The 144,179-nt window shown below is 40.0% G+C and overlaps 8 protein-coding genes across 9 annotated transcripts; 3 read left to right on the forward strand and 5 right to left on the reverse strand.

The window, feature by feature from the left end:
• Positions 1–9,902: 9,902 nt before the first annotated feature.
• LOC139303521 (choline O-acetyltransferase-like) lies at positions 9,903–20,685 on the reverse strand. 2 transcript variants are annotated; one of them, XM_070927365.1, is made up of 15 exons: positions 20,641–20,685; positions 20,427–20,540; positions 18,961–19,152; positions 18,123–18,241; positions 16,634–16,687; positions 16,282–16,462; positions 14,505–14,682; positions 14,227–14,396; positions 14,050–14,150; positions 13,814–13,942; positions 13,608–13,730; positions 13,374–13,515; positions 13,049–13,111; positions 11,761–11,898; positions 9,903–10,169 (listed from the first exon to the last, which is right to left on the reverse strand). In XM_070927365.1, the coding sequence occupies exons 2-15, from the start codon at positions 20,469–20,471 to the stop codon at positions 9,903–9,905; spliced, it is 1,902 nt and encodes a 633-aa protein (XP_070783466.1). In that variant the 5' UTR covers positions 20,472–20,540; positions 20,641–20,685. The 2 variants fall into 2 exon arrangements, with proteins under 2 accessions (XP_070783466.1, XP_070783465.1); XM_070927364.1 differs by lacking the exon at positions 20,641–20,685 and having other exon boundaries at positions 20,415–20,471.
• Positions 20,686–22,821: 2,136 nt separating this feature from the next.
• Positions 22,822–24,390, reverse strand: LOC139303788 (probable vesicular acetylcholine transporter-A). The gene has a single exon (XM_070927634.1). The coding sequence runs from the start codon at positions 24,388–24,390 to the stop codon at positions 22,822–22,824; it is 1,569 nt and encodes a 522-aa protein (XP_070783735.1).
• Positions 24,391–30,365: 5,975 nt separating this feature from the next.
• Positions 30,366–34,721, reverse strand: rgrb (retinal G protein coupled receptor b). Its single transcript, XM_070927182.1, has 7 exons — positions 34,646–34,721; positions 34,202–34,358; positions 33,407–33,528; positions 32,690–32,843; positions 32,425–32,542; positions 31,776–31,889; positions 30,366–31,132 (listed from the first exon to the last, which is right to left on the reverse strand). Exons 1-7 carry the CDS (start codon positions 34,719–34,721, stop codon positions 30,992–30,994), a joined length of 882 nt encoding a protein of 293 aa, XP_070783283.1. The 3' UTR covers positions 30,366–30,991.
• Positions 34,722–38,842: 4,121 nt separating this feature from the next.
• lrit1b (leucine-rich repeat, immunoglobulin-like and transmembrane domains 1b) lies at positions 38,843–41,547 on the forward strand. Its single transcript, XM_070927363.1, has 4 exons — positions 38,843–38,964; positions 39,341–39,798; positions 40,049–40,354; positions 40,478–41,547. Exons 1-4 carry the CDS (start codon positions 38,843–38,845, stop codon positions 41,545–41,547), a joined length of 1,956 nt encoding a protein of 651 aa, XP_070783464.1.
• Positions 41,548–43,731: 2,184 nt separating this feature from the next.
• On the forward strand, positions 43,732–45,839 carry LOC139303713 (leucine-rich repeat, immunoglobulin-like domain and transmembrane domain-containing protein 2). Its single transcript, XM_070927543.1, has 3 exons — positions 43,732–43,841; positions 44,062–44,843; positions 45,052–45,839. The coding sequence occupies exons 1-3, from the start codon at positions 43,732–43,734 to the stop codon at positions 45,837–45,839; spliced, it is 1,680 nt and encodes a 559-aa protein (XP_070783644.1).
• Positions 45,840–49,161: 3,322 nt separating this feature from the next.
• On the reverse strand, positions 49,162–62,366 carry LOC139303569 (cadherin-related family member 1a-like). The gene is made up of 18 exons (XM_070927420.1): positions 62,306–62,366; positions 62,033–62,035; positions 61,737–61,832; positions 61,252–61,397; positions 61,120–61,170; positions 60,805–60,894; positions 60,615–60,701; positions 59,363–59,479; positions 57,632–57,775; positions 57,454–57,532; positions 57,273–57,373; positions 56,939–57,142; positions 56,241–56,393; positions 55,246–55,410; positions 54,534–54,601; positions 52,798–53,026; positions 51,648–51,902; positions 49,162–49,704 (listed from the first exon to the last, which is right to left on the reverse strand). Exons 1-18 carry the CDS (start codon positions 62,364–62,366, stop codon positions 49,162–49,164), a joined length of 2,592 nt encoding a protein of 863 aa, XP_070783521.1.
• A 3,711-nt stretch (positions 62,367–66,077) lies between these two features.
• On the reverse strand, positions 66,078–69,783 carry ghitm (growth hormone inducible transmembrane protein). The gene is made up of 9 exons (XM_070926989.1): positions 69,745–69,783; positions 69,237–69,385; positions 68,933–69,035; positions 68,555–68,666; positions 68,298–68,439; positions 68,011–68,119; positions 67,639–67,827; positions 66,907–67,078; positions 66,078–66,770 (listed from the first exon to the last, which is right to left on the reverse strand). The coding sequence occupies exons 2-9, from the start codon at positions 69,366–69,368 to the stop codon at positions 66,683–66,685; spliced, it is 1,047 nt and encodes a 348-aa protein (XP_070783090.1). The 5' UTR covers positions 69,369–69,385; positions 69,745–69,783; the 3' UTR covers positions 66,078–66,682.
• Positions 69,784–74,921: 5,138 nt separating this feature from the next.
• On the forward strand, positions 74,922–77,466 carry chst3b (carbohydrate (chondroitin 6) sulfotransferase 3b). The gene is made up of 2 exons (XM_070927487.1): positions 74,922–75,001; positions 75,221–77,466. Exons 1-2 carry the CDS (start codon positions 74,922–74,924, stop codon positions 76,446–76,448), a joined length of 1,308 nt encoding a protein of 435 aa, XP_070783588.1. The 3' UTR covers positions 76,449–77,466.
• Positions 77,467–144,179: the final 66,713 nt, after the last annotated feature.

The following is a 144,179-nucleotide window of genomic DNA, read 5'->3' on the forward strand; positions in this document are numbered from 1 at the left end:
TACAGGAAGCTTATTAGGGAATACGAAACGCACGTTTTATTTTAACTTTTAAAATGTTTTTAATTACACCACTATTTGCAGAGGGCTACGTGTTTGAATGACATGTATAGATGTACACATACATGTTGATCTCAGGATACTTTGGACATGTTACCACATCAGGCAGATGTCTCTCTCTGGGTTTCAAAGGTGCCAGAGACAGATGCTTCCCACACATTTCAAAGGAGACATTTTTCTGGCTTGTCACCTTGATCATTTTCAGGATATTATTAGGCTCCAACACATGGCAACAGTCATTAACTGGGAGAAAAACAAAGTCAAGCGAATATGTTTGAGCGTATTTTACTTTCTTAGATATAGCGCTGAAACAATTGGTCAGTTAATTGATTAGTCATGTGTAAAATGAATCAACTATTGTGATGATGGATTAATCGCTTAAGTCATTTATCAAGCAGAAATGCCAAACAGAGATTTTTTCCAACTACTCAAATGTGGGGATTTGTTGCTCCTTCTCTGTTGTATATCATAGTAAATTGAATATCTTTTGGGTTTTGGACTGTGTTTGAAGACGTCACCTCGGGTTCTGGATTTTTTTTTTGTTCGGGACAGGAACCTCAATCGTCTCAAAGTGCTTGATATGTTGTTGCTGCATGTATGTGAGCGCTTTGTGACAGTGGACTGTGGGGAATAGCAGAACCGAGCAGCTTGAGGCGAGGGCCTGTCACGTGTCTCAGGTCGACTCTGAGTGGGTCTGTCCATAGAGAGGAGGGAGCTGTCTGCATGTGCCTTTTAGTGCTTTTCAGAGTAGCTTTGGCAGAGTGGACCTCTAGGCTCTGCCGTGCACTGGGCTTGTTATGGAGCTGTCACTGTTATCGTGGCAGCACACAATGCAACGACCCCTTTCCTGGAAGTTGGACAGGATGTATGTGGAGCGTAAAAAGAGGCTCAAGCAAATGAGTTCTGTTAAGATGTCTGTTTGTGCTTTCTTGACGGTTATTCACAGATAAATTAAGGAACAAAACTATTAGTATTTGTCTGTTTTTCTGTTGCAAAACTGTAATTACAATGTGTTGAAAGCACAGTTGATTCACCAGCGAGGCTGCACAGGGGGCTGAGGATTTCCTGGTTAGAAAGTGAATCCCTGCTGGGCCTTTTTACTGAATGTTAATTGGATTTCATCTGCGAAAGCCCTCCAGTCCTTACAGAGACATCCCTTTTAATCAAAACATAAATGAGACATGCTAAAGTGATCGCAAGTATCATAACTCTGGGGGATTTATGACTTCTAATTGAGATGAGAAGAAGTGCACAGATAGATTCTTTTATCTTTATCTTTCTTATTCATGATCTAGTGCTTAATCTGGGATTAAGAGGATATATTAAAGCACAGCACAAAGAAAGAAAAAAAGTCATTTGGTGCCAGGGCCTGTGTGAAAATGCACACATATATAGGTATAACTGTTCTGTTTTTTGCACCTCCTTTGGATAGCATTTAGAATTTTTCAGTATTCTGATGATAATATACTGTTTTGTGTACAAAATGTCAAGATGTCCAGTAGGATGATATTGTGGCCCAAGCACCTTGACGGTCATATTGGGATCTCTGTCTCAATTTGAATCACTTTCTTGCTTTACATAGCTGACAGTATTTTGTTTGATTGTGGAAGAAAAAGTCTGACTTTGCAGTTGTTTTATTGTATGCTGTAATGTTTGCCATTGCTTTGGCAAAAGCAACAGCGAGTCTGTATCAGCTGATATTTCCGAGTCAGTTTACAGACTGAAAATGATATATAGTCTGTCTCTTTGTTGGGTAATTGTAAACTACAGGGACGAAGCCTATTTGTCGTGCCCATCGGAGCTGTCTCGTGTGCCAGTTTCCCTGACAAGTGTGATGTGAGGGGCCATAAAACGGCACTGCCACCATTCCTCAGTCCTGTCCTCCATTACATATGAACTAGTGGCTAAACTGACAGGCTTATTTGCACCAGGACACATGTAGCTTAGGTTATACCATCGCTCCAGTGCCAAACACTGCTGGTTCACAAACAAATCTCATTGACAAACTACTGCGAGTGAAAGGCAACAGAGAGGGGGTAAAGAGAGAATACCAATATTAATTCACCAGTCATTTAGTTTGGGTACACTTCCTTTACGGATAAGTGGATTAGACCTTTTTCCTCCTGCTGTTCAATTACCCAAGCACCCATAAAAACCTGAAGTTCTGTCTCCGGAGTGAGATATTGTTGCGCTGCTCATAGCAATAAGAGCGAGATTTAGGATGAGCCTTTCCACCGTGACAGAGACTCGGCAGAGGGGACCCTCTCTGTCACTTGATATTGCGGTCCCCAGCCGCTCATTAAAGATGGAACCATTACTTTACAGCTCCGGCTCGGCTCCTCTCTGCTTCTCCTTCATCTACCTTCACAGCCCCCTGGAAGTAAATAAACACAAATGAGCTTGAGAATATACAGAAAGCACATGAGCCAAACCTGAGAAAGCTGGCCATGCAGTATTACTTCACAGCTGTGTGGCCCATTAAGTCCTTAATGCCTCTTATTTCTCATAACATCTCTTAGTGGTTGGATTAGGTTTATTTCAGAAGAAACTCCCCTGTGAACTGTGTAGCGTAATGTGTTTGTTGATCATAGTGTGTGCGTTTGCCATGGTGTTTGTGTTTCAACTGTGTTGTTTGCTTCGTGAAATTGTGGATGTATTGAAAAGCATGATCTGAAGAAGATTTAGGGGGAAGGCATTATGCCCTTTAACTCTCCTGTATGCATGTGTTTAGTTGCAATATGATCAGCAAAACTCAACTTGTCATGGAATATCTAAATAGTCTGTTGACTAAAAGTAATGCAAAGACAATGGAAAACTAGAGCGTATCAGTAACATCTCACATTTCTTTTATTGAAAAATGAGCGTGATCCATTATGGGAACTTTAAAAAGTCTCTTTTTGTTTCTTTAGATCAAATGCAAAAAAAGTCCATCAGCATCAACATAGTCTTTGTCTCTTCTTTCACCAAACAAGCGAGTGAACACACCTCTGCTCTCCCATCTGTTGAAGCTGCGTTCGCGCCTCTTAATGGGTCACTGTAATTGGCGGAGTCAGGAAGCGGGCGCTCCATGGCGTGTGGTTTAGTTACTGGAGTCATGAGAGTGATGGAGCTGCTGGCAGCTGTGGGCTCAAGGATGCTGCTGCTGCTGCTCACTTCAGGCCTCTGTTCATCTCCTCTCCACCCCACAAAGCTCTGCTCCACTGGGACAACGCTACTGGGACAGATGGCCACCTGGGAGCTGAGCACTTAATGAAGCACACACCTTTTTTTTTGCTCCTCTTCTCCTCAATCAACCCCTTTTCCCCAACACCGACAATCCCTCCATCTGGCCTGGCAGCAGAACAGATCTGTTGGGGAACTTAGGGAGTGAGGGAATTGCCCTTTGCAAAGCGTGTGTCTCACGTGACCAGAGCCACAAAGCCTACATGCATGCAATCTCATGCCTTTTTATTTGCCCTCATGACAGTATAGCTATTAGCTGCCTGGTGGTTGTTTTCACTTGTCAAGCGTTATGAGATACCCTTCAGAACTCATGGCCAGTTCACAAATTTCCCTGCATTACCGAGATGGCGTTTGTGAGGAGAGTGCAGCGCTCCTAATGAGTTCCTTCCATCTAACTTTTATCCCTCCTGTCGCCTTGGATTCATTCATATTTGGCACTTATGCAACCGGATCTCAGAGCTGCTCTCATGCTGAACTGGGAGGCCATGCAGGCAGACGAACGGTTGTTACTCCGATGTGAGGAGAGCATTTAAGCGATTGTCTCTTTGCAGTGCTTTTGTGGATGATTGACTCTGGTCTTAAGATGATGGCCTGGCACAACTATTTACCTTCTCAACTCACATCCAGTCATAACTTCTCCCCCCTTTTCTCTTTGTTTGTCTCCTCACATCTAGTGAGTGCATGTGTGTGTTCGATAGAAGTCGAGGCATTTATACTCCTGTGAACTGAACAGTGTGCTTAGGATAATGATTGTGATGATAAAGTTAATGATTAACGACTGTTGAGATTTTTGTCCTCCACACCAATCATGGCTTTCTGCACTTTCTTTAACTGTAACACCCTGACCCTTTCGCTTACCATCCCCACTATTCACTCAGCAACCTTTTTTCACCGAGGCCACTCAAATTAGCTCTGGCCGTTCGGTGAGAGCCCAACTGTTACAGGACATGTCGCCGGGCGACTGAGGCATAAATCATTCCCTAGAGCAGGAGCTGTGGCAGGCCGAGACGCACATCCACCACCCGAGATTTACGCTGCACATCGAAACACAGCCTCAGCAACCAAGCAATCTGGATCCTCTCCACCAGGTCATCTTCAAATTGGTTATTGATCTTCCAATCACAAAATGAATCATACGTTGCCAACACTGTTTAGGTACTATGTTTACAGTAGCGTGCCTTGTGTTACTGCTGATATGCAGCCTGGGGATTGATTATTGTTTAGGAACCATGAGAAAACAAGTACCTGCGCTGAGCAGGGAGTAAATAGGAAAAGAAATTAGAAGCAGTCCACTTTTGAGATGAATAGTTGTCATGTTGTCATCCAGCCGAGCCTCATTATAAGAAATCAAAACAGCTGAAGAAACTGTTGACAGTCGCTGAGTTGAAGAGCTTGAAGTTGGCTTTTCTACTGTGGTGATATGCAACAATGTCACTATGACTGCCTTCATTTTAATACGTTCATTTTGAGAATAATTGCAGTATGGACAGTTCATGCTGTATTTTGGCAATTCCTCTTTTATGTGATGGAAACAAATTCCTCACATACCTCTTAATTCGGACTCGTTCCCTGTTTAAGAAGCCATAATGGAAGCCAGTCAGTCTGTCATAGCAGTATCAGTGCTGTTATCTACATCTGACTTAAATGGGACAGGCTCCATGGAAGTACTTTGTTTCAGCTCTTGGCATATACTGTATTGTGGCGAATTATTTATTTTTTTATTCGCTTCTTGCCCAATTAGGCTCCAAGATGGTGTGTAAATGTAGATTCTGCACTGGGAGCAGTTTCCTTATAAATGCCAGAATGGCCATTATCAGAATTCCTGTCTGAGTGAAAACAGACAGCTTATAATATAGACTCAGCCTTAATTGAAAGATTGTAAGAATGGCAGTGGTACTATCTTTGAATTTCCTCTTAAATGTCAATATCTGAAACACAAGACAATGGGACATTTTTCTTTCTGGTTCCATTTTGGAGGGAAAATGTCAAGCTCAGTTTAACTTTCAAAGATGGCTGCATCACTGCTCATGGCTTCTGAATTACCTAATATATTAATAGTCCTGGGAACACATTTGGATGACAGGTTCAGTGTAACTAATTGGCTGTTGAATGGAGTCAGACTGTAATCTTGTAGCTGTTATTTTTCATTCATGTGCACATGTTCAATTACAGAGGCTCATTATGACTGCATGGTGATTAGTGATTACTACATGTGACATGATTTGTGAGCGCTGACGTACTCATCGGTCAGCTGTAAGAACAGGAAGTTCAGTTTTCACTAATTGATGCCTTGTGCACTCTTTTCAAGAGCTCTTTTCATTGTTTAAAGATATTTGCTGTTTCCATATTTCATGATTTTTAGAATTGCACTTCTGAATGAGGATACAAACTCAAATTATGGGCTTAAAAGTACTCATCCTGCCAAGGCATTCTACCTATTTAGGGGAAAGTTTCTATGTATGAGGGTCCTAAATTGTGTAGACACTGCCCCCGCTTTGCTTTTGTCATTCTCAGTTGAAGAGAAACCCAGCCTCAGTGGCCTTTCATTTCTCTTGGACTCTGGCAGGCCCCTAAGCAGGGAGGAGGGGGTCTGGATGGACAGCTCTGCTCCTCTCTGCTCTCCTCTCGAGTCGATAGCAGCCAGCAGGTAAGGCTCTGTCTCCGTCTGCAGCGTGGCAGACACTTATTAGTGGTAATGTACTCCCATCATCCATCTCCAGGTGGGCTTCCGCCATTGATCTCAACGCCAAGGCCTGTCACTAGCTGCTCTTAACGCAGTGAGAGCCCTGGTCGCCGCCGGCACTGGCTTTAGACGACCCAGCCTAATGTTCTGTCAATAGACTCGCAGCTGGACACCCGACATTAGAACTGTGAGGGGACATGTTTTCCCCACAGTGGTCTTCAATGCCTAAATTCAGCCTGGACAAACAGAATGAGGCACAGATGTATATGAAACTTGAGATATGAATCTCCTGTAATCGTATTCGTGTGGCTGTGAGTTCAGATTACCACTCAATAGGAGAATTTACATTTAATTCTCTTTCAGCATTGTAATATGAGAAAATGGGATAAATCTTTCTGTGAGTCTAAAGTCGTGTTCAAACTGACAGTAGCCCAGCGTGAAAAAAATCCAGTCTGTCCGCGCAGCGTGGGTGCCAACGCAGGGTCGTCTGGCAAAGAAGGTGAACCTGGCTCAACTTTTGCTGCAGTGCAATGTGACGTCATCCAGCCAGGCATTGGCATTGGCCAATCGAATACATGCAAGCGCACATCCCTGGCAGATTACGTTGTAGCGTTAATGTAGTATTTCTACTGTTTACCTCACGATTGTCGTGGCGAAATATGAGATAGCTGCTGCCATGGTAACTTTGTACAAAGTTGTAAAATCCTGTCTGTGAGCATTATAAACATGTTGGCATCTGATAAGCCTTTAAACACATTAATCTGTACTTCAACTGGACTTCCTGGATCGCATCTCATGTCTCAATATGCCCCCACCAACATAGCTGTTTTTGGTTTGAATCCCTGCTAAGATAACACAAATTGATTACTTTATAACGCATACTGTATATGCTGTAAAATGCCCAAGAGCTATTGTTTGTCTGATAATGGTACAATTGTCTGTCAAAATAAGTATCTTAATGTTTCTGTATTCTCATTCCCTTTGCTACTTTGTCAACTGCTTTAATGCAAATCAAGTTTTTACAAATTTAGTTAAACCAAACTCTTAGTTCAGCAGTGGAATTGTGATAAAACGCACAGCCGGGATACAGAGGCAATGATCAGCAATATCATGGAACTGGACAGTTTTGTGCTCGTTACCACACTGCACTGTTTGTTTAACTCATATGAGTCTGAATGATTTATTTCCATCCTATATTTGTATTCCAAATTGAATTGGACCAGTTCATGGAAGCTTGACTAAATGTTTAATGTTTTTTTGGGCACTTGGTCGACCTGGTTCAGTGGTTTAACCAATGGAGAATTAAATTTGGGGCTCTCCCCAAAGACCTTATCAGATGCCAGTAAAACGAGGCCATCTGTTGGGAGTGTGTTAGTGAAGTGGCCACACTGCAAACAGACAACCCCACGCAAATGAGTCCAGTTGTTTCTCCAATTGTACTTGAGGAACTCAATCATTCTGCTGCAGATAACTTGTGTTACACTGTGCAAGCAATTGAAGTAGTAAGCTGCATCCAGATGCCGTACTGCATAGTAGTAGTAGTAGTGCGGTCACAGTGAAACAGTGACAAAATTAAGTAGGCTTTAAAAAGTTAGCACCCATTCAACATATAAGAGTGGTTGTATTCATTGTGGCAATACTAAATAATGGAATAGTGGAATTCAGCACTGTAACTGTAATTAAATCCAGGAAGGTGCCATCAGGCCACTCAGGTCTGTGGATTTGCTTCCAGCATAAGTTGAGTATATTAAGTTGGTTTTAATTATGGCTCTTGGTGCTGTAACCTACCAAATGGCACAAATTGAATAAACACACAGACAACAACACAACATTTGATTTTTACTGTGATGGCCTCATTTCTATAGACTGTGATGTGCCACCAAACTAATTTGAGAATCATATATTAAGGAAAATTAGCTTGACGGGGCTTTTAACAGAAAACACTGACACTCTTAAATATAATAGTTTGAACTTCATTTTATTTTTGGAATTTATTTTTGCTACATGACAGTTTTATTACAGCTTAAATTGTCTTCTATGAACAAAATATTATTGTAGCCTTAAAAAAATAAATGTGTTTTTTGTTTTCTTTTTCATAATGATGAACATAGTTTTCACTGAACATTCATTGAATATTAAATGACTTCGTAAAACACTATATCCTTCCTGTCAACGACGTGTTACACATTAATTACCATTTACAACAAGGTTATCATGGACGACTGTAACATTAATTTATCAGGCCACATTAACACTAATGTTGTGGTACAATGAGCAGATTTACTCACAGGGATTGAATAACACATGACAAATATTACATTCTTTTACATGTATCATTCAGATATAGACAGCGAACACCAAGTAGAAACAGATCAAAGTAACATCAGAGGTAAAACATTAAACATTTATAGAATATTACATCTGGCAGGAAATATGGAAAACAGTTTGCATCACTTTACTTTAAGGCATTTTTGTTACTTATGTGTCTTCACCAGTATTTTGCTATATCATTATATTAGCTTTTGCTGTGATCATATAAAAATACACTTAGTATGTAAGAATAAACATGCATGTGTGTCGCTTGTAGTCTTTTCTTGACATGGATTCTGAATCATCTACATGGTTCACATTCACTTTGGCTTATGATCGATAGACACATAACAAACAAATGTCATCTGGGCACTGGACAACAAACATCCTCACATTTCCACTGCTAAAGACAACATGAACCACCACAGATAGACCCACAATATACGTTTGTAGAAGAATCCAAGTCACAGTAGTACAATTTGAATGGACATTTTCTGACCAAACAAGCATGCATGATGTAGATTGCCGTAATTCATTTTAATGTCACAGATAATGTCCAATATTTCTGAATATCAAAAATATTAAGAGTTAATTTAATAATACATAAGCTCCATGCATCTAATGAACTGATTTAGTAAATTGCACATATACCCTCATCACACTTGCTATTGTGTTATTGCACAAAGTACCTACAGTATAACAATACATCCCTACCCTCATTCTACCTCAAGGTGCAAATTAAAAGCAGTTATGTACACATGAACACAGTGGTTTGCCTCAGTCGGCACTGGACTGTTCATCACACTCTACACATTAACTATTGCTATAATATAGAACACAGTACGACTTCAAATGTGCCACTGAAACCATATCACCTATGTTTTCCCTCTACACACATTATTTATAGCCAGTCCTCTACGTTTACAGTACAGTTATTCATTCATATCTGTATATAAATATCTTAAAGTGCCTCATCAGACAAGACTTCACATACACACAACCTCTTTGGCAACCTGATGGCGTCAGTAGAATCAAAACATTTACTTAACAGTAAGAGTAAAAAGCACATTAAAAAGGATCTTATAGTATAACTGATCCAGTTTGTTGTTGACGTGATGGCACACAGGAAGTGAAACAGGTTGGCAGGATCACATTTACAGGATGTCATGATTGTTTTAAGTCACATAAATATATCTGGGGGTTTTTTTACGGCACATAGATTACATTACTACTCACTGTGTGTAAGATATACAATGGGATAACTCAGTTGATTCACTTTCTGATAGAGGAGTTGCCCCTCACATCAGTGCTACAAAGCAGGCATGGCTTCAGTTTCCTAAAGGCAGCAGACAAGTTAATCTCAGTCTACCGAGTCAAGCGGGTTTAGTGTTGGACCCGAAATCATTCTGATGTGTACACACATCCAACAAAAAAATGTTTTCCAGTGTTCATTCACATTTTTTAAATATTTACATACTATATATGAACTTTAAGGCTTTGCATTTTGTTGTTAAAGGAACACTATTGCACAGACAACAAAGTACACAAAGGCATCTTGACTACTGAGTCTAAAGCTAAAGTCTAGGTCTAAGAGTGGAGCAGCTGAGTGGGCGTGCTCTCTCAGTATGGCTTACTTCCCTGATTTATGAGGCTGGCCGGCTCCCTGGCAGCTATCGGCCAGTTTGGTAGCCGCAGCACTGCTTCTATTGCACAGGTCCCTGATTTCCAGCAGGCCCTCGTTCAGGGCTTTGACGAAAACAGCCGAGCTCGTCTCTGTGTTCTCCCAGAAACTAGACACACAGAAGATGATGTGGTCTGACTGCGGGTTGTAACAGGCGCCGTAGCCGTTGGGCACCACGGGGCCGTAGCAACAGAACATTTCCACTGTGGTAGGGACCTGGATACAAGAGGACACAGTCTGGGTTAGACCAGTTTAGCTAGTCAAGAATATTTGAGAAAAAATTATCCGATAAGGGTTGCTACTAACTATTGCTTAATTCGTTGATTCTTTTTGTAATTAATCAATTAGCCAATTAGAGCAATTAGAGAAAAATGCTCATTACAAGTTCCCAGAGCCAAAGGTGACATCTTCAAATAGCTTATTTTGTCCAACCAACAGTCCAAAACACAAAGATATCGCATTTGCAATGATTTAAAACAGAAAAAGTAGCAAATCGCCACATTTGACAAGTTGGAACAAGCAAATGGTTGGCATTTTGTCTTGATAAATTAGCCAAAAGATACATCTTCTGTTCATCAATTAATTAACTAAGCTCTAAATTAGATTTTCTACCCAGTAAGAGTTTTATTACTTGGTCTAAGTGATGTTGGACCAAAGCTCAAAAGTCATTTCATGCACTTGTACAAGCTCCTCTCTGTCAGTCAGGTAGCAATGCAGCTGTCAGGCTCTGTGAATGTGTAGTATAGTGAGTATGTGTACTCCATATAATGTATGTGGCTGCCTTAAGCAATTTATAATAGTAAACAAATGTATTATTATTTTAAGTGTGGGGTTGCTTTCAGGAAAGCTAAAGTTAAATACAGAGATGGTGAGGGATAGATGAGCATGGCACCAATTAAAAAGACTATAACAAGAAGCACAGGGACCTCGGTCAGGATCCCAAACACCAACATACACTAAATATTTTTAATTAGTCCTGTGCATTTTGTAAAGTTTTGTTGTGTGCTTTTGCAGTGCCAGTCCCTGTTTCTATGACTACAGTAGAGTTCAGTGACTCTTTCTGAAAGGCCTCAGCCATTTGTACTTCTTTATTGACTATACAGCTTAGTGCTAAATACAGTCGTGCCTTTGAAGTTGTTCAATAAACCACTAAGTGTTTCTAAGCTTTTAGTGAACTTGTGTTTTCTTACCTTGAAATATATACACACACAACTGTGGTAAATATGCAGAAAATACAGTATTAGCAGACTTGATTTCAGGTGGCAACAAACATTTTAAAAGTCAGTGTGGACTTTGTGATCAGGCAGTGAAAAAGCAGAGCAAGTGGATGTTCCTGGGCTGCCAGAACTATATCTCCTCTCGCAGATTAATCAGGCTCAAATATTATGTATGAGTATGTTTGTATATCTATTTCTGTTTCAGTGGCTAAATGTGTTCATCACTGTATCTCTGCTCACAAAAGGAGGAGGAAGTTAGGATGGATTACATGCAAATATTATGAGCACCAGCAAGATAAGATATCATCAGCACCAGCATTTCCTCAACAGTATCTCCTCTGTATTCTCTATCTTCATCAAATGATAACTCTAAAGCCAATTCATATTTCTCTTTTGATCTCAGTGGAGGAATCCCTCTGTCTCATCGCAGCAGCTTTCCTGAGGCAAATGTGGAACTTGATGAGTCGGGGTTCTGGGTAAGTATATTTATTTGTACATATACTATACTTCCTGTCTGTTGTCAATCATGAGCTTGGACTTTAAAGCAATACTTTAGAATTAGAATAGAATAGAATGGGATTGCATGTTACCTGACTGGTAGAAAGGATGAACTGGTTACTGGCCAAATACGTCTCATCACAGAAGATCTCTGGCTTCTCCATGTTGAGCTCGGTTGAGATCCTCAGAAGCCCGAGGAGATGATTGTCTATTGCCATTCCTGTAATAGCCTGAAAAATATATAATATTTAATACTTTTGCTTAGTGCTAATGAAGTATTTTCAATTAGGAACATCAACATCAAGCACAGAAGTGATTTACAGGTCCTGTCCTTGTTTTGTGTACCTTTTCAATCTTGTTACATCATATTAGATTGCAATTACTACAAACCATGTGGACTCTGATGATTGGAATATAAATATGAATACCTGGTTTGTGCCTTTAGATATTTTGAACAATACCCCACCCAAAGTAATTTTCTTCTGCCATTAAAAGTGGTAACTATTGAAATCTATTAACTAAACTTAATCTAGTAACAAATATGAATTCAAGCTGACCACAGCTGTCGCCCTCTGTGCAGGATGATGAAATAAACTTTGTATAATCATTTTGGGAAATATTAAGCTTAATCGCTTTCTTGCTGAGAGTGAGATGAGAAGTTCGATACCACTCTTACATCTATGCAGTAAAAAACAAAGCTCTAGCCAGGAGATGCTTAGCTTAGCTTAGTTTAGCTTAGCTTAGTTTAGCATAAAGCATGGCAATGGGGAAACTGCTAGCCTGGCTCTGTCCAAAACATACTCCTAGCAGCACCTCTAAAGATCAATATTTTACATCATATCATGTTTGTTTAATACGCACAAAAACTGAAGTGTAAAAAAAGACAGGTTGTGGTTATATGCCGGACTGTCTCTTGGTCGGGTACAGTGACTTCCTAGAGTTTCCTCTGGTTGCCTGGCAACTTCATGGTAAGGGCAAGACTCCACCAAATCACTGCCCCTGGCCAAGAAGTAGTCAACAAAACCACAAATTGATGTTTGGTTTATGCACAGATTAAACAAACAACATTTAGAGGTGCTGGTGGGTGGATTTTTTTGTAACCTTTTGACAGAGCCAGGCTAGCCGTTTCCCTCTGCTTCCAGTCTTTGTGCTAAGCTAAGCTAACTGTGTCTTGGCTGGAGCTTCATATTTACTGTAGAGACATAAGAGTTGTATCAATCTTCTATCTAACTCTCAGCAATAAAGCGAGTAAGTGCATTTCCCAAATTTTCGAACTATACCTTTAAGTCTCGTTGGAGACATTTTAACTAAATGTTCAGTTTAGTTTACACATTTAAATTCTGAAAAAATATATTTTTAAAAATGGTTTAAAATACTTACTGCAATTGTATAATTTGTCTGGGCATTAATTGCATCCCTCAATCGTTTCATTTTTTCTGAATCCTGTTGGAGAATTGAAAAATGATTTATAGAAAAAAGTAAACACAGGGCTTTTATCATGTTGTACAAAAATAGAGCGAGTACAGCCAGTAAATTCACTTTTCATAGACCCGTTAAATCTGCAGGGAGATCATCTGCTTGGATGGGGACACTGAGTTTGGCCTGCAGAGGTGGCTGGTCGCACCTGTTTCATTTAAGCAGGCGTGATGAACAGTAATGTGGGAGTTACTCAGTAATTGGGGTCAAAGTGAGAAAAATGACTCACGGTGAAACTCGCCCTCTCATCTGTCATGGACTTCACGAAGGCCAGGGCCTCAGGGGTGGCAGAGCGAATGTTATCAACTCGGCCGTCTTGGAAACGCCGAATGGACGCACTCTCATAAGTGGACACGAGCCTTCCGCTGCATCTGAGCTCACGACAGACATGTTCGCATCAATATCAGCATGTTTGAAGTTCTGTCATAAAATGTGAAGATACAGATCATGAATGAACTTTTACTTGTGAAATGCAAGCTGTAAGGCAACTTGTATGAACGCATCTGGACTCATCTTCTGTTTCTTGATGAATTCTTTCCCATAAACCTTGAACTTGAAAACATCCATGTCAAGATTATTCACCAGCCTGAAGGAGAAAGCACAGAAGATGTGAGACCTGGAATTATTTGTAGATATGTTTATGGGTTAGTTTGTTTGTGTTGGTCTTGCCTCTGGAGTCTGTCTCCGGATGCTGCTAAGAGTCCTTGGATGTGTGGGTTACATTTCCAGAGCAGCCTTCTTGGAGGGGGAAGCTCTCTGATGCTGGATGCTCTCGCCATCTTGGAGGGACTCCCTGTTCTGTTCAGGACAACAACAGCACTTCCTTCACTGTTGGCCTCAGCAGCTTTCATTGAGACAACAATATTCAGTGTATGGTTATATCTTGCTGCGATGGGCTGACTTACATGTACTTCATCACATACTCAGAGCACTGCACCAGAACTATTCCCTCGAATGCTGAATGCTCGCACACGACTCCACATGTCCCGTCCATTCCTACAACAAACTGAGAGAAGGTGGATTATCTAACAGACCAAACTCTATGTTCATGGTGGATTGAAGTGCCTTGAACGTAGTCTTACCTGCATTGACTTGTCATACCAGCGGTTTGCTCCATTCTTCTCACGGCCGCCGCCATGCAGCATCAGCAGGGCCCTGTTGGTATCACTGGGTCCCAGGCCACTGGGCTCATCCAGACACACCACACACAGGCAGCTCTCGATCAGAGCCAGAGAGTCCCTGTTGGTTTGATCTGTATAGAGGAGGGCAGGAGATGAGCTATGTCTTTGTTTATCTGTCTGAAAATTGTTTAAAACTTCTGAAGGTGATTAGAAGATTAGAGAAACGTTTGAACTGAGACCTTTCGTTAGTGCATCTCTGGCTTGAGCCCATTCTGTTCTCCCGTCAGACGTCAGGATACCAAAAGGAGGAAGTCTCTCTTCAGCGTTTTCTGACATTTTCATGATTTTCTCCAGCTGGGATAAGATCTCTGTCTCGTTGAGCTGCTTGCCGTTTGCGACTACATCCAACACGAAAAACTAGTGAGAAAAACAGATTACAGAAATCATGTGTGTCTTAAATATTCCATTATGTATTATAATAGTGAATACTTGTGTTTAGATGTGTCCTTGCCTGCTAATAGTCCTTTTTTTCTGAGCTTTTTGTTGCTGTGGTACAGTATTTGAACAGCTGAGATAAATAGGACACTTGTAATAATGGTAGGGACTAAATATGGCCAATTGCCACCTAAAATATGGCTCCTCGACTGCGATCAGTTAAACATGCGTCTCAAGGAAGCTCTCAAAGTGGCAGATTCAATTAACAGTAATTTAGTTAATTGTCTGTATCTCCATGGGGACGGGCCCTTAAGTGTGTGTGCCACAGATTGATAGTTCCCAGAACCATTTCCAGGTGACAGCTCCTTCTGTGCCTTTTTACGTGGTAATTTAAAGGTACAATCTATGAGCTAAATGTAATCAAATTCATGCATTTATGGGAATCTCTATAGAGGATTATCAGTCAGGATTGGGGGAAATTGGGAGATTGTAGACACGCTGGATTGGTACAGGGGATGTGGAAGTGGACTCATGTGGTTTTAAAGAAACAAACTCACACAAAACTCAACTAGACAACCACTAAATTTGTAAACTCTGGAATAAAACCACAATTTTTAATCATGATCAGTTGAAAAACACACAAAATGCAGATTTTGCATCAGTAAGGGCCATGTACTGTATGTGGAGGTAACTTAAAATATAAACCATATATAAATATATGGTCACCAGTTTTTCTTTGTCTGATTTGGTCCACCATACACCATATTTTGGAAAAAAGTTAAAATTCACAGTGCAGCTGGCCTTGCTCTCCTATCCCTTTAGAAATGTAATTTATAAATAAAATCAGTCAAATGATTACCCACTAATAGAAGTCGTATTGTTTAGACTGCCTTGTAGACGAAGGGTCTGTAAGATGGTGAGTATGTGTGGCATAACAGTTGGTAAGCCCGTTGTGCTGTACTCTGTCTACAGTGCAGTATTTTGTATCTAGATTTTTCTGTCCTTCTTTGCAAACTCTAGTACATCGTGATTATTATTTAATGTAGGCAAATGCATCCTCTTTAAAGTCCTTTGAGACATGTTTGTAATTAAACGTTTTATAAATGTAATATTCTTAAATGTTCTCGACTGCCTATTACTGGAAAACAAACCTCATATTCACGACTGTGAAGGTTTAATAGGGTGGAAGATTTTGACTTTTTCAGTTGAAAGCAAATGGTCATGTCCCTATATCTGTCACACATAACATCCAAAGATGGCATCTTGACAGAATAGATAACAATATGTTTGCTGTTGCCAGTTTAGAAGCTCAGGATAGTCCTGTACTTTGAAATCTGATGAAGGAATAGTTTATCTGCACTAGAGGCCAGTATTGCTGCATGTAGTGGTAAGAAAGAAGTCATTGACATTTATGTCTGATGTGATGTACTGACTGCTTTGGAGAACAACTCTCACCTTTCAGCATCTACCGATGAACTGAATATACTATTAAAACCTCTTACATTTACTTTCTCAGGACCCTGTCTCCAGTTAGAAGTGTGATGGAGTGTGAAAAGTCTCCTCAGAGGCCAGCGTCCTGACCTGGTTCTTGCACGCCACGATGATGTGCTCCGGCACTGAGGAGGCTGCGCTCATCTGGACCTTCAGCATGTCAGCCTTTAGCCCCGGGTAGCGGTAGGAGGTAAAGAGGCGGTAGTACTGCTCCATGCACAGAGGGGTCCCAGCTAGCTGGCCTCGAGCAAAATCCACTGGCAGCGCTCGCCTGAGAGACATAATTACACACATCACATTATCTGAGGGCTCTCGCTTTTATCAGTACATTATTATACTCCATTTTATTTTCATCTTGGATTCACTGACTTTACTCTGCGGAGATAACATAGATGAGGTTTAGGACATGGAGGTGGAAGCTGAGGGTGCAGGTTAAACTTACGCATCAATGAGAGCCTTATAGTCCAACACTCCTCTGATGAGACGAGCAGCAAATCTTAAAAGAGTGAGAAGTCTGATATTAACAAAACAGGGCGCCGTAAAACACTGAGCATGCACAGCGGACTGGCCAGTGATTATAATGAGATATACTCTCATCTCTCAAAGGGCTAACAGTAATCCCATTATGGTTAGATTACTAGGATACAGTGGGCGAGCTGTGTGTGTGTGTTCATCTGCGTTAGTGAGAGAGAGCCAGTCTGTATGTGTGAGTGGGCGGTGGGCAAATAGGGAAAACACAGAGCCCTGTCAGGTCTTATATTATATGTCATTTGTCTTAGTGTTATTACGTTCAAAGCCAGATCAATACAAAGGAGGCGGCCGCAGTGCACCACACCCCTAAATGAGGCCTGACTAGCAGTCTCTGCGGAGAGCTTGGTCCTGTCACTCCCAATCTAATAAGTGTCTGTGTCAGTAGATTACCAGCTCGGGGTGCTCTGGAAGTATTCAGTTAGTGCGGCACGAGCTGACAAAAGCTAACGTTGGATGGTCTGGTGTAATGTCTGGTGGCTCATTTAATAATGGGCAGAGTATTGGCCAAGAGATGATGCCAGTGATTTTCTCCATGTCTGTAATTCAGATCGTAATCTGAGTCCGTGGCTGCTGAGAAGAACATAAACCTTGTCAGTGGCTACATCACTGAGTGATATACTGTGTGCTCTGTATTGTGGTTGGAAAACGAAACCTGTAGTTGAGTTTAGTGGATGTTTTCACTAGTTTTCAAGCACATTTGAGAACTTGACACTGAGATATGCCAACAACCTGTGATGTTCAGTGCATTCTGGGAATTATTATGAGATATGAAGTATTGTGGTTTGCTTTTTTAGTGACACTTGGTGCATTTATGTACTTTTTGTACTCAAGTTTGAGACGTGCTACATTTCTCAAAATTACTTTTTTGAAGTTTCCGTAACCATTCGGCTTGTTGGTTTTAAATGCAGGCACAGAGTAACTATTGAAACAATGAGTGGATCGAGAGAAAATTTGGTAATTGTTTAAGTCAGTTATAAGCAAAACGTTCTAAACATTCCTCAGTTGTTAAGATTTGCTTCTTTTAATTGTCTTATGTGAGAGTAAACTCTTATTTTCAGGCTTAGGACTGTTGGTTGGACAAAACAAGAAACTTGAAGACATCATCTTGGATTCTGGGAAACCTTGGTGGGAAATTTGTACTATTTTCTGGACAAATCAGTTAATAGAGAAAATATTTTGCATGTTTTTATTTGTCTTACATATTGCATTAGATATTTTTTCAGTAGAAAGTGATTTAGGTTTCTTTTGAATTGCTCTTCTCATCGACCTACACAGTTAGTGGTAGTATTTTCTGTCTCAGCGTGTGAATCACAGCGTGGAGCGTAATGTGGATCAGAGTTTAAGCACATGTAAACGTCTTACAGTCTCAACAACAGCAGAACCAAAAGTCCAGCACGTACCTGAGGGCGTCTTTATGATCTCTGAACGTCTGCTGAGGAAACACCATGACAGGACTGGAGTTGACCGGTAGCGCCAACCTGTTGTTCAAGTACATGTCCTCCAGCCAGTAGTCATAGACCTGAATAAAAACACAGGGGCGCTTTTTTTTTGAGAAATGTTGGTTCGTTAAGCGTTTTGGACTCAAGTTATTACTTTCAGAACTGAGACCTGTGTGCAATGAAGTGAAGAAAAAAAAACATTACAGTTCATCACTGGCAGATGAGAAAGGAGAGTGGGAGAGAGAGTCGGTGTGAGAGTGGGAGCGTGATAGATTTCACACAGCTGGATGAGTTGTGGACTGACCGATCACCCAGACGCAGGAGGACAGAGTGAAGCAACAAAGGACAAGCAGAGGCTCCAATAAATCTTTATCGAGAGGTGTTTTCAGCTTTTATGAATGGCTTATATATTACTTTAGACAGACACGAAATCTGAGGCAATTTTCATTCTTATTTTCAGACTGAATAGAGCAGATGCAGATGAATTCGATACCTTATTATTAAAAACAAAAACCCAATCAAAGCTGATGCTGATTAGAAATACTGTATTGTAAAAGGTCAAATTCAATAAAGTGGATTATAATGATAATAAATATTGACTGAAGAGAACTCATTAGACAATGATTTTGACTGTATTGTGTTTTCCAAATGAACTAGAAAAAGGTAGGAGAAACACTAATAAAGACTAATAAAAACAACAAATATTATTTATTGACACAGGTGGAAAATTGAGTAGGAGTTGTTCTACAGCAAAGAGCAGCAATGTTTTTTTTAAAATCTTGTAGATCTGAGAGTTTACCCAGTTGGTCGTCTTGTCCCTCCTCTCTAGAAGCTTCTTCTGGAGAACCTCTCCGACGCCTCCAGGAGCCCCAAACTTCTCCACGATGGCCTTTGTTTTCTTGAACTGCTCCTCCTTCACCAGGTGTTGGACACACTTCAAGTACGTGTTAAGGGTTTGTTTCAGTGGTGGCACAGGGACCTTTGGCAACACCTGATGTCATAAAAACACAACAGATCAGTATAAACACTCATAACGAGTACCGAAAGGACAGCAGCTGTTCATTTTTATGTCCTTTCCCCGATTCACAGAGGGTTCATTAGTTAAAGGGGGTAATTCCCTCACATCTTTTCTTAATGCTTTTATTATTAGAACCTGAGTTAATAATTCATCTTAAATGCTTCAAGTGTTTTCAAACCCCACAGCCTTGTGGGAGTTGTTTTTTAAGGATGGAAAATGCAAATTGATTATTATCGTTTCTGATGTTTGATCATTTGAATAATAGTACTGTTAGTAACCCCAGATGTTAATATTGACCGGAACATTGGAATTGTAAAATAGGTTGTCTGGCTGTGGATTCCTGGAAATGGGGGAAAAAAAATTATAATCCACCACTGGCTCAATGTTGAGTTAATTACTGCACAAAAAAATACATGTATTATGTGTAGTGATGGAAAAAGTACTCAGATCCTTTACATGAGTAAATGTAGCAGCACCATACTTTGAAAATACTTTAAGTATCAAAAGCAAAAGTACTCATTCTGCAGTAAAATGGTCCCTGTCATTGCTTTACTATTATATATGATGTTCTTGGATTAATATTCCTGGCGCATTCATGTGTATGTTGCATTTTACTGCTGCAGATGTTCATGGTTGCGTTCATTGAACAACTTGATATACTATTGGATAGTTTAAGTTAGTTCTACAGCAGTGCTTCATATTCTATAAGAACTTCATATGTTTGCAGTGTCGCTGTCCTGAGAGAACCTAATCCAGAGAAGAAGCTAATCCAACGGGGGATTGAAATAGTTTATTAAGAAGCATAAAGGAACTTAAATCTACAGTTTATCAGACAAATTCAAATTCAACATCACCAAATTTGGAGATATGTGGTTTTCACTGGACAGGAAGGGTATGAAAAAGTGTAATCTGCTGTCAGACAAATGTAGTGGAGTAGAAGTATAAAGCTGCATAAAATGGAAATACGCATGTAAAAGTAGATTTGTACATAAGTACAGCACATAGGTGAGTGTACTTGGTCTGGAATGAGGTTTTACATCCCTGAAAGATGAACGGCCTGCTGTCTGTTTCGCCCCTAGCGGTCCATCCGCGTCAGTGAAGCTGCCGCTGTCCGTGGTGCTGCACAATTACTTTGCCAACTTCAGCACCATGGACAGCGACAGTGCTCAATATCAAAGCCTTCTAAAAAGCGAAGATGGTGTAAAGTAAAACACTTTCAGGACAGAAACAATGACATGTTTTCTTACTTGGCTGTCTCGGTCTCTGGCCGTCTCTTTCTCCAGGATTGGCATCTTGGCAGTCCAGTCCAGTCAAAGGGGAAAATACTGTGGAAACCCTCTTGAGACGCTCTGGGTTCAGCCCTCCCTGCACGAAGCATGTTTGAGAGAAAGGAAAAAAATGCAGTAAATAAAATTAGGCCTACTGAGCAATGGGGCAACATAGTGCTGTCTGAAAGTGAACCAGCAGGCTTCCATTTTTCATCATCTTGCAGCCTAATGCAATATACTGTATGTCCTTGAATTCCAGCTGCGCCTCATCACTCACCACTGCAAAGAGATATGCATCTTAAAAACTCATTTCATCTCTATTTCAAGCTTAAAAGCTTAATTTTTCATTTTTTTCCCAAATGTATTTAGCCAATAAAAGCAGAACATTTGTACTCATTTTCAGTGCAGTTTCACTTTTAAAATATATTTTAATAAAATAGTGTAAATATCTTCAACAAAAAATATAAATAAAATTGTAGATAATTTTGCATCATTAGATGGAAGCTGGTTTGATTGAAAACAAGTGAAATAATTAATCACAAAACTTTTCAAACTCCTTTCCAGAGCAAAGTGGACTTTGAAGTATCTTAAATTAGTTTTTAGGATGAATAATCATCCTCGCTGTGCGGAAAAGAGGCTCAAATTGTGGATATTACGTCTGTAATAAACAATTACAATATTTAAAAGTGAAAAAAAGTTGCCTTACCTGATCTGTGCACCGCTCAGGAGGTCAGTTGTACATAGCTGTCAGTTCACATGGAATTCCTCCCACGTCCACGCCGTGAAATCCCATATTAGTGTAAAGCTCCGCACAGGCGCCGGACTGCTGCCCCGTCCCCTCGCCTCGCCATAAGGCTGTGACTCCACATTAAAGCGCGCATTGGAAAAGATGCTGAAGGTGTTTGCGTCTACCTACCCCCTTGAGGCAAGAAACTCCTCCCATCGAAATCTATTCGCGGAACATATTATCTAACAGCTTGCTTCACCCCCCCCCCCCCCCCACCCCCCGACCCCCACCCCCACCGCCCATAACCGATAATAATTTTAATAAATAAAAAAGCAGTGAGAGTTGGTTTTCGGTGTGTGGTTCAGAGGTCCAGCGGTGGGTCCACAGAGATGACAGTTACTGTTCAGTTTGTCAGCCGGATTTAAGACAATACGGAATGCACTTGTACGGAAAATAAATCATAAAGTTTTGCAGCTGAAGCCTAATTTGCTACTGCGCACTTTCATCTGCTCATTTATGTACATATACTTTGTTTTCATATTGTGGCTTATAGTGCGCTCTCTGTCCTTTCTGGGTGCGCTTGATTGTGCACCGTGAGAGAGCTTCAACTTGTGAAAATCTAAACTCTGAATTAAACTTTCATTACTTTTCATTAATCACAGGATATTTCATGTTATTTTCAACTTTCATACATAATGAAATGAGATTTGTCTTTTTCCACCATGCGGTTTTAATACGTGTTGAAGAGCGATGTGGAATTAGAATCACTTTTATAATCTAAACTCGTTATTTATCCAACGAAATAAGTTCCACCCTTATTGTGTTTTTATGCGTCTGAAGCTTGAAATAAGAATGAACTCACCGCCGTCACACAGATCCAAACAGAGATTTATTAAAACGACAATTGATAAATGAATACATGTTTGCTCATCTGAAGGAGACTTCATTAGTTACGTCTTGACAAAACGTTTCATACATACACGCGCGCGCACACACGCACAAACACACACACTTTGTAGAGGTCCACGTATGTTTTAACAATTTACATTGTGCATATATCCACATATGTACAAAATCCATTTATTATGATACATTTAATTTCAAACAACAACAACAAAAAAACCCCATTTGAAATAAAAACAAATAACAAACAGGCCCACTTGTTACAAAATTGAAATTCACGAAATCTTTAACAACAAAAAAAAAGGAAAATCAGGCCTTGATGTGCAAGTAAAAAAAGTTTCCTCAGAGACTAAAAATATAGGCTATTTTTGTGTAAGGGGGGAAATGTGCTGCTTATAGTTGGTCCCATATAATCTTGTACGCACGTTTATCTATTTATATCTTTTTACAATACTCAGTGATACACACAAATTCAACAGTAGCTGATAGATCTCTCACAAAACTCCAGTTACACGTCCATGACAAACGCCACATAGACTTGTTCGACACAATGAAATCACAGTCAAAAAAAGAAAAGAGAAACTTTGGAAAACGTGTCACACAATCATGATTTTGGTGATTGGGTGTTTATATTGCACATCGGTACTTTACATAAAAGTTTTAATTACTAGACTATATCCTGCCTCGTCTCCAAATCTCTCCGGGGGAGGGAATGTTTCGGGGGGCGGTCAGAGTGTGGCCGGTCTAAGTGTACTCTGGACCGGACGACTCTTCGGACAAGGACCGCTGTGCTCTGAAGGGGTCAAACCCATTTTCATCTACTGACAAACAATTCCCTGCCGAACTGTAGCCCTTCTTTTTAGCTCTCCTCTCCTCCATCTTGATAGTATCGTACAGCCCCTGCGGAGCCTCCTCCAACAGGTTATCTCTCTCTGAGTAGGACGGTTTCATTTGGCACACGTTGCGCAGCAGCAGCAGGGCTGGTGCGTAAAGCACATTGACAAGACCCATACCCAGATTAAGTTGTACAAACCCGAGAGTGTGCACTATCTGGCCGGCTACTATGGGACCCATAGCATACGCGACAGAATAGGAAATATCTGCTATAGCATAAACACTACCATACACCGAAACATGACGCACGTCAACTAAAAACGCAAGTGTCGGCAGCAGGGCAGTGTCTACCAGTGCGATGCCAAAACAAATGCCGCACAACGGGGCGATGAGCTGCCCAAAAGTTTTGCATGCGGGGACCGTACAGGAGCTCGCCCCTATGATAACCATACCTAAAGCTCCGTAGAACCACTGCAAATTTGGATGCTTTGCTGCCAGTTTAACTGTTATGTACACACCGAGGACATGAGGGAAGAAGGCTGGGAGCCAGGTGAGTCCCATCTCCCACTGAGTGGAGTGCATGGTGGTCTCCATCCAGTTGGCTATGGTGGGCTCCAGAAAGGCCAGGGGGATGTTGCACACTGTCAGCGCCCCGGCCACCACCGCTATGTACGGGTCAATCATGAGTCTGTATATGGGGGTGCCGACTGGCATGTTCTCTCTAGTCCTGTTGGAGAACGGCTTGATCACTGTCAGGAGCAGAAAGCCGTCCGCCAGGCAAATGCAGGCGAGCACGATGAAGGGCACTTTCTTGCCCACAAACTCGTACAGGACGCCCCCGAACGGAGGCGCCACCAGACTCCCGAAAGAGATGAAGGCCAGAGCGATGCCCAGCGCCGTGCTTCTCTCGGACTCCTCCGTGTATTTGTCGGCTATCATCGCGATTCCAGAGGTGTCCGCGAAAGCAGACCCCAGACCCTGCAAACTTCTGGCCACAAAGAGCGTCGCATAGTTCTCCCCAAAAGCAAATATGCAGGTGGACACGAACATAACAGTCAGTCCAATTAAAAGTGGAATGTCATATCCAACCCGGTCTATGAAAGTCCCCGACAGCGGGTTAACTAACAGCTGCAGGATGGCTTTAGATGCGAAAAGTACTCCTATCTGGACATCTAAGTTGTCCTTGAGGCTTTTGTCTTGGCTTGTGCTGTTGGCTGAAGAGTTGGGGTGCATCACTACGTGGACGTGCTCTGACTGCTCACTCTCCAGCTCCGCAAGATAGTCTGGGATAATTGGCACGATTACCATGTAGAGCATATTGTCCAGCAGGAGAGCCACGCAAACAATCACTAATATGATCCGTCTTTGCTGGTGAGGATCCTTCATCGCGGTGCCTAACTGCTTAGTTTTTTGGCCCATCTCGGACAGTTTCACTGCGGCTGATTTGACCAGCCCGGATGATCCTCCTTCCCCATCCATGGTGTGCTTTTTAAAAAAAAAAATCTAATTTTCGACTTAAAAAAATGTAGTTGTGCTTCTCCCGTCTGCTGCCGATCTCTCAACACCTCGGATGACTCATTGGTGTTTCCTCTACATTGATGTGATGCACTCCGTCCTCACCTCGCCTGTGCGTAAAGGGAGAGGCGAAGAGGAACTTGGCTGCTTCATCGGTGAAGATGGCTTTCCTCAGCTTCTTCAACTTGTCCTCGCCTCAGCCGCATCCGATGTTGTTTCATGATCTCCCGAGAAGTGACGTGGTGAAATCGTAGAGTTTCTGCACCGTGCAGAGGTTTCGGCCGCTAATCTTACATGGCAAAGTTACTTTGGAGCGATTTTTGTTACTTATTTGCAACACCTCGGACGCTCAAACTCCTTCAGCTCTGTGTCCATACCTCCTATCACCTGTGGCACTTTTGCGCTCAGCTCTGAGACCACGAGTGGCTTCGTGGCCATTGGTGCACATTAACCCGCAGGTTTGGCGCTATTTTAGTCCCTTTTTTGTCTCCTCTTTTCACCGAGAGCTATGACGCATCACCAGCTTGCCCCCAAGTGGATCCCTTCGCCACTTGCCTCTTTTATGTTAATTTCCAACCATGGCAGCAATCACTTCAACCAATAAGAGCCAGTGAGCGCCACATCACGACCCCTCTACAAGAGCCTGAAAGAAAAAAAAAAAGGCTTTCTTATTCTTAATGTCCAGCGTGACTCTTGACTTTGCTGTTAAGGAAGACATTCTTCAATGTTCCTCTTTAAATTCAAAAACATATACGCACACGCACAGCCGAGATATCTGCAGTAATAAATCTTTACCAAAGAAAATATATCCGATATTAATGCCAAGATAAGATACAAACACAGTATACATCAGTAGGCGTGTGTGCGCACACACACCCACAATGGTTACATGTCCTTAGCCTGTACATAGATCTAAAGAAGACTTTAAAAACACCACAAACATAAATAAAACCACTATAAACTCACTTTTCGCCACCCAGTCTCTATGAATATAATTATTTTTTGAAATTCAAATATTAGTGACACTTAATAAAATATTCCTTACATTCATTATCTGCTTAAGTTTGTAGTTTACAGTATGAGCTTCCTGCACTGTGAAGCAGACATGAACTCATAAACGAGCTGCTGAAGAGATTTCAGCACCACGAGGCTGTGGACAGCTCCCGTCACCGCACAAACACGCACTTCATGAAGGAAGAAGAAGAAGAAGAGTTTTTCATTCACTAAACTGCTCACTGAATTAAAAATTAGCTGAGGAACCAAAGTATGTCAACAACAACAATAACAAAACTGTGTATTAACACAAAAACTATTGCTCGCAGACGCAGCTCTTATGTCCTGAGATGAAATCGTGCCACACAGTCACGATTTTAATTTAACACAAGACACCGGCGACACCTTGTGGTGAAAATCTACAATTACACACAACACCCATAAAAATCATCTTGGTGCCTCTATTCAGTTATATTATCCATGCAGTTAAAACATAACTCAATTATTTACATCATTACAACCAGTGTAACCTAATGGTATTCCCAATTAACAGTTTAGAATTGCAATTAGATTTGTTTTATTTCTGATGGTTTCAGTTTATTTATCATTCTTTTTGTTTCCTATAGTTACAAACCCATTTTAGATCAGATTAATTTATTTTATTGTAGTGTAAAAATCACCACAACAAAATCAGAATCATGTTAAAAACCATGTGTTTAACTACATCTATTACTATTTGCCAATAGAGGGCAGTGAAGACTTGCAAATAATAATAAAACACATGGAATCTCCTTCCTCTGACACTAGACAACAACCAAGTAATCTAAATGAATCTAAGTGATCCAACCTAAGTTTAGAAATAAATTAATAAAGTTTTCTGGTGCCACGAAATGCTTTAAAAATGTTTGTAGTAATATTTGTGAAAACAGCAGTTTTCTCAATCATGACCATTATTGTATTTGTAGGACATTTTAACCTGTGTGTCAAACTCTTCAATTTGTAAAATTACTAGTATAAAATGTGTACTATACTATTGTTTATAGTATTTGTCCCAGTATAAATAGTTGAAATAATAAGATAAAGTTTGGGCATTATGTGGCCTTACTCGACGTGGCAATATATCTTAAACTACATGTGTGTGTAACAGCCCCGGCCAAGAGAGCATATTTTTCTCTAGTTGTTGATATCAACACTTAGGATGATTGCAGTGACAGGGGCGGGGTGTTTACAGTGTGTTCAGTCGATGATTTGATGCAGAAAATACACCAACAGGAGGATTAACACACCACAGGAACTAACTGCCCAATTTCACTAATGAGGGAGGCTTGGCAGAGCAGCAGGTGTTAGATAAACAATTTTTACATTATAGTCTGATGCTGCAGCCATGCGTATAGATTTATACAGATTTCATACGAGTGCAGACATGTGACTACATGGATAATCTGCTAACTCATTCTAGAAACTTGGCAGCGTCTGCAGGAGTTCAGAGTGCCGGCTTTGTCCTTGCATTGAGATACAGACGCTGACTTGTCCTCTGATGTGAAGACGATACGAGAGAGGTTTAATAAATGATACCAGAAGAAAGGCTGTCTAAAGGCTGGTGACGCACGTATCATCTAATCCAGATTATGCTATGATTAAACTCCCTTTAACGTTGACTTCAAGAAAAATCCACAGGGGATTTGTCACATCTTTGACACCATTTGTGGTTGTGTTACAATGAAAATATGAGTTAACGTTGGTGAACGACGAGTCATTATGACTTACACCCAGACAGCATTATGTAAGATCTTTGTTTTTGTCATGTGACATGTCTCCTTCCACTGTGTCATCTAATCTGGCCTGTGGACTCTAATGTGTAACGTTAAGTGTAGGAGTTACTCCGACCTTTGCTTTTCTTTTCTGATAAGTTGCTCTCACCTTTGACCTGGATTGTCTTTTACATGAGGGTAGACATACCTGTCATGACTAGTAAAGTATTATTTAACATAAACATCAACCAGTGTGCTTATTGGGGCAATCCAAAGGTGATCATTAACTTAGAAGTTTTCCCTCAGTTGACTTCTGTTCTTGAAGTTTTACTCAGTAAAGTCTGTTATGCTCTGTTTATGTTTCTCTTTCCCAAATTGTAACTCAGCAGTGGATCTTGTGCACTTAAACAGATCATCAGTTGGTGAAAGATAAAGTGCTCTTCAACCATAATCCGTTTGTTTCATTTTAAAAACTCATGCATCTTCATTTTTGCAGAAATCAAATCCAGCTGCAGTTAATATAAACGTAAATGTTTTTATGTATTTTTTGTATTGTTTTGGAAATTAAAATCCTAATAAGTTCTTCAGGGCTGTAGCTAACATTGAGTAGGTCAAGTCCTCAATATTGTTTCTAGGAATTTGGGGATTTTAACTGACCCTAACCTGAGGAAGAATTTACATTCTACACATGGCAGATTTTTAAGGCTCATTTTAGCATCTTTAACCTTGAGTATTTTAGGCAAAACAATTAATGAAGGGACTTTTATTATTATTTCCATATTTCTATACCTGAGTTATATTCAATGCGGTAGGCTTGGAAATAGCTACAAGGCCGTCATATACACAGAAAGTACTGTTGAATTAAATAAAATATGAAATAAAAATTTGAAACGGTCAGAAAATGTTCAGGTGTTTTGGAGTTTATAAGTGATGAGTGCACGACACCGAGGCACCGAAGCTTATGACCCCTGCAAAATGCACTATTTCAATACCTTGCTTTGGAGCTTGTGTCAAATGTTGATTAGCACTTGACTGATGACGTCCAAAGCTTCAAATGCCGCTGTTGCTTCAGAAAGTGCTTCGTTAGTTTGACTTTTTGCCGCTAAACTATATGCTCAGGTGATACGTTCAGTAACAATGATGAGAGGAGACTATTTGAGAGAACTGGCGATGATGTAAATGATATCTTGGTGGGTTGGGGTTGCCCTTGGGGAACTCATGACCTCAGTATTTCTACATTTCTGGCTGCGGCCCTGGTGATCTGGCACTCTTAAGGGTCAAAATCTGACACTGATTAACTAAATCTCTCTAAATGTCACGTGCAGCCATGTGTGGTGGGGCTGCTGTTTGTGCTGCATAAGGTTTTTCACGACAGATGTTTTTCTTTTTTACACCATCTGTCTGTGACTAGCATTAGGTTTAACACACTTATCGTTAGTATTCAAACACCTTCACCTCACCTTGCGGGTGGCTGGTGATCTAAATCCTGACTCTACTGAATGTAAAAGGGTTGCAGTCAGACTTATTTGTACAGTGTAATGGGAGAAAGCTCAATGAGACTATATCTGTCTGTGACAAGTCGTTCTGTTTTCTACCGGCGAGCTATTACTGCTGCTTCTATCTACAGCTCTGACTGAATTAGATCACTAGTCCACAGACACTGTCTCTAATCAGCTGTCTGTCAAAAGGGACACTGTTTCCAAGAATTTGATGCTAATCTGTCGGATTCCTCAGTCTTTCCTGAGAAAACCCCTGATCAGAGGAGTTTATGAGGAAGTACATGATTATGCCCAACATAATGAGAAGAGCTTGTTCGTGTGCTGGAAGGACATCCGACACTGAAGAGTCGCCGTGTGATTACGGGAGTCTTGTTTTCTTTTTACAAATTCAACTTTTCAGTTTACATCTAAGTTCAGCTTCTTTTTTAGACTTTTAGAAAGTAAAATGTCAGACTTAAAAAATAGGAAATAATACACACAAAAATACACAATCCAAAAGATTTCATTTAAACGTATGGGTCTCCTTTGTGATGTAACAAGACTCTACAGTCTACAGCCACGCTAACAGCTCTGTGCGGCTGTGCATATGCACAGTGGTGCTTTGAGCTAAATGCTAACATGCTAAGCAGGTATAATGTTAGTTTAGCTTGTTAACATGCTAGCATTTGCCAATTAGCAGTATGACAGAAAGTGTTGCTGCTAATTAGAATGTCATTAGTTTTTGCAGGTATTTGGGCCTAAAGTTTTGGACAAATCAACACTTTGATCTGATGATGGCGCTAGATGACAGATCTTCAATTCATCCTGAGGGGAACATGAATGTTTGTGCCAAAATTTCATAGCAATCCTTCCAATAATTCTTGAGACATTTCACCAAAAAAACAGAAATGTCAACCTCATGGTGGTGCTAGAGGCAGAGTCAGGGGATCACTACAGTCGGTAGGATTCATCCTCTGGGGACCATGAAGTAGTGCACCAACTGACTCACATTATTCTAATGTAGTCAACAGGACTATTTGTAGACGGCTCTGAATCTGCGTGACTGTTGCTCATTAGGACCGACTCCTCCTCTGTTATTACGGGCTGCCATTGACAGAGAGAGGATTTCACCTGCTGACGACTGCCTGGCAGGGACGTCAGCCGCCTCTGAGGTTAGTGTGACAGAGACTTTGTCTCACTGCGGCTTATTTCTGGAGTGCATGTATTTAGCAGCTCAGAGATCAGAGTGTTGCAGTGTTTTCTTCTCTGTGGCCTCACAGACTCTTTAACACTTAAAGGTGGCTCATGTTTAGAATAGCTTTCATGTAATCCAAGGAAATGGCTACAACACAGCAAAAGACATTTAAATGCTGGCATTAAATTATGCCATTACTAGTTGGTGTCAGCAGGGATTTAATTCCTCACATTTCTCAGTCTTAGTCTACCTGCATAACTTCTTATCTGTCATTCAACCTACCTATGTTCCTAAGATTGATCTCTTTAAATCTTTGATATCTGGTCTTTACTCATTGCACATGGAGGGAAATACAGACAAGGCCAGAGTCTGCAATTTGTCTTACTAGAAAGGACTGTGCAACTCAGCTCAATGTAAAAACTGCTAAATAAGTTCTATTAAGTGAATCTGAACTAGAATACACCATAAAACGTTAATATGAGTGTCTCCATGGTAAGGTAATATGAGATAAAAATCGGCCACACTACCTCTTTATTAGTAGATGCATTTAAATAATAAGTTCACTTAGAAAAGGCCACTTTGCCTCAGGTGTTGACTATAGTATAATTGCATAATACAGTCTTAACACAGTGACTGACTATATTTACATACGTTACATCACCTCAAACTGTCTTCCCAACAAAAACACAATTGATTAATCTGCTTAGCTTGAGACAGGCCGTGTCGTGAGAGGGCTTCTCTGGACGCTGGTCAACGGTCAGCTCACTTATTCACACTGAAAAGCACTTTAAACTAGATGGAGCAGCAAAACAATGTGTTTATTGTAAGTGGTCAAACACGGACGGAGGAGCAGTGCAGGTTAAATACAAATTGCTGTAGAAAGAATGCAATCATTTGACAATGGATAAATTACCTGCAACACATTTTTGTAGATTTACACAAATCAAACACGAGGCTGCTGCGACGGCTCCAAATGTAAAGATCGTCCTGAGTTTCAGCTACTGTCCACATGTGAAAATATTACAACTGTACAGACGTCTAAATGGTTCATTGATGTTTACAACACCTTATCAACAGTATGAGGAACCTATCTTAAGTGGAAATGATGGTTTTGGAGTTTTTTCCAGAACATTTTGAGTTTCCTTTTTTTATTTTGACTTCTTAATAACCGGATCAACAATCTTCTGCCCAGTGAGGAAGTGCCACACACCGCCTCGGTAGAACTCATTTCCAAATGAGTAGAGGAGAGCGTTGAAGATGGGATTTGTCTTTGCGACAACTGGAAGCACCTGCGAGGGGAAACAAGTGTTTCCATCATTCTACAAGTACTTGCTTTAAAGGGCAGTTTGAGTATATTACAACTTGGGCCTCATCTTTTTTGTAGTTTTGACCGTCATTTCTATCAGTTATGAGAACAACGTATTCAACAATTGCTGATGTAAGAAGACGATGACATCGCTACAACAAAGTCCCAACAGAGTAGGAAACATGAGATTATCAGACACGTTGTAAACAAGCCAACAGTTTAGCCAGATTACCAAAATATTTTCCAAACCACTTTATTTGGAAGTAAAATTGAAACTGAGCACAACAGAAATGTGATGGATGTTTACAACAAACATTTTAAGTAATAATTTTGTTGTTTGCCTTTATTTTTTCTTGACAAACCTGGAGGTTCATTTAAATCCTGTATGATAATTGGACTTCTTTTTTAGCAACATTGCTGTGTTCCCAGATCTCAGTAATTAACTTGGTGAGTACAATGATATTATTACTCATAGGAATGATGGCCAAGACTACAAAATAAGACCCATTTGGAATAAACTGAAATTATCCTTTAAACAAAGTCAGAAATAACATGACTTCTACATCATTTTGACTGTATTTTTCCCCACAAACTGTTGGATTGAATTAAGCTAAATAAATACTCACCATTCGTAGCTTTGGAGATACGACCTTCACGTTCTCGAAGCAGGCGTAGATGCACATGAGGACGTAGGGGCCCCAGCACATCAGCATTACCCTCAAGGGCAAACTGGTGTTAAACTAGGAAACAAAGTTCATTGTGTTACTGTAGATTAACACATGTAATATAGTGGCTTTAGAGTAAACAATATTCAGCTAGAAATAAGACAACAACATTTCAATTTAGTCAGTTAGAGCTTGATATGTTGCACTGAAGTTTCCGAGAGAGAGAAGGACAAGATGAAACGGTGAAGGGTGAAATGTAAGTTTAGATGACTTCTGCTCATTATCTGGTAGCTTGTGTGAACAGGCTGAGGCGAGGAAATGTATAAACCAGGATGTATACGAGGCATGTGACTAAAACAGTCTTTGTGCTAAGCTGAGCTTATTGCCTACAGGCTGTAGCTTCATGTTTACTGTACAGACACGAGAGTGGTATCCAGTTTATAACTCTCAGCAAGAACGTGAAAAACTGTATTTCACAAAATGTCTAACTATTCATTAACATTCAAGCAGTTCAGAAGGAGAAAGAATGAACTAAGAATTAAGTAGACTTTATCTGATCTAACATCAAAACAAAAAGAAACAGTGGAGTGTACTGTTGCAGCACATGTACCCTGTGGTGATGAACCTTCTTGAAGTGTTTGTAGATGGCATTGTAACATGACAACATGGTGTAGGCTGGGAACATCAGGTAGAGCAACACCAGAGTTAGCATGTAGGTCACATAGTCCCTGATGAAAAGAGAGAGACAGGAAAATAATATGTAATATGGTAAATATTTGTCAAAATGCTACTGATAGCTGCATTTCCTATACCTAGTGTAGATGCCACCATTCCAGTTTTAGTATCATTCCTATGTTTATTATTTAATTATTTACCTGTCCCCTCTGGTGTAGTCCAGCGTGCAGCAAGTCCTCATAGGCTCGAAGTCATAGACGCCCCATCCCATGAGAGGAACAGCAGCCCAGAAGATGGACAGAATCCAGATGATGCCGCTCATCGTCAGAGTCGTGCTCCAGAAGAGCTTCTGTCCTACAGAATAAAAACATGCATAACATCATTTGGATGTGAGTAAACATTTGATTAGAAGTTTAATTTGTTCGTTTAGATATATCTAATGACATGTGTGTTGACATGTTTCTGCTTTTCACCAGAAACAAAAGCAGGTGTGACTGAATCTAAAGCATTCAGTCTGTCATCCAGCAAACTTAAAGATAATATTTGCTCTTCTTTAAGCTCTGTTTTGGTGAGGCTGTGAAAAAGATCTGCCTCTTTAGCTGCTGAATGCTCCACTATGTTCGCCAGCTAGTCGCTAACTCTGTCTCTCTGCTGTTTGGTGCTCAAAACCCCTAAAACGCTCCGTAGATTTGAGGGTGAAGTGCAGAGTTGGTGATTCTCAACATAATGATTAGAGCTGCTTGAGCTTACAAAATCAACATTTAATTATGTTTAAAACTACTAAATACAACTGTTATTTTAATGATTTCATTCAGGGAGTATTTGTGATTTATAATGGACTATATTTTGCTCTTCTGGGCAGTGAGTTGAACTTTACTGTTCTCACTGGTGCAGTACTGGTGTTGTGTTGTACTCACTGGTGCAGTACTGGTGATATCTGTCCCAAGCGATGGTAGCCATGAAACTGATGGAGGCCAGGACCGCTATCATCCCCTGAAAACCGTGATAGCCACATCCATCTTGACCAAATGGCCAATACCTAGAAAAGACAACAAAACGTGATTATGCTCCAGAAACACGGTGGTCACAAAATAATGATTTTACGCAGCTGATTCAGATGAACTCACTGGTTCCCAACCTTTCTGGCATTTTGCTCTTCTCAGATTGTTTTATTTGGCAATAAGTTTGTGGTTAATTGTTTGTTAATACCACTAAAGCACATTATAAAATGAAATAATAGGCAAAACCTGTAACATCACCTGATCTTGAGGACCCATTGTCTGACTCATAATCTAGTTTTAAGGCCTTTTTTTATTTCAGTTCATTGTGCTTACATGGTTAATGTTACTTAATAAATGTGTGTTTAATACACACGCAATACATACACCATGGCCTCTTAGCGGGTTAATCCAGCCCTGCTGACTCCAGGTTGGGAACAAATTAATATAATATGTAAGAGGTTTAAACAGGACAAAACAATTGTACTTAAATGTTGCTACATTTCAATTAAGATCCTGTTAGGTAACGTCCACCAGGATTTCCTGAGAAATGTGAACTTTACAGACTTTACAGTGGATTGTGGATTGGATTATGAAACCCAAAGGCTTATTTAGCTTGTGCTACCCATTGGCTAATAATGAATACTGAGCCTACTAAGAATGGTAGTACCCCCACCATGATAAAAAAAAAAACCTGTCCTCTGTGATTGATACCTGAGATAGCTCGCATACGCAGCCGTGAGACCATTAATATTCAAAAAGATGTCCGCAACAGCAAGATTGAACACAAAGAAGTTACTGGGAGTCCGCATCTCCTTCACTGTGAGGAAAGAGACGATGCTGATGGCATTGAGGAAGAACCCGAGCAGGCCTGAAAAAATAAGAGAAATGTCCCTTTAATTTCTGTTATCAGTCTGAATTCATCAGCACAGTCATGTCACCCTCATGAAACAGCCTGTATTATAATGTATTTTAAAAAACATATAGCTTTACCATTAGAAGTAAACAACTGGAGTTTAGACTAAAAAATTAAATAAAATAAAAGAATGCATTGCTGTGATTTTCAGAAACTTAAGATGCAAGAACAAACGCTTTCGTGGTGAACTGTCCCTTTAATTCTCATAGAAAGTCGCCTCCCTGTGTGCTCGGTCCACTTACCGCCAACAAACAGCGCTGAGCCGAAGGAAAACATGTCGAACTCCGTGAAGCCCTCCGGTAACGTGTAGGCTGCCATGTTGAAATGCACAAATGAGACTTTTTGCACAAAAAGACAGGTCCCGTTCGTGTTGTGTAGCGCACCACCGTCTCCGACAAAATGTCGCCTTATAAAGGCTCTTTCACGTGAAAGGGCATGAAGAGACTTATCTTAATAAACCCCCTTTTGCAATCCCCCGAAGAATGTCCTAACGAGCCAAACTTCCTGCAAGTTTGCGATCGCCTAAAGTTTGCGCGTCTGCGGCGCAAGTCTTTGATCTAAAGTGCGTAAACTGCGATTTTAGTGAATTTGTTTAGGTTTCTGCAGGAAACCTGGAGAGACGAACTTCCCCCACAACTCCTTTACTTTATTCAGCTGTTGTTGCGATAAGAAAAGAAGAATGGAAACATGGGAAATGTTGTTTTTAAACAAAGTAATGTGATAGGCTGAATTTTAGATGTGGTCACTCTGAGTTGTGAGACAGTTGATCAGCCCCCCCAACACACACACACACACACACACACACTCTAACTCTTAAATGTACTACACACACTCACTCTGTTCAGTGGTTTAGAGCAGGTTTAAATTCCACTTTTCTTTTTATTTAATGTTTTATTTTCCTAGAGAACATGTTTTGTTAAGTGTCAGAAGAGGCAATGATGGAATGATAACAACACCGCTGTCGTTTAACGTGTTTTTTACTCGCACGTCTGTCCCTCCTCTGAGTGTTTCTTTGGGGGGAGTTTTCCCTCATCTGAATCAAGAGTCTAAGGATGGAGGGTATTGTGTTCTGGACAGATTGTAAAGCCCCTTGATGCACATTTGAGGCTATAAATAAAATTGGCTGGACTTTTTTTTTTTAATGCTCAAATTCAGGAAATCTTTCCACCATTGTATTATTATTGGACTGATTTTCTTGACTTCATCTGTTAAATGTAAACAGAAGCTGCAAATTTGACTTTGAATTATGTTTTTTTCAGATTGTCTCCACAGTAAAATGAGAAAATTGTGAAAACAATTTATGTTCAAACTGCATACATACGTACATACATGTGTATTCATAGACATGAATGAATTATGAAGGTTCAGTGATATGTTGTATGGTGTGTAGTAAAGTTGGTTTGTAGAGCAGAGATTTTACAGAGTCTGAACTCACGCCACATTACATCCTGGTGCAGCTTCCTCCCTGTTAAAAACAAACCAAAACTTCCTTGGATCATCAGCCATGCATGTAAAGTAAACTGCACCACAGATCTCAGTCATTTGGACATAAAACAACCAACTTTGTTTATTTTTTCCAACATTTATTCCAACTGCTATTATAAACAAGCAGTGAAGGACTTTGCACATATTTGTACTTTGCTTCTTCCTCTACAGCCGTACTTACCTTATTTGATTTTTGGGTGGTGCGTTGAACAAGCTCAGCTGCAGGGACAACAGTGCAACAGTATAACATCTTTAGTTAACTTTTAATGAATACATCGTTTCCACTGAGCATCATTTGTAATCTTTTCACAATAACTTCAAGGGTTAAACTGACAATTTACTACAATCTCAACAGATAACTCTTACTAGCTATATTAAGTGTAAAAAAAAAAAGTCTGTGAAAGCATCAGGACCTTTTTCATTTACTCGTTTATCTGACTTGAGCTGTTGATCCAAATAACCCTAAAAAAACGAGGACAGCGTAGATGTGACCTTTGGCTCTCGCAGCAGCCTGAATCTTTTTAAAATGTAACATTTGGGCAGAGTCTGATTGCACCACTAATCTGTTCACAGATTACCACAAACTCATTAACTATGAAGTAATGATGTGTCCCAATGGACTTATAATAGCCTTTTCTCAAACTACCCATATTGTCCTGACTGAAAGCTCAGCGTCCCATCGAGATTCAGCAAAAGCAAAAAAGAGCTGCAGTGTCGATGCTTTTCACTGCATCTGCGTCTCTCTGATACATGTGACTCAAACGTTTGGCAGTTTGGAGCGTCTGATTTGTTCTTCACAATGTTTGTCTGCTGCCTCAAATCCCAACGGGAGGCACGTTAAAGTGTTTGGGCCACACAGGAACGTAAAGCAGCCGAGAGCCAATTTCACAATGCAAAAGATTCAATTAAACAATCTGTTAATCTACTGCAGCTGAGGGTGATGAAGTAAGAGCCGGTCTAGATCATGAATGTAGAGGATTGATCAACTGGGATAAATTGTATTCTTTGTTTAGGAGGTTCGTTTTGTGTTTTTACACCATCTGGTTTACTAATATGGGACAAAAGTTACACTGAAGTAATAACAAAAAAACCTAAAAATTGTTTTCTGCTCTACTTTCTCTTTCTGCGGTGTATATTGAGTGACAGTGGACCAAAAATGGTACAAAAGTCAGCACCATAAAGCCTTAACTTATTGGAAGAAATCAGGATGGATGCAGCATCTTATTTAACTTCTTAATTAATATTATCGTAATGGAGAGCTAGCTACAAATGAAAATCTGGGAATAAAACCCACAACATGTAACCGACCTAAATAGTCTGTATCATTTTTTGTGCTTGCAGTGGTTGCACATTAATGCATTGGCCAACAGTTAATTACACCATCATAAGCTGCTGGTTTTGCAACGAAACAAAGGTTTCAGTGTTGGAATTTCATTTGTACCGACAAACTCTGAAGATCAGGAGCAAAGATGAAAAACTGAACTAGTTACAATTGCCTATAAATTGCATGTTTTCATTAGGGGCCATTGGACATTTATTGCAAATCCTTTTTTACTTTTACTATAGACATTTTTGAACATTGGACCTTGAGACAGTATATCAGCTCCTACCAACCCCTGATCCATGCTTCCCCCTGGGGTCAGATGGGAAAGGGAGGGGTTGGAGGTTTTTCCCTGGTCCTGCCTGGGACAAACCTCCTGAAAGAAATGGAACAAAGATGTATTAATAAGAGACAGAGAGATGGCTGGATTAAAGGATTTGAAATTCCGCTTTAAACCTCTGCACCTGTGAAAAACCCTCAGAGACTGTGACAGACAGACGTGTTGTCTGTCATCCACAAAGTGTGTCACACGCAGTAACACACAAAATATGAGCGTGTTCTGCAGGATACTACTGAAAACATACAACAGTATAATAGTACAATAGTAAGATTAAAAATGTGAGATTACTCTCACGTAATTCTTTGACTTTGTATTTACAAAGGAGAAGACGAGGAGTGGGTGTTAATACGATCTGCTAAAGTCTAATCTGGGGTGAGTGAGTTTATATTCTCTTGTAAATCAAAAATATACATAAAAGATGAGGATTATCTCAATTGAAAGAAAAGTATTATTTGTTATTTTAAACCCAGTGATCAGCTGTGGGGTTACATTCTGTAATGTTGACAGGGGACATTTTTCTGGTGTGAAGTTTGGGTCTAATAACTAGAAAGGTGAGTAACACAATACTGTAAATGCAGGTAGTAACTCTACACTGCCATCTAGTGGTCATTTGTTGCTCAATTCTGTCAAACATTTCACAGAAAAAACGCACTAAGTTAAGGCAGACAAACGTAACAAGGGCAGACGTTTATTAAAATATTGTGAAACTGTAGGACCTCCATGTGCTTTCATATCAGAGGTGTCACCTGTGTGTTTTTGGTGACTAGAGGCCTCTCACTCTTCTACTGTTTACTCAACATTTGGCAGTTCATGTGAAAATATGGAAAAACTGACAGCATTAAAAACAAAAAGTATTTCAAAACTTTCAGGAAAGTCCTCATTTTAGAAAGAAAAGTTGACTGTTTGAAATATGCATGATGGTGAACTACATGTTTGCAGATGCTGAGCTTCTGTTGTTCAACCTGCAGCCTTCATGTAGGCGCTGCGCAGTTTGTCGCGTCCTTAATTAACCATCCAATCAACTATTGGAAAGTATTTCCCTGAGAATGAAAGTAAAAACGATGCAGCCTATCAGCTTCCAGGAAGCAATAGCCTAATCGTGTGAATGAAAATAACCCAAGTCCTTCGCTAATCCCTGCCTATCCTTTTTATCTCAGGATTCAGACCAGTCAGAGCAGTATGGAGCTGTGAGCCTGCGAACCACCACGATGCATCCGATGCCCCGTTAGAACCGAGCTGTTCTGTGAAATATTAGTTTAGCTGCATCGCGTTTAGAAGCTTGCAGGAGAAAAAATGAGTCGACATTTTGCCGCTGCTTTTTGTTTGGCTTTAGTTTTTCTTCCTCTGCTGAGCACCTCTTGTCCTGCACAATGCAGCTGCTTCTTCCACAAGTTAAGCGACGGATCAAAAGCAAGGTAAACATTTAAGCAATTATTAAATGCTCCTGTTTTATAATTTCGTTCTCAGCAGGCTACATGTGTTTTATTTTATCTTGCGTGCAAAATTGATTTTCACTGCAGCTTTCTTGTGTTCAGTTACTCTGTATAGTGGAGGATTAACTTGGAGTTGCCCTTTAATCTCCTTTGCTTGTTACTGAACAATAGGCTACTACGTTTTTCTCAAATGAGAGCTGAACTGTGTTATTTCTTAAGTGAAATGGAGGCATACTTATATATTTATATTTATTATTAAAGCCACACACCCCTACAATTTAAAAGTAGGGTTTATATTGTTTCTCTTAAATGTCATATTATTAATAATCATATTTTTGTTCTTTTGTTCTTCTTGCAGGAGTGTACTTTGCAATGATCCAGAGATCACTGTGGTTCCCCCAAATTTTCCAGTTGACACATCGAAGCTGCGTATTGAAAAGACAGCAATCACACGGATTTCAAGCGACAACTTCCACTACCTCAACAACCTGGAGTTTCTGTGGATGTCTTTCAATTCACTGAATTCACTGAACGTTGACAGTTTCCGGGGCCTCTACAACCTGGACGAGCTCCGGCTGGATGGCAACGCCCTCACCTCCTTCCCCTGGGAGTCTCTGACTGATATGCCAAACCTGAGGCTCCTCGACTTACACAACAACAAGATCTCCACCATCCCTGCCGAAGCCACCACGTACATAAAGAATATCACCTATCTGGACTTATCCAGCAACAGTCTGAACACCGTTCCTGCAGACGTTCTCACAATGTGGCTGAGCGTGAAGCCACCCCAGGACACCGATTCCAAACTAATTCTAGGTGAGGATCAAGCTGTGACATATTAGGATACCGGAACATATTCTTTTTAAGCTGCCTGGCATGCTTCTTTGACACCAGAAGCATTAAAAGCTGAGTTAGGGATTAGTCTAATTATAGTTCTTGTGTGTCAAGTTGATTAATTCTATTTATTTTAACTCACAGCCACACGTTCTTGGTCTTAAATGACTTGTAGGTGTTCAAATCCGTTTTTCATTTTCACTGACAGCACTTTGTCACACTTGGTTTCCAGGTCTCCATGACAACCCGTGGCTTTGTGACTGCCGGCTGTACGATCTGGTCCAGTTTCAGAAATCCCCGTCATCATCCGTGGCTCTCATCGACACTAGGCTGAGGTGTGCTGATCCAGAGAGCCTGTCAGGGGTTCTTTTCACCGAAGCGGAGCTGCAGAGGTGCCAGGGCCCTCGGGTGCACACGGCCGTGGCTCGTGTGCGAAGCTCACTGGGCAACAATGTCCTGCTGCGTTGTGGCACAGTTGGAGTACCCATCCCGGAGCTGTCCTGGAGCCGCGCTGATGGCAAGAAAATGAACGGCACCGGTGAGTTCTGATGAACTAATTCCAGATGTGCTTAGATTAGAACACTATCTAATTAAAGTTTAAAGTTATTCTTTTTGTGCCAATCTGCTTAACTCTGTGGATGTCTGCGTTTCTATTTTTCAGTTCAGGAAGAGATTTCAAAGGAGGGCATCATTTGGTCGATTCTGAGCGTGCCTGCAGTCGCCTACCGAGATTCTGGGAAATATGTGTGCAAAGCGACCAACTTTGTAGGCACTGCAGATGCCATCATCTCTTTGGTGATCACAGATTCCTTTCGGTCAGAGGAAACAGGTGGCGGCGTTTCTAAGAGAACCAGAGGGAAGAAACCTGGCGGCATCGGAAGAGCTGCATACCAGGAGAAACTTATTGCCAGATATGTTCCTCCACCAACCACCACTGCTGCCCAACCCATCATTGAACCTCTAAATGGCAAAGGCGTGACCGGGACGTATGAGATCGAGAGCTACAGCATCTCTGAAGGTGCTTCTCAGGGACGAGGCAAGGCGTCAGACCCTCAGAGACCAGTGGAGGTGGAGCAGGATGCTCTGAGTAACTTAGCAGCCAATGCCTCATCCTTGCAGCAAGCTCCGGAGAAAAGGGTAGTGCGTTCGGTGAAGGTGATCGGTGACACCGACCATACTGTCTCTCTAAACTGGAGAGCCCCTACAGCCACAAACACCACCGAATTCAGTGTCCTATATGCCATATTTGGTGAGAGAGATATGCGCCGGATCAATGTAGGCTCCGGAAAGAACCGGATCACCATCGACGGCCTTGTGCCAAAGACAAAGTACATTGCTTGTGTTTGCGTGAAAGGCCTGATCCCGAAAAAGGAGCAGTGTGTAATCTTCTCAACAGATGAGGCGGCCAGTGCAAGTGGCACTCAGAGGCTCATTAATGTGGTGGTGATAACCGTGGCGTGTGTGATTGCTGTCCCCCTGACACTGATTGTCTGCTGCGGGGCGCTAAAGAAGCGCTGCCAAAAGCTGCTGGGACGGCAGTCCAAGGAAATGCAGGACTCGTATGTCACGTTTGAGACCCTCGGCCCCGGGGCCAAAGCTAAAGGGATGGAGGGCGAGTATCTGACCAGGCTAAATCCTGACGAATCCAACAGACTGCTCTCAGCTAGGTCCAGTGTTGACTCAGAGGCCACAGCCAGGACTGAAGGGCCACCTAATGAGTACTTCTGCTAAAACCAAACATATGCCACAACCTCCAGAGGATGCACTTTGTTTTCTAACAGCCTGTGATGTGAATAGATAAAACGCTGAGCTCAGAGACTCGAAAGACTCAAATGATCCCCTGTTAGGGGTCTTCAGAGGACCCTGATATCTCTGTCACTATTGGATATATGAAAGTGTTTTACAGCCTTGTGGGAATAAAAACCACCAGTCTTTTGGTGGACAGCAAAAAAGGGAAAATATACACAGTGACACGGTTTCAATATTTACATGTGGTGTAAATGTGTAAAAAAAAAATATTCATCATGCACTTTTAAAGGTAATGTTTTGCAAAGGAAAATGTCTTGAAATGTCGCCCTAAACTGTCTAAAACCCAATCAATTTTATTTTTTCCAAGAAGTAATGTCTGCATTGTGTTAAATTTTTCATTTAAAACATAAAGTATTTAGAGAAAAGATGAACCAGCAGTTATTAGTCTATTTTGTATGTTAACGTGCCAGGTTTGCTGTTGGGTCAAAAACCTAAAATACAGTACATTTTATTATGTGTAAATATTTGTGACCTGAAATCTATGTATATGTATGAATGTACTGTATAAAAATAAATATTTTTTATATTGATTTCTGCTCTCAAGCTTTTGTTTTTATTTCAGAATATGGATTTCTGAATAGATAAATATTCATCTTGAGTGAAGCAGAAAATAGCCGGTTATGTGCATTAAAAAGTATAATTTAATGTGAATGTAAAGTAACGTAAACATATATATTATGCACATCGCTAATTCACTGAAAAAGGAACGCTGCTGTTGCCAAACATACAGCTAATCTGAGCATTTAAAGCTAACAATGCTTTGTAAAACCTGCTTTAAGTAGTAGTTCAGGATTCTTTACATGATATATATATATTGTGTTCTTTAAATCAGAGTGGCAGTGAAGATTTTCTGCCTAAAGCACTAAATTTTCATTGTTAGCCATGTTAGTGGTGTGGCTTTATGGATGGCAATGTCGGTCTGTTGGTGTACAGACATTAATGTGAATTGCAATAACTTTGGCGATCCTTTAACTTTTAATCTAGTGCCATCATTAGTTAAAAAGTTTAATTTGTTCAATTGTCTTTTGGTTTATGTCAAAATACCCACCAGCTTCTGCTTCACCTTGTGTTTATAGCTAATTAGCAAATTTTACAAACACGCTAAAGATGGTGGACATGGTAAACATTATACCTGTTACACATGCATGTTAGTATTCAGCTCGAAGGTTCTGTGCCAAAGCACAGCCTTGCACAGCAGCTCATCTTTATTTTTGTTAAGCGTCAGTAACACCAGCGTTCTGGGATCAAGATCTAGGATTTAATGACACAATTCAATTAATTCATTCTCAAATATTTCAGTCAATAAAAATGTTGAATCAACTTCAGGCCAATTTGTTTAGTCCCTTCAGCACAAGGATGCGTCTTGGTTGATTAAACTAAAGCCATTAAAAAGTGTGTATCAAAGCTATTTGGAAAACATCTCTGGTTGAAACAAACTAACAATAAGGAATCACCTTTATCTATATCCTTAATTTAAGGATTAATTTAAGGCTTGTTAAACTAGGATGTACGCCTATAAAAAACTTGGACATTAAAGGAAATATGTCTGTTAAAGATTGAAACTACAGTGCTGCGGATGTCATCTGTTTTCACACTTGCTTTATATGCTGATTCGGCCTTTAACAACCTGCGAGACAACCAGTGTTCAGATTATTGAGGTCAGATTACAGTCCTTTCCAGACATCTGTCTCTCTGCAGCCCTCCCACTCTGTGCTGCTAAGCCCGACGGGCTCCGGCCCACTTAACACAGATGGACCTCCTGTCATGTCAATGCCTGTGCTTTGGTGGTGGATAAATGAATTAAATTAGACTGATGCAAAGCAGTTTGGGGGTCATATCTGAAAGTGGAACTGAAGTACAATTGGGCATAACTCACAGAGTCTTGATTGAACATTTGTGGTAAGTGTTTTCATGCTTTTGAGGAGATCTGCCTTTTCTAGACAAAGTGGACCATTGCTATAAATACACCTTTCCTAAGTGTGTCTCACATGTCACTTGGTGTCTTAGGTGTTACGTCAAGGAAGATTAAGGTAATAGGCTTTCTTCCACGCAGCCCATGAGCATGTCCTGCCCTCACAGGCCTATTTCACAAGCTCCTCCAGGAATATGGACGCCTTTTATGTCGCATTATATATTGCTTTGGTATTTTATCTCATCACCCCTGGGACATCAACTTGTCTGATCGGTTGCTCCTGCACAGATGATAATTTTGGAAGGTACATGACCACTAAAACGATGCAAAAATCTTGAAAGTAGGTTATGTTAGCCTTAACCTGGTTTTAAATGTAATCTGTTCATTGTTTTAAAACTTATAGACAAACACTATTTGAAATTAGTGGAAATGTATATGTATGTATATGAGTAGCTGTATATGAGTAGCTGTGTCTCTTGTCATTAGCTTCTCTTGTCTGAACATATCTCGTCTTACCACTCTAGGTCTTTACTATGTATGGAAACCTCCATGGGACAAATCCCAGTGGACATCCCACCTGATTTCACTAAAATCCGAATTGAAAACTGCCACCTAACTGAGTTACCTCGAGGATCTTTCTCTAAAGTTCGTACCTTGGAGTTCCTCTGGCTGAATTTCAATGAGATCGCCCTGATGAACATCAAAAGCCTGGAGGGGCTGGCCAACCTGACTGAGCTCAGGCTACAAGGGAACAAGCTGACCTCAGTACCATGGACGGCGTTTCAGGAAACACCAAAACTGAAGATTTTGGACCTGAAGCACAATCGACTGGATGTCCTGCCTGAACACGCTCTGAGACACTTATCTGCGCTGACCTACTTAGATCTATCCTTCAATCAGCTTAGTGTCATATCAAAAGATGTCTTTATTAATTGGCCTCTTTACCGAACAGCAGAGAAAGCTTGGGGAAAAGAGGGGTTGGTCTCCAATGTGGTTCTGGCGCTAAATGACAACTCCTGGTTGTGCGATTGCCGCCTCAAAGGCTTTGTTGAATTCATCAGGGCGGTCAGCCCTCCGATCATTCTGATGAACTCTTATTTGATGTGCTCGGGCCCCTCCTCCAAAGCTGGCAAGTTTTTCCACGAGATCCAGTTAAAAACATGCATGAATCCGGTGGCCTCTGCCCCAGAGACCAACATCACGTTACCTCTCGGAGCAAATGCAACACTCACATGCTTAGTCAAGGCCAGGCCAGGCCCCACCATTCAGTGGATGTACAGTCTGAAGATTATAAGAGGATTTGCTGGTAAGATTTTTTTATTACTACCATCCATTAAACTGTTGTGAACCTGCTCTGGGAGCACTTAGTGCAGTATATCTTGAACTTTCAGGCTGCATCGGCTTTATGAAAAGATACAGGAACAATACCCTCTCTAGGTTAACCTTACCATCAGATGTAAACAAGCCTCTGATTTAAATGCAGTACGCTATGATGCTCTGTTTTGTCTTTGCAGCTACAGAGACTCACATAGATGAGGAGACCATCACCTCCCAGCTGGTGATCCCCTCTCTTCACCTGGCAGACCGAGGACTCTACACCTGCATGGCCAAGAACTTCATTGGCAACTCCTCTGTCAGCATCAGGGTTGACATCAGCTCCTCCAATTCCTCTGTTCCTCTCCCTCCACCTGTCCCCATGTTGTCTTCTGATGAGAATACCTACATTGACATCCGCATCTCCAAGCAGACAGTTTACGGTATCACCCTTGAGTGGTATGCAGCAACGGACAACCCAGCAGAAACCTGGTTCACCATCCACTTTGGCAAATACGATTCACCAAAAAAGGAGATGATCTACATCGGCCCCGGCATCAACAGCTACTCCGTCAGCGACCTGTTTCCTGTCACCAAATATGAGGTGTGTGTGACCCTAAAGAACCAGCGGCCGAGGGAGGGCCAGTGCATTGTTTTCGTGACGGGAAGTGACATCAGTGAGCTGGAGCAAAGAGAGAGGCTTATCCACATTATTGTCATTGTGTGCGCCATGGTGCTGGCAGTGCCGGCCGGCATGTACGCCTGCACCACGGAGGCCAGGTTCAGCTGCGTGGAGCGCTGCATGGCTCTGTGGAAGAAGCGCAGGCTGCACGGTGAGGACCTGCAGAGGACGGAGAGGCAGGGCACCTTCGACAGCCTGCAGGCGGCCAGCGATGAAGGCCTGTGCAGGGACTCGGAGGAAAAGCCGAAAAAGAGGCGGAAGTCTGAGGATAGGTGCAAAGGAGGAAGTGCAGCACATCTGTACTAGTATCAAGTCAAGAGATGTCTGTGTGAGTCACAGTACTACAGTAAGCATTAAGATTGTCCGAAAAATAAATAAAACAAAAACAAATTTTCCCAAGTTGTGACACAAGAAAAATATGAACCCATAGTTTTGTTTGAAAATATAAAATAATGGAAAGTAAAATCAATACAGACAAATGTAAGTGGTAGTCACTGTTCACCGTAAAAACCGAGCAAGGATTTGTCCAGCTGCCATCTTTGTTTGGACTAAGAAAGAGTCGCAACTGTGGAGAAAAAATGTGTAAAACTGTAAAAAAAAAAAAGTCTGAGGATCTTGGAAATATTGTTAATTGATCTTCTAGGTTTTTTCAAAGCTCGCAGTGTATTTAATTTTCATAAAATGGGATGCTTACTGTAGCTCTGTGACTTGAATGTAATACATGAGAGGCACAAACTGGTGCTACTCTGAGTCATCCTGTAAATATAAGTCAAGCTATCAGCTCAAATTGGAGATGCCTTTCTTCCTTATTATGAGGAGAGTTTGTTATTATCTGTGTTAATATACTTGTACAAAAAAGTTTGTGCTAAAATACATTTGATATTTCTTTTTTTTCTTAACGTTTTGATACTGAACGTAAAAACATGCATTCATAAATGAAAGAAAATGTAAAATAATTAATACTTTGTATATTTCTTTATTGTTAGGGGATAGTGTGTTGGTTCATGGTTCAGGAGATTTGAATCCACTTTATGTAAAAAAAAATGTATTTTTTTAATTGTTTTTCTTTGTACAGATTTGCTGTCTTGTAATGGGATGAAAGGATGTATGATGTGGATTAAAGGGAAGTCAAAGACGAATGCTGAGACGTACTCTGATTTTTTTTGGCAGAATCACTCAGGGGATTTGTTACATAAGCAGCATTTTCCTGTGCATTTATACATACACACGTAAGCAGATTAAAGTGATTTTCTATCTGAATCCGAGTCATCGGGACATGATATTTCCATTTAATGACAGCTCAGAGCTCACTGTGTCTGTGCATCAGAAAAAAAGGTTATGTGTACATTTTCAATTACTTTTGTAAATATTGAGTTCCTTTTTATCTAGTAAAAGACACTTAACACTTAAACAGATATATTTGAAGATAGAAATTTGATTTAGTGTAACATAAATGATGTTTAGTCAGTTCACATCCACATCCATATTATTATATATTTTTTTAATTATTGTTGAATATGATTGTAAATAATTATAATGATTTTATTTCTACATGATGTAATATTTTGAGCAGCGGTAGAAGAAGTACTTAGATCGTTTACTTAAGTACAAAAAACTCAATCTAGAAATATTCCATTACAAGTAAAAGTCCTGCATTTACAAGCCTAGCTTAAAAAGTACTCCCTCTGCAGAAAAATGGCCCTTGAAGCTGATATATTATGGTTATATTACATTATTAGATCGTTAATGCTGATGCATCAATGTGTAAGCAGCATTTTACAGTTGCTAGTTTAACCACTCTGTATACAGTTTGGTAGTTTAGTCCAGGTGTTCCCAACCTAGGGGGCGGGCCCCTCCAACAGTAACATCATAAATTGAGGGGTCGTGTGTGGATTAATAGAGTAGGAAAGAAGTTCTGCTGCAAATCTGTATGAATTTTTTGTATATTTTTTTGTGAAATATTGGATAATCTTACCTCTTTAAGCCTTGAATGAAACGATTTGTGCCATAACTCAACACTGCTTCATTGTAAAGGGTTACAAGCCAAAAATGTATGTATATAAATATATATCTATATACATAAAATGTATATAAATGTATAATGAAATATATTAATCTGCAAGTGACTAGTAATTATAGCTGTCAAATAAATGTTGTTGAGTAAACAATACAATAATCAAGTAACTTAAACTGCAAATACTCAAGTAAAGCACAAGTATTTCAAAATTGTACAAAAGAAGTACAGTACTTGAGTGAATGAACTTACTTTCACCACATAATGTAAATCATATATTCATATATATATCACATATATGAATATGTATTCATAAATGTTGTTTACATCCATGGAAAACATTGTACACCTTTCTCATTTTAAAGTGTCACGCATCCTTTGCTTTTCTCATTATTAAAATATTACATTAATCAAACAACCTAAAATAAAATAAAGTGTTCTAAACTAAATTAATAATAATGAATATAGCCTCTGGACAAAATGGAGCACAGACCAAATTATTTTCAAATATTTATTCAAAATCAAGACAGTACAAAGACGGTACAAATATGTTACTTCGAAGGACCAGGCAATGTAATTTACAGTTAAGATATATGGTTTATCTCAACTTATTTGAGATAGTTATAAGTTAAGATATAGTCAGATACAAGATATGTATTACAGCAATTAAATGACTCCAATTTAATTTGCCTGCAGTTGGAAGGCATTGAAGAGTAACATGGAAAGTGTGCATGGACTCTAAATGACAAATGACTCAGACTCTATGTTTCAATATCTATATCTCTAAAAGAAATGTCCAAACAGCTTATATACATCTGCATATGATTATTGTGCTACAAGATACAATGTTCATATCTTGTCATAAATGTATACTCAGAATAATGAAAATAATACAATGCTGTACATTTATATAAAAGCATTTTTTCTAGAATGACACAGTCAAATAAATAAAAGCTGTTAGCTTGTGTTACTGTGAAAACCTACAGTGGCACATTGTAATCATACAAAAGAGCAACTCCTCAGCTTTCAAGCGGCTGATGTAACACAGTAAAAATATTAACACACGGGTCCTTTAGCACTTTATAAGAAGCAGTGTTGTTTTTTTCATGACCGTGTCATTCAGCTGCATGCTCCAGTGAGCAAGAGGAAATCTTAGTAGGATTTATTGGGTGAAATCCTAGTGTCTGCATTGAAAACATTACATTACACTTTTCAGGAAGTTATGTAACTTATGTATACACAGTAAGTCTTAGTAATCCTCTCCAGTGGTGCTTCTAACTGTTAAGATGATGTAATCTTCCTCAAGATGGCAGTGCGATGAATTATCTTTGACTGCATCAGAGACAGACTTCGAGCTCTCTCCTGTCTTTACCTAAGCCAGATCAACTGAGGATACAGTGGCGCCCACTTGTTTAATATCTCGTCCTAAGACAAAAATATCTGTAAACCTTCTTCTTGTACCTTTTACTCATGAATAATCTGAAGGCAGGCCCAGCTACCAGATCATCACATGAGGTTCAGGTGAGAACTCTTGGACAGTAGATGAGCTAAGAGCAGTAGAGTCGTCAAAGAATGGGCCGGGTGAACCTTAAACATGATGCTTGTGTGACAGAGTTAATAATAACCTTTGTTACTCTCAATGATTTTCTGCTCCAGCTTCATTTTAAGCTCTGACACTAAAGCAGAGCTAACATTTCCCTCTTTGCGGCGACCAGATTTAGCTTTCTTAGAGCCTTTGGAGGCCAGCGCACCAGATATTGTTGGGACCGCCCGGAGCCTATCACTGGGCCGAGTGTTAGACGGAGGTGGTGGGGGCAGACAAGGAGCGCTGGGGGGAGGAGGCTTGGGCCGGGATTTGCTGGTGTCCCGCTGCAGGCCGCTCTCTGGGTTGCCGATGACGAACTTATCTGCAGGGTCGTTGAATTTGATAACGGGCATCTTGAAGGTCCAGGGCTGCTGGTCCCTGGGTCGCCTCTTAATGATGCGACGTGCCGGCATGATCCTGTTTGACTTTGAATTGCGCATGTACAAAGCCGTAGAGATCAAGACAGTCACCCCAACCAATACACTAATGATAACAGTGACCATGCCTAGAGCTCTCATAGGATTGTCCCTACTTTTCATTAAAAAGGCCGCCATAGGCCCCTTGAGAGGAGTCTGTAAAAGAGCACAAATAAAATAGTTTAAATCAAGTCCAAGGGACTGAATCCAAGTGTTAACGCAGCATTTCTCCAAAGCATGCAAGCATGAGAAATGGATGCGCAAAGCACTGACAGAGGAGGCCCAGACAACATGTCTACCAACAACGTGATGCTCTCACACTCACACTCACACTCAGTCATCCGTCTTCCTCTGTCCTACAGCACAGGACTGCTGATGCAAAGCTAAGAACTATGCACAACACTAGTTGTTGGGAATGCGTCTGGCAGTGCGGTGCATTAGGACTTCTCTTTGGCATGTGACTGATGAGATGACAGTTCATGAGACCAAAATGGAGTGAAGTGCATGTTTGTGTGAGAAAAAAATAGAGATTAAGTGAGAAAATCCAGGTTTAAATCCAAAGTAAAAGGCTCCATTTTAGTCACTTTGACAGCCAAATAGTCTGAGTCATGCTCTAGAGAAAAAAAGTATTTTAGATTATCAAAGATGGGGGTTTGGTGATCCAAAATATATTAGTAGAAAATAGTTTACAATAATTTCCAATCAAGATATAAAACTAATTTTAAAAAAAGGAAAACTTTTCTATTATTCCTTCAAATGTGCTTTAGGACTCTTTTACAGACAATAGTTAACCAGTAAAAAAATAAAACATCTTTTTAAAGGTTATGAATGAAGTACAGGTGTCAAACATTTCTCATTTGATCCTGCGGACCACTTTAATATAGTTACTCTCAGGGTTGATTCGGGACTTTTTCACTGCGTTGCAGTACAGGATTGTGGATATGCAGATTGTTAGTAAAATGAGGGAAGTGACAATGCTGAGACAAATTCCAAAAACAGTCAGCGGACGCTTGCTGAGGCCCATGAAGTATGAAACAATTCGACCTTTGACCTGAAATGCACGATACACAACAGAGAAACAACACCGAAAACACTGAGTCATCTCATCATGTAGAGTGAAGGAATGAATACATGGTGAAAACATATCAGAAGAATATGGTTTGATGTAAATGACTGAAAACTTTAAAGGATAATGCTGCTGATATTTTATATTTCAAATTTATATCTTCAAATTTACCGCTTTGGAAAGCAGCTGTGTTTGCAAAATTGTGAAAAATCCCTTTGAGTCGTTGGACAGTTTGACTTCTTGCTTGGACCAAAATCCATTTATTAACAACATGTACAACTGCAAACCCCTTATCAATAACTTATTAACATTTATAGGTGCAAACTAGATGACCATCAAAAAGTGAGAAACCAGTGAATATTTATGAATGGATTACCAACTTAATGTGAACGATGAGGTCCAACATAAACACACAATCTTCTGCCAAGGTTTGAACAGTTTGGTCATTTCACATGAGGGATTTTCAATAATTTTTTTTGTTGGTTTGTTTTGTCTTCTCACTGGCTTGAAGTGGGCGGGGCTCAGTTGGAAAAAAGTGATGTCATATTTTCCTGTGCACCAATCAGAATGCAGCAATATTTGAAAATCTAGTGACAGTTGTGAGATTGTTTTCTTGTGCTGCCTGAGTGAAACTCTTCACATAATACATATGGATGTTTTTTTCCACCAAACTTTCACGTTGATTCTTGTACATTTAGTCGTGAGTATTTGAGGTCATAGAGAAATCACAAGATTTGAAACCAGGTATTTTTCACAACCTGGCAACCCAAAAATTGTTCTCATAGTTTTTGGATGACAGTGGAGGCATAGCTCACTTGTTTGCAGGATAAAATTCATCGTTGATCTACCAGCACTATCCTTTAAGGAAGGATGAGGTCAATGAAATGTGACTGGCTGACACAAGGATGCTGAATTAGCAGCTGCGTAGCATGGCAACAATGCCTATTATCATATCTTAAACTGCTTGAATCTACAGCTCGCCTAAAGCTCAGGCTGGGAATGAAAAAGCGCTGCGAGTCAGAGCTGGTCTTACCGCCTCGGTGATATCGATATTGACCACGGCTGTTGTGCTGAAGGACGGAGAGCCTCTGTCCCGGGCTTGGACCACCAGGGACCACTTGCAGTCCTTCTGCTTGGTGATGTTCTGCACAATCTCCATGGACTTGATGTACGGCTTCAGCTTGATCTCCCCAGTGTCGGCGTTGATATCAAACGCGTTGTCAGGATCGGCTGTCATGATGGAGTACTCGATGACGTTGTTTGGAGACTCTGCATCTTCATCCACTGCCTGTAAAAAGAAGCAGAACAACATAAAATGGTTGCATATTTCCATCATTTCAATAACCTGCAAACTTTAAAGTAAATGTATTCAATTGAAAGCCTAATATTTGCTTTGTAAATCACAAAACAAGCCCACAAAACTATGGGCATGGAGATGATGTACATTGAATTGGATAGTAAACGATATTTCAGTTAAACACAAAAAAGCTCAAGAAAGAAGCCAAACCTGCAACCACATTACTGTACCATTAAATTTAACTCTGTAGTCTGTAGTAAAACAATCCTCAAATTCTCTTACAGACATAACAACCTTGGCCAAAAAAACTGCTAGACGGCAAGCTGTGTAATGGTGTCCATTAAATGGTGTGTTTAAGGCAACTGGCTGTTATATCCCGCCCACTGGTTTTCATGGATAATTTCAGAAAAGAAGTCTGGGAGAATGCTGCCATGATTCATTTAATTTCATTTTTGAGATTATGATTTAAATTCAAATTAAGACCAGTTTTCATTTCTTATTTTAGGCCCAGAGAACATTTGTGGAAGATGTCAATCTTTAAAAAGCAAATAATCTTTTAAGGATTTATGTCACAAATAAATAATGTTACTCAAACACAATGCCGCATTTATTGAGGACTCTTTTCAGCTGCGGATTAATATTTGTAATTAAGGAGCATGTCTTCAACAACAATGGAGCTCTATGGCACAAAGGAATAATCCATATCAGGCTTTAGGTACACAGGCAACACTTGTTAATATGATCAATTCATTGTTGGTTTTTCATGGGATTTGATGTCAATAAGAGCTGGCCTTATGCTATTTCATTTTAATATTAGCAGTCCTGGACTTCCATACCATGTTCTCTAAATGTCAGTACAAGGGGAAAATGATTTGACATTGTGTACCTCTACTTTGACAGGTGTACCAATAATCATGGTCTTTTCCAGGAGGTTTTCATTGAATTCTGGAGAGTGGTCGTTCATGTCGATGACGGTGACAAAGGCTTCGGCCAAGCTGTACTTCCCCTCCGAATCTTCAGCCTTGACGTAAAAGTTGTATTTAGACCGGACCTCTGCGTCCAGGCTGGTCCAGGGCTGCGTGGAGATGAGCCCTGATGACGGGTGGATGGCAAACCTGCAGGTTCAGAGCAGTTCAGGCAGTGTGTGAGTCATAACCACAGCTGTCCATGTGTCAAAAACGCTTTTCCAACGAGACAGGTGTTTCTAATATTGGCCTCCTCATTTACAGCAGGAGTGACATCCTGTGAATCTCCACATGACTCACACTAATAGCTCACTATAAAAAGCAAATTTCCATCCATTGTCACAGGGAGCATTTTGTAAAAAATATACTGAAGTTAATCCAGGTGACCAAACAATATGCAGGAAGAAGAATGTTTAGTTTATGTTAACAATTAACAGTTAATTAAGACACCAAAACTTCATCACTTGTCTCAGAAATCATGAAGAAGTGAATATGAACTTTTGTAATGTATATAATGTATACAGCTTTTGAATTTCATTTCTTTAATTTCTTCATTTTATTTGTTTCATTTTAATTAGTTCAACTTATTTTTAATGTTTTCTTCCTCCTTTGTCTGTTTCCTGTGCTGCTATAACATGTGATTTTCCTCCTTCAGGATCAGTAAAGTCTCAATATCAACAAAGTCTTAAGTTATCTCTGCCAATCATGTGATGCTTGTTATCCTGAATATGTGTTTGTTTGACTGTTGATTCTGATTAACCTTTAATCTTATTGCCTTTTGTGGGCAGCTACACTCTTATCATATCTGTTGTGTATGTTGACGACATTTGATAAAACGTTAGGATTGCCCAAGGAATAGGAGATTATTGAAGATGTTCTTATTTTCCAGTGATTGCATTAAAAACAGACACTGTGGCAAACAGCAGTGCATGCTGATACACCCCCCACTATGTGATAGACTGCATCTATTTCCACACAAACAAAAACGTTTGCCATCAGAATAACGTCGAAGCTGTTATAACACACAAGTATTTTACACACAGGAAATCAATTTAAAGTATTCGACAGCACTGGTGTCGGCTTGTGCTTTCTGAGTGCTTCTCAGTTCAACATCGGGCTTACTGCCATTTTATTCAGCCGTCTTTTCTGTCTCGTTTTCCCACTGTGAAATTTCACAAGTTGCCTTGAAACTGATAACTTTCACACAATTAACTCAGGTCGCTGCCTGAGGACGAGCATAAATTCTCACTTTTCCTTCGCTGCATGCTGCCTTGCTTTTCAAAGCTGCCATTTCTGTGGCTCCAGCTGTCACATTGCATGTTAATTGGCTCTCCCTATGTGAGACGGGCCAGGCTGTCTATTTTTAACCCTCCAATCCAATTAGGAGATTAGCCAGCATCTTGCAGCCATTTTAGAGCGAGCTGTTTGTGCAGCAGAGGGGCCAATCAAACTGGTTTCCTGCTTACCGCTTCCATCAAAGAGACAAAGATGAATCGAGGCTGGTGTCCTTCTGGCTGAGTTTACCAAACACCCTGAGCCTCTGAGCAGTCATGAGTCATATATATATGTGAGTCAAAATATGTTTTGTGGAAGTGCAAGAGTTAAGTATCTGATCAGACCAAACCTAAACTGGCATGAGTGAAAGGTTTTTACTTACAAATCTGATCCTGATCCATAAATCGTGTATTTGACTTCACCCCAAGGCCCTGAATCTGGATCATTCGCCTGCAGGAAAATAACGGGACAGAGATTAGAAGCCCAGTACTTATATAATAAAAACAGTATATATACATCAAAATGTGAAAAATGTGATCTGATACATTTCATTCAATATAGTTACACTGGGGGGGTAAAAACTAAACCAAGGTGACTGAAGGTGGTCCATTTAGATGTTTTTCACTGGTTGAGGATAACCAGCTAGGGTCTTAAGCTCATGTACAGTGGGTGGGGCAGGCTATAAGTCTCTCTGTGGTGGGTGGGGATGGTAGGGAGGTGTAGGTCAGCATGATTAACCTTGAGGCAAAATTAAGCTTTTTACTCCACACTGCATAGCTTGGACATGTTGCCTGGCTGCAGGATACATACAGTATGATGGAAAGGAAGAGACAAATGTGCCAATATTTCTATTAATAAAACCCCTGCCTGAGGTAAAACCTAGGGCATATGCCAGAATGTCACATGGAGACATGAATTTCATAACAAGGACCAATAAAAACAAAGCCAGGGGACGGCTGAGCTTTTTTTTTGTCTGACGACAACCTGCTTTCATCTAATGAACTGCACCGAGTAATATGCATTTATTGGAGGATTGATGGATTATATAATCACTTTGGTTGGGTTAAAGCAGAGTTTAATCTTGATTGACTCACTGTTACAGACACAACGCTTGAGCCTCCAGGAGAGTTCTCAGGGACCCTGGCGATGTAATACTCGGACGTGAATTTGGGGATGTTGTCGTTTGTGTCCAGCAGGTTGATCACTATGTCAGCTGTCGCGCTGAACCTCTCAGGAGTGTCGATCTCCACCGCCAGCAGCTGCAGAGAGACACATGCAAAGTGTGACCGAATTAAGGTTGAAACGTTTAGTCCATTGATCAATTTATTATTTATTATTGACAAGCAAAGACAAAGACAGCCTCACTGGCAGCTCTGTGAGGCCGTAATGCTCATTGTACACCAAATTGTTAGATACCAAAATGTGTTCTTTAAATTTGGAAATAATGGCAAACCCTTTGTTACCAACAGAAATTGTTCAGTTCTCTTGAATAAATTTTAAAAGACCTTTTTTAACCTCAAAATACAGTCCTTGGTTTTAGTAGTGAATTCTTATATACTGTAATTTGAGTAAATACATAAGAAATGAATAGGTTTTTTATAGTTCATACATTATTTATCATTAAATATGCAAAACTTAATATGCAAAGTAGCGCTACACAAGCACAGCTGAGGCTAATGGGAAACTGAGGATGGATGGAAAGTTAAGAGATCCCCAAAGTTCATAAAGACCGCTAAAGGAAGAATCAGGGGAACAGCAGGGATTCATCCTCTGGGTACCATGAACTGTACAAAATATCATGATAATCCATCCAATAGTTGTTGAGATATTTCAGTCTACACCAAAGTAGTGGACAGACACACTGCCTTTGTCATCCCTAGAGCCATGAGGCTAAAAATGATTCAACAACAATTTTGATAATTGATCAATTGTTTCTAATTTATAGAGAAAAAAAACATTTGTTAGTCCTTGCTTCTCAAATATGAGAATTTGCTACAATATGAAGACATCATCTTATGCTCTTAGCAAATAAAATAATTGATCAATCAAAAATATAACCAAGAGAATGTAGTGATATGTGAAGTCTAACCTTAAAAGAAAGGGTTGGTCCCTTTTCATAGTCAATGCCAGATGTGTCTTCCACAATGATGGTCACCTGCGCTTCATTGAGCACTGTCTGGGGAACCACTCGCAGCACTCGACCTGGCCCCACGAGTCGCAGTTTAAATTTAGCGTTTGCTCCCTGCAAAGAAAAATAAACAGCAGAATGTAGAAACTATGAATTAGTAAAGTAAATAAGAATGTAGCTGCCCAGAAAAACAAGAAAAGTGAAGGTTCATCAGACTCAAGATGACTTCAGCAAACCTTGGTGGAATTTAAAAAAAGAGAAATAATCTGGCAGATAATGTTACATGAGTCATTGAGGCAGGATGGAGAGAATAAACATGACGGCATAATGAGTAACATTTTATCTTGAATTAATGAACAGATTTCATGAACATTTTACATGTTGCATAACTGCACATACTCTGAGGCTGGTTGGCAGATATTTATGCAACGTTGCACCCGGAGGTATTAATGTATCCGTCAGCAGAGGAACAAAGTCAGCATGAAAGAAACATCAATTCTGAAAACACGCTTTTGTCACAGTTATTGACAAGTAACAGCAAGTTATGTCTACACATGTCTAAAATGAATGTTAGTTGAAATACAGCAGGCACACACAGACCAATAAACCCTGAGGAAGGAGTCAAAGGATGCATAGGGTTCACCTGGGGACAAATTTACCTGATCGGAGTCATTGACGGTGATCTTAAAGCCTCGGAGGATCTCCCCTGCAGGGGGGTGCTCATACATGGTGACCTCAAACTTGCTCTGAGGTCCGTTCTCTCCGTAAAAGGTCGGAGGATGGTTGTTGAGATCCACCACCCGGACCGTCACCGTGGTAATGTCGTAGTCCAGCATTTGATCATTTGGTCCGACCTCAGACGCCTGGATTTAAAAAGTGATTGATTCAACATTGATCAACATGTTCAGTAGTCATAGTAGGATGAACTTATAAGAGAGGAGTGCAATTGCCAGGAAACAAGTGGGAGGAGACTCTAGGAAAACATAACATTACCTTGACTTTAATTTCATACAATTCATTTTTCAGCAGAGATGGATATGTTGTCAGGGTGATGCATCCACTGGTGCCGTTTATGTCAAAGACACCATCACTACCTGAAAAGTGACAAAAGAAAGGTCGTAAATGTGTCTGATAAAAAGGCTGAAAAGAGTAAACAAGTATGTATTGTTCTTACCATTCATAATGGAGTAATGTATTAGGTTGGGATTGCCTTGATCTCCATCTTTAGCGTACACAGTGAATATTTCAGAACCCTGGAAGAAAAAAACAGAATTAATCTTGTACATATTTACTGCATATTAACAAACCCTGATCCCCTTCACTGGTGTGTAAAGAATAAGAGGAGGACTCACAGGAACTGAGACTTCGTACACGTAGCCAAAGTAAGGGGTTCCTATGAAGGATGGAGGCATGTCTTGGGCGTCAATTACATTGATTGTCATGGTGGCGGTGGAGGTCAATACCTGGTGCTTCCCCTTGTACTTCCCACCTCCATCCTGAGAAAACGAATTGCAGGGCAGAAGGCAGAGTTAGCACATTGTATAAAGTTTACAGACTTTGGATTGTACTTTTATCCATTATGATAAAACAGTCGAAACAAAAAAAAGTCTTGGAAAAGGACATTTTATTTTACATTTGGCAGTTAACGGACACACAAGATGTTAGATACAGGATTCATGTGAATTCTGTATACAGAGATTTTACTTTACTTATGTTCCCTATTTTACCCAAACAAAATATGATTAGAGGCCTCCCACTCGCTGAAAGTAACCAGATGTCTAGCTTGAAATTGTTTGATGAGTTTAATTCACACTTAGCATGTCAAATTTCAATATAATTGGAAACAGTGGAATCTGTAATTTCATTTTCATGGCTATGTTAATTATGTTATTGTGCTTCAGTGAGAGTGAAAGATGCAGAGACTCGATTTTCTGTGTGGACAATATGCTGCAATGTATTTTCTCAATTTAACCATTACATTTATGGAACTGGTTACACCAACTTAACTTCTCTGTGTCTAAATGTATTTATCAAGCGTCATTAAAATCAGGCTTTCAAGACGCTGTATGTGCTATATGTTATTCCACAGACACACAGAGCTGAGCTTAGAAAAACAAACCCTCCATCATACTGTCACTCACAGATCACACTTTACTCACACTGGGAGCAACACTGTCAACACTTCACCAGACTTCCATTGGAATTCAGCAAAGTTTTGGTGTTCAGAAAGCTCAGTCATGACTGAACTTTTCATGATCTTTGGCCACCAGCAGACCTGTGCTGCCTTGCTTTCATGTGCAAACTGGTACAGAGGTAGATACCAGGCCATTAAAAAAATGTTCCAGTTCCTGAGGGATCTTGTTTGGAAGACCACCAGTATAAACGTGTCAGAAGCAATGCTCTCGGAGAAAGGTTGTCGGGGCTACTGATAAAATCTGGTAATTTCATACATTTTCTCTGCTTAGGTTTGATTCTTCTTGTTGTGTTAACTCACGAAGTATAATGAACTCCAATAAATGGCAAAAATACATGACTTAAATGCAGTGGTACTTTAAGTATTGGCATCAAAATATACTTAAAGTACCAAAAGTAAAAGTACTCATTATGCAGAATGGCACATTTCAGATCACTGGATTATAATTAGTGATGCATTAATGTGTTAATCACTTAAATGTTGCAGCTGGTAAAGGTGGAGCTAATTTTAACTACTTTATATTCTGCTGGTAGCTTAATCCATAATAATACATCATTCATGTTGATGTTTTCTATTAATAATCTGAATCTGCAAAGTAACTAGTAACTAATGTTATCAAATAAATGTAGTGACAAAAAGTACAATATTAGCTTCCAAAATATAGTGGTGTATAAGTATAAAGTAGCATAAAATGGAAATAAGTAAGTAAATGTACTTAGTTACATTCCACCACTGCTAAAATGTTGAAAACTAGACCACAACATGGATGAATCAGAAGACTTGGTCAGGATGGAGAAACCTGCAAGCTGAGCTGCTCACAGTGTGAATGTGTGTTTGGGGCACCTGAGAAGACAAACCAAAAGGCAAAGGGGCAACAGCAACTTCTCACCTTTGCGACCACTGTCACAAAGTGTGTGGGCGTGGTCTCGTAGTCCAAAGTCTCACCAGGTTTGACTCTCAGGATACCGCTGTGCCCATCGATGGTGAATTTGGCAAACGGGGAGGTCTGATAATGTAAACAGCCACACAGTTAGCAGAGTTTAGTGTAACAGTAGACACACATGTTTTATTTTTATACTTGAAGTTAGCAATCAAGCTAATTTCAAAGATTCTTCTAATCAGTATTAACTTTCCACCAACCTCTCTTAAACCTTGCCATTTTCCTCCACACTTCCATTAGGATAGTTTTTGTCTCACAGTTGAACAGGAACAACTACTGTGCTGTCAGCTGTTGGCCCGGACCAAACCTAAGCCTCTATTAAGCCTTCAGTGCCTTGCTCAAATGTAATTGAAATTTAATCCACTAAAGTAACACCATTTCCAGACTGCGCTCTGGTATGAGATTAATCTTTCCGCCCATCACTCGAATGCCCTTTTTCCTCCCTCCACATGGCAGCACAGCTCTCACCATGTCAACTCGAGCTCTAGTCGTACCGAGTGTACGAGTCGAGCGTTAGGGCTATACCGAGCCAGTTAACAGTATCACTATGTGGATAGTATTGGTGTAGTCGTAATAACAAAAATAATATATATTTTTTATGGATTACAAAGTGGAAATGGGATCAAAGAATAGAAACGCATCAATATATAAAGTAAATAGTAAGAAATTGTAAGAAATTGTAAATAAGGTTTCGGGAACTGAGAGGATAAACTTGTTGGCAGACTTCAGGGTGTATACCAGGGTGTGAAAAGGTCTGGAGATGTAGAATGGAGCCAAGCTATTAACAGCTCTACATGTGATAAGCAAAACCTTACAATCAACTCAAAACTAAAATAGCTTTAACTACTTTAACCTTGGTTACTTGAGGTCACTTTTCCGGGCAAGCGTTACTGTAAAAGCCGCTGGCTGCTGTATTATGGAGAGAGATTTTTCCGCCTAATGAGTAAAGATAGATGCAGTAGTCTGAGCAAGACATAATAAAAGCATGATTTACATTTTAGGAAATATAATATTTTATACATCTGGACAACTCTTTTCACCAGAGTCAAAATAAACACTAAGATTTAGTGTTTAGACCTACGTAGACTTGGGCAAACAACACAGAACATCCCTGAACAGTCTTATTTTTAAAAGGATTTTCCATCCATCACTCAATTTCAAAAAGTGCATCATCTGCATAATAACAAAGCTGTAGGGTTACCTGTAGATAATATGAGACACTGCCTCCTGAGCCCATGTCTTTATCCACTGCTTGGACTCTGTAGATGCTACTTCCTGGAGCAGTATCCTGGTGAAGAGACAGGAGATTTTATAACCCTAAAACCCACTTTATTCTCAATTATTAGTTCATTAGATTAGCAGATTTAGAGGTTGTTTGTGATATACTGTACCTCCGGGATATCAATGATGAAAGGCAGGTTTAGAAATTCAGGTGGTTCATCGTTGGCATCAGTGACAAACACTCTCACGGTCTCAACAACCTGAAAGCAACAAGAAAAGAACCACAAATAAAAACGATCTGTTTGTTTCTTTTTTATTTCACTCTCTCTGTCTATTTTTGTTTTCACAGTTAGATTGTGGTGTTAGAATCACAACTGTAAAAATATAAAGGATTGGAGGTTATGAAACCAGCAATGGTGTGATTAATGCAGTGAATTGATGACAGTAAAGTCTAAACATATATCACATTAAGAGCATAAACGTACTTTATTGCGACCGTCTGTTATGCTCACGAGCACTGAGATTTCATCTTGTTTCTACAAAAGAAGAGGTAAATGTCACTTTGAGCCACAATGGTAACAGATTTACAGCAAATTTCTTCAAAACAAGAGTCTCACCTCTCTGTTGAGCTCCTGAATTAGAGTCACGTTCCCTGATTTGGGGTCCACCATAAAATATTCTTTGGAGCCCTTTTCAAAAGTCAGACCATATCGTACCGGATCTCCCTCTGGATCTGTGCCATTCAGAATGTATATCTGTGTCCCTGTAAATAATGTCAAACTGTCAAATGCATTTCTATGTTCATTAAAATCATGCAGGGAAGGTGCAAATGTCTTTTTGTTTCATTTATCAGTGTTTCTTATTCAGTGTGAATGGCACGTTTAATAATCAGGTCAGATGAGCCACCACCCATATTGTTTTCATCCCGTAAGTCTTGATGTACGTCACAATCCAAGAGGTATTACAGTGATTAGCTGGAGGCTCAATACCAGTGTAATAATTTCATCTTTACACCTACGCACGTGAAATAAACACTTTCAAACTACACTAAACGTTATCTCATACTTCTATCTATCATCATTAGATTGCACATGAGACTCACCAACTGGTGTATCCTCGGAGATGCTGAACAAGGCCATATTCCCATTTGTACTGCTGGGTCCATTATCGTAAAAATATGGAGCGTAGTCTGATTGCCCTTTATGGGAAAACAAATAAACATGCTCCAAGTTACTTGAGCAGAAGATAACTATGAAACAATGACATAACCTATTAACAAGCTACACCATATATTTTAAAAACCTGAAAGATACCACATAAATCATATAGGTTTGTCTATATTTTGTTCTATTGCTAATGGAAATGTTTATGTAATTAAGTGATAACTGTTGCACTCACTTGCTAAAAAGGGCAGGAACCGAAAGCAGGGAGGAAGAGGAGGAGGAGGAGGAGGAGGATGGAGATGAATTATAAATATATTTGGGTATAAGTTTCCACTACCACAACACAAACATATAACCACACATTTAAATATGAAGTACAGGCAGCATGAACAGTCTACGCTAAGATGGACATGCCCTCTGTGTGTGTTAGAGGATTAACCAGATAAGAGCAAGGCAAGAAGTCTTAACCACAGACAAAGAACAAAAAAGAAGAAAAGCAGAGCCTTACCCAAGGTAAAGTGAAGCAGGAGGAGAAACACTAAAGCATGCGTTTTCTTTTCTTTCTTCATCCTGGTGGGGAGGTAAGGCTTGGCTGGCTCATGTGGAAGGCTTGGTGGAGGGAAAAGCGAACAGCGAGTGTCGTGCCCTTCTGGAGGCGTCTCAGCAGATCAGGAGGAAGAGGCTGGGACAGATTCTCAGGCACTAATCCAGTGACGCATCCCTTCCCTCCGCAGACATCTTCTACCACACTGCTCTCACTTCGATTTCTCCTGAAAAACTACACGAGGAGGGAAGAGAGTTTCACACAATGTGGTGTGATCATCACACCTCTGCACACGTGTGACAATGTACACATGAGGCACCGCAGCCATGATTACTGTTAAAAAAGACTTCGTGACATTATCATAACACTTCTGCTTTACATGTTTAGACTCAATGATGCATATTATTATGTTAATTTTACTCAAGTCTACACACTGGGAACCTCAAACAAACATCCATTTGTTTCTCTTTGTTTCTCTGTATGGACACATGGCCCATTTGGCTCCTCTCGCTAAAGGGTTTCAACAGTCTTGTTGGTCACATGTAGTGAGTCCCACTGGCCTAAGCTCCCCGTGGCTACTCGCCTTGGCAGCTCGCTGACCAAACACAAGCCTCAGCTGCACTTGTGGATCTGTGATGTACTTATAGCCAAGAGGCTTTCTTTGGCCTTTGCAGTCCACTTTCCCTTGGAAACCTAATGACCTGTCAATCACTATGCCTCAAGACACACAACAAGCCTTTTACAAAAAGTCAGTATTGTCAATCGGAATTGTTTGATTTAACATTTTCGAGATGCAAGCCTACTTTACATTTTTGGTTAAGCTTGATGTAAGTATGTCATGATACAGAAGATGTTTGCAATTAAACTTTTTGTCATACATTGTTTAAGAGGTGAAGATAGTGTTGATGATGGAATATTATGAAGTATAGTTAAAGTACTCTTTCTAACTTTGTCTTGAAAGAAAACTGCAAACTTTTTTTGAAGAAGCAAATTCTGAGGAAAGTGATCTTGTGGGATGAATCAGCTTATCAATAGTGAGGAACAGGAGTCTGAACAGGAGTTTGATTATTGGCAATTAACTATGAAATGTAAGACTGTCTGGAACATTTTATTTCATTGTTATAACATAGTTTTCACTGGTGCAACTTGGTCTAATACTTGAGATAGTGTAGCAGAAAAAGTGTTTACCATGTCGTCACAGGAAGACAAAGGGGTGGTACGGTACACAGAGAATACTCCTGGATAAACATGTTAGCACTGTTTTCATTAATGTGACAATTCTGATCCAATTAGTTTAATTTTGGCTCGTTCACAGTTAAAGCACAGGTTGAAAAAGATAGCACAGCAGTTGACAACCTTTGGAAAACACTAAATCTAATGTACTGTTTGACACAATTTGTGAGTAGAACAGGAGACATGTTTAAAATCAAAAGAATCAACTCTTAAAACTGCTTAGTTACATGGTTGATTGTCAATATGTATGTTAAGGTAACTATGTCACAGTCAATTGCTATTTTAGATAGCAGCTCTAGTTCTTCTAAAAAACCCTGCCTCAGTTTAGGAGGGTGGTGTACCATGGGAATGAGAGTTACAGGAGATGGAGAAGATCTTCAAAGGATGAATAGTGACCAAAAGAAAGAGGTTCACATTTTAAAAAAAGCCACTATATAAAACTGCAACCCCTCATCTTTCCTAGTGGACCTACACAATGTAGGAAGCTGTATTTAGCTTGTGTTGTCTAAGCAGTTTAAAATGGTAAGAAATCCTCCTGGTATGAATCACTTGCAGCTTAGGCAGGTGACGACCAAAACGCTGCTCTCATACAGCTCAACAGCTGATTATCCGACACTCCCTGAAGGCTGAAGTGGAAAACTGAGTAATACATCTTGATCTAGCAACCTTGCTCGTATCTGATGAGAGTCAAAAGCCAGAAATGTCATGCTTTTTATGTCTGAATACAATTTCCACTTTGGGAGAGTTTTGCACCTTTTTTTTTTTTTCCCCCGCTCACAAGCAGGTGTCATGCGAGTGCACGTTTCTGCAAGGTGTGTTAACTGTATTGACTTACTCACTTAGGAGGTGCAGACGTGTGCACTTCCTATATTCACAGGTACAAAAATAGTGTCTGACGTTCAACGACACACTCATAGATCTTACTGGTTGGCAGCCAATGACAAATCTGCTCTGCACACTAAAATAAACACAGAATCCAAGGACTGCTCAGTGTTCATAGTGAACTTTGACAATGCAAAAAAGAATGAATGTTACTGAATATTAAAGATTTAAAGATTTAAGGCAGAAAAAAAAAGTATTATCAGCAAAATGTACATGTTTTATAGCTGTCAGATAAATGTCTTGCGATAAAAAGTGCAATTTCCAACTGAAATGTAGTGGAGTCATTTATTTTTTAAGTAGTATATTTCATTAAGAAATACTAAAGTACAAGAACAAGTACCTCAAAAATGTACTTAAATACTTATAATATATAATGTACTTAGCTGCCATCTAAAACTAAAAGAATACAAATATCAGTTGAGGGAGTAAATAGCAGAACAAGACTGAGTGTCTACAGCCATGCTAGCAGCTCTTTGAGGCTGTTTAACAGGAATAATATAGCATAGTTGCAGTTGTTGACATTCAGTCTGTTTAAGAAATGATATGAAACATTGCACAGTAACAGCTTTAGCCACATACAGGACAAAGTGCTTGAGAGGTCAGAGCTCTTAATGTATTGTGGTGAGACTATAATTAATATACCCTTAGCCATTATTCATTGTCTAGTCTCTCTCTGTCTCTAACACACGCACACACACACACACACACACACACACACACACGTGATGCCCACATTAAGCAGTAAAAACCTTGAACCCTAACCAAATATTGGTTACAAATATCAATCTGAAAATGACTGACAGAGAGCAACTTTTATCCCCAGTAGTGGCAGATCTCCACACGCTGAAGCCTTCCCCAATCTCCTCCATTATTGCCCTCTTTATCCCTCCCATCTGCAGGGTTTTTTCGATACACAGTATATAGGAAACATAAGTGTCCTCAACGTGAACATGATCTGAGAGATTGAAACACTGCCTGGCAGCTGTGTGCTCCACGTGTACGTGCTTTAATGAAGCACCTGCATATTTACAGATGTTAGCATCTGTTGCAAGTGCCCTGGTTTGGAGGTTTAATTTTAGAGGGGCAGCCAGATGGTGGACAAGAGGATTACTACGCTAAGCCTTTGTCATCTGCTGCTACACACTGACTGTTTACAGGCAAATACAAGGTGGACCCCCACCGGCCCCACCTAGTCTGGTCAGAGCTGCTGAGAGCGTGGAGTGACAAATGGTGAAATATCAATATACGTTTTGGCTTATTTGGTAGCACAACTTCACTGATTTTACACACTGCTCACAACTAATCTCAGCTGCTGCTTGAGTTGTTTGATTTCGCAGGTCTAGCCAATACATGTCTTATAGTAGACACCTAAAACTCAATTATTGTTACCATTATAATGTTTTTAACAGCTAAACAATTGATTTAAGACGCAAAAATATAACAACCAAACTGAAGCAACTTTGGTTATCGTTAGTTGTATTATTTACTATTATGGCTTTTCCACCTGTGACATGTCAACATGTTTAAAAAGGCCTATATCAGGAATATTGTCAGCTCACCCTCTGCTGGATTTTAAGATCACTTTTCAAAATAAAAAAACACAACAGTAAGATCAGACAAATAAAGTATAAATTTTGATTTGTTTATTGAGTGATTCCATTGTTGAAATTACTGTATATTTTTTCAGAAATATATGAGCTAGTGCTAACTGCTTCAACGCCCCATCACAAAAGTGCAATATCAGTGTATACTGGAGTAAGTCCGTACAGCACAGTCATGTATTGTACACCGAGTCTGGACCAGTCTATGGTTCACATATGTGGCATTTCTGTTGCATATACCAGATATTTTTCAACTTTCATTTTCAACAGAAACACAACCAAGTGGAAATAAATATAAAACATAAAGAACACAAAGGACATCTGAGGCAAGCGAAATGATGCTGACAGATTTAACCTATCTGCAACCCCCCAGGATAAACCAGATACTTCCACAATCAAGGTAAGAGCTCTCAGTGTGTTATCAATGTACAATAATTTGTCTTCTTTGCACCATAGTGCAATCCTCTTCTTCGTACACTTGCAAAGCATTCATGTTTATTTATTTACCAGTTAGAAAAGACTTGTCACTGAGAGACAACATCTTGCGTATGCTGCTAGAAATAAAACATGACTTTGTTCAGCTCTGTGGAAGGTAAAACTAAAGCTGAAGTCAGAATACAGCGGTTTACTTCCTTCTGCCGCCGCCGCCGTTGGCCAGAATCATCACCAGTCTCATGAAGATGTTCAGTGTGTCCATGTAAATCCCCATACACCTGTAAGATTAATAATAATAATAATAATAATAAGTATTATTATATGAGATGTATCCCTTGTGCAAGTTTATAACTAACATTACTCCGCAGAAACCTGCATTTAAAGTGTTCTTGAATATTTGCTGGAGTGACTTACGCGTTAATGGGGTCATATTTCTGTACACCGTAGAGTGGGTGTGTCTCTGCCCTCTTGATGACTTTCTGTGTATCATAGAGGAGGAACATGCTGAACAGGACCAAGCCTCCATAGACGGCAACTGAGTACAGGCCTGCTCCGAACGCTGAGGTGGGAGGCAGGAACATTGATCCTAAAGAAGACCAGAGCATTTGCTGTGAGACTGACGAGAACAGACTGTGCACGCTTGTGGATTCAAAGATTTTAAAAAGGAGAGGTTGTCTACACTCTACACACTATCTGACAATCACAGACATGGAGAAAGTCTTTGCATCTTTACACAGTTCAATTTCTCACCTTCACTTCATTTATATAATAAATAGGACATTTATTAGTAAAAGTCAAGCCTGTACAATCTAAATAGAAAATGCCTGTATTATAGTATGTATGATCATAATTAGGATTCAATTAGGATTTAGCTAGGCATCATTTCTTTCAGTTCATTTCTCTAGTTCATGCAAATGAATTCATACACACATATTCTCCTATTGTGTGACGTGACATCAACCAAATTCATTTGCATAAACCAACAGGATTGGTAGTGTGAAAACTAACACTGTTAGCTTCTCATGAGGCAGCAACAGGAACATTATCATGGTGGAAACACCTAATACTGTTTAATATTTGGCAGTAGTCTTTAATTAAGCGTTCAATGGAATAATCGTTTAAGAGGTGAAACAACATTATACTAACCAATAGAGGAAGCGAAGACCACTCCAAAGCCAACAGCCAATGGCCCGCCCATGTTGAGGAACTTCTCACTTGGGGCACACATGGCCACAGTAGACAGACCTCCCACGATGCCTGCTGTGTACCAGGCGGCCCTCATCATCAGAGGCCCTCCCAGGAGAGTAAGGGGAGCGATGACAGCACCCATCACACCTTATCAATAAATACAAGCAAAAAGACAACTGAATACCATGTTCCAAAACAACTGCTACTCTCTGAGCCTTTACATGACTGCCCTCTAGTGTTCAATTTGGGCAACTACATAACAGAAACAACAGGGCAGAGTGGGACATCATGTCAGAGTTATCATTTCCCACTAGTCATCGTCTTACAAACCTGCATGAAGCATCCAAGCGAGGTGTTTGGGCACTGGGCTGTGCTCATATGAAACGGACCTGACCAGCATGCCAGCACCAATCATGGCTGCAAAAGTTGCTCCAATAGCCTGGGTTAGAAAAAACATCAGGCATTCATATTAGTAACCTGTAAACACACATGTACAATGAAACATACAGATATTACTAAACCAGCTCCATGGTGTTTTAGACTTCAATTTAAGTTTTAAATAAATGTTGCAAAAACACCTTTGTCTCTGTTGGGTACACTTGAGTTATAAAGCTTACCAGCCAGGATCCTCTCATCATCAGACCCATAAGTGCCGGGGTCCTGCTCACTGCTACAGCTGACAAAGCTGTCATTCCAACACTGCCTGCAAAGTACATGTAGGTGGAGTGGATCCTGTCCTTCACATACTGTGGCCAGATCCTGCACAGAGAGGGAAGAGCCAGGTATATATGGAGCTCTCAGAAGGTAACAAACACTTTCCATAGATCTATGCTTCAAAAAACAAAATTTAAAGATACAAAGAGCTGTTACTCACACTGCTTTCTCAATGGCACCGATTTCATTGGACATGCCAAGTCCATAGTAGCACAGAGCTCCAAGGCCAACTGCTGCCCCTCCAGCCAGAATCATTCTTCCCATACTGTCAACTGTGCACACAACAATAACTATTTTAGACACACTTTGAAATGTAATAAACCTGTATGAAAACAAAAAAGATAAATACAGTGACTGTCACTGTTTGATTTGTGTTACAAAGGGAAATTCTGGCATTATGGCAGTTTAGATAACCCCTAACCCTCAAAGAAGGCTCCAAAATATGTGAACTCTAGCATCACTCTCTAGCTCTAGCATCTTGTTTTAGAGAGTGGATAGCATTAACTCCTGTTATGCAACAGTATGCAATAGTGATTACTTTTAATGGCGGTATCTGTTGCTGGCTCAAAAGCTGCTTCTTGGAGCTGGTCTCTGGTTGTCCTCCCACGGCGGAAACCAAATCTGGCCTTAGAGGAATAACCCTGGGGAAAGAAAAACAAACTTTACACTGAACTGCAACTGTTGATTTCGTTGCTAGGATTTCCCACCCCAGCCAAAACAATCAGGGAGTGTGCAAAATGCATTTGGCCAATGTCAATTTGGTGTGGGTACACCATTTTATTGAACTTCATTTCACGAATGAATGCCAGCCCGTTAGTGTTAACTTTACATGTTCACAGTACCTGCTGGGGCCTGAGCAGAGGTGGACAGGCCTTCAGGGTGGGTGTTCTCAGGGCTGGGGAGCCCTGTGACAACACAGGCCGGAGCCCAGCGAGAGGAAGACTCCTCAGGCATGTTAGCCTCGCCACCAACATGGTCACAATATATTATCCTGTATCAGTCAGACAGATAAACAGAGCGTCGGGTACAGTAACTGACGGACAGCCGTGTGACATAATGTATGAACACATTTGTCTATATTTGTTACGCTGAGAGTCACAAAGCCAGTCAGGAAACAAAGTAAGAGTAAAATAAACTTTATATTGTTACATGTCATGTTAGTTAACTAAGCTAGCTAACGTTAGCTAGCACGACACAGCTGCGTAGCATTTAGGATCCATTCACTGCAAAGTCTTTGGGGACTACAGGTATAACGGTGTTTAATCTACCCAAATACATTAAATAATACCATTAACAATGAGGTATGAATGGTAATTTCAAGAAACGAAGATGTAAATCAAAGATACATACCGAGAGTAATGATCGTCGTTCACCTTTCCAGAAACTAGTGCGCAACTTTCTGACGCAATTGTTTTGCAACCTTCGTGAAAATTCTCAAATAGTGCGTCATCATTAAGCGACGGGTTTGATGGGAATTGTAGTTCTTAGTCGGGCTGCATTTTATAATCCTGTAATGCTGTAATAAGTGGTTGAAGAAGTATTCAGATGCGAGCAAATAACAAGATATAAAAAACAGTACTGCATTCAGTAAAGTAAAAGTACAGATGTTTTATCAGCAAAGAGGACTTAAATTATCAAAAGTAAAAGTAGGCCACTCAATATGCACAATGGCCCCTTTCAGTGTGTTATTTCATTTTATACTAAATCATCGTTTTATTATTACTGACGCAATAATATAATAAATGTAATGTAAATGCAAAGAGCGATGTGTTAATTTTGTAACTGGTCCAATTTTGACTACTTTACATACCACATTAAAATATATAAAAAAATGTAACATCCTATGAAGTTATTTCATGTTATATAGGCTAGTCAAACACTTAATCTGCAAAGTAACAAATTACAGCTGTCAAATATATATATATCCTTTGAAATGTCGTACAAGTACAGTACTTGCTTTTTGATTTAATTTAATTGAATATAAATCACGTTATAGACATAATCTGTAAATGTTTTGTAATCATCCTGTTCTATTCACCTGCAGGTCGATAAATAAATAAAAGTTGAGACGCATTTTGTTCTTTTTTCCACTAGGTGGAGGGCTTGCCTCTTCTTTTATTGTGAGTACATCAATAACTACTAAAAACATCAAATAGATAATAAAATATCAGGCCAACACCCCGTTGTTTACCCTAACATTGTTTACCATGTGGTTAAAGTGTATAAAGTTTGTTTGCTATGTATTATTACAGACTTGAAACAGAGGGTCTGTGAGGGGTGCTGGCAGTGCGCCTCCTGCCTGAAGCGCCGCTCCTTTGGACCAAACTTTCACATGTGATTCACTGAGACTCCAGACTCGGTCCAGCGGGCAGCCTGACCTGCTGCCTCCACCAACATGACTCCATCTGATCCACAGGTTTCACTTAAGAAAACTAGCCAAGCTGCTTCTTTTGAACTAGATTCGTTTTTGTCACACAAGTGAAGTAGTCTTGGGAAGTAATGGCATTAATTCCTCTCCGGAGTCGATCTGTGAGGAGAGGCTGATCAACTTCACGGATTAACCGAAGCGGGGACGCCTTCAGACACCGCAGCTCATCATGATGGTGGGTATGGAGAGCGGACAGACTGTTCCTTATACATTTGATTGATACTTAAAAATAACTAAAAACCTATAAACTAATATTATCACATTGGAGTACTTTTAAACTCTAATGACACCATAAAATACAATGAAATCACTATAAAATGGTTGTGATGTAAAAGTCACTTGATCCTTCAAGGGACTTTTTATTAAGAAAGCATGACTTCAGTTTGGCCACTTTGTCCTTTTGACCTTTAATTGCAGCGCATGCTCTCCAGAGACGTTAACCACCGTTGCATTATAGAAGTCTGACTTTGTCCCCATTCAAGGTTTCTGTTCAACCTGTTAATTAATCAGCAAAGTTGCTCGCAGAGTCACTGCTGGATCCATGGATTTAGTGATATCACGCATGCGTACTTTAAAAACTTACAAATGTGCTGCATGGCCTCTACATCTACTCTTTTAACAACATATTTTATCAACAAGTATGAATCTCTCTACACTCAGATTTTAATTAAACCTGTTGCCAGTTTAACCCACCTTACTAAATGAGTGCATTCATTATACTGCCGGTAACCATAGCAACAGTGCCTCTTGAGGTTACCAGGTAGCCCCTAATGACTCTCACTGAAACTGACCAAGAGCAAACTTTGAACACAGCCCACCTTGTTTTCCTCTGGTAAGTGCATGTCATGATTGTAAATTGGACATTATCTGGAAAGGAAATAAAAAGTAATTTGACGAGCTAGTGTGACCAAATTCATAGTTTCGTGTATAACAATGCATCATGTTTTATACACGAATGATGTGTTTTGTATGTAAAATCTTAATTTGCACTACAGTAACTACAGCTATCAAATAAATACAGTGAAGTACAATGTACTAGTTATACAATGTTTCCCTCACTGATTTATAACATTGCCCACAATGACTTCAACATGACACCATCATATGACCGGGTATAACAAAATGACTTCAAAAATATTGTATTTTCTAGTCTTTCATTTTTCTATATTGAGACATATCCTGTAATTATCACGCCTACTTGTTATATTTCAGAGAGGATCTTAAAAATTCCCTTTATCTGTGAGCCACAAATGAAAACAGTGCAATGGGACTGGAAAGTGATGTTCTGTAAATATATATGGTGTTTATTTGCAACACTACAGTGTACACTTTCAATATCTCAGGCAAAGTGGGTTTGGCTGGGTGATGTTTCATTTGTCTTCACATAAGATTTACATTAAATAAAAGGCAGCTATTAAAAGCATTTGTAGCAAGATGATAAATGGTGCAGTGGCGGTTTTGTTATGAGCAGATGATCAAAAGTGTCATACGCCTCAGTGGTTTGTGAATATTCAAGAATGTCAGCTCGTGTGTGTGGTGTTTTTTTTTCTTTACACAGCAGATGCAATAAGCTGAGATAATTGGTGTACATCTAATTTACCATATAAATGACAAAAACAGACCACTTATTTTCTTGATGAATTATTGATGTTGCTTTATTCTAAAATCATATATGGAGAACTAAAACGGCTGAAATACATAGTCAATCCCACAGAACTATACTGCTAGTACTCTAAATTCATCAAATCAACTTTTTCACTGAGAGCAGTAATCGTTCACACATGTCTTGTTCATTAGGCCAAATCATTTTTGGTGTTTGTCTTCATTTGTTTAGGTACAGTCACAGGAGAAAATAAACTGCAGAACAAATATGCTGTTGTACAAACGGTAGATATACTCAGATCTTCTGTTTTCTTAGACAAACTGTCTGTATTTGCACAATGTTACAAGACCACTGATGGCTGAAGGACTCTGCCGACTATCTGACCATACATGACTTGTAACATCCGGGGGGGGTTAGTCACTGACCCTGTGACGTGTGAGTGACCTGGGAGTTTATGATCCTTGCTCTCAGCCCAAAGAAGGTTCAGAGTCACTCATGTGTAAAGAGACCTTTGTGGTTGTGGCATGCGGCAGGGTGGTGCAAGACAGAGCTGATTTTTCCTCCCGGTGAAAACGTGTCTCAGTACACAGGCCGTTCACCTTTTACACGCTGTTCCACGTCAACAGTGCTCTTTACTGGAGCATTCCCGTTTCCCTCTCTGAGAATTTCGCAGGCAGCGTCCAACCATTCCCTGTGTTTAGACTGAAGTCATTTGGGCTGGCTTCTGTGCTCAAAACCCAGCAGTAGGTCGCAACAGGATGTTAGAACTGGACCTCCAGACGTAGTCATGTATCAGGCTTTTCACTTCCTCCACAGTGCTACTTGTGTCGCGTCAAACACATGACTAGCTTTGCTGTAGTGAGTGAAAAGGTTGGTTTGTTGCTTGTGGCTCTGCTGATTAATAGCAGCAGTTTCACTAATGTGTCGGCCCCTGAGGCTAGACCTGCAATCGCTTAACGGTGATCCATAAGAAATCACAGACACTCAGGATACTGTGTGTTGCACCTGACGGATCCAATAAACGAATGTTTTTCACAAACCCAGATGTCTGATTCAGGATCTTAAAAGACAGACTGTACACCCGCTGTGTGCTTACTTACATACTTTTCTAACTTCAGCATTTTTGTGGGCACACATCAAAATGTCACATTGCCAATTTCCTCAGGGTGGAGACTGTCTCATTTACTCTTGCCGTGTTATTGACCCTTTCACTGGCAGACGAGGTGAGGCAGGATTATGCTAAAATCCGAAGATTAGTCAGGGATCTGAGCCAAGCTGCCATTATCTTAAAAGTGAACTTATATCAATCTTTCAGGAATGTGCAAGACTGTCCCAAATAGGCATCATTAAATCCACTCCTATCTTCATTTACTCACTGCCTGCCCTCTACACACTACCAGAAGTACTGAATGGCCTGCAGGCTCAGAGCACTACAATTTACGGCTCCATGACAAGCAGGCTTTCCCCTTCAATTTCAGCACTGTGCAGTTATACTTATCAGTGTTGTACATGTGTCCCACTCAGTCTCAGTCAGTGTTTTAGCAGCACAAAGGCATATTATGAGGAAGCAGCAAGCCATTAGCCACCACCAGATGGTCTACTGTACCACTAGCTCATGTCACTGAGGGCCGCTGTTGAAAAGATCACCTCCCAGTGTTGACATGGAGGAGCAGCTGCCAGTTTGGACCGCAGGCTGCTTCTGCTACCTATCAGTGGGAGGTAGGATCATCACTCTAACTCAGACAACTCTGAGTTTTTAAGCAGGCAGCTTTGTAGCTGTTGAATTACAATTTAATTACAAAATTGGGCTTGATTGCAGTCTGTCACTCACATTTGTGCCCTCACAGTTGTTTTTCTGCTCATTTTGTAAATAACGTCTACAAAGACTGGCTTATAAATACAGTGTGTCTATGTGCACCAGCCTTCAGTCTTGCATGGTGGGTGGGCATGTTCCTGAAATGCACTGGTGCACTTAAAGATAACAAAGACTTCCTCGTGGGAAGAACTGGCTCAGATTCCAATACAACACACTCAGCTATTTTCTATTCTTACCTTCTGATATTTTTGTCTCTGGGTAAATGCCTCCATCATTAGTTGTCTAGAATACAGTACAATGATGTTATGCAAAAATAGAGGAAGAAAAGAGGCATGGGAAGGAGACTCTGTATAACCACTACTCTGACTTGTCATCTTAGTGCAGTTATACTTATGCAAAAATAGACTGTCAACTTCCCCATTTCCATGAGTAGTTAAAACAAATACCATAAAGTGTTTCGAATTGAGACCCGAGTAGAAACTCACAGCCGTGCTCAAATGTGCAAAATGTGTAACTGACAGGTTGATGTTCATTTCATTTACAGGATGAAACATCGCCTACAACAGGGAATACAAATAACTGGAAGGCTCTCTAAGAAGGCGACTGGAGACTTGCAAGATTGGCAGAACCCATTAAGAAGCAGTCTGTAAAAGCATATCCAGGCACAGCTACATCCAAGAATGAGGATCAAATACACAATATCCATCGTCTTTTTTGTGACACTTGTTATCATTGAGAAGGAAAACAACATTATCTCACGGTAAGTCCATTTCAGTGATCAATGGAGTGCTTTTGTGATTTCCAGCAGCTACGTGTATGTTTATCTCTTCCAAGCTTTTAAGAGATATAAAATAAGAAGTATAAAACTCCCTGAGCAGCACACAATTGCTGCAAATGTCGAGTTAAATAACAAGGCTATGACTTCTGTCTGTTAACTTTGAAAGATAATATAACGCTGTGATTTCTCTTGCACTTTCAGGGTGTCAGATAAGCTCACCTTAAAGCAGACCCCCCAGACTCCAATACAGCCCAGTGGTTTCTCCCACATACTGCTGAAGCGCAATGGTTCTTTAATCTCACTGAGCAAGATGGACTCTGCCTTCATGTTGATGAAGCGCCGCCTGGAGAACTACAGCAGGCACCAGGAGGTGGTGACGAGGGGCAGGAAACACATCCTCCTGTTAGCCACCACCAGGACGGGCTCCTCATTTGTGGGCGAGTTTTTCAACCAGCAGGGCGACAACATGTTTTACCTGTTTGAGCCACTGTGGCATGTGGAGAAGATGTTGACGTTGGAGACTGGCGGCACCAATGCCACAGTGGCAGCCAAGGCGTACCGTGACGTGCTCCAGCAGCTCTTCCTGTGTGACTTCTCCCTGCTGGAGAGCTTCATCGAACCCCTCCCCGCGGACCACATCACCCCCGCCCTCTTCCGCAGGGAGTCCAGCAGCTCTCTGTGTGAGCAGTCGGTCTGCAGCCCCTTCATCAAAGGGGTCTTTGAGCGTTATCACTGCAGGACCAGACGCTGTGGGCCCCTGAACCTGACCATGGCGTCTGAGTCCTGCCTCCAAAAAGAGCACAGGGCCATCAAGTCAGTGAGGGTGCGCCAGCTGGAGAATCTCCGTCCTCTGGCTGAGGACCCACGCCTTGACATGAAGTTCATTCAGCTGGTTAGGGATCCTCGGGCGGTACTAGCTTCGCGCATGGTCGCCTTTGAAGCCAAATACAAGAACTGGAAGCAGTGGGCTATGGATGTGGATGTGCCCATTGATGATGATGAGGTGAGGAAGCTGAAAGGGAACTGCGACAACATTAGGATGTCCGCCGAGATCGGCCTCAGACAGCCACCATGGCTGCGCAGGCGTTACATGCTGGTGCGGTACGAGGACATTGCTCGGTTCCCCATGAGGAAGGCAGCGGAGATGTACAGGTTTACTGGAATCCCGTTCACTCCACAAGTGAAATCTTGGATCCTGAAGAACACCCAGGCCTCTAAGGAGACCAGTGGTGTTTACTCCACGCAGAAAAACTCCTCAGAACAAGTAGAGAAATGGAGGTTCCGTCTACCATTCAAATTAGCCCAGGTTGTACAGAAGGTTTGCGGGCCAACGATGAAGCTTTTTGGGTATAAATTTGTAAGCAGTGAAGAAATGCTAACAGATAAGTCTATTAGTTTGATTGAGGACAAAGTGTTCAACTTTTTATAGACTTTTGACAGACATGAACATTTTGGAAAACTCTAGAATGACTGATATTTATTAGGGTCTTTTACCCTGATACAGAGAGATATATATTTTCCGATGTGTGCTATTTAAAGTTTTTTACTATTTAAAATAGTTTGATGAAGAAAATGTATTGTTGAGCGGAAAATACATATAAAGCTTTTAAGTATTGAAGCAAGGGTGTTTGAAGCAATGTTAAAGCTTATGGGTAATATGGGTAAAGCATGGTGAAAATAGAAAGCCATCTTTGTTTTTGCACTCCAGACTGTTTTCTGTCCACAGCAAACTGTATCGTTGGCTTGTCCTGCCAGCCTGTCCAGTTTATTTCCTTAGCAAATATAGGAAAGTCCTAAGGGAGATAGAGGGTTTGTGAACAATAATGAGCTGTTTCAAACACTTCCAGCAACCTACGTTAGTTATTTTTGTCCAGAAACTTCTGAGTTAGCAGCATAAGCTGCTTTTACACCAAAGAAACTTGAAACAAAATGCAAAGACAAAAAAATGAATTGCTTTGTATTGCAATGCTTATGGCAGGAAGAGGAAATACCAATGTTTTGCCAGGTAATTTTTATGCATGAGATTTAGAAGTAATGTCCCATGCTACTTTATTTATTTCTTCTCTTTGCTAAAAGTCATAATGACTCCAGCTCTGAATGTGCTCCACAGGTTCTTTTCCCCTGCTTCCTCTGCAGGGGTACTTTTCTTGCACACATATACTGTAGTTTGCTGTAAATGCATGTTTGTAATTGGTCAAAAGTTGTTTGAAGTTGTCCTCGGGACAGTAAGGACCCATTCTGTAAAAACAGATGTTTACACTGCCACTGTATGCAAACATTCCAACTGCAGCTGGTTTGCAGGATTGTGCGAGGTTTGTCGGCAGGTCTCTGTCTGTTGACACAAGTCTGTTGGCTGGTGATAAAAAGAGGCCCTGACACTCTGTTTGCTGATGTTCCAGTCTGCTCCTTTTGCATTTTTTTTCTACAATAAACTTTCTTTTACATTAGCTGTAAAACATCTCTTGTGGCATGAACATACTGTATCCATAACTGTGGCACATGACTTATTTAGTTAACTTGTCTAAAAGAGTTTTACATTCAAGCACAACTTCCCCATTTTGCCATCTCTGTCAGTTATCTTTTTTAAAGACCAAAGAAGCTTAGCAATGGCAATATAAAAACCTGCGACCTTCTGTCAATACAGTACACAGTGAACAGTTCCCCTGCAATACATACTACCTTCATAAAGCTTCTAATGTAGTAGTCAGTGTTAGTGGGGGTCTGCATGTAACTACAGCCAATACAGTTATACCAAATGCAGGAACACTACATTAGCAAAGAGAACGGTGGGCACAAATACACTCACCAACACTGAAAGAGCATTGACAGATTATTTGCCTAACAACACCACAAACTCTGGCCTCAATAATGAGTTAAATCACGCGTGCTTTGAGGTAAATGCTAACATACTCACAATGACAATGCTAACATGCTGATGTTTAGCATGTTTACCATGGCAATTTGGTCATTAAATAAAGTATTAAAGTATTGGACTTTAAATTTTTACCCAATGGCGGCACTAGATGAAAAGTTGACGTTATGAATGTGTGCACCAAATTTCACGACAATTCATCCATTAGTTGTTGAAGACTCAAAACCACAAACATCTACTTCATGATGGGGGACAAGATGAAAAGTCAGTCGGGTCAGTAGGATTCATCCTTGACTACCTGTACCAAATTTCATCAACTCCAATAGTTGAGACATTTCAGTGGTGGACCAACAGAACGACATTTCCATCCCTAGAGCCACTGTGCTAACGTGGCTAAACATTGTAAAGTTCAAGCTGTATTGCGTTGAACTGTAAGGGCCGTGTTATGCTAAACAAAAGTCAGACGTTGGAAAGATCTGGGGGGGAGGGTCTCTGAAGTTATTCACCCATCTGACAAGCACTTCTGATAGAGTATACTGGCACCTTCAGCCTTCCTTTACCAGAAAGACTTCTCATGGTTGGGTATTTGTGTGCATTTAAGAGTTTGTTGAGCTGTCTTTTGGGCTTCGTGCAAAAATTCCATAAAAGAAACATTCACAGTTCATTTCATAGTTTTAGTTGTGAAACACAACCACTCACTCATTTCCAAGCCTCTTTTACTTTTTGTTTGAGAGGTTAATTGAAGTGTCCCTGCCTTTTTTTTTGTTCTACTTAAACCAAATGTTTAAGCTTTCTGTACACTGACTAGTTTGTCTCTGAGGAGGCAAGAAGGAAGGATACTGTGGAGGCAGCTGTCTTGACTTCCAGTGTGTTTACCACTGTGGGCCCAGCTATTTAAGTCTCCAAACCTAGTAATTACCTCGACTTTACATATAATGTGGCCCAAGTCATTTTTGTCCACCTGACCCCACCCGCTTATAGAAACGCAGGGAAGCTGTCGTTTGTACAGTCTTTCTCTTTCTGCCTCAGTCAATCTCTTTTACACAAAAGTGACTTTTTTGTTTAAATATTTATTAATTCACTCATCTGAGCTCTCACATATTGCTTAGCCAACCTCAGTGCACTTGAAGTACGTTCACTCATACCAACAGATCATTATCTGGTTAGTTTGGGCTGGTTGTTCTATTTTAATAGAAAGTGTTCCCAGGTCTGCAGCGTCTGAGTCTAAACCTAATGAGGAGAGGTTCAGCATTCATAAACTCTTATATTGGAGTGGCTTTATGTGGGACGTGTGGAGGGTGGAGTAACTGTATGGTTGGAGCAAATATAGAATAACCACTTTCCACTGAATTAAAGCCTTCTCACCCCCCCTCTGCAGTAAAATGAGGGCATTTAGGTAACCCCACCCTCCTGCTCTGTTATATGGTGCCCGGCCACATCAACCATGAGGGGTTTGAAATATGCAAAACAGCCTGAGCAGAGGATCCGAATGATACCGTGCTGTAAGATCTGTGATAAACACAAGCAAAATTGAGTTAATTCAGACGCGTCTCAGAGCTTCGCATAAAACTTGTGCCGTTGCAGGCGATAATCATAGTTGAGGAGGAGACATAAATCTAAATACACAGCAAATGATCTAACACTGAGGAATGCAATTCATAAAACTCAGGTTGTTGCACGTGATAATGAGCGACTGTGCGGGGAGTGGGCACAGAATCTCAATGCATACAACTGATGAGTGATGAGGAGACAAATCAAGCAGTTTTCATCCGTCATGAAAAACTGGTGCATCGGAAGTGTCACTGTTATCGAGTTTTTCTCTCATCTTTGATGATTTCCCCCAACATACATAAAATCCATATGGGCAGTTTTCCAGCATATCAGCAGATGTTGCATAAAGCTCTGTGGCAAACTTTGCATAGGAAGCACTTCTTGGCCAACATCACGCTGCTTCAAATAAAATGCTGGCAATAAAACCTGTTTTTTCGCAGGCATTTATTGACATGGCATCAAATGTCACGTGTGCCGTCTAGCTGTTATTAAAGCCAGACATTTTTTTCTAACTTTGAGCTTAAACAGGAAATGGTAACCTGGGGATTTATGAGCGCTATTATTTTTCTTTTCTTCACACACAACCATAGACATACATCAAAGATCTGATGTGGTTTGGTTTCAGTGCCACAGCTACACTGATGTGTTTGCTGTCAACATGGTCTCTAAAAGCAGTGTAGAAATGAGCATGACTATGTACATCCCTTGCTATCTTTTCATCCTTGTCTATGTGTCTATTCATCTTTCAGCAGGAAGTCAGTGACTGTTTCCTCTTTTGTGTCACAGAATACTTTTGAAATCCCATTTGGGCAACTTTTCACTGAAGATATTAGTATTGAGTAACATTTTAAAATGTCTTTGGTATTTGTGACATGATACATAATGCAACTTTTTTTATGTTTTTCTTTTTGAGTACTTCATTGTGGCTGACCACGCCATAAAAGCCTTTGACAGAACGGAAATGGATGCCCATTTTCTCTGGATTTAGATTTAGCGAAACATGTGAAAAGTGCCTCCGAGACGTGGGTAGAGCTGTCTGACCATTACAGCCACCAAAATGCATAAAGAAACAGAATAACAGTAATTGTGATGACTGTGGTAGCTTAAAAAACTGCATTAACCAATTTACATCTGTACAATTAAGCTCTCTGTGAGGTGTTTGCCAAAAATGTGCTTTTAAAAACAATCTGAACCTACTTCTTAAGAAAAATGTCAACGCTTTTGAAGATGAAAGTGTGAACTCAATTCACATTTATGTTTTGGCTACTTTTGTTGACCCTTTAGTGTTGAATGAGACCTCGTCCCAAGAAAAGGTCTGTTAGAGTACTAGAGGGCATGTGACATGTGATAAACACCAGGGACTTTCTATTCAAATACAGGGCAATCTTTGACTTCCCTACTTGGTTTTCTCTTGGTCTGCATTTGTTTTCACTGGAACGTCCTTTATCATTTCGATTATGAGCTCAGTGTTTATGCACAGCGCTGCCAACCCCTCTACCGAGTCCCACAAGAGAACATAAAGCATTACTCCCACTCTAAATTTAGATATCCATTCTAGTTTGAAATAACATGGTCTTAGCAATCTAGCATGACATTTAGTTTCAGTCAACCCCCTGCAGTACAAACAATGGCTTTGTGGGTGAGGGGAGAGTTTAAGTAAATACTTGGGGTTAGGTCGGCAGGTGATGCAAAGAAAACAAGATGACAAAGCAGCGATCTGATTCTCAGTGAATAGGTGTCATTCCTATATTTACTGAACCTTTTTTATATATGTGGAAATATACTCATCATGCTGACATTTAAAACCCAGTCACATTCCTTCCTGAGACAGTGAGTGAAGCCACAACATGGCATGGCAACAAAATACAAAACATTTAGATTTATTTTCTTTGTTTCTTTAGGCCAACTGGAGTGCGTAGGGACATTTACATTACAGCATGTGGTATATACAAAAAAGAACCAGAATTAAATTTAGAAATTAACTTTGCTTAAATATCAATATCTCAACAAGAAAGCATGATTTCTAAAATGTCTGTGTTGTGTGTTACTGATGTACTGCATAGCTCAAATTAAATAGGCCTACTGTAGGTTTCTCGAGTGCCACCATTTGCATTTTGAATTAAGGTTCGTGAAAGAAACTGTTTCCTCTGCCAGTTCTGGTGGGCACAACACAAAGCTTCAGTCTTCCCCCTTACATCAATACCTCCTTTTGTGTCAGCACCAAGCTAGAGCGAAGAGGGCTTAAAAAAAATGTTTTTTAGAACTACTGAATGGGTCGCTCCATTTGTCCCACTCTGCTGGCTTTGCTCCAAATACAGAGTAAGTGCCTCTCTACTGCCACAATTACTCACAATAAAACAGGCATTACAGTTTAGGGCTAAAAGGAGCAGAAGGAGCAGGGGTAGCTGATGAGAAGCATTAAGCATCAATAGAGAATGTCTTCACTTCCCATAAGATGTGGTGCTGATGCATTTACCAATTATAGATTAATCTCCAGCCTCAACTGTGTAATGACAGACCTTTTTTCCTTTTTGACGTAGCAGATGTGAGCACCAACCATGTGATGCTGTTGCATGGCTGCCACAGATGAAAAGATCCAATAAAGATGTTTGCACAGCGGATCAGAATGACCACCGGAAGCAGACAGACGAGTATCCATTTTTACATGTAGGAAATGAAGGTGGAGAAACTGAACCGCAGCCATTCGAAAAATCTAAATTGTGGGCTTTCATTCCTACCTTTTCCCGTCATTTTGAAGTTTGTCTTGTCTTCTTAAAGGAGAAGTTACAGAAACAAAGAATCATTTGTGTTACTCATAGCGTATCATGCACCACTAACCGAGGAGCGGAGACAGTTTATTTTGAGTATAAGTCGAACAATAATTACAGACTGTGGCGCCCTGTTGTGGGATTCAGAATTTGGAGTTGTCATAGCAAACATTAAATAGATTTTTTTTATATTTACTATACTGTGATAATTTTAATATGGGTCAGTGACAAAAATAGAGCTGTGCGCTGTATTAATGATATGCTTATGTCCACATTTGACCACAAACCACAGTGCTAAAATAACTGAATGCACCCCTGTCCTGTGTGCCACGCCACAGCAGAACAGTATGTAACTCATAAAATGACAAAATTAAGATCATATGGTCATTTTCAAGTTTAAGGTTACTTACATTCACTTAAAATGATTTTGAAATAGTTTTAAGCGATGATGAAAAGAAAACCACCTACAGTGTGGCCCAAAATCTGGGCAGGTATTTCCAGGACATCCAATCAAATTCAATCCCAACAATGGATCTATAAATAGAGATATACAACAGACAGACAATGAAACCCTTCATGGGCTTCTTCTCCTTCTGTTCTCCTCTAAATATACACTGCATAAAACTGTGAGAGGAGTCAACACGGCAGGAAACAAGTCAGCCCTTTCCACAGTGGCCTCTCACTCTCTTTGATTGGGGCAGCAGGAAGGGAACACTTTCATACCTTTGCCCCGGTCATTTCTCGTACACAAAGCTGCTCTATTTCTAGAGCACAAGGCTGTGGTCTTATATGGATGGTGGGTGTAGATAAAGTACGGCTAAAATTCCCCTTGGAGAAAAACATGTTATATAAAGAGGGCAAATGCGTCTAACAAGCCAACATTTACCTTCTCTTATTGCAAGATTCTTATCAAAACAATGAGGTCCACTCCCAAAAGGGCACCTACAATATGTACACACATTGTTCCCATCCCAAGAACCGGTTCTGTCTTTGGTTATGTGTAAATCAAGCTGGTTTACAGTAACAATAGCATTACAATGTGTCATAGAACAAAACATATTAATAAAACAAAGATATTACAAAAAGATGCATCCTGAGAATCCTTCAGAGGAAGTGGTTCTATATCTTTCTACTACCATACAAAGGCACAGAGTTAAGACCCAATTCTGACAACTTTCACTATACAAAAATAATTTTGCCATAAAAATATATCTGTGACAACAGCTTTTTAAAGTTGCAGCTACAAAACCAAGCTAAACCGTAACTGCACTCTGAAGTTACAGCATCCTGGCTTTGTGTCTACACTCTAAAAGGTCACTTTGCTGATTTGAATTGTTCCAGTTCAATTCATTTTAAAGATTCATAGTCACTGACTATGCATTTCGTTCACTTCACGCATCTCGTTCGAATTCCCTTCAGCATGTACAACACTATTTGTAACATTTTCAACCTAAAGGCATAAAATAATAGCAATACAACCTTTCTATGCAGTTATGCAGTTTGCCAGCAAACTTGAAAACTTTGAATCTTTTTTCCTCAACTTCACTGCTTCAGTAGCTACTGCTCTCTGCCTTTGTAGGGCAGTATAGTAAAAAGCAGTTTTTTGTCGCTGTGCACCTGCGTGTCCTGGCGAGGACAGACTCAGGTGTGCATACTTTTAAACAAAGAACAGAGACGACTTGTATTATTGTTATTACTCCGGCAGGACAAACGGGTGCTGCACATACCGCACAGGACAACCACTTCTGGCCTCAGAGCAACAACGCCTGCAGCTACATAAACATCTGTGTGGCACACTATGCAGAACAGGTGGTAAGGCCAAGACCCTTCATTAATGCCTGATGACAGATAAGCACCAGCTGATTGGACTGAAAGTGCTTCTCTGTGTGACTGACAAAGTGTGGTTTTGTGTTTCAGTATCAGCTAAGGCAATATACGCTTTAAAGATTTTGGATTCAAGAGCTGCCAGGTTAGTGGTTCATTATTGGTTCCACAAAAGATCATTTAAATTACATCTACTTGTTAGCATTTATTTCAGCACAGTGTTCTACATTTGACATTGCATTCATTTCACTTTTATCTTTAGCAACTTTCATTTTTTCCCCACACACACATACACATCTGGAGCAATTTGTGGTTCAGTTTCTTGCTCAAGGACACTTCAACATGTGTACAGAAGGAGCAGGGGATCAAACACCAGCCTGGTTATTGGCTAACTCTCTCTACCACCAGCGCTACAGCCTCCCCCTACTCCTCTTTACCCTCTTTCAACCACCTTGACACTGTTAGTTTGTGCAGGAAGGAGGCCCATCCAAGACACACACACACACACACACACACACACACACACACACACACACACACACACACACACACACACACACACACACACACACACACACACACCTCTCTTTACTTTTCCAAGGGCAGGGGCTGAACTTTGAAGATGATGGAACACCTCGTTTCTTGTATTTAACATTCAGGAATGTGGTACAGTTGATCTGTGGGGGTAAAAACATCGACTTAGTCACCTTTACCTGGGTATTACGTAATCAAGATTAATTTAAAATGCACTGTACAGAATAAGATCACAACATGTCAGATTTGTCAAATAGAAGATTAATCTTCTATTTTTTTTTTTACAATTCTAATGGAATTTGACATCAGTAAATACAATTCATACAATAAATTAGGAAATCTGAGGTTAAATGGCATAATACAAAATCCAAACAAAGTGCCAGTCAGCACCCACAGGCGATGTGGGCCTCTCACAGGGCTCGTAAATGACCAGTTGCTCACACAGATGCTGCTAATCAAATCTCTGGCGGGCCGACGTGCAACCCAGCACCCGATAATCTGACGGCAGCAACTCGGAGCAGAAGGAGCTGTGACTGTGGCTCCGGGGGCCCCTCCAGCTGGGCCACATAGCTGATGTTTGGCTAAAAGAAAGGAAACATGACATGTGATTGTAGTGACTGAAGTTTGAATTTTTATGCAAATACACAAGTAAAATATTAACTGACCTAAAATCTTCACTGTTGTTATGGTTTCACATCTGTACAGGTGTTGATCCAACAGACCACAAATGGTTCATGTTCTCTTATTAACAGGGAAATTAAGTGTTGCTGTGCCACGACCTCTGACATACAATTTGTTTTTGTTCATTTTCATGGACAAAAAAATCCAAACAAACGATGCATACGAATAGTCGAAGTGTACCTAAAAAAAAAGCTGAACTCAAATAGATTTTATATTATAAACAAACTTTATTCTTGAATTAATTGCACAGTTTTTGTTGGGATCCATCCCAAATTACCAAATGTACACAACACAATGCCCCCCTTTGAGTGTGAATTCATTTTGTATATTTTGGCATCTTTATCATTAAGTTAAATATGGTCTCCTCCTGTAAGGTAACCTGTGTTATATTTATATATTATTATTATATTATTATATATATATTATTATTATATTATTATTATTATTATTATTATTATTATCATTATACTGAATAAATCGTTTTTTGAATAAATATTTTACTTTTAATTTAATTCATTTGCATGCAGATTCTAGTGATAATTAAGATACTTACAAAACATTTGTATATATAGTATGTAACAAATGCAATAATTCACGTATAAATACAGTAAAGGGTTCATACGTTACATTAAAGGACCTAGATTATATATAATGTAAAATAAAATGTACAGTAAGTATTGAAAAAGGACATTTGTGCTGGTTTCTGTATGCTATACTAAGCTACCAAATAAGACAGCTAATAAAACTTTGAATATGCTCTGCTGTATAAACATTTTAACATTCTTTCTCTTGTTTGTTTTGGAGTTTTGTAAAGGGTTGTCTTGGCTACATCTCTTTCAGAGTTACTTTATTGGCGTTAAGTTTTCATTTTTTGGAAGCACACAGCTGAGAAACCACCAGAAAATACAAAGAGTGATGAGATATTGATCGACATCACTGTTTTACAGTTGATTTGACATCATCTTAAAATGGCATGATCAAAACAAAAGATAAAACCTACATGATATGGTCCAAGTGACTGCCTTTATAGACTCCTCACAGGGAGAAACCAAAGCAAACTCTGTAAAGGCAGAATTACACCTCATGAAAGAGATAATTCATATGTTTGTGTTTTGACTTGCACGTCAAACTTAACGGAGTAAACACCCAGTGTGAACCTCACAGCACAACTGCAGGCCTTAAAACTAAAAACTCTCAGTTTACGTGCAAACTTTAAATACAAAGTGCAGTCTGCAACCTTCAATTTAGCTTTGCAAGGAAAACCAAGTTGCCCCTGGTTTTACAAAGTCAGTGATTTGAGAGCAAAAATACAGAAACAGCTCTGAAAGAGTGAACAAACCCCCAGTGCTGTATACAACACTGTACGGTTGGCTTGGACGACATGCTAACAATTTACCAGAGAGACCACCGAGTAGGAAACCAAAGAGAAACATGTAGAACCAGGACACACAAAACATTTCTAAAAATATTTTAACATGGGAATCCCTGTGAAGAATGTTGTTAAATTCAAATATAACACACAGATGACTTTCCTCTGTTTGAAAAGTCAGCAGAAGCTCAGACTCCCAATGGAGACATGTGTCCAGTAACCTTTTGTCCCTGTAGAGGTCAGTGTGCTCCAACATACAGCACCAATAACTTTTTTTCCAGCAGCAGTGCGATGATTCATGCCCAGTCATCACTCTCCCTGACATATATTCATACATTCTCTTGAGCCTCTCTATGTGACATCATGTTGATCTCCCCCTCCAACAGCTTTTATAGTCTCACAGCCTTGCTCATGCTCGGATATATCGTGTTGACAGATATATGGGGGGCTGTGAAGTGACTGTGTTGAGTTACAGTGACTCCACAAGCTTGTAAACACTATTTACTATTACAAAAAAAGAAACATTTGATCTCACTCTCACCCTTTCCCCCCTTTTAGTTTTAAGCATGATTGCGTGACGTGCCCGGGAACATTTCCTGCTAATTCTGATGTCCCCTTGAATTTTCTGATGTGCTAAGTTTTCACAATGGCAGCGGCTACTCCAAGTCTTAATTGTAACTGGAAAAGAAATGGTCACGGGCTTCCCTGTCTGGACCATCTGCATGGTTTCTTCTATGATTGCTTCCTGATTTTCTATAGCAAGGAAGTGTGAGGAATTACCTCTTCAAAGGGGTGTGTGCCCCACCAGCACTAATCCCCAGTTAATGGCCAGTAGAAGCAACAGACCCCAACAACCCCTTACATCCTGCAAAGGTTTCATGTACACAATTCCTTTGCCAGGTCAAAAATCCCAAATTGTAGAAATACACCAGCAATCATAACTGCACGAAGAAAAAGAAATACCAGAATCTGCACCCTCTCCTCATGATGGCGTTTTTATAAAGTTCAGGGTCAAGTGTGGAGGGATAGTCGAGTAATTTTGAAAGCTGCTTTTCAAACTCAGACAGGTTAATTGTTACAAAATACCTCTTTTACGGTGCTTATACGTCAACAAAGCCAATAAAAAACAGTGAAGTAGTAATTAGTGATAACGTTCCTTATGGGAAGGGCTGAGGCTTGGTGGAGTGGTTAGTTCCAGTGACTCTAAGAAACAAGCACAGCTCTCCCTGGTGGCCTCAGGCTGAACCAACAGACCGTAATTGGACTCACAACCCTCCAATTTACAGAATTAAGGAGAGACATCAGCCTTTCTTATTCTGCTGATTTGTGCTCAGGACAAACCCTTTTTACAAGAAAGACTCCGCGGCTGGGGGGTTGACAAAATGGAAAATTGAGATTCTGAAATGTAGGCTCCTGCTATGAGTTCAAAATCATTGATTATCAAATAGGAATTTAGCATAAATCATTTAAAAGTTTCCCGTTAAATAACTCACATTTTGCTGAGGAATATTGACACATAGAATCCTTTGCCCCAATTAACACTTTAGCGCTTCAAAGTCAAATATTTGCTCAAATACAAGCACAATTAATTGGTGAAACATGGATGCTGTTGCCGCACACATGTAGAACAGATGCCACTGAGCCTTGGGGAAGCGCAAACACTTCACTTTCACATTGCTGATCTCTCTGGCTGCTTTGCAATGATTTAGCATTTGTTCAAATTATTCAGACATCACAGTTTGTGCCATGTGACCTGTCAGCGCTCATTACAGAGCGGGTAAGGCTGAAGAAGTCTGACAAGCCATGGCCACTGTAGGCGTTCGGGTGGTTTGAGAACGCCAGTGTTTACAGCTAGTTTTGTGCAAATTCAAGGTAATGCTGATAATTGTGGTTTGAATATAATATTTATCAAAATCAGTCCTGGGTTACATGATGAAAATGACCACCATTTCATGACAAATAATTTAAAATCTCCATGATTCATTGCTTTCCTATGTGTTATTTATTCATTAATGTATATAGACGAAGATTGTGCTGATGATTTTATTCATACTACAGGGCTAGTAATTTCTCTCTGAGGTTGCAAACACTTTGATTGGTAATTTCTGGATTATTTGTTCTCTTCCAATATTTATGTCCTCCGTAATGGATATCAAGACAGTTTTCAGCTAATGGCTGAAGATATCCCACCCGAGCTCAACGAGGAGGCTGTCCATTGGTCGAACCGCAAAATGTTGAATCTTTAATCGCCTCACCTTTTGGCTAATTCATAATTTAGTGAAGTGGGAGTGAAGCGTTTAGCTTTTCCTGGCTATGGCCCGCTAAGTGAAATGGTGTGGAAAGTGTGAGGTCATTAACCTGTTACAGGTATGTTCTCTCCTAATATTAGGGATAATGTATTCCACCCATGTGTGACAAAAAAGGGGGAGAACTCGTTCACAGGTAGGTGCCAGCTATTCATTTTTACCAAACTTCATTTTAGAACATTAGGTTATGAAAAGTTAATATCCTTTTAATCAGGAGAGATATCCCTTCATATGTGGGTGAGATTTCCCCTCTGCTGCTTGTGGACCGAATTTCCCATCATCCTTCTGTGCATATCACACTGTGTTCATTTATAGCACTCAATTCTTCACCTAACCATTATTTCCTTGCCATTGTTTCTTAAATGTTCAGCTAAAGATAAGGTTGCATTCAGGCACCTTTGTAAAAGCTTCGCTTATTAGTGACGATTCCCTTCAATACTTATACAGAATTTGTATATGAACGTGTTATTATTTGTCAAAATGAATTATTCCAAGCAAACTGCAATAAAAATTAGTTAATGAAGTTTTGGTTTAAATGTTCGAAGAGATACCTTAAACATCTGTTTGATTACTCACATTTTGCATTAATTTGCCACATCTGATCTTATATTGGAAAAATCTTCATATTGGGATATTAATTTTAACCATATTGCTCAGCCCTGCATGTATTATTGAAGAGTACATCTCTACGCTGCTAGCAAAGAATTGTAAGAAATATTAATAAGGTTATTTATTTAAAAAAAAATTTTTTTTAACATGAAACAGATCAATACCTGAACAGTGATTCTGTTCATTTTGACTAAAACTGTAACTGAAACATTATACATATCTTGGCACTTTCATTGTACAGTGTATATTCATATTATTCATTCTATTTTAGTTATTGTAAATCATTTGGCTTTTTAATTGCTGTAACACCACAGTTTCCCTTCAGGATTAATGAATTACTCTTATCTATTTGTCCATATCAATTACAGTTTTATATGTGGCAGATAATGCAGATATTTCTGTGTTATATCATATTTTCTTTGACTCAACTCCTGCATACATCTCAATACACTGCTGACACTCTGTTTGACTCGGTACAGATGAGGCCATAACTCCTGATGTTTATCGATCCTTCAGCCTCTGTTGAATTTATTTCTACAAGTCTATACAAATCTGTTTCTGTGCAGCCTATTGTACCAGAGGGGTTAATGTATTATACAAAGTGTTCAGATCAGGGATTAGATTTTCCCCCAATTCCATCAGTCAATTCTCGGTGCTCTCCAGGGCATTCATCATTTTGACAGTTGCAGATAAGGCAATTATTTTCCTCGAGCAACTACAAAATGTAGACAAGTGCTTCTGTGACAGTGTGTCTGTTTGAGGGGGGAACACAAATATTATTCCACCAGTCACTGATGGCACATATTGCTTGCTACAAAGCGATATCCTCTGTAACACAAAGGAAACAGATGTTATGAGCATTTTCTGCATCCTAATGCACTTCAGCGTTTCATCTTTTTACAGTGAATTGAAGCTCCATACTGCGATTCAATAAGATGTCTTTACAAATGGCTTGTTGTTAAGGCCTTCTTTTATTGCAGCTGGAGCAAATATTTACTCATTAATATAGGCTATGATTGTTTTTATGGTTTTACACAGATGCTCTAATTGTCATTTAAATATCAATTTGATTTGTTTTCCTGACTCTCTTCTGAAAATCAGCTTCAGAGCAGCCGCAAGAAAGCACAATCAATGTTATAGTATCGCATTATGTGCATTATTTTTCACTGTAACATAACAGACATAAAAGGAAAATATATTAAAATGTAAATAGAACATCTTCATATTAACTGTGCAGCCTTAACAGACACAGTTTAATGAAATATGTATTTTTACAGATATTAAAAGAAAGAAACGTAACTCAGAACTAGCAGTTAGTTTTAAATTGTTTAGAGCATGATATTCCCATAAATGCACACAGCTGTCCTGAGATCTGCTCCCTCAGTATAACCGTATGTATATATTTAAGCTGTATCACCTCAAATGTGTGAAGCAGAGGAAGTTGCTGGCTGCAGGAATGCCTGTGATCTCCTCTATAAACCCCTGGGGGGCAGCAGAAGACCTTCATTTCTACTCTGGTGCAGCTGCTTATGGCTGACTTACACCTCTGTCACCTACTGCTGAGGCTCAAGTCAGGACACCATTCAGGCTGCTGATAAATCCTCCCAGAAGAAACAATAAAGTTTGCTCCTACAAACAATCCAGCAAGGATTTCATAGAAACTTCTTTCTTGCTTACTTCTGCCTCTATCTGTCGTTGTCAGATGGCAAAAGATATTCCCTACAGATGTAATCGAAACTAACGGCAAAAGATTGTTAAATGCAAATATTCAGAACTATATGTTTATATTCAAAATCCCATTGAAAAATCGTCATTGATTTATTAATGGAAACCTGATATATAAGATAATAAGAACAGATCACTGTAAGATTGACAAGAAAATCAGTGTGTTCATTGCACAGACAGACATTAATGAGCATGATTGTTAGATGTCAAACACTAAATAAAAAGATCTTAATGGATAATTACACTATTGAAATTAAGAGATATAGAGATACACAATCTTGGCTTTCTACTTTGCTAATCTGCGACCCAAACTAATTTGTATGGAAGCAAAATAAAGCAACACAGCTCTTAAGTGCGCTCTTGGTAGATTATGCTCCTCATATGCCATAATTCCTTTCATATGAGTATTGTAAGTGTGTATTTGCCAGGTTTTGAGTGGAAGGCGTTGTCTGAACCTCAGAGTTAATAAAAGTGAGACAGCAGAGGCAGAGCAGGGGGGGATGACGTGAGGCTGAGCTCAGGTCTGTCATCGGATCAAAGTGGGAACTTGTTCTCCCATCGCTGTCAGCACATTTTAATGATTGTTGAGCCGGGCCAAGCTGTTCCTCCCGAAAACTTTCCCATACCAAGTGTCTGATAGATTCATAGCTTAATTATTAACTTGCACTTAATTCGTCTGGAGCAACGTTAAGCTCAAATTACAAGGGGATTTTGGTAAAGGTCGGTTTCAGACAGCAGCCACTTCGGGAAATTTCTGTCGCTAAAAATAAAGAAATACATATTGTAATTGTAAAATCAAGTAATCAAGTAAATATGGAACATAAAAAATTCTCACGAAAATTTAATAATATGACTTTTATATTGATCTGGATTTTCAATAAGAATTAAACATATTAACTCATGTTAACCTAAAATCGGCTCATTTTGACATGTGGAAAGCAGCTTTGGCTGGACAAACATATTTTACTGTCATGAAACGTCCTCATTTAAAAGAACAAAGAGCAGATGTTGAGGACTAAAGGAAGGACGTGGAGGGTGTGTGTGCGTAAAATAAGATTGTAAGTAAAGTGAAACCACACCCTTGAACATGAGCAATCTATAATAATTGGATAATTGTTAAAATAAAAATACTACTGTCCATCTATTCAAGATTATGGGCTAAATTGTATTCAGCAGTGTGTCAGACTTAATGTACAGTTTCAAAGGCGTCATTGCTCATTGGCATCAAGAAACAGTAATTAATTCTTCAGTAATTCCTTTCCAGTCAGAGAGCCAAGACCTACTTCAGCAGAACAACTCACTTTGTGCTTTGAATAATCATAAAAGCAAATGCACTTTTCTTCAATACATATCTCTGCTTCTTAAACTACAATCAATTTTAAAATGACTGTATTGCTATATATAGAAGTAGAAACAGTGACTCTTGGTGCAGGATTATAGAGCAAAACAGTTAAAGGATGGTAAATGGGCAAAAAAGACAAAAATAATTTCAAATAACAAAAACAGTGTCTGGACTGACAAAGGTTTCATGAGGCCGTCTGAGATGAGCTGCTGTGACAATAAATCAAACACAGAGGCCGGGTCCTTTATGGGGAGAGCCACCCATATATTGACTGCACATCATAGCAGCCCTCCAAGTTGTAGGCTGGATTATAAATCCCATTTCTAAAAGATATATGGGGCTTTTGATGTGTCACACCTGCCTTTTCTTCAACCTGACCACATTTGATTTGGTTTTCCATTTACAATCACATTATTCCCCAAAAAAGTCTCAAAGTCGACTTTAAAGTCACTGAAAAGTACTTTCCATGTACTATAACAAGACATTTGATCCAATTTTCCATACAAGCCAATAATGTTGCTCCTACTTGGATAAGAACAGTGTTAGTAACACTTCTAGTAAAATCTTTGTTCTTTAAATGAGCTTACCGCTTTTTGTCTGAAAGTGTCCTGCCCGCCTGTACGTCTGACAGGACGCATGGTGCATGTAATGAACAAGACGGCTGGTGTAGGCCTCTATAGGGCTGAAAAATAGTTTCAAGGAGAGAGAGAGAGAGAAAAAGATCAGCCAACAGATGAGGGGAAGAGAATCCAAGCTGAACTGGGGATCAGCCCCTTCAGATTGTCCCAAAACAGACCTCTGTCCCAGCAGAAACCCTCATCTCTCAGACTGCCAGGGACGTACAGTAAATCTACCAGGTTAAGGATTTTTGAGTGCGGACCAAATGTGTCTACAACAACACTGGGTATCGATAACTTGAGGCAAAAACTGCCAAGTTACTTTGCTAAAAGAAAAAAAAAAGGCATTGTATTTGGCAGCTGTATTGAAAATGTCAAACGATGCCGAGCCCCAAGGACACAAGATCAGGTTTTGTCCTTGGTATTTCTTCCTGGACATTCGGGGATTTGTCCTCACCTCCTGGCAGTATTCAGATGGCTCTCTGAAAACAGCATTTAGACCATCAATAGATGTTTGACGTAGAGCTCTGGGATACAAAACACAACTGAATAATGAATGAACCAATTAAATGTGAAAGAAATCTACGTGAATAACCTGTTTTTGGTGTCCTGTCAAACTGTTGTGCTTTTGTTGTGGTGGATGACCTCGGTATTTCTAAAAAAAACCTGCAGCCTGCAATTCTTTCTACAACTTCTCGCCACTAAACTCTTGGGCGGCAGAACACATTTATTCTCTCCGACAGGAATACTTTGAGACACTTAATGCCTCTACATTGTGTTTGCGTTAAGAAAAATATTTACATTTCCACTGCATGGATTTTGCTGAAACTATTACAGAGTCTAGAGTGACTTATGGTAAGTTTACAGTCAGCGCTTTAGAGCAAAAAACAGATATGCACACAGACACACACACACACACACATATAAATATATATATATATACAGAGAGAGCTAAACACAAATACACGCATGCACATACACGACACACACACCATCCTTCAGACCCATTGATTCTGTTTTGAATAGTGTATTTTCTCCTCAGTCTAGATAGTCTTGCTACTGCCCATGCTGTTAGTGCGCCAGGCATTTTCAAACTCTTTACATCCATTACATTCCACTAGGTAAATACCTAATGCTGGAAACATTTGTCAATGTGTGCGCCTGGCTGAGCAGAATAGATTATTGGGGGCTGAGTAAAATACACTGCATTTCCAAACAGCACTATGCCTGTGACATATTAAAAACTTCACACAAGAAGTCTCCCCCTGCACCGAGGATATGTAATATTTCAAGGAAACAAGGCTTGCAAACAACAGTAAACATTCTTGGTAAAGAATGGGAATGTCAGTATTTCAGATAACATGAGCAGCGAGGCTATTTCTGCCCCTCTAGCAGCAATATACAGTAAACACCTTTCTTAGACCCTCTTCATGTTTACTTTTAATGAGATAGATAATTAGCAATATCCAATTTATTCAAATGCAAGCGTTGTTTACTGTAAGAACTGAATCACACCTGGATGTTATATGCAACCATTTAAGTACCGTACAGTGTTTTGCGACTCCCTGACTTACGTGGGTTATAGACTTCCACTGCCTTTTATTGAATTTGGGATTATTCATTCATATCTTGCACTGTGCCATTTTTGTTCACGTGTTTTATTTAGTTTTAGCTTATTTTTATTTCATTTTACTCTTTTTAAATCCTGTTTATGTGTCTTCTTATATTGCCTTGTGTTTCTCTGATATCTTGCCTTAATGCATTTTATGTCTCATGTAAAGCACTTTGTAATGCCTTGTTGTTGACAGGTGCTAAACAGATAAACTTGCCTTGCTTTATTGAGGTTTTGGAGCATTTGTCACTGACTCTAAAGTATTTGTTATTTATACTTCGGTCGAAAATAACCTAAAACTCTGGATTGCAGTAGGAGGCGATTTCTTCACTTAAAACCAGGCCAGAGCACACCGTTTGGTAGAGAAAAACATCTATTTTAATGGAACCTGTTGCAGAAACATTTCGAGCTTATTCCTTGAATTACCACAACATTCAAACAGGGATAACCGACTCATCTTGGAGCCTTAACACACCTAAATAGTAATGGGAAAGGACCAGTTTGAGTCTCATTAATTGGATTAGCACCTCTCTAAAATGGCTGGTATGAATATGCATGGAGCGGTGGGATGTCTCTAAAATGTGAGTTAAAGAAAGCAATGTTGATTCCAAGTAGTTAGACTCAGTTACACTGTTGTACCTAAATATGGATACGTGTTGTACATTAAAGTGACAAAGTAAAATATTGTCTGGATGTAGGGCAGAAACATATCAGGTAATACACCCCATAATATTCACCAAAGAGATTAGTTTTACAGCGGCTCTTTGTTTCTTTTTTTTGTTAGTGCATCTTCTCTTAGTTCCTGCGATATCTCAAAAACAGATTGCGATGGTGTAAGTTAAACAATGGGCCAAGGACGTTTTAAATAAAATCTTGCACATGTAGACTATTTTATCATTATATGTATTTTGATAAAGATAAAGATGCAGAATAAAAATGTCTCAACATTTTTTACTGCTACTGTAAAATAACATATTTAGACAAGTGTGCAGCCTTCACAATAGCCTTTAACAAAACAGGTGGAACTAGATAGATCTTATTTATGCGTGACTAAAGATATTTTCATGGAAAAGTAGTCTCAGATGATATAAAAACTTGACAACACATTTCTTTACGTCAGCATGCCTCTTTGATCTTCAGTAATTGATAGAGAATGGGACTCCTGTGGCAGACCCTCTTCAACAAAGATACACAATAAAGAGCAGGGACTAAGAGTGGACAGGGGTGATGTCGGGTCTCTTATTTGGGTGTGTTTCCATTCATTCCTTCAATATTCCATTCCTGGTTCTGCTTCATAGGTTTGTCTATTGTGGGGCGCTGAATGGGAGAGCGCAGGAGCGTCTCTGCTTCCGTTAATTAGAGCTTTGCAGCTTCCGCTCCTTGAGGTGTCAAAGTTTAAGCAGTGGAGAGAAAAAAAAGAAGCCCTCTGTGCTGCTCCAACCTCAGTCCTCTATTGTGTCTTCAAAGACATGAAAAGGTATAGTTTACCACTGGCTGGGGTGTAGGTGGCTGTAATGTTGGAGCGGCCGAGGCAAGGACAAACAGTGAAAAGTGAGATTTTCCACCCCAGAAGATGTTATGAGAAACTACAGCGCTATATTTACTGTTCTGGTAGTTTTAGAAGCACTGTCGGAATTGAAGTAACAAATTTGGTGTCACATCTTGAGTTTAGAGTATTTCTTGAAAAGTTGGAGAGATAGTGAAGGGCTGTACATCTGATCCTGAAGTTCATACGCAGTTAAAAGCGATGGGACATTCCAAGGACTATTATATGCATACTGACTGTGCAGGAACCTCGACTTGTCTTTACACATGAAATGACCAATTGTTCGAGCAGGCTTAAGTGATGCACGAGGCAAAAAAAAAAAAAAGTCCTGGGGTCTGTAATGACATGTGGCTATGGATGTCCTTTTATACCTTGAGATTCCCTTTGCCTCATTAGTTAACACACTTTCTTAGTTTTGAACAATACCTTAGCTTGAGTTCTCCCAGCAGAAATCCCCCAGCTCAGTCGATATTTCCAGGGCCTGCAGCAGAGTTTCAGAGAGAGGGCCCTTTCCCCCCTGTCCTAACAGCTTTAATACTTGTAATTATCTCTTGCTGGGGGAGGCTGGAAATTGGATTAGGGTGGTGAGTCTCAGCTGAATGAATTACCTCCATCTCCCCACTTGGTGGGCCACACACTGATAAAGTGCGGAAAAACGGATTTGGATTCAGCCTTAGCATTCATGGCTTCCTTGTGGAAAAATGAAATTTTCCAACAGAAGGGGCCAGTGTGCCAGCAGTATCTGTCCACAGCATGTTTCATCTGCTCCTGCTCTTCTGGAAATGCAATTACCTGCGTTATCGGGGCCTAAATGGTGACAGTTTGGCAGGGGAGCAGTTCCACCTGCCAAAGGCATCATTCGACAGTGCTTTTGTTGCATCCAGTATTCTTTCGGTTTGAAATGATTCCCCCTTATTTCCACCTGTCAGAAGAAAAAGAATCTGCTCATTTGTTTACAGGTAGAAATGATACTGTTGGTAACAGAAAGATATACAACCTTAACTTTAGCATTTGATTATGTTTATGGCGTTCTCTTACATTGTATTTATCCCTAACCCACCTACTCCTGTCACTTTCATATATTTCTGTAAATGTTTAATGAAGTAAAAACATAATAGAAACTCAGGTAGTTTGGCTGCAATATTTTCTAAAGAGCAACGATCTAAAGCTGAGAGTAGCAGAAGTACAGAACAACGCACCAGAGAAAAGAAACAAACCGAACAGCCAATAACAATGTTTTATGTCTGCACTGTACATCAGCCTTCACTTGAATGACTGCACATACAGTATAGGTTGATACTAAATTATTTAACAACGTCAATTCAGCTAATGTTCTACATGTGTTGTTTCTCTCAAAGGAGAAAAGCAAAGCTCTTTCAGAAGGTCTATTAAATCAATATATGGGAAGGCTTGCCACTGTGGATAACTCGCCTCCAATACATCGCAGAAAAAATGAAGAGAGTAATTAAACTGCTGGATTTTACACTTCAAAGCGTCAAAAGTCAGTGTGGATTTCATGTTCTGTGCACTGTTTCCAGATATATTTGCAAGATAAATGGTTTGAAATTGGGATTTTATTACAAATCATCAAACACTTCCCTAAATGTCGTGTCTAAATGAAGCGAAAATTACCTCAGACTAAGCCGAACTAAAGAGATAATGCTCTGAGGAGAAGTTAGACTTTCGCTTAATTTGGAAGGGAGCCAACTTTGTTTCCCCGTTGTTCATTAAGTAGTGGTTTTAATTCGGTTTCATATTTAATTTCCCGCTGTGTCATTGTAAGGAATCAGATCAAACAGAGGACAAACTAGCCCTACATACCCGACGCTCGCTATCAGACACCCCCCTCGTCTTTTCCACTTCCCATTCTTTTAACCCCCCACTGAGGACAATCCTTGAAGGTAGATAAAAAGAACAACAAAAGATAATTAAATCTAAAAAAGGAGGGAAAAATCTCTGCTTTCTCACTCAAACAGTTGGGGATAGATTTCAGCACAGTAAGGGTTTGACTAATTTATACAATGGCCTGATGGGAGTCCTTCAACATTTACACTCTGCCTGGGACATGGATGGGTAAAGAGAAATTATATTTGGCTCTAATTGTTATATGTTCCTATTTTTACTGTCTTACCTTATCACACTCCCCAGCAACAAATAAAACACACTTTATTTGCATTTGTCCGATTGCAAGACCACCAAAAGCCAAATTCATAATAATTCATGATAAGATTATCAATTTACAGCTCTGCCGTTATCGGAGGAGTAAAGATTGCTCTGACGTGCCTTGTTGTTCCAACTCAAACCTGCATCCCATCGGTGACAAATCTAAAATTATAATACAGTAATGCTTCACATAGACCCAGCTATTTAGGCGTGAATTTAATATTCATTGCTTTTGCAGCTTGGTTGGTTTTAAGGTGCTATCACCCTTATCCACCCTCCTCCCAACCCCACCCACTCCCCAACATCGCTGCCACCTACACTCCTACATCCACCAAACAGGGGCAAATGGCAGTCACTGGGACAGACGCGCACACACACACACACACATCCAGCCGTCTCTTTGTCCCTCCCTCCTTCACTCATTTCCCCCATTCTCTTTCTCCGGCTGCCTCTCTCTGTCCCCCATCACTCTCCCTGTCCTTGTTTTTGATCTTCAAACGCTGGTAGGGATAATGACTACAAATCAGGGATGAAGGTGAGTGATCACAATGTGGCCCACCCATCCCAGCTGGCCTTTTTACTCCCCTCATATGATGCATCTTCCTGACTCTTTCTGAGAACCCGCTGAACTGCACCGTGAGGGTTTCATATGGAGTTCACAGGGGGCTGAATACAGTTGGATGGACTCACTGTTTAAGGCTTCTCAACATGGCTTGATTCTCCATTTGCAGCATGGAAACAATTAACTACAACATGTCTGAAAATAGCAAAAGTCCTCAAATGAATTATATTTTCCAAGCAACTTGTTTCAAAGTGACAAAAAAAACAGTAAATGTGAACATTATTGACCAAACTGTGTTCTTTCCATTGAATTGTAGTTCAGTTTTCAAATTTGACCTAATGTGGTTACCATAGCTATGTATGTACTCATGTTTAAAAATGCAGTGGACAATTACAATATAACACATTTCAATTATAGCCACCTTAGTTTTCACTCTCAAAATCAGTATAATATAGACATATTTAAAATATGTCTAAATAACCCTAACCCTGTGCATTAGTTGTGTCTATCTCCATCCAGCTGTTTTTATGAGCATTTTCAATTTCGACCTCAGAAGGTTTTTATGCTTGGCTGAGGTGGAAAAGTTGGTGTATCGATAGAAGCGATTTGTTTAAAGTAAAATTTACTTTGATTAACTATTTCAAGTAATTTAATTAACTTCTCTGCTGAGAATCTCCTGAGTATGATGAAAAGTTGGAGTATCGATAAAAGCACGACAAAGTGCAATGGAAACAGACTCAGCGAGTGTGGAGACCACAATACATGAAACAAACACAAATGCCATATTTCCATCATGTTTTTTTATATTGTTTTCCACTGTTTGTCATGATATTTGCAAAACGGTAATGGCAACGGCATTCATTCGCATTGTCTTTTGCTGATTGTCTGGAAATTTGGTTAAAATTTGTGCTACATTTGGAAACCTGGCTTTTGTCAATACATACACGCATCTCAGTGACTAAGCTACTGAATACAGTAAAATGTTATTATAGCAGATAGGAATGATAATGATAGGGAAGTTTGTAAATTTAAGCCCAGGAAATTGCCTATGAATGTACGTTATCGGTAATAAAATCCCAGTAAAAACATACTGTCTGCCAACAGATTTGATGCACAATTCCAGCAATTCCAGTGATACTGGACATCCAACCATTGGAGTCTAATTACAAATGCAGCAACTTCAAGATCTCCTTTCTGTTTAGACATCAAATTAAAAAGTGTCCTAGTACCAGGAGTCCTATCCTTTCACATCATAACTTTCTAATGGGCAGTTTAGATGATTCATGCCAATCAAACATCTGTTCTGCGTTCCCCTTGTCAAAAGGAGCACCTGTTGACCTCTACCTGACCTCCGCCGGTTTGCAATGTGGTGGGAGAGAGGGACCATGGTTTCCTGTTTCAGGCGGCTGGAAAGAAAAGACCAGAAAAAGGTAGTTTTATGACCACTGTTTACCTTGGTGGAGGCCTGCCTCTTTCCCTCTTTTTTTTTTCTTAATGTGCCCGGCAAAAAAATGTTTCACTAGGGAGCAGGAGGTGAAATTTTTCTCATCCAAATGGATGGCAATTTCCCACCATTTAGCACCTGAAGGTAATTAGCTTGAAGAGATTGCGGAGTGAGAAACACGTTCATGGAACATTAACTCTCGTACATTCTCCAGTTGCAGGGAATTAATAGGAAAGATTAAAGTTTAAAGAGAGCAAATGCCATTACCACACAAACCACCTCTCTGTGGCACCATCTTGGGCTAACTTTTCCCCCTCTTTGTAATAAGTCTGTATTTCATGATGGCATCGAGGTCTGGATTACAATAGCAGGTAATAAGTGGTGGAAATGACACAGTTCTGCAGGTTTGCGATGCGGTTGTATATGAGACAATGAAGAGCCTCAATAGCCTGCAGCTTCATTTTTCTCTATAACAGCTTCCTGCCTGCTTTCTCTACCCTCTGATGCAATATGCTAATAACCCACCCTGCATCCTTTCTCTCAGCAGCATGTTAAGCAAATGTAAATGCACACCTCAATTTAATGAAGGTCTTAATAATGACTTATTACCTCAAATAAGACATGTCTTGTTAATTACACAGCTTTTCTTATTGTAGTTCGGTAAGCAAAACAATGCTTGTTTGTTTGGAAACAAGGTATTTTGTGTGTTCATGCATGTAGAGTTTATTCTTCTTTGAAATAGCAAAGTTGGCCACAGTGAACAGTGTATTTTAAAAGATGATCAAAACCACACAATAAATCATTGCTTCAGATTTAAGAGCTAAAAGAAATTAAATTGAGACATGGTGGAATTTATTGCCCAGAAAATCCCATTCTACTATCTGATTTGAAAAGTCCAGTCCTCCAAGCTCTCGAAAATCTATTTTCCATATTTTAATACCCTGCATAACAGTCCTCATAATTCATTCGAGTGTGTTAAGCACAGTTTTATTAGATCTGAAACAAATTTTGGTGGGGGATCCTATAGGCCATTAACCATGGAGTAATTTTATCCTTGTTTCCTTAATGATGCCATAATGGCGAGTGAATTTCTTAACTAAAGACCAAAGAACATTTTGAAGGTCAGCTTCATCTGCAGACTCCTTCATGCGCTTCTCTGAGAGATTGGAAAAGTCGGAGATCTTTGAAGAGTCATTAATAACGCTAAAGCTGAAGGCCTATTTGCGTTCTCGCTTTCTACCTTTTAATGTTACAATTTCTTCCTCCCCTTTCTCTCCTTTTCCTTGCTTCCCTCTGTTTTGCAGTTTCTGTCATGCAGAAAGAATGGAGAGCTGAATGAGAGGGTAAAAATGGCAGCGCAGTGACATACAGATCCCAGATGTGGTGCCTCAATAATTTAAATTTTATGCCTTTGTTATCACTTTAATCATTTTCTTTATTCGTTTTGTTTCAGCAAGAGGAGAAACAGTTGATAGGCCAAAATGCCATGGGAACAATTTTTATTTGGTGTGTGGTGCAAAGTCTAATTAGAATTAGAATTTTGCTGAGCCTTGAAATGGTTGGTACTTTATCCTGATCGCCTTAGATATTGTTCGAAGTCAGTCATTTGTCATAGCAGAGCATGCTGGGAAGGCTGCTGCTAATCAAGGCTCCATCTCCTCCACTCTTTTTCTGCTGCCATTGCACCTCTGTCCAAATAAATGCTGTTGGGTAAGGATGAATGCAGTCTTGGCTCTGACACTGAATCTTACGGGAGCTCTGCGATGCAGCTCTCGTGCCATGTTAAACCAGACTACAACTTTCAAAGACTCAACTTTAAATTTACTTTGATGAACTATTTCAAGTAATTTGATTAACTTCTCTGCTGAGAATCCCCTGAGTGCGACTGTAAATGATGGATGGGAGAGGAATGAAGTGCTCCAACGTGATAGGTGATGTACAGCAGTATGAACTTTTAGGGACTTTTTTGGGGAGAAGAGGTGTCTCTTGATAATGCTTGTTTATGTGATTGCAAGCTAAGACAGATCTTGTGCACTAATTGAAATGAATCACGCGTTTATGGCAATGTCTCTGCAAGGTCACTGATCCTTCCGGTGGGTCCCCCTGTAAAATGACACACCTCTGAGCATGGCCGCTCCACCCCCTGAAGATTAGCCACATAAATAAATTAGACCCAGGGACAAAGGAGCACTCGCTCTCATGTGAAACCTCAGTGCTAGTGGCGGAGGCCACAAGCAGTGGCGTTTTTTTGTCATTGTCTGTCAGGGACAGAGGAGTATTTCCCCGGAGCAGCACATGCATTTTATCCTCCCTGTGAGCTGTGGGTCTTTAAAGAAACTGAAGCTGACAACCGTTAACATTTAGAAATGTACCAATAAATGGCTTTTATGCAGACATATCCCAGTGCGTTGGTGGCACACACTGTCAGGTCCAGAGCCGCTGTTCACGAGTGTAAGGTTGAGTGAAGCTGTCAGTGCGGGAAAACCCTCTCAAAAGTAAGCCCCTCTCAAGACCTAAAGCATCTATCAGCCCCACACTGCTGCCTCATCGTGTGTAGACAAACTGGAATTATGTATTTACACACTTTATGTATTTATACACAGAAGCTGCATGATTTGACAAAAGGTAGTGTTTGCTTTGTTGAAACTACTCAATTGGGGATGCATTTTAACATCTTACATGCTGCACATAACTACAAACGTAACAATTATGATTATGACATTGATGTGACATCAGTACAAGTAGTGCAGGAAATGATAAACCAACAGTAGGGCCAGTTAAGAACATCTAAACAAATTGTTTAAGACTATGCACATACATTAATGGATGTCCGATGCCAACCTCAAAAGGTCTGCTTTGTTCACATCAGCTCTACATGAAGAATTGCCTGGAAGCCACAGCCTCCCTTGGGCTCCTTTCTTCCAAATGTTCAGAAATTACCTTTGGTGGAAAAAGACCTAACACGGCAAAATGTGCCTTTAATAGCCAGAGACGTTTTCTTTTTCAGCAACAAGTTTAATTGGAAAGAAGTAGAATTCACTTTGAACGGGCAGAAAAAAATAAATCGGTGTGACAAGATGATCGATTACCTGTAACTCTACCTGACACAGAAATTAGGGTTTTTTAATGATGGGCTGCCTCTTCTTGGACATGAAATTCAAATGCTCTCCCAAAGTCTACCTTCAGCCATCACTTGTCTCTTGCGCTTGTACGCTCCAAACGCAGGCACTTTGTCTTTGTCACCGGAGAAAGGACATTGTTATTACGGACATGCCTTTGTATTAACCAATTTCATTCCTCTACGAGTAACATCTCATTGGTTTTACCTATGCTGCAGGCTCACATTTAGTCCCAGCAGTCTTGTATAGGATTATATTTTTATGCATTTTGTTAAAAAAAACAATTTATATCCATGTTTGTGTATTTTTCTTAGCTGGTTTTCCTGAAATTCTCTGGAGGAGTAATGAATCTGATATGATCTTTAAAAGTAAATGAAACTGTAAGAAGATAAATAACTAACTACAGAGCAGTGCTGACTGTATGGAACCAGTGATCAGGTACAGCCTTCCCTTCCTATGTATTTAATATATTTTGACACTAAAATAACCATCCATGAAGGGGCACTCATTTACAGATCATAAAATCCACATATTTCTCATTTATGACCGTAAGATCTGCTTAATGTGACACTTTTCTTGATCAAATTATAAGATGAAGTGTGTCAGAGGAGTTGTGAAGCTCCCAGTCTCAGCGGGAGGGGGGTGGGGTTGGTGGTGGTGGGGGTGAGGTGTTTGCAACGCGGTCGCCTGTGAGGGTAGTGATGCAGCTCCCAGCCGGCTGTCCACATGGCTGGAGGTATTGATCCAGTTATCATTGCTAGATCATCACTATATAGACTCAGCAGCACAGAGAGCTGGGACTCTGAGTGGCTGAGTGACTGCCTGGTAGAAAAAGCCACGATGCTGAGCTGTGGACGGGACAAACAAGAGCGGCATCCGGGCCAGGGACAGTCCCATCTTTTTTAGGGCCCCCCATCACCGGACTAACCACCACCACTGTCCTCAAATGTGCACGGCAACAAATAAATACAATTTATTACACTCCTTGATTTTGTTGTAGTTCCCCCAATTCACAGAACTTGATACAGCACCCCCAAATTATGTTGTAATAACCATAAAATTTGGTCTAGGTTCTTATCATCCCAACATTTTTAGAAGACTCCCCAAACCCAGTAGCCCATAGAGCCCCTAAATCCCAATCCCATTTGTTAGAATTGCAAAATGTGTCATAGAACCCCCCAAATTTAGTCAAGTTTTTTTTGTTTGAAGTCAAAATTTAGTGTGACATCCCTTAAATTTGTTGTCATCTTTTTAACACAAGTTCCAATTTTCATTGGTTGGGGCTAAGGGGCCCTACGAAGCTGCGTATGACTCGGGCCAGCTCAGACTCTGTAATAAACTATGTATTCCAGCTGTGTAGTCGACTAACTCGCCACTTGTGAAAAAAATAGTTTTGCAACATATGAGATATTTTACGCTCGAAGGTAGGAATGCAGAACCTATAAACAAATTAATCCAATCTTTATTTTTTACTGTTTTCAAGTATCCAAACAACATTTGCAAGCTCTCAAACATGCAGCGCTCGCATTGCAAAACCCTCTCAGAGTAAAGACAGAACATGCAATAAGAGAAGCAAATTGCCCAGGACATGCAAGGTATGGCTCCTCTAGAGCAAGGGCTATAAAGCTCACCTCACCTCACTGAGTTATATGCTAAAGCCCAGATATTTCATTTGCTTGATCACTTTGCCTCATCATAATCACTTTTATACAGATTTATTGCAGCATGGGTCACAGTGCAGTGGAGGTGCAGCATTCTCCAGCTGTTTATGCCTCCTAAGAGCTTTCTGCTCACATGGTCTTTGTCTTATTTAGAACGAAGAAAATGTGAAATATGACAGGCGATAGTGCCCTCATTTGTTCTGTAGATTGCTTCACACACACCTCCCCACATGTCGGTGCCAGTCTCGGTCTACCAGCAACTCCTATTTCCCCCCCACCCATAAGACCCCCCCCACCCCATGCGCCACTACCCCCCCTGCTCCCCGACTCTACCAAGTGTTGTGTGTTGTCCCTGGCCTCCACAGTGAGGAGGAGGTGGGCACAGGGCTGTGGAGCACAGCCGCCACCAGCAGCATCGCCTCTGAAGGATAATGCTGTTTATTGCATTTGTCAGGCGAGCGCTGCAATACTTTGTAAGTCTATTGCCCACTTACTGCCATGTACTTTAAGCCGGTACTGATGTGCCTCCTTTGTGTGGTTCTGCTTGTGTTATTTGGCAAATTGACTCTTGGCTGAAGGTTGGAAACAGTCCTCAAAGAATTATAACGTGTTACATTCTCCTTCTCTTTGTCCCTTTCTGTCTCTGTTTCTCCCTTTTTCTTTCTTTTATCCCAACAAATGTTTTCCCTCTCTCCAGTCATACACGACCTTTTTCATTCGAGTAGCTAAAGACTGGACCAGGACTGATGATTCAAAATAAGTAATTCCATTAAATGTTTTTTTTTTGAGCCACAGGAGCCCTAGTATATGAGCCCCAGTGTACCATTATTGATGATATCATTATTATGTATAGGATCCCTCAGTGAATAATAACCCATTATCTTTCATTTTTCCTGTTTTTGTCACTGGATGTTGGAAAGGTTAGGCAATTTATTTTAATGTTAAAACTGTCAGGCACTTACACAGCCATGTCTTGGTTCCCGATACATTCTGCACTTGGGGCCATGATTGGTTTTAAACTAGGCTAAATCTTTGAACAAGCTATTCCTACAAATCTCAATGCAATTCCTTTTGCTTGGGTTTTTATTGAATTGACTTCACGTCACATTGAGACAAAGTACTCCAGCCCTAATAGTTAAGCTAATTTTAGATCATTTGAATGTGACCCACACTAAATACAACAAGAACATTATACTGTTGAAGTCTTCATATTTAATTCTGCAATGTTACAAAAAATAAAGCAGCTTGATAGTGACACATGTATACTCCCACCCATAGACAAAGGAAGAGGAGAAAAAAAATGCTCTGAACGCTTCAGTGCATTTAAATTTATACAAACTCTGTCCTTGACAGTGATGAATGTTACACTGTATTCCACAATATGTTTAATGCATAGGTCTGTTAAGTTAAGTTTTCTATTCCAGTGCTGTGCAGCGGAGTCACTTCTATAGTGTACAATATTATACCAGTGCCACAACAAGAATATACATCAGTCAATATCTGCATGGGTGTTTTCATCTTGTAGATTATGTTGTTTTTTTATGTTCTAAATATTCACCAAATGACAGAGATTACTGAGCTGATGGAGGATTCACAAGATGCACTGTTAACAAGAACGATGAGAATAATTATGATGCAGGTTTTTATTACATCTGGGATTACAATGTACAGAAACAGCATCCAAAACGTGTTTCATCTTTCTTTGCTAGATATATGTGTAAAAATGCCTAATGAGAAAAGATTTAGTTCAACTGTAAATTATGACCTGGATTGCAGGCTACAAGTTTGACTATACTAGAGCTGCAACTATCAGGCTCCAGAAAAATAATCAGCAGCAATAATAATGATAATTGCTGTTTCCAGCCTTTCAAATATGAATATTCCCTGCTTTTCTTTGTTTTATATCATTATAAACCAAATATCTGTAAACCAATATTTGACAGTTGTTTGGACAAGCGAGCAATTTGAAGACCTTGAGCTCTGGGAACTTGTGAAGGGTATTTTTCAGTATTTTCTGACACTTTATAGCCAAATTGATTAAACACTTAATTGAGAAAGTATTTGGCAGATATCTTACTGATATTTGGATATTGTTTCCTTGGATTCCCATTAGTTGTCACCGCTTACACAATAATGCATCAGTGTTAAGAGTCAAATAACATATACAGTATATGATAAATATGAATGGTGCCTTTTTCCATAATGAGTAACTTTACTTTTACTATTCTGAGTACATTTTGCTGATGATACTTCTGTACTCTCTTGAGATATAAAGGCAGGGTTAAGCAGACAAGATGCGAGACCCCTCCTAACCTGCCTTGTTTGATAACTGTGATACAGAATACACCATGGCTTTATTATCATTTTATATATGTATTGTATTTCTTTATGTTGAAGAAATCACTGGCAGTTTAAGACAAAAGGCCCGATGGGTTTACATGAGTGATAATGCAATTTTTTAATGTAAAAGAACCAATTGTGAAACATTTTGACAGCTCATCTGCATCACAGCGGCAACGTGGCAAAACTGAAATGTAGTTGTTGTAACACATTGTTGGTGTGTTTGCTCAGGTACCATGCATGCACCATCAGCAATGAATGTTTGTACAGAGGAGAGAAAGAGAGTGAGGGAGTTATCTGTTCACACAATACATAGTCACTCAGGCAAGGCTTATAGATTCAGGGAAATGGATTCCATGTCAGGATATCACACTTACCAAACCTTTAGAGTGTGGCACCTTGTATCCAGGCCTGACGTGACGTTGACACAAATACTCTCTGGCCCATATAAAATCACCTCCAAAGACAGTGTTTTACAGACGACCCATGACAACAAAAGAGCATGAGAGAGGTCAATTAATTAGATCCTGCGTAATAAAATCAGCTGGATGAGAGAGCCGTGAGCAACATGTCTGGAAGTCTAAGTTAACAACCAAGTTTTATGACCTTGATACTGATCCAATATAACTCCACACTGGTAGTGTAAATACAATTAAGTATGGATGCGCAATTAAGTAAAACCTTTAAAAGTGTTTTGATTTGGGTGTTGTGAAAGGAGTCGGAATACACCGCAGTAAGTTTTTGTGATTGCAAACTTGAAGGTGACAGCAATAAGTTATCTTTTACAAGATAACACAGATGTAATTTATGGCGTTTTGAAATGAGTAGGCTATCGTAAACATGAGAGGCAGGTGTGCCGCGACCTCTTGATGAGCGGATGGAGTGGTAACGGCGACAAACAAAGCCTGATTTGTTTCTTTCTGCAGTGTCGTGTCACAGCTGAGTGTGGTAATTTGCCAAGGCACTGCTTTAAATTGCACCCCAGTAACAGCCTTTAAATGGTTACCCATTGAGATACAGTAGTGCTCCGTGGTATAATGTAATTCAAACACAGTGATCTGAGTGCAAAGGTAGGATGTACCCCTGCTCTCTGCCCGTGAGTTTTACCGGCTTGGTTTAATGCAGGTGACTGAGAAGTAATTCTTGTAGAATCTTTTTTAATGAGTGTGTTGGTGGACAACAGCACATACCAAAGTTCAATGAAAAAGGAATCCTGTATATTAACCTCTGTAAATAAAATGTGAAGTGGAGGATTTTTTCTTCTTCAGGTGTTCTTAAAGAGGTCTAGTGAACCCCACAGATCATTAACTATTTTTGCTTGTTTCCTTTGTGTCTTTGCTTGGATGGTGCATTGGGATATAATTCAACATATTCTTTGATGGCACAACACAGTGTTGAAGCAGCAAACCACACCAGCTTTATATTCCTTCTTTAGTTTTATGAGCCATACACAGAGGCAGTGTGATGTAAGGGGTGCTGAACCCTTCAGACTAGAGTAAAGAGTGTAATATGTAAACAAAGCTGCTCATAGGCACACTGATTTACAGGGCTCCCTCCCTACCTAAGAGCACAAGTCCTGCTCCCTGCTGAATTGGTTGCGCCGCTTTAGTGACGGTGTGAGCTCCGATGCATTTTACCCCTCACCAGTTTTTATGGCAACTTTGCAACTTCTGACTCGCCGCAAAACATGCCAAAAAAATGTTGCCACACACATACACACAAACACAGACCTTCACCCTCCCCAACAGGCAAACCACTTCTGTTGTCAGAGATCAAGCATATCCTCAGACTCTTGATATGCCATCTGTATCTTCACCCCTTCTTGAGATTAAGTAAGGTGGGGTAACCAAGCCGCGAAAGGTTTTTAACATCTGTGCTGGGCTGCTGTAAGTGATACTGAGGAGTTATAATTAAAGGTTCCGACTGAGGGAACAGTGTTTAATGTGGAGCACCCCTCTGCTATCCATCTGAAGTAATGGGGTGCAATGCAAGCACCCGACTGCCACTCCCCAGGCCCCGTCTCACTCTCTCATCTTTACCCCACCTCTGATGGATGGGGAGGACCGGGGGCCAACTCTACAACGACTTCGACTGATAGCGTACCACAGATCTCTCTCTCGCGTGCGCACGCTTTTGGCTTTCTTCTCATCTAGCTGGCATTGTGCAGCCTGCACAGCAACGTAAACGATAGCTGGAGGAATGACTGATTCCAGATTGCGCTCTGACTTAATTGAGAGCACGTGAACGTGAAGAGGACGATCCAAAAGAGTCCGAATGACAAATATCGCAGGAGGCGTCTTTCAGCGGCTTGACCTTTTCCGGTGATAGTGAGAGAAAAATAAACGTCATAATGCTGGATAAATCAAGCGCAGATCATTTGCATTAACATAAAGACGTGCTCTTAGGTTTGATGGAGCCTGGAGATGAAGTCTGTGATAAACATGAGCTCCTTATAGGAACATAATGCACTCCAATGATGCACACACTAACCTGCATGCTGTGGTAATAGGCTGATGTGTGATTACAATGAAGCATTTGCTTGCATTACAACAGATGTAGCAGTCAGGCTTTGTTTTAAGTATTCTGAGCTTTTACATGGATGTAATACAAGCCAGTATTAAGATAAAGCTAAAGTCATTTTACATCCTTAATGCCACTTTCATCTGTTTCTGTTCTTATTTCTTCCACTGCGAACAGGGTGAGTTCCTTCAATTGCTTCAAACACTGTCCCTCATTTTTCATGTCTGTGCCAGAAAATCAGTTGTGACAGGTATATTCTGACAGTACAGAAAATCTAGCCTCAGTCATTAGAGTTAATATTATGTTTCTTTGGCAATCCCTCATCATTTTTGGGCCTCATTGACTATTTTTCTTTATAAGATATTAAGTATTCAAACCTCATTTACATCCTTATTTTTCAATTTGCTGCCGCAGTAGTTTAATTTATTCCATATAATTTCTTTTTCTGAGAGGGACATTAATCATTGCCTGTTCCTTTTAGTGCCTCTGGGATTTTTTTTTTTTAAATCAATAAAATAAAGGCTCTTCCTTTGCTGAATATGATAAAACATTTTGCCAAGGGATATCAGTGTCCTAGCCAGCCTGCTTCCTCCTCCTTGTTTTATTCATTTTATATTCCGGGCTTGTTTATTTATCTCTCGGCCTAATGCATGTGCTTGTCATACACACCTACAGTACACAGAGGGAGAGGTCGGTCCATTCAGCAAAAAAAAAAAAAAAAAAGGGGGTGAAAGTGCAGCCAGTCGTTTTATCATTCCCAGCTAGTGGCCTTCCCCTTGATCATCTTCATAAGACGCCACGTGATTTTTTTTTCTTTCTCATTTTTAATAGCTGATGTGGGATAGTCAAGTGTGAAGAAGGGGGAGGTTGTTATAGAAATTTAACTATCCTTTACAAATTGATTCACACTTCACCAGCGCACAAGGTCCAGTAGGTAAATTACCAGGAGGACACAATCTTAATTCTCTGCCTCCATGGCATTACTGCTCTGTCCAGAGATGATCACGGCATTAGCGGATGTAGATAGTTGTAGGAAGATACTTGCCTTGAAAATGTGCGTGACTCCATCTCTGAGATGGAAACTGAATTCACAATGTGTGTAAGTGTAGTCTTTGAAAACATGACTCCATGGTTATCAGTGTTACACCATAACCTGTTGTTTACTCTTAGATGAGACTGATTGTCTAACCAACAACACTTTCACTCGACAAAGAAACTTTAGTAACTGAGTGATAGATCACAAAAACTCTGAAGTTTTCAAAGTGTACAGCCAAATGAATGGTGGGGTCTTATTTTAAATGGCTGCCCCCCTCATAGCCAAACTGCTCATTACTATGGGGCGTTAATCTATATTAAATCATTATAAAAATGGTCGTCCAAAAGAGTTCAAGTCAGCGTTTTCCAAACATCCACTCCTAATGACATCATTCTTCTGCTGTCATTAAGGATATTAAAAATTCATTAAGAAGAAAAGTACTGCTGAGTGGTAACAAATCAGTGAGCATTCCCCCTTCAAGACTAAAGACTAAAGAGTGTGGCAAAGTTTGAAGTATATTTTTAAATGACACCAGTTTTACTGCCACCAAGGTTGTCAAACACGGTTGTCAAACGGACCATAATTCCACTTGTTAAAGCAAAAATCATAACTTACATGTTACTTACAGCAATTATATTATGCCTGACTGTCACACTGTATAGCACAAAAAGATGTATCTGGCAGAAGCACATGATAAAAACATGATAAAATAAGATTACATTTGTTCAAACCTCAGAAATGAATAATTGACTAGCAGCAACAGTGAAAAGGTCTGCAACAATTTAGAATGTGCTTAAATATATCATTATTAGATTTTTCCAGTTAAGGTGTACAACTATAAGCTATTTCTCATTTAGTTAGTTTATAAAGTACCTAAATATGTTTACATCATGCTTAATTTGCTGATTATGTTTCCATGTATTCCTGAAAGTTGGAAATGTAGAACAAACCAAGTCCTTAAGAGATCCAAAATATTTTATTAAATATAAATAGGGAAAAAAAAAAAGTAAAGGACGACTGCTTTATAATGCATGAAGCACAGTCCTCTGCTTACTCTTAAATGTCATGACATGATATCCAATTTCTCTACTTTTTTCAGAAAATATTTTTTGGGGTGAGCTACAGCAGTTCAAGGACTGTTCACATTCTTCTCTGCTCTGCAGTGTTTTATAAGCTAATACCTGCCCATAATGTGTTTGTACTTTACATCTCACAGTACTTAACATTTGCACTCCATTTTGTCGGTCAGGGCCCAGTGAGTATGTACAACAATTTCATTTATGCTATAGGGTTCTCTCAGCATTTTAATGGTTTCAACTGAATACACATCTTGTTGGATATATACTGTATACACAGTACGCTGCATTTTATCGATGTAAGCCTATGTTCAGTGCCACCACGGCCCATTGCTCTATCAAGTTTGCTATCAAGATGCTGAAACCTCGGCGCCTCTAGTAGCCTGTCCAATTCATCTGAGTAAAACAAGTGAAGTCTTCGACCCCCTCAGCCTCTCAGCCAGTACCGAACACATTACCACCAGAGTCCTCTTGGTTGCTACAGTGAAGTCTTCCCGCAGGGTCTCTAGTGCAAAATACAGCTGCTTTGCATGAAGTAGCTGTTAACTATAAATCAAGCGCATTTCACAAGTGTATAAACAACTTATTTCAGTGTTAAGTTAGTTAGTATAGTTTGCATGTCATTACTGCCCAACTATGCTACAGAGCACTAAATATGTGACAACTGAGAGAAAAAATCCCTCAGTTGTACATCAACACATTATTGATACCACGATAGTCTGTATAAGATCAGATGCAACCTCACAGAGTGATATTGTATTAAAGTGATATTCTGCAAGATTCCTTTTATTACATTTAATTAGCGAAACGGCTGCAGCTAATGATAATTCTGTTGAGAGTCCTCAAATGTCTTGTTTTGTCTGACCAATTCAATTAAGAAATAAAGGATTTATCAATTATTATTATTTGACTAATAGTTACTCCACTTCCAACTCTGAGCAATCGTGTCAAACTTGATGGCCTGTAGGTGGCGCTCGAGATTTTACACAATCTTTTCTTGTACAAAGCCCTAATATTCCCAGACAGGATTTAGGTATTCACCAAATACCACGGGCACCATCAGTCCGTCAGCATGATGGTGTATCACTGTGTATTTTGATCAGACCTAGATCGAGCTGTAGTTTTAAACAGATCAAAATACATTCAGATGCCAGTTTATTAGGTACACATTGATAAAACGAATACCTACCTGTATGAAGGTTACAATGTTGAGTTGTTCTTGTTTTAATTAAAGAGGTGATTTTATGATCGTTTTGGAGGATGTGGTTTGTGTTGCTGTTGAACTGTATTGCATTAAACAGAGAATTGATTCTTGTATTTAGACTACCCTCATTGATATAAATGTGGTGGACAGTTTCAATAATCTTCATGCAGGTAGGATTTATTGCAAGACTGTTGTAATAGGCTAGTTTTAGTGTACCTAATAAACTGGCGACTGAGTGTATACCTACTATTATTTAAATCTACTATTATTTAAATAAATAATTAAGAGAATTTTGAAAGTTAGCGGAGGTACTGTATATGTTTTATATATTTTCAGTGCTCACTAACCTAGTCTATATAGTGCAAAGCTGTCATTGCTTCTTCTGTGGGTTTTCTGGTCATGAGGTATAATTCACTATAAGTGGCGCTCTTTTATTTGCCTGTGAACATTTCAAAAATAAGGAGGGTAATACCAATCAGTTTTATCTGTCTGTGAAAGAGTGACAAAAACAAAGTAGAAGAGCGTTATTTTATGCCACCCCCTACCCCACCACCTTCAAACTGATCAACATTGGTTTAGGCCATATAAAATGAGAAAGGGAGTGGTAATGACAGAATGTGATGGCACAGGCCTGCCTCTGTAGGACGCACATGGACAGTGGAGAAGGAGGTGGCTGGGCACAGGAGTAATAACACTGATGAGATCTTAGCAGGGCGATCTGATTCCAATGTGAATTAGAGTTAAAGAGAGCTCCCCGCCGGGCTCATACTTAGGACAATCTCCCTCACTACCAGACATTCATTGTTAATATGACATTCCCCGGGATCCTGGCTAATAACAATCTCAGAGGGTGGGGTCTTTTATGACTGTAAGAAAAAAAAACCACAGCCATTCTGCCTTTTGCTTAATGTTTATCTCTTGGGAATTGCACACTGGCATGGCACACAGCGATACAATCTCTTTTAATTCTCTTTCTGGTCTGTTTACACTCAGAGGAAGAGCTAAGAAATCAGGAGGGTGGGAGGGGGGGCTCTTCAGCAGACACACTCAGCCACATCTACCCTACAGCTGCTAATGCTTCAAAGCCATTATATTTTGATTGGAAATCTAATAAACAAATCATCGATCTTAATGTGAGTCTACACCAAACATTAGGGGGCTGAGAGCCACTTCTGTTTCTGTTTCTGACACAACTACACACACGGTAGATAGACAATGACCAGCTCTGACTTACTAAAGTCTCTGTTGTGATCTTGTGACATCCTCCCAATTCTGGCAAGTTCTAATTAAGGCCTTAGCCTCTGGGTTACTCAGAGATTTTCCCATTTCTTTCTCTTCGCAAATTCAGTAAATATATTATTGAATCACATTATCTGTTTTTGCTTGGGTCCCATTACTCACAGAGAACAATCTGTAATGATAGTCTATCATCAACGTGGTGGGTCGTGTTGCAACATTGATTATAATCCTCCAAACAGCTTTTATGTTTATGAGAAATCACCCTAAGAGCAGTCTGCATCGTATTTCCCCTATCTGCCTCGTGCAATTATATATTTTGGTCCAATTGCAGATAAAAATGTACTATTGATCAAGGTGTGCTGCCCTCACAGACAGACCTGCATGTCTGCTTAGCTTTCTATTGTCTGTAGTGGGACAAACAATAGGGCAGAGTTGAAAATCCATCAGAGTTGACAGGTCCATTACACACCAACATCAAACTGCTTTTGGTGGTCTGAACCCTTTTGTCCACTATGTCCCACTTGAAGTATTACAAGCAACTTGAAATATTACAGGGAACAATTTGTCTGTGGCAAACAGAGCGCTTTGAATTTCTGATCTTGATTGTGTGTGTGTTGGACATGAAATGATTGCTGGTAATAAGAAATAATAATAACTGCGATGGATTAGGAGCAACTTTTTTAGCGATAATGAGTGGTATTAAGAACGCTTCATCAAATTTACTGTAAAGTTAAAGTGCTGAATTTGAATTTACAATGAGGAATACCCAGGGCATTCATTATGAGAGGCTGTTTGTTATTGTTGCATAAGGGAGAGAGCCACTAAATCAGCTCCCACAGGACCACTGCTTCACCAGGTTGCACACTGCTCTGCTTACCCTTTGATATGTCTGGCTATAAATTCAGAGTGCCGCTCATCTGCTCGTGGTGAGACAGTCTGCTTAAATACAGGATTGGACATTTAAATGATTTCACTTGTGACAGGCCTGCTGTGACAGAATAACAGATTCGGCTGAACAAATAGGCCGTGGAGGCTGCCAGGGTCCCAGGAGTCAGCCCCGTGCCCTCAGGCTCTGTTTTGTAAAAGGACTTGTTTCAGTATGGCAGCACTTCTGGAAACATATTGGGCCTTGTTACATTGAATGAAATGCTAATTCTCACAGACGGTCTGGATTGTAGGTCTTTGTGTGCATGTGTGTGGTCACACACGTTGCACATGTGCATAGGGATAAAATTTACTCAGCCACCTAAAAATCACAATCAACCACAAATTAAAGAATACAAAAAAATACTTAAACAATTAAAAATGTATTGAAATTGAATCTGCCTCTCTAGCAACATTGAATGCAATAAATAATTAAGATTTCTTTGTCTGAACTCTAAATTCATTCCGTCATGCTGGCCTTGGATTTAAATTACTCGTGCCTTATTTTAAGAGTGTGAGTGGTGCTGCTTGTCCTTTGACAGCCTGCATAGGTGGGAGTCCCTGAAGACATTATAAGTTTATGACGGCATGATGAGGAGTAGGCCAGCCAGCATCTGCTTAAAAAAAGCCAACCCAAGCTCTTTCTGAACTTACCTTTCTTTGTGTGGGGAATTGGACAAAAGCCATAGTTCCCTCTGGTCTGTCAAAGCTATTCTATAATCAACCAACCGTGGCCCTCCCCTTAAAGAATAGGAAGACATTATTCAGCTTCCTCCTTCTGATCTTGGGGCCACAACAAACCATGTAAGCCATGGCTGACTGGTTAAAGCAAAAAAAAAAAAAAGAAAAAAAGAGGAACACAATGTCCTCCTGTCAGCGACTGCAGATACAGAGGCCTATGAGCCAGGCACCACGTGACCCTTTGACCACCGCCTCAACCATGGTGGCCGCACCACTGAGCGCTGCCACACAGAGAGAGGCCTTGAACCTAAACGCTCTCAGCCTTCTATGAGGTCAGATGTCAAAAAGAAGGAGTCCGGTTATTTCAAACAGCGATTACAAGTCAAAGATGTTTCTTAATCAATCGCATATTTAAGAGTCCATGCAAATGAACTGAACAAGTAAATGCACATCCACACGCTGAGTAATAAGAAGTATTGAGCTGTTCTTCCTGCCAGTTGTCATTTAAGGGAGAATTTGTACAGCGAGAAGCCTGAAAAGGTAAAATGAAGGGCTTATTTTTTTATGTGTAATCGGCAGATTGAAGCCACCACAACACTGGGAGCTGTGCTTGAGCTCATTTCCACGACTGACTGAAATGTAGAGACTTAACACTCACCCAGAACATTTACTGGCTGGATGGTCTCAGTTTGCCAAACTGCATAAAGGGGATTTAAAATTAGAGAGGAGGCAAAGTCTCAACATCGCTATTCTCGTGGGGACTGCCATATCGGAAAAAGAGCAAATGGATGTGAATTTAAGTAATATTTTCACTTAGCAGTAGATAATCCAGCACAGGCACATTATAAAACCACAAGACCACACTTGAAAAACAAGGAAGCAATAAGTATTTTCTCTTGAATAGAACAAGTGTTTAAACAAACCACAAGAGCTTTTCATGCGGAAAAGTATTACAAAGGACAAGTATAAAAAAAACGTTGAAAAATGATAATGTGAAATGTTAATTACGAGCAAGAATACTTTTTTTTTTAAACAACTTCCCATAAATGGTGTCATACAGCAATCCCTGTGAGATAACATATATATTGTTTTTCAATTGTACCAACCAAAATCCTAATTTTTGTCACACTTACATGCTTAACTGAAGCCACTTCAAAAACTGTTATTATTCCACTGAGCAACGTTGATTTTATAAGTGTACTGCCAATGATCATGGAGTGAGGCGCTGAATGTTAAATAGGTAAAGAGCCCTGTGGCAGAGGCATTGGCCCCCTGTTACCACTTAGCCCTATTTGGCTGGCCTCACTCACACTCATAATTAAGGCCCCCTACTGTGAATATAAATGGCCCCTCAATCAATAGTGATAGAGAGAAATAAAGAGACAGAGACATGAAGACCATGGGCATATCTCAGGGGCAAACATGATAGCATTATGAAAGGAGCAGCTTGAAAGCGGCTTTTACTCTGACAAGGGAGCTAAGGTTGTAATTGTCCCTCGGGGGACCAGAAGCTCTTGTTATTAGAAAACAATTTCTCCCTCTAGGCCACTTCCTCTTCAGCCTGAGGGCACCACTGATTCCACGTTTCACTCCTCCATCCTGTTATCCAGCTACAGTTTCATCTACGATGAATAAATTATGCTAGAAAAGTTAGAAAGTTGTGATTTTTTTTTTCTAATGAAAAACTTAATACAGATTTCATATTTATTCCAAGGCGGCTACGTAGTAGATCTGCGAACACGTTCCTTTGCACTGAGTATGAACCCTAGTTACAGTGAAATAAGATTATATAGTACTATTTCAGAAAAAGAAGAGGATTGCAGTCTGTGTTTTAAACAGCACTTATTGAGGAATGTGTGAACTGCCGTCTTTGTTAGTCTGTTTCCTTTGTTCACTGTCCTGCGTTAAACATATATCATTTCAAATATTTACCTAATTCCCCGGCTAATTTCAAAGGTTTATTTCCTGAAATGAATCCCCTTTGTCAAATCCATTGATCCCTGCAAATCTAGAGCAACATTACTGTTTGTATAATAAATTGACCTGTAATGTAGATTAAGTTAAGGGGGAGAAAAGAATGGGGGGTAAAAAAAAAAAAAAAAGTGAAAAATGCACATTAACATTTTGCCTTGTGAGTTTGTGTGGTTAATTTAAAACATTTAAGGCTGGAAATGAGCTTCTCCATCAAATGTCCCACTTCCATTTACATTTCTTGCATACAAGTCAATTTGTGGCTGCCCCACACCATAAATCATTGCCACCGGAATGCTGTGTCGGTACCTCTAGACATTACCCTGGCGCATGGTACTTAAAAAAAGCAATTTAGAACTCCATTTGCTCAAAAAACAGTGTGCTTTCAGCGGACTCACACTTCTCCCAGCAAAATGAAGATTAAACAGCATTGCCTAAAAGAGTTTTATTGTGTATGAATGTGTTGGAATTGTTCTAGTTGTCTGTTTTTCTTATTTTGTGTGATGTATGTGTATACAAATGGGCTGAATAAACAGGTATTACAATGTTATTACTGCATTTGGAAACATTTTTCTCGCAAAAATCAAGATATTTTAGAATAGGAGGGAAGTAGGAAGTATTTAACGCTACAACTAACAATTATTTTCATTATTGTTTAATCTGCTGATGTTTTTTTCTCAATTAATCGATTCATTATTTTGTCAATAAAATGTCAGAAAATAGTAAAATAGTAATAGTCCAAGGCGGCGTCTTCATTTGTCTGACCAAAAGACCAAAACGCAAAGATATTCGGTTCCCTGTCATTTATGACAAAGAACAGCAGCACATTCATTACATTTTAAAAGCTGGAAACAGTGAATTTTTGCTTGAAAAATGGCTGAAACAATTAATCGATAATCCAAATAGTTGTAGATATTTTTTTAGAGACCCAATTGATTAATCAACTAACCAGCTCTAAAAGTATTTGTGCAAGATGCCTGCCATGCTATTGTGATTTTTGGCATCTTTTTCATGCTCTGTGTTACTGACCTCACTTCTCACCCTGCAGAGCTGCAGCACCCTGGCAGAGAGAAAAGTAGAAATAAACCCACAGGTCTGTTTACTGTGCTTCCATTCACCATCAATAACGGGCTGATAAAAGAGATGCTATCTGGCCAACCAGAAAGCAGTGGTCAGTAAAATAGGTACAATATTGTGTCACGTATCAGGAAATAATTGATGACCCCCTTCACAGGGATCTCAAACGGGGCATTGGGAAATCATTTTCAATCTATGGCTTAGCAGATGAAACAAATGCTCCCGGCTTGCTTTGTCAATTCTCACTCCTTAGGGTCAAACAAACAGCTTTTCCAGGGCCAGCTCAAAGGCTAGTGTACAGGCAGCCAAGCTTAAAATGTCCCTTGTCCTCCACAAAATGATACAACGGAGCATTTCATATACCAACAGTTTGTTATTTGTCATTGACAAAGTTATAATAAGAGGGGCCTTCATATTCATTGACCAGGTGACCCTTGCATTCTCAAAGCCTCCAGCTCCATCCACACAGACTCCCTGGTCCATGTCTCCACTGTGCTCTCATTACTGTCCTGGCCAACTATTTATTAAGACACAAAGGAGGCAGGACAGAAAAATGAGAGACCAAATACAAGAAACACATGATACCATAAGCTTTGCATGGTGCATAACATACATGTCTAGAGAGCGGAATGATTAGTTGCAGAAACAGAAAATGAATCTGAATTTGGATAATTGATTAATCATCATCATAAGTAATTTTTAAGCAAAAATGTCAAACATTTACTGTCTACAGCTTCAGTTTTGGTTCCACACGTGAGTGTATTCTTAGTCTTCTACAATAATAAACTGAACATCTTTTAGTTTTGGACAGTTGATCAGACAAAAAAAAAAGACATCAGAAAACGTCACCTCGAGCTCTGAGAAACAGGACATCTTTCACTATTTTCTTGCATTTTTTTGATTAAATGGTTAATTGAGGGAAAAAAATGATTAATCGATAATAAAAACAATCGATAGTTGCAGCTCTACATGTATACTGCCAAGTGTATGCTGAAAAAGCAGCTAAAATGTGACAGTCCTCTGGTAAGGCCAGTTAGTGCTTTAATGGTCTGTTGTTTTGTGTGGGTTTGTGTACTCAGCAACTCCTTGACTGATTAGTTTAGCTTCAGTGCTACCAGGGGCCAGACAATGGAAGCTATGGAGGGAATATTCACACAGCCCACACAAAGCATGCAGCTACAGCAATGCTCTACTGTTGTGCCAATAGCTAATGAATCAATAAATTAAAATATTTACGATTATTTGTTGATGGAGGTCGCTGTAATTATTTATTGATGGAGTGTGTCTGAAAGCACAAATCAAGAATGATGTTATAAATTAATCTACATAGCTGCCGAGTTGACACGTTTCTCCATTTTATTTTTTACATCTGTTATCAATGCAAAATTCATGGCTGCATTAATTGATTGACATTGAATTTGAAAATTGGATCTGAAATTTGTGTGCCAGGGAGTGACTCATCAAATGGTACCTCAAAAACAAGTGACAACAGACCAATATAATCCATCCATAACAGCAACGAGAGGCTGTTAACTTGGAGCTCAACACACTGCACCTGGTGCACTTTCCCTGTCTCTAATTACAAGCCGAGAAAATACCTCTGACAAACTTTTCAAACACATCCTGCTGTGGTGCAGAATTCCTCCTCTACTGCTCAGAGAACGCTTTCCATTTCTTCAGCTGGCTTGTCGCCGGCCGTGGGGAGGAATCGACCGGCCACGCGCATGGGAGCCCCACATCTTACACACTTCTGTGTCCACGGGCCTCCTGCTCGCCTCTGTGAAACCAACAGTTTATTCTCTAACAGCAGGGCCAGGAGCACGCTCTGGAGGGGGTGCATTGCACGGCATTACCAAGACAATGAGGCCATATGGGGAACAGAAGGATCTCCCGCTCTCCTTTTCAGCGCACAACAAACGGTGCAGCGTATTATGTGTGGCAGCGGTCACTTTAGGGTTACAGTTTTTAGCATAACAACTGATGAAAAAGGGAAAGTCATTTTATTCCCATTTAGGGCTATTATTGGCACGACGTAAGGGGGTGAGATTTATGGGTTTTGAACAATACCCTTCTTGGTCAACATACTGACGAAGGCTCGGGGAGAGATAATGGTACACATCATGTTCATCAAATCAACATCATGTCAAAGGCGGCATCTGTGTTGATTTGCGTATGTTGACTCCTGGGCCACATGATGTGTGATTATTCCTTTCTTTCTACTTCTTTAAATGCTTATTTGACATACAATAGATACCTAAAATAATAACGCAAGTAACAAAACACATGTATGTGTCAATTTGTCTTGCTGACAAATCCAAGAGACACAAATGTGAGCGCGTGCAAACACAAACGAGGCGGCCGTGACATCACATGCAGGGCACTGCAAAATGATGCAATTGTAAATGTCTGAACATCTTGTGTGTTGATTGGAGCATCGCAGATCTTGTGATGGTAGACTGCAGATCCAATCCATTCCCGGTGTATGGCATCTTCACACACAGTCAGCAAAGCAGGAAAAATCATATGGTGAAGTGTTGCTTGATCTACGACAAGTGCATCAATGCCAAGAGACTCTTTTTTTTTTCTGAGAGGTCGCTTTAAATATCCTCTTCAGTGAGCAGCTGGATTCTCCTGAGATTGTGTGAAAACTTTAATGAATTCAGCTGAAGATGTTTAGTCATTTTCATTTATTCAACATGGTGCATGTGCGTGTCTTTTGGTTTTTCAAAAAATTATTTAAAAGTTGCAAAAGATATGCGCTTGGAATCATTATTGGTACCTATGGTATCAATAATTATTGGCCTATCTGCATGTAATGAATTGACTATCCTCATAATCTGGCTCATAATGGATTTAGGACACCGAAGGGTCCTCTAAAGAAGATGAGAGCCTATTGATCCACAAGATAAATGCTCTTTAGGATGTTAATAGTCTAATTTGCTTTAATGATTTCTCCTAGCACTTCCCCAGTCAAGGACAGGATAATATACACTTAAAAAGGCATTCCAAGCAGAAGCACAGCAACTAGACGCTTCCTGCATAAAAATGTAGGGCATTTGAGTCGAATGTTTGAAATTGATGATCAACCCCGCCATTAGTTTGTCTTTATTTGCTTCCTTCCGAGGTAATTATCATGGATTAATGCTTTTCTGGAGTGTCATGTGAAATAACATTAGCGGTATCCATTTCCAGAATAACCTGCCCAGGTCTAATAAGCACAATAATAATGCTTCCAGGTTTTTCTTTGATGTGGCACTAAAGCACACATTGGACACATGGTCTATGGGATGGATGGTTGATGCATTATTTAATTAATTAACTGTCAATTATCAAACGCAAATTATACTAAAGATGTTAGTGACATGTATTGTAATAGTTAATTATTTGTGTGAGGAGATCACACCTTTCTTTTGATCTTTACAGGGACAGGCCTTTAGTGTATCTAATTTTAAATGTTGAATCATGTAAATTTGAATGCGTCTTTTTTTATATTCTGGTTACATCTGTTAGTAAATCTTTGCTCTATGGCATAAGTGACATTTTAGGATTTTAGCCCACCACTGGAGCAAATTTTAATCTCAGACAAAGGCAGTGTAGTATGACACACCAGAGACAAGATGAGCTATTGCTTTAGCAGTTTCAGGCATAAATGACATTGACTTCTGGGAGATGGAACTCTTTAACATGCTCTGCACCAACTGAGTCACATCTGCCGTTGACAAACAGCTAAGGAGTAACCTGAGTCTATGTTCTCTTTACTGGCAATTTTTACATTTTATCATTGAAGTCAATGAGCCAATCTGCAATTTACGCCGTGGAGAGCGGGATGAGTGTATTCAGAACCCGGTCACACACCCAATCTCCTACTAAAGAGCAGCGATAATGTAATAATGCCTCACTGATGTGCCAGGCAGTAATGGTGCTGAACATCTCCCATTCATCCAACACTACCTGATCATTGCTTTAACGGAATAATACATTACGGCTGGAAATAGCTGTAAACCTCCAACTTTATCTTGGGAATGTGCACTCCTTTTTACCTCAGGAAACGTTCCTGTCCCTCGGTAATAAAAGGCAGAGCTATCAGGATGAAATGAAAAAGAGATTGAAACCCCTCTGTCTCTGACAGGCAATGCACAGATACACAGAATATGGCCATCTTCTTATTTTGTAGCCTACAGGCTGTTTATTTATTATTATGAAAATAGGTATTATGATCTTACGCTTCCACCCAGGAGAAAATGAAACACTGAAGATGTCTGCTTTTTTCCCCTTACGACTGTAAAGTAGGTCTGATTGACCGTTACTTCACTCTGTTTCTTAGCCCTGTCAATTCCTCCTTCCTTGACAAATGACACTTAGCCGTCTGTCAATAATGGCCCACGTAAATGTGCTTAAATGGGCCAGGGCACACCAATGTTATGGCTGTTCATCCTATTTAAATTACTTTCTGCCTTACATAATTACAGAAACCTGGTATAAGAGGGTAGTTCAAGCACAGAGGCAGTGTAATGTATGGAGGTGAAGGCAGAGATGCATACAGTAGAAGGCCATGTTACTTAAGCATATAGAAACATAAATGACACGCTGAACAAAGCTTTGTGATAATTGAGAAAAGACAGAGGCGCAAGAAGGTGACATCAGCCATTAACCTTATATCAGGCCATTTTGTAAATCAATGTCACTCACATTTAATAACAAGTGTAATCAAAGAAATTATGCAAATTTAATTTGATGCCTCTTGCATTATGCAAATATCAGCCAAATATAATGAATCCTGACACCTGACCAGAGCTGTATACAGCATGGGTGGTTCTCATTGTTAAGAACTGACTGCTGACAGGATTTGGGCAAAAAGACTGAGGTGAAAGCAGAAAAATACACTAGAGATCATCAATTATATTATTGCTACTGACTATAACGAGTCACTGATGATGTGTGTTTCTGTTTTGGTTGCTATACTAAAGACATTTAGGTTGCTTTGATTCCATATTCAAGCTACACTGGATGTTATTAAAAGGTCTTTGTGCAAATTTGTCAAGCGATTCAGATTATGTTTCTGTAATGGATCGAACACACTGAAATACAAGAATGAAAACAAACGACAAATGTCTGCCGCAGAAGCAATTTTCTGTGTATTGTATTAGTGACCAACATGTCTGCATGACCCAGCGACTCTGACAACAACCCCACAGACACACCGTTACAAGTGGTTCATAATAACAAGGGGACTCCTCGCTTCGGATGCAGTCAGCTGGTTCACTACAACCAAATGTTACGGAGTAAAACAGCATGTCATGCTGCCATTTGACATGGTGAAATAAGATTAGATGAGATCCATTTCAAAGTGCAGAGGCTGGCCTATTCCTGCATACAATCTGCAATATACAAATACCAAGCGAGAGGAGGCGTACTGAGGCATGAACGTTGACACACTTACTCCTGCTGTCCGCTTTTGAAGGATGCTGCCTCACTTTTGATATTTATCCTCCTGTCAATTGGAAATCAGCATTGTATAATAGAATATTTATACAGTTAGTTTCTGCATTGCTTTAATTTATTCATGTTGTTTAGAGGGTCGCTGATATTCAGTCTCAGTCAGTCAGAGATCCTTCACAAATTAAAGGAACAATAAAAAACTAAAATTTATGAAATAAATATTTATGAATGTTGATCAAATAAGAGGATAGATGCATTGATAGATAGATCTAGATTTAAAAAAAAAAAGCTATAAACTGATCTAGATTAAGATCAACAATAGATTTGAAATGATTAGTTGATTAATCAATTACAGAAAAATTAATTAGCAACATTTCTGATTATCAACTAATCATTTACGTCATTTTTAATGCACAAATGGCAAAAGAAATCTCTGTTTCCAGCTTCTCAAATGTGAATATTTTCTGTTTTTCATAGTTCAGGACAATAACAAACTGAATATCTTTGGTGTTTTGAACTGTTGGTTGGATAAAACAGGCAATTTCAATAGGTAAACTTGGTTTTGGCGAATTGTGAAGGGAATCAACCAATAATCGGCTGAGTATTTGAAAATGAATATAATCATTAGTTGCAGCCCTAATTAGTAAATAAAAAAGAAACAAGTTTAGTTTCAACTGAAGTCATTATCATTTTAGACAAGCTAAAGCTCTAATCGTGGCTTATTACACTCAACTAAAGAGCATTTTTACACAGTCAGTTGTTTCTCTCAGAGGCTGTACAGCAGGATTTGTGTGCCTCAGATGGTGTGTGTTACTAAGTCCTTTAGTGTGCACCACTCTAGGAGTAAAATGAGCTTCGATCTGTCCCAGAGGTAGCCCATCAAGAGGTGGGGAGGTTAGTTGGTCGTCACGGCCATCTAGACCCTGGCCTGTGAAAGCCTGCCAGAATCAATGCTAATTATGCTGCCATCTGCGAGGTGCCTGTGCTAGGTTGACACCTGTTCACTTCCAAGTGACGCACAGAAACTTCAATCAAGCCGGGAAACAAGGCGCTAACACTGCTGAAGAGGGAGATGACTGTATTGACAGCGATGATAGCTGGTGGATAACAACTGAAGAAGATATAGTTGTCATACCTGAAACGGGCTAGGCAACATATAGTGTAACACATCAAGTCATTCACTGCCAGCTCAAACAGAATGCAGTCGAAAACGTCTTTCGCTGTTTCTGAGATGCTATATACAGTACATCCCAACTGAAAATGTCTAATTGACCCTTCCACTCTGTCAGCACAGTCGTTTCTCTCCTGGAATCCCAACTCAGCCTATGTGTGTGATAAATGTCCCTGGGCTATAGCAACACTGTCCCTTTCCAGATAATTTATCATGGAAAGACAATCAGTCAGAGGACTTGATTAATATTTTCTGGGGGATCTTTTCAACTTTGGAGGCTGATCTAGCCAGCCACATTAGGCAGAGTGTTTGCAAGAGGAAACCAATAAACTAGGTTTGGCTGTTTGCTCACTGAGACCGGGGGCCTGTCAATTCTTTGCCCCTTGAAAGAGATCTGCCATTAAGGTGACATGAGAAACAAATGAGGCCAATTTCTCCTCCAATGTCCCATCTGATATGTCAATAAAAGGCCCAGCAGCCGCAGGATGCTCCGAGATGGATTTTTCCTTGCAGCTAGACAATCAGTGGAATACATCTAACTTTCCTCCGATAGGTGAATCACTCAGACAAAACCAATGGACTAGCGTTAAGTAGCAACTGCAGATCTGGTTTCAGACAAATATAAGAATGAGATTTACTTCCCAGGTTTTGTTTTCCATCTTACAAGATGAGATAAGCCAGACAATGCATTTGAATTATGTTTGTCTTTGCTGGGTATAAAACTGGAGCTTGACCAGACATCAACATCTCCCTTACAGCGAGGTGTAGCAACAAGGGAATTCATCTGTAAAGGTATTTCTGTTCAGTCATAACTCACATCATGCTGGAGCTGTATATATGAGAGGTTGAGAAAAAATACATTCCTATCGAGCAGAGGCAGTTTCTGTTCATTCCACATGGCAGGTGGATTGACACAGCTGAATGATATTAGAAGCTAAATCTCAATAGCAATCAGAGTAGAAAAACTCGCTTTATTAAGTTGACCAGATGTCAACTCTACAGATCAGGATTTATGTCTCTTTTATTGTGCATGAAAAGAAAATGTTAACCTCAATAGGAAATAAATGACTATGCTTCTAATATATCTTTCTAAAATAGCTTGCAAATTAACAATGTAAATGGTGGTGCAGAGCGGTCTTTTAGTCCAGGACTGGCAAACAGAAATTAGAATAGATCACAATTAGAAACAACATTACAGACCCACGTGTGATTGCGATACTTATATGTAGAATTATAGCCTCATCTGCTGAGCTGCAGCATCGATAGGCATTCATTAAGTATGCAGCTCATAAAGTCAAATGTTTTTCAATAAATATCATGGGAACGAGGCTCAAGATACTCCACATTCGGAGACTTACAATGGCAGCATATGTTGAGGTGGATTGAGTCCTCAGGCTCCAATCTGGCTCTCTCTCCCTCGGACTTAGAAGATAAATTATGTGGGCTATTTTTCCATTATGTTAATCAAAACACTCGCCATATGCATTACTATTATTAGATTGGTAACAGAAGACATCCTGTTTTCAATGTGAAATTGTGAGACTGAGCCTTAATTGATCACAAACACAATTTTAGGATAGTCAAAGATAATTCAACAGCTGGCCTTGTTTATATCTCTTGTTAACACGTTATATATGTTTTATGGGGTGTCAACTGATGTTGTTTCATATTACAACAGCAGCCTATTTACAAGGACACTTCAGTGTGTAATGAGAAGCATAAATGACAAATAAGGCAATCTAATCTTGATTTTTGAAATAACAACGCAATATCCATTCTAGTTGCTTTTCCCGAGCCGTTTATGTGCTACTGTTGTCAGCGGAGGATGTGGTTTATGTGACTTTAAGTAAAACAAACAAAACAAGTGCCGCAGTTCTGGCACTTAAAAAGGGTCTGAGAATGTGTGCTGGCCCACCTGAGCTGTGCTAATTGTTTTCAAGATACACATAAGGTCTCAGGCACCATCTTAAATTCCAAGGTTGCACTTACAGCCTGCTGGACGTCCTTGACTGGAGCCAGACGCAGGTCTAGTGAGGGCCGTTTGGCCAACAATGTCATTGTTATGGCCTTTGTCATCTCAATTAGCAGGCGGGTGCTAAAACACAGAGCTCTAAATGGTGGCATCAGTGTTAACCTGGGACACAACACACTGCCCATAAACCCCAGCACTTATGCCTACTGCTGACCATGCTGTTTATCTCTCATTACCTTCCGGCAGCAAAACGGGGCCCAGAGGTTACTCTAATGACCCACTCTTTCACAAAGTTACTGCGACTACTGTCGTTGTCAGATGGAAGTATGAAATGAAACAAGTTATTTTCCACACACAAAGCCCGGCTGCTCGGCTCAATCTGTCAGCAGTTTGAATACTATTTGAGGTGATACAGTGAGCCTCTGGAAAGAAGGGAAGTTTATCATTAAGAGTGTGTTTCCGCCGTCAGAAACAGTGGCTGATTAAATTAGGCCCATTTTAAGGTCAATGTATTTCTTTAATCAGTTGTCCCTTTTGATCATCCCCGGGAACAGTGCTCCTCAAACTCAGTCCTTGGTAATTGGTCCTCCTTACTGGCTCACTGTCTGTACTCATATGCTCATGGTTTAATGTTTCCAACATTTTCGGCACAGGCAGAGCACATAATGCTGCGCATGTTTAACAGTCATTTCCATAAGTAAGTGCAATTTCTGTACAGTTTGTTCCTGTGTAATGAAGTGAAATCTTGTTTGTATTCCCCCTATTTCACAAGGAAACCCACTCAAGCAGCTACACGGGAATTAAAGCGGCTAAAAATTAAAAACCAGCACTATCTTTAACTGAATGTCACGTTATTAGGAAATAAAATCAATTACTTGCATACTAAGTAGTTCTGTTTTTGTTATTTCTGATTTTATATTCAGCAAGAGTTTTTTTCCCCTCATTGTTGATGTCTGAGTCTATAAGTGACCTTAACAAGAAAAAATGCAAATGATGTGCGAGAGAAAATGGCTAACATTTATTTATCCTCGCTGTTCTCTTGTCTTGTTGGTGTCATTAGAACAGTTCGCTGCATCCCATTCTCTCCCATTATCTCTGCTATCAACGCAGCACAGCAAGATTCCAGCAGGGCTATAAATACTTCCCCTGGACCACATACGGCTAGCACATCATCTCCCAGACACAGCTTAATGATGGAAAAAAAAATCTAATGTCTTTTTGCCCCCTTTCTTCTACACATTCTCACAAAACCATGAAAAAAAGTCAGCCAGCTTGCAGAAGTTACACATACATTTAGCTGAGAAAAAAAAATACATTTGCACCTAAGTATCAGCAACGTCTTAGAAGGTGTGAGAGGAAATGATAGATGTCTGTCTGATCATCCACTGGCACAGGTTTTTGTTGATTGCATCAGGGTCACTGACGCTGGCTCCACAAATCCATTAGAGCGAGAATGCAAAAAGGACACTTTATCTGAATTCATTATAAATGGATCTATATCTTATGTTTAGGGCCAAGGACACGATTTGTATCACAATGCAAATATCTATCATTAAATGTTGACAGTTCATTTTTCCTGGCAAAGAAAGAAAAATGTTTTTTCGGTGCAGCACTCTTTTTCTCTGCTGTTCTTTTCCTGATAAGGCACCACCAAAGTAGTTGAAGCCGATTTGTTGTCCAAATTGAATGGTTTGTCATAATTTCATAAGGGGAGAGTATCCGGTTTCATGATTTGCATGTATTGTAACATTACAGGTAAATAGTATGATAAATATCCCGAAATATAACCAGTAACGTGAACATACAGCACACCATATTGCTTGTATGCATTTTATAATACTGGAAAAACAATATCAAGAATCTGTCTGTTTTCTAGTCACATATAACCAACAATGAATAAGTTGTGAAATTAATAAATTGCAAATACAACGCATAACAAAGACAGAGTGGTGTAACAGCGGTAAAACACTTAATAAACTTCACATTCTGTGCTAAATTGACAGAAAGTAAAATTAAGGCCTGCTACTTGTGAATTCCTATCAAATCAACAGTCACCCTGTCCAACCTCTCCTTCATACAAACTGACACATCATCATTTTTGTGCACTCACAAACTTGTAGGCACTTTGTCCAATTCAGGGAGTTGAATTGCTGAGCACATGGCTGGGCATGTCAGTCAAAGAGCAAAAAGGAGCATCCCGTTGTGTCGCTATCTAAATAATGGCTATAAAGCGTAGCTAACGGTGTCCTCTGAAACGTGCTCAGGTGGAAAGAACTAGACAAACAGAGACAGCCACCGCAGTGCTCCCTGACACAGAGGACAAAGTGAGGGCCTCATTTCCTCCCTCTAATCAGTGTTTACATCCACCCCAGTGCCAATGGCTGGTGACTGAGCAAGACGTGTATCAATCACCAAAGGCAACCTAACCGCGGAGGACATACTGATACACAAACTCACACAACACACACTCTGACACAAACAGACCCACACCAACCTGGCACTGCGAGCAACACGCTCTCATCTTAACCTCTTCCTCTTCTATTGTGTCCTTTTCTCTCTCGCTCTCTCTAATGGGTGCAGAGAAATTACAGCTAATTAAGGATGTAAATGGTGGCGGAGAGTGACTTCTAATTCTGCATTAAATTGTCTCTTACCTCAGCAGAAAAATTTATCAGAGGAGGCAATGTCAACTTTTACTGGGGTGGGTTATTTGCATTTCTGCACACATTAATTCTGAGATGTGCTGCGCCTACAGAGCCAAACAGAGGGCATGAACCGCATCCCAGCAACCGGTAAGCTTCACAGTGGATGTTATTGCTCTTCTCACCCTGTAGCCTCCTAGCTAGGAAGCTCTTTTCACTTAATAATTGCTGTACAAGACACACTAGGAAGCATAGCAGGCAAAGACAAACACACAGAGAAACGCATGTGCCAAGTCTGTAAACTGCTGTCACTTCTTTCACGCCACAGATGTTTACAAGGTCACAGCACGGCCATTAAGACTGACCGAATGCGGGAAACGCAGCTCAATGTGAGGAGCAGAACCGCAGGTTAGGTGTTGCAGCTGAGCGCATTAATTATCTTTGCGGCCATTCTTGAGGTGAAAGCAGCAGATTTGAGGCGCGGCCAACAGAAGCGGTCTACACGGACCGCAAAGTCAGAGGGCACGCCAGCAAACATGTGGTAGGTGCCAAGCTGCAGGGTCTGAGAGCTGGGCACCAGGGACGAGAATGATTAGAGATTTATTACAGCTTTTCTGCAAAGTCATGCAGTCAGCCATATGTATCAATGACAAACAGGATCTATGTATAAGATATCTGAGCATAAATACGGATGTAAAGCATACATGCAACAATACCTGAATTCTAACAGATATAATACTCCTTGGCTACGACCTCACAGAGGTCCATAGATTGTGTTTGCTTGGCCATTGATTGACCCCCAAGTGAAGGACCTCATCATTCTCTCAGCTGTTCCTTCGTTTCATCCAGCTCAATCCATTTACATTTAAGCACAGCTCTGCTCGGCCTAATTAGTTCCATGGCTCCATTAGTCTACATTGTGGTCAATCCATTCATCACTTTGCATGTTAGTTAAAAGCCCATTTCTCTGATCCTGTCACTGTTCTCTGCCTATTACTGTTCTTTTTTTTTCTAGAAAGGAGAGTGAGGGGGCTTATGGGTAACTAATTACCAAGAAGATGACATCACAATAGGCCCAACCTTATAAGTAACTTGTGGATACTAAAATTCAAGTCTGATGAACTGTATATTTTATTTAACTTCCACATGACTGATGAAGAAACTGAAAATGTTTGGATACTACATGTAAAAAGGAGGCTTCATGTACATTGAACAAGGGAATAAAATAAAATAAAGAGGAGAATAGAAAGCGAGGTAGAGAGAGTAAGAACGACAGAGAGAAAGAGAGGTGGTAATGATCCCTGCATTGAGAGATTTGGCTCACCCACTGGCATACTGGCTCATATGGTCCACTGGCTCCAAACTTGCTGAGGTCTAAAACTCGCATTATGCCTCAAAAAAAGGCAGGCAACCAGGACCTCAACACACTGAAGCTAATTAATTCTCAGACATAATGAGACATTATCATGTTTGATGTACAGTTCACACACTCTCAGGGTGCTCTCTGCTATCAGGACACAAACAGTTTGTGAAAACTCGCTCTGACAAAAAGGAAACAATCAAGGCGGAGATGACAAGACTCATTTAGTGAATAAAGTTGTCGTGTCAAACAATGTGAAAGTGACCTCAGTTGATGCTCAAGCAATTTTTTGTCAGTTGGAGGCATCCAGGTTTAGCCGCAAAATGCTACAGAGACAATTTAAAGCAGAGAATCTTGGAGAGTTTTGCATTCATATCCCTTGTGTTTGAGTAGTGTTTCCTTGGTTGATTATATCCCATTGGTATTCACTTTACCATTGCCAGGTCACCACCACCTCATGTCTACTATCTGCTGAAGACAAGTGCGGCGAGGATGATTCTCAGGATGATTCAATGTCTGGTACAGTCCGTGAAAGCGGAACTCATTTCCAAGCCAAGCTACCCCGGAGTCCCAGCAGGGAGACATGAAGCAATCTCAGGCCTGCGATGCCCTCCCACAGTACCTGCTGCCCTTTCACTCCCACATCCTTCCCTTTTATAGGGAATCTATTTTCCCTCTCCCCCCTGGAAGGTAACTCCATCTGAAATTTTACATCTCCCCTCTCCCTCTCTCTCTCTCTCTCTCTGGTTTCCTCTTCCCATGATGGATGAGCTCCACACTCTCGGGTGTCTCAGCCTGTCCATCATGCCCTGCGATTAGGAATTAAAAATTGCAAACGTTTCACAATAGCCACCCCCATTTTTCTCCAAGTCCCCCTCCCCACTCTCCGCCACAACCCCGCCTCTCAACCAACCACACCTGCCACACCATCACCACCACCACTATAACCACAAACCTCATAGCCACCATCAACACCACATCCCCATGCAGCCTAACACACTATCCCCAACTCAGATGCACCAAACACCTACATTCATCTAAGTGGGAAAAAAAACATAATTTATTTTGTACTTCCCAGATAATTTACTTTTTTCTTTCCTTTCTACAGGAATTCTCCATTTCCCTATAAAATGAAAATTCATCTAGAATTACATCTTATGTCATCATTATGTTTATTAAGCGTGGATGATGTATATGAACAGCGCTGGCTTGCCGCTGAGTGCTTAATGATGCATAAGATTAAGCCGAGGCTCTCAGCTGCGCTGTGACTCCCCTCTGGTACCCATACTGCCGAGGCATGCTGGGAGTACAAGCTCCAAACGGCCATCAGGTGAAAGGAACTAACATCTCTCTTTTTGTCTGTGTGTGAGTGAGGCTGAATGTGTGTGTGTACTTGTGTTTTCTGCACACCACTGAATGGGAGTGTGTTTCTTCCTGCACACATGTAAGAGCTGTAGAGGAATGGTACACTATCACCGTGCTTTATAGTATCTGTCCACCTATATTAGAAATAACTTGCTTTTGCCTTGCTCACTGTGCTCCGATCATGCTGTTTTCTCTCTTTCTCCTCTCTGCCCCTCTATCCATCCCTGGACCCCTTCTCTCTGTGTCCTTCCTCCCTTCATTTCTCTTCTCCCCTTCTCTCTGCTACACCGCTGTTTTGCCGCAGCAGTCTATGACAAAAACATTATCCTTCTGCTGCTAAACAATCCAATAAACCTCTCCACAGGGAGGAAGTTAACCTCTTGTCTGTTCGACTGATGCCTTCCAGACCACGTGACGGCTGCCACAGTAAATTCAAATCATTAGTCTCCTTGCCCCCCATCAGAGAAAAAAACTTCTATTAGTAATGGAGACCTCGTAAGAGACCTTCCGCAGAGAGCACTGCCTTCCCAATTCCCAGTGGAGAAATCCAGCGCAAAAAACTAATTCTACTTTTAATAATCTGTCATCAAGACCAGAGGCAGTCATAAATTATGTGGGGAGCATGTGCGAGAGCGAGCCACAAGAGGGAAATCAGGGTAGAAAATCAAAACCCAAGTTTGACAAACTTTCCTGAAGATAAATAATAACTTACAAACCGGATTAGTTGTTAAGTCACAGCTGAGCGCACAGTCAAGCCATTCCAATCAGCCAATGCAGATGAAGAATTTATAGGTAGAGCTCATCATTTGTTTTCCCACTCTCCTCCCTCTTTTTATATGCATCCCACCTTTTCTCATTCCTGTCTCCTTCAAGCTTATTATATTCACGGCCTGTTGTCACACCCTGGGCTGGTTTTATCATTAACTCCTAGTGTGCCAAACCAAAGACGACATGTAAAGGCCTTTATATGGTGACAGATTTTTTGTTTGGGGGGATGGGCTGAGGCCAATAGATGACAGAAGAAGGAATGCCTGGCTTGTGTTGAAAAGTAAATACAAGGGAACACTGGAGTCCCCTCAACAACTGCAGCATTATGGGGCCTCCAGACCTTAATTGACCTCTAAAACAAAGGAAATCATCATGGGAGAAGTATAGTAAGGGAGAAAGACATTTTTGAAACATGACCAAGGCGCTTTGAGGGAGTGTGAGGAAAAAGGCTATCAGCCACAAGGGTCTGCTCTTTGTTCCTGTGTCAATATCTCTGTAAACTATCGACATGCATCATAATCGTTCCCTTCTATCAAGTGCAGACTAAAGAACAATCTCCATTAGGTGACAGCGCCCCGGCAGGTTGATAAATGCTCCCTGACGAAAGGGAAGGAATTGCGTAAAATAAAGAGGCATGTTCCAACAAGTCTTGTCAAAATGGTATTGATTTAATCATCTGCAGAAATACACATTCTTGGTTAGTGTAGCGTGCAGCAGAGATGGCAGCAGCAGCAGAAGCTGGGATACGCTTTACAGTTGTTGACGCGGAGACGCTCTCCCTCATTGGCTTTGCAGGTGATGAAACACACGCTGAGCTGCGCTCTAATTTTTTTCCCTCTCTCTCTCTTTCCCTCTTCAATCAGATGTTATTCTAAGAAAGTGTCTGTAAGTCTCCTTTTCTATTTTTATTTAGGGCCAACAAATATAACTTAATGTGAGTGGGCGAGTCTATATGTAACGCGCCGCTGTGGCCAGCCTTCTCATTGGCCTCTCAGCAGAGTGCAGAGGCGATAGATAACAATAGCCCTCCATCATCTAGACACACCAATGGTATTCCAGTGGCTGGAGTGAGCTGGCCAGAGGTCTGGGAGTGTTTATTTAACATCGGGGCGTTGGGGTGTGTGTCTCACCTTGGGACAAATGGATCCCCTCTCCTTCCTCCTTTAGCAGCCTCAGAGTAAACACCACGGCAGAAAACTGGAGGTCTCATTGCTTTGAGGTACAAGTTCATCAGGCAGGTGGGTAGGTTCATCATTGGAGTCTCACTGCAGGGTGGAGCCCCTATAGAACATGGATCATATCTGTATTAATACCCATGTTGCTCATATATCTGTGATGTAAACAGTACAACAAACTGCTACCTCTTGTGAGTAAAATGAAAATCTAGCCTGAAATCAAAATCAAAGCTGCGACAGTGGCAGCAAAAGCAGTTGTTTTCTTACAACTGTAATCATTTAGAAGGTTAAAGGGGGTATTATTATCTCTGCACAGCCCATCTGAGCAGTGATGAGGTGAACACAAATAATGTGCGTCCCCTACAGAGGGAAGATGTGTGGCTGCGGCCGCTGGGGGTTGGAGACAATCCCACAGTGACCTGACCTTGACATGTCTGAGTGAAATGGTGGCGGAGGCTAATACCTCATCATATTGGGTTTGACTTTGAGCTCACTGTGGTTGGCACCATAAAACAAAAAGGATAACAGTGTGCACAAACAGTCGTAAACTATAAACAATTAGCATACTATCAAATAAAGCATGTGGTTTGGTTTGGTCGTGGTTTATTTTTAGCAAATATAGAAACTGACCACGCTGACTGCTGCTACGTGCTGTCACCCATCAACTGATATATGACCATTTTTCCAACATACAGTTTTCTAAAAATTACTCTAAACATTAACTCCTTAACTTGTGAATAATGTGGGACAGAATAGAGGATATACTCATAAGATATTTTTGGATGCCTAGACTAATAATGTGAGTAGGACACAGTTCTTATTTGGCAATAAAACCTTGAAGCCAATGGGATGGAATCATACATGACCGCATCATAAAATGTCTACATTACAAAAAGAATGAAATGTCCACTTCTCTGAAATCAGGATATAACTCATCATATCAGGCCAAGACTGAAGCTTCAGACATTATTCAGTCCAGGAGGACAAGCGGGGAGGTGAGGGAGACACCTCATGTGAGCGTAGACCTTTATATATTACCTCCTGCTCCAAAGTAAGGACAAAGGGAATGAAGATGACTACCCTGTCACGGGAAAAAAACAGATGAACCAGACAGACCTGACTGAACTGTTCACTTCACCGCAACCAGGGCCTCAAACAACACAACCTAACAAACATTTTTTTTAATATATATTTTTGATCAATAATGGTGGAGTATGTTCACCCATGCCTTATCTCCGCTTTAAAAATATATATATTGAGCAATGTTTTTGTATGTTATTGATATTGTGTTGTGACAATGAGTTATGAGTTATTATACAGATTCTATATCATCATTCAGGATTAATTATAACCCAAAATAATCCTAAATAAAATCACCAGTATTTTGCAGTTAGCATGTTGCTAGCTCAATCCTAGCGTCTTTTGGTAACTACTATTAATCAGTGTATGGACAGTTGACTCAGTATATTTTATTACAAATCCAATATGGCTGCTAAAATGAAATGATAAAGGCACGATATTTTTGGCATGCCTTTTCTCTTCAGTTCAGTTAGCGTGATAGTGAACTGTAACACTGACTAGACGAGTGGATTTTCAATGGTAGATCCAAATAATTTGCTCAGCTTGATCGTTGTACGACATGCTGTGAAGTGAATAAACTGCATCATCAGACGTATTTGCTGGTTGGTTAGCCAAACAGAGGCTTGTTTTGTCCACAATTTTCCCTGTCAAGCTTGTCATTGTTTGTGCCATTTCTCAGGTCACAGAGCAATAAATGCAAAAAATAAAAAATAAAATCAAGAGAGCACAAATATGACAGGTAAGGTACATCATTTATGACTTGAGCCGGCCTCAAAATGGTCTAATATTCATATTTAATGGATATTAGATGAACGCATCGCTTTGGGTTCTCCAGTCCTCTAACAGTTAAGGCAATCTTTTCTTTCTTTACATCGATAATGAAGATGTGTGTGATATCAGCTAGTCAGGGTAATTAATAGGAATGTCACTGACATTGTATTAATAGCATCATGCATAGCATCAATTTAGCGTAAATTGTCGTTTTGACAAGCCATTTTAATTAAAACTATCACACAAGAATTAAAGGACCGTGGTCGTCATTTTGGGAGACTATCAAATAATGTTACCATCTGGTATTTTTTGCATGTCTTCTCCCCGCTAATTATAAGTGATACTCAAAAGGTTAGAGGCACTTTGGCAGATGCAGTGATCACCACCATACTGTCCCTGCAATAACCCACAGGTCATTATGCTATACATAGGGAAGATATGATGGCCTGCTGTTCTATTATGATAGACAATAATTATGAATGACCGGAACTGACAATATTTTATCTACATATTATTCATAGTATTTTTCATGTCATATTTCTAGTTTTGTTTTCTTATCAAACCTACATGGTCATGTGATACACAAGCTCAAACCAGAATGCACTTCAGTCTTCAGTGAGCGGTGATCTAGCCCTGGAATCAATCTTCCTGACCACTCTCAGAGCCCAGGAGTGAGCTCAATATGGGCTCAATTCCTGTGGGCTGCTCCGGGGATGAATTGAAATAGCACTCCTGTACAGTAGTCTCACAGACAGTCTTTACAGGAAATGTTGCTTTTTATTCATCCAAATGCAGCAACTGTGCTTCGAGAGAGAGAGAGAGAGAGAGGGAGAGGGAGAGCACAAGAGCTCTCTGTCTGTCAGTGGGTTTCACAGTTCTGCAGAGGTCACCTTCATGACTGAAGAGGAGAACCCTGCTTATCTATAAGGGCTGTTGAAAGAAATATATATAATATTTGAATTTTAGTAATGGAATATCGCCCTATAATTAGACATTGTATTTTGTGCAATGGTCCTAATGAGTGAGAAAAAAGAAGGCACTTTTTCACGGCCAAGGTGATACATTACCATGGAGCAATAGTACTGTATCATCATGTTAGTGAGCAAATTACCATGCCATTTTTAATGGTATTACCGTAGTACTTTTCTATCACGGATTGAATTAAGTTCCCATGTTTACATGTACAGTATAGTACTGATGATAATGGAAAGGCAAAACCCACGTAAGCACATAACTGTTCATTGAACATTTAGGGCATGTACACACTCAAGTAGTATTTCTTGAAGTGTTGTTGCGGAAGGTATATCAATAGATTTACTGACTTTTTAGAAGTAGTAGTAACAAATACTGTGGTAGTAGTAATTGGCAGTAATTGGCCCAGCTGATGCAGATTTGTGTTAAGATGAGCTCTGATGATCACAGCTCTTCTCATTCGTAGCACAAAGCTGGCCTCCTTCTGCTAAGTGTAAGGACTGTAGCTTATAATGCAATGCAAATTAACATATCGTGTCATCTGGAAACTCTTTAAATAGTCAGTACTTTCTGTTCCTTGGTTGGCAACATTGCTGTTTTGAGATGGCTACGTTTGGCTGAGATTGAAAGGGCACAAAGCCAGAAAAAGTTTTGAAAAATGTTGGAAAAAGAGGCTATGTCACAACAACAGCAACTTAACAGCTAAACAACATGTTTGTACCTTTGGTTAGTCAGCATTGCTACTATAATGTATTGCTAGTATGCAACTAAATAATTAGACGAAAGACAAATGGTCATATGATTTGCCATTTACTGTAATAGATCTTAATATCCTTATTTAGAAATGAAAACTCATATTCCAGCAGTTCTACAGCACTTCACTGATATTGACTGCATTATAGGGGTTTGTCAAATCTCACAGTATAGACAGCTAAATCAGTGAGCGAGTGTGTGAGCAAGCGAGCAATAGATGAATCAGGTGAGAGAGTGATGGAATGAGTAAATGAATGAGTGTAGCGAGTAATTGCAGCAAATGAGAGAGTGAACAGCCTGACCTCTTTGCTGACTTGTGTTTTCAGTCACTCTTCCTGGTTACTATGCGTCATGCTTTGTTTCCTCTGACGTGCAATTATTTTTCCCATTAAATACACAACATGTATTTCACTTAGTTTTTCTGAATGAAATTTCAATCAGAGGCCATTACACTCTTCAGACAGAGAAAGTTTAGAAAAATAACAAGACGCAATGGAAAAGAAAATAACGCTCTGTCAACGGAGATGGAAAACACAAAAATAATCATTTGCGAGAAGCAGGTGATGCATATGTTAAAGTGTCAAGAAGCAGAGGAGAAATTAATAGCTTTCTGCCATAAGCATTCTCTGATAAATATGATTACATTTGCATACTTCATTTTACTCTTGATCTGCTGTCTCGGTGATTCTTGTGATTCTCATGCGCCTGTTCCAAAAGGAAAAGTAATTTCCATTACTGCTCAAACATGAAACAAGTATTTCGGGTCTCATTAGGGATTTCCCTGCTGCTCGTCCGTTGACGACGGAATACAGCAAACATATGTCAGCAAGACCATGTTGGATAATTGTGGATCAAGAGTAAAGGAAATGGTTAAGTTACTTGTTCACGTGGACGAGACGTTTAATTACCTAGACTATTTCTGCAATGTAAACACTGCAATGTGAATAATGTGTAAATCAATGATTTGAGGAGATGGTTGTGGGGGGTGGTGGATGGGTCTTCTAGGAAGTGTTTTGTGCCTCATTAACTTATCAATAAGGCCATCTGACATTGTCTTCTATTTGCCCTGATGAGGAAAGTGTAATGGCCTTGCATTTGTCCCACATCTTGACATGTGGTTAAAGAATCCTGCAGACGCACATAACCTTGATAACATGGTTCACATTCACTTTTACGCTTACTAAGTGGATTAGTGCTTACTCTAATTTTGGTGAAAGTTACAAGCTACGTTTAAGGTGCCAACTATAGATCTCATAGTGGTTTTCCATCACGCTGAGCTACTTTATCAAGGTGTTGCTCTTGTCGTGTTTATGCCATAGGTCATTGAACATATGGGTGCCCTCTGGTCTGAGTATATGCTTTTTATGTAGCCAGAGACATGCAGTGATTGAGTTACCTTTTTCCAATCCAGTAATGGACCTGAATAGTACACTGCATCTTGGAAAGTGAGCTCTACAGCATCCCCAAGTACTCTGACAAATGTTGCTTTCATATTAAATGAGACCTTTTATCTCTATGAACTCCTATGTTTCCGAATTTGGAATGGAAAATCTCTTGGAGCCCAGTGATTACTATATACTGTCAATTAACAGCTGTCGAGAAAACATACATTAAAATATCAGGAGCTTACTCCTGATAAAATATCTGTAGGGAATCAAACTGTACTTCTGTTAACATTGTTAACATATCATGTTATGGATTGGAATCGACACACATATTCATGGTCTTCGCATGGTGATTCTCTGGGAGACGATATTTGCACTTTTCCCCCACTGTTTTCCAGTTCAGGATTCCAATTAACCTGTGCAAAGCGTGACGCCAATCACAGGATGCCGTATTGACAACGGGCATGAAAAGAATAATGCTGTTAGGATGATGTAGCTTACTGTGGGGGACTCCTCCCTCACTGGTGACAGAGAAGTTTGCTCCAGTCATTTATCAAGTCCTCTCTGGCCACCGAGGGGCTGGCGAGTCCCAGGGCCGCCTGCTGCTTGGGGGGCCAGCATGCAATATGTGCATTTTAGGCCTCTGGTGGGCTGGCAAAAACTGCTGATGTGCTCACTGCTGCTAAGTTTGATGGATTTGTTGTTGTCATTTGCTTTGGTTCTGTTCACCGCAACAAAACAAAGGGAATCATTAACTCTTTTGTGCTGCATGGGACTTTTATGGGTTAGGGATAATGCAAAACGAGATGGGGTACAGATGGGGTCAGCTGGAGCATTCTGTTGCTGGAGCCTTCCAGAATGGGGCGTTGAACATGCATGGATGATCCTGCATAGAGAGCTGATTACAGAATGATTTAGTGACCACTGATATCCCCTTTCTTTCTCAGGCTCCCATCATCGGGCTCATTTCAGCCGCAAGAGTGCAACTGGCAGTGCTCGCCACTTATATTTATAGCCAGTTGCTGTTTAGCACCTCATGCGATGTTCTGGCCAGGCTCAAGACTGAGCCATTACAGTGCATCACCGTTAGAGGCTTGCAGTGTTTACTGATGCAGGCTTGGCAGAGGACTGTTCATTCACGGCTGCTGCTATGATTTTTGGTACACTGTACACAAGTCAATAAACAAAAACACTGAGATTCTCTAAAACTGTTTAAGTTAGAGCAGAAATGATTAGTCAATCAATCTGTAAGCTGATGAACAGAAAATTAATCTGCAAATATTTTGATAATCGTTTCCGTAATTTTTCATGTAGAAGTGTCAAATATTCACTAGTTCCGGCTTCTCAAAGATGACGATTTGCTGCTACACTATATAATTTATGATTATAAGTTATGTCATTGCAAACTGAATAATTCTGAGTTGGTTGGTCTGAGACAAAACAAGCAATCTGAAGACATCACTGGGCTCTGGGAAACAGTGATGGCCACTATCTTCTGACATTTCATGCACTAAAATAAAACTGATGATTTTGTGATACGATTTTGTATTTATGTCTTCCCATATAAGTAGGTATTTCTGACTACATATACATTCATTTTTAAGTTTTTGTATGACTTGCTGAACAGATGTCAGACTGTGGTGAGGACTTGTACAGTATTGATTGAAGGGATGCAAAATGCTAAGAGAGAAAGTTGTGTTCCTAAAAATGTGTTGAACAACATTTTGGCAAATACTGTATATAATCTTAGAAAAACTGAAAACATGCATCATCCAGTCTAAATGCATTCTGTTCGTATAAAGACACAAATTGTAACGGATGAAGGGACGTGTTTGGCCGAAAGCAGGTGCCCATGCAGTTGCTAAACTTCAAGGTGAAGACTTACTTCCTCAAGGGAGAGTTGAAGATCAAGACAAATCCTCTTATTTTTCTCTGTCAAGTCATCACAGTCTGAGACGAAATACAAATTGAGATTGTAGCAAACGGCCTGCGACAGCCTGCCGTTGACTGCAAGGGTTACAGGGGTGATTGAGTGTGTGTTTGACTGCTCGAGGCCGAGGGCTAACAGTACTGTTACACAGACAAGGTCGTCTCAGAGAGAGTAGCCTCAGCACATAATCCCAGTGTTCCTGACTACTATAAACACAGGCCCGCCACAAAATTGATTAAAGTGAAAGAACATTACTTGGGGAATAAGATCATCAAGACAGATGGAAGTGTATGGTTTTGGTCACCTCTTGCGTTCAAATGGGCATGGGTTCTCACTTTAGATAATCTTGCCTCCCAAAAAGAGACGACTGTCATTGAAACTTAATACTTTGACCAGCGTTGACTCATATTGCCTATTGAGGGGTCAGCAGTTATGATGATAATTTGATTTAGCTTAATGTCACACGAGCATCCAAGAAAAATGGCTACACTGTACAGTAGCAATATTTTATCAATATTGACCAGAGGCTCAAACCAACCTTGATATGTTCCCCTTATTCTCATCAATAACGCAAAAGAGGAAAGTTATTTCCCATATAAAACTAATCTTTCCCTTTTATTGTATTTTAATGAAACAGACTTGGTTCTAAGGCAGTAATTCATTCCATTTGTTATGTTTGGACAACTCATTAGCATTATCATCTATTATCATTAGACTGAAATTTTAAGCTTCTTCTCCCTTGAGATGCAGTGCGTTTCTTCTCTTCAGTTTGCATTAAAACAAATGTGGACCTGCTGATGCATTAGATTAATGTGCTCACTCACTGCCTGCTACAAAGCTCCAGTCCAGCTTGAAAACTGGACCAAATTTCTATCTTTTGGGCCTCATCCACAAAGGAAACGTGGCTTTGTTTGGAAAAGTCCTTAGTGTTACTGTATGTGTGGTTCCTTATGAAAAGCTTTGTTTTATATCCAGTCTAACAGAAAGTACAAGTTCATCTTTGCATTAAATATAATGTCACCAAAACGCACAACAAAGCTATCTAGCGACATACCGTAAATCTATTGTATCAGTAACTATCGAATGTAAACATTACTCTCCTGGAAAAACAAAATCACATTATAGAATTATTTGCCCAGAGATTAATTTGTCTGCTAATTTACTGACTAATATAATCATCCCCACGTCAAGCATTAGCAGCACTGTTTTTGCCTGACTTCATGTAACATTTACTAAATCATAATGCTAATGAGTTATTTAGACTTCCAGATCAAATTCAAAGTTCCTAATTCTTGCTGAGTCTGCTGCAACAGATCAAGCCATTTGCTAATTACAAAGTTTGCCTTTTTTTCCTGAATAAATAATGTTGATTAATTAGCAAGTCAAAATAAGTGAAGATGATCTATGTAGTATATATCACTGTCATGAAAACTTACTGAAACGTTTCATTTACATTGCCTGACTTCTTAATACATGCATCCAAACTTAACAAATTTGATAGAAAATTAATAACGCGTAAGGTGAAAGGTTTCACGTAAAACGTGCTGACTAAAAATAATCAAGATGTTGGAGTAATGAAAACATCTACATAACACGTTTACTGGCTTCTTAGCTATTTCAGACATTATCTATAAGATATTTTTAGTTCATAAATATTGTACAGCCTCCAATATTTACACATTTTGCATTCTGTGGATAAATAAATAATGTTTAGATGTTAATATTAACATATTTGGGTAAACATGAACATGAGTGTAGGGCAAATAGACTGTATTCATAATATAACACCATTACAAACTGATGGCCTCCCAAATGACCAGCTGGATTAACACCTTTACGACAGTCTCTGCTGCTGTACCGGATTGCATTACATTGTACAAGACTTGTACTGTTCTAGCGAATGAGTAAGTAAATATGTATTGGTTCTTATTTGGCCAACATGTTAGTATATCATCCTGACCAAGCTTTCAATAAAAATGTTTCATTTTGTTAATATAATGAGTA

The sequence above is a fragment of the Enoplosus armatus genome, chromosome 20 (assembly GCF_043641665.1).
Source record: "Enoplosus armatus isolate fEnoArm2 chromosome 20, fEnoArm2.hap1, whole genome shotgun sequence".
In the NCBI taxonomy this organism is placed as follows: Eukaryota; Metazoa; Chordata; class Actinopteri; order Centrarchiformes; family Enoplosidae; genus Enoplosus; species Enoplosus armatus.

Bases quoted from the DNA above. Each gene is read 5' to 3' on its own strand.
- LOC139303521 (XM_070927364.1), bottom strand. From the start codon at position 20,471: ATGCCAATCCTGGAGAAAGAGACGGCCAGAGACCGAGACAGCCAAGTA. The intron at 19,153-20,414 runs GTCATTGTTTCT...TTATGACATCAG, and splicing joins ACAGCCAAGTAAGAAAACAT to GTGTTGCCAAAGGTCCCTGT. The intron at 18,242-18,960 runs GTAAACTCTCAG...GTTTTTATTCAG, and splicing joins GGGACAAGACGACCAACTGG to GTCTATGACTACTGGCTGGA.
- ghitm (XM_070926989.1), bottom strand. From the start codon at position 69,368: ATGTTGGTGGCGAGGCTAACATGCCTGAGGAGTCTTCCTCTCGCTGGG. The intron at 68,120-68,297 runs GTAAGCTTTATA...TTTCTAACCCAG, and splicing joins TGATGAGAGGATCCTGGCTG to GCTATTGGAGCAACTTTTGC. The intron at 67,828-68,010 runs GTTTGTAAGACG...TTTATTGATAAG, and splicing joins CGCTTGGATGCTTCATGCAG to GTGTGATGGGTGCTGTCATC.
- chst3b (XM_070927487.1), top strand. From the start codon at position 74,922: ATGAGGATCAAATACACAATATCCATCGTCTTTTTTGTGACACTTGTT. The intron at 75,002-75,220 runs GTAAGTCCATTT...TTGCACTTTCAG, and splicing joins GAAAACAACATTATCTCACG to GGTGTCAGATAAGCTCACCT.
- rgrb (XM_070927182.1), bottom strand. From the start codon at position 34,721: ATGGCAGCCTACACGTTACCGGAGGGCTTCACGGAGTTCGACATGTTT. The intron at 32,844-33,406 runs GTGAGTACAACA...TTTATTCTGTAG, and splicing joins ATATCACCAGTACTGCACCA to GACAGAAGCTCTTCTGGAGC. The intron at 32,543-32,689 runs GTAAATAATTAA...TCTTTTCATCAG, and splicing joins GACTACACCAGAGGGGACAG to GGACTATGTGACCTACATGC.
- lrit1b (XM_070927363.1), top strand. From the start codon at position 38,843: ATGAGTCGACATTTTGCCGCTGCTTTTTGTTTGGCTTTAGTTTTTCTT. The intron at 38,965-39,340 runs GTAAACATTTAA...TTCTTCTTGCAG, and splicing joins AGCGACGGATCAAAAGCAAG to GAGTGTACTTTGCAATGATC. The intron at 39,799-40,048 runs GTGAGGATCAAG...CTTGGTTTCCAG, and splicing joins CGATTCCAAACTAATTCTAG to GTCTCCATGACAACCCGTGG.
- LOC139303713 (XM_070927543.1), top strand. From the start codon at position 43,732: ATGGACGCCTTTTATGTCGCATTATATATTGCTTTGGTATTTTATCTC. The intron at 43,842-44,061 runs GTACATGACCAC...TTACCACTCTAG, and splicing joins ACAGATGATAATTTTGGAAG to GTCTTTACTATGTATGGAAA. The intron at 44,844-45,051 runs GTAAGATTTTTT...TTGTCTTTGCAG, and splicing joins GATTATAAGAGGATTTGCTG to CTACAGAGACTCACATAGAT.
- LOC139303569 (XM_070927420.1), bottom strand. From the start codon at position 62,366: ATGAAGAAAGAAAAGAAAACGCATGCTTTAGTGTTTCTCCTCCTGCTT. The intron at 60,702-60,804 runs GTACAGTATATC...TCTCTTCACCAG, and splicing joins TCATCATTGATATCCCGGAG to GATACTGCTCCAGGAAGTAG. The intron at 53,027-54,533 runs GTAAGTAAAAAC...CTGAACCTGCAG, and splicing joins TATGGATCAGGATCAGATTT to GTTTGCCATCCACCCGTCAT.
- LOC139303788 (XM_070927634.1), bottom strand. From the start codon at position 24,390: ATGGATGGGGAAGGAGGATCATCCGGGCTGGTCAAATCAGCCGCAGTG.